The sequence below is a fragment of the Brachypodium distachyon genome, chromosome 2, assembly GCF_000005505.3.
Source record: "Brachypodium distachyon strain Bd21 chromosome 2, Brachypodium_distachyon_v3.0, whole genome shotgun sequence".
Taxonomy (NCBI): Eukaryota; Viridiplantae; Streptophyta; class Magnoliopsida; order Poales; family Poaceae; genus Brachypodium; species Brachypodium distachyon.
In genome coordinates, this window is record NC_016132.3 from 34,244,744 (window position 1) to 34,383,487 (window position 138,744).

General features: G+C 45.1%; 15 protein-coding genes, 1 long non-coding RNA gene and 1 other non-coding gene across 26 annotated transcripts; 9 read left to right on the top strand and 8 right to left on the bottom strand.

The window, feature by feature from the left end:
- Window positions 1-2,084: 2,084 nt before the first annotated feature.
- On the bottom strand, window positions 2,085-5,999 carry LOC104582737. 3 transcript variants are annotated; one of them, XR_002963491.1, is made up of 3 exons: window positions 4,756-5,999; window positions 3,228-3,319; window positions 2,085-3,133 (listed from the first exon to the last, which is right to left on the bottom strand). It is a non-coding gene; the product is annotated as an uncharacterized LOC104582737 (long non-coding RNA). The 3 variants fall into 3 exon arrangements; XR_002963490.1 differs by having other exon boundaries at window positions 2,085-2,475; window positions 3,061-3,133; window positions 3,228-5,992; XR_730708.3 differs by having other exon boundaries at window positions 2,085-2,475; window positions 3,061-5,991.
- A 4,199-nt stretch (window positions 6,000-10,198) lies between these two features.
- On the bottom strand, window positions 10,199-12,277 carry LOC104583219. The gene has a single exon (XM_010235019.1). It carries the CDS (start codon window positions 12,275-12,277, stop codon window positions 10,199-10,201), a length of 2,079 nt encoding a protein of 692 aa, XP_010233321.1.
- Window positions 12,278-22,539: 10,262 nt separating this feature from the next.
- On the top strand, window positions 22,540-24,957 carry LOC104582738. Its single transcript, XM_024459267.1, has 7 exons — window positions 22,540-22,884; window positions 23,108-23,183; window positions 23,279-23,352; window positions 23,460-23,529; window positions 23,814-23,974; window positions 24,046-24,118; window positions 24,445-24,957. Exons 1-7 carry the CDS (start codon window positions 22,777-22,779, stop codon window positions 24,627-24,629), a joined length of 747 nt encoding a protein of 248 aa, XP_024315035.1. The 5' UTR covers window positions 22,540-22,776; the 3' UTR covers window positions 24,630-24,957.
- Window positions 24,958-25,344: 387 nt separating this feature from the next.
- On the bottom strand, window positions 25,345-27,866 carry LOC104583220 (autophagy-related protein 18d). The gene has a single exon (XM_010235020.3). The coding sequence runs from the start codon at window positions 26,398-26,400 to the stop codon at window positions 25,738-25,740; it is 663 nt and encodes a 220-aa protein (XP_010233322.1). The 5' UTR covers window positions 26,401-27,866; the 3' UTR covers window positions 25,345-25,737.
- A 132-nt stretch (window positions 27,867-27,998) lies between these two features.
- Window positions 27,999-34,329, bottom strand: LOC100834597 (60S ribosomal protein L10-2). 2 transcript variants are annotated; one of them, XM_010233363.3, is made up of 11 exons: window positions 34,175-34,329; window positions 32,882-33,383; window positions 32,710-32,791; window positions 31,226-31,358; window positions 30,938-31,014; window positions 29,950-30,118; window positions 29,456-29,544; window positions 29,167-29,331; window positions 29,012-29,089; window positions 28,641-28,744; window positions 27,999-28,499 (listed from the first exon to the last, which is right to left on the bottom strand). In XM_010233363.3, exons 1-11 carry the CDS (start codon window positions 34,182-34,184, stop codon window positions 28,394-28,396), a joined length of 1,515 nt encoding a protein of 504 aa, XP_010231665.1. In that variant the 5' UTR covers window positions 34,185-34,329; the 3' UTR covers window positions 27,999-28,393. The 2 variants fall into 2 exon arrangements, with proteins under 2 accessions (XP_010231665.1, XP_003568844.1); XM_003568796.4 differs by lacking the exons at window positions 27,999-28,499; window positions 28,641-28,744; window positions 29,012-29,089; ... (3 more) ...; window positions 30,938-31,014; window positions 31,226-31,358 and adding an exon at window positions 32,381-32,624.
- Window positions 34,330-48,495: 14,166 nt separating this feature from the next.
- On the top strand, window positions 48,496-51,990 carry LOC100825204 (thioredoxin H4-2). Its single transcript, XM_003568797.4, has 5 exons — window positions 48,496-48,903; window positions 49,561-49,638; window positions 49,746-49,859; window positions 50,557-50,679; window positions 51,558-51,990. The coding sequence occupies exons 2-5, from the start codon at window positions 49,618-49,620 to the stop codon at window positions 51,693-51,695; spliced, it is 396 nt and encodes a 131-aa protein (XP_003568845.1). The 5' UTR covers window positions 48,496-48,903; window positions 49,561-49,617; the 3' UTR covers window positions 51,696-51,990.
- A 2,668-nt stretch (window positions 51,991-54,658) lies between these two features.
- Window positions 54,659-58,898, top strand: LOC100835209 (protein NETWORKED 4A). Of its 3 annotated transcripts, none has more exons than XM_010233365.3 (3): window positions 54,659-54,896; window positions 56,637-56,787; window positions 56,952-58,898. In XM_010233365.3, exons 2-3 carry the CDS (start codon window positions 56,685-56,687, stop codon window positions 58,676-58,678), a joined length of 1,830 nt encoding a protein of 609 aa, XP_010231667.1. In that variant the 5' UTR covers window positions 54,659-54,896; window positions 56,637-56,684; the 3' UTR covers window positions 58,679-58,898. The 3 variants fall into 3 exon arrangements, with proteins under 3 accessions (XP_010231667.1, XP_010231666.1, XP_024315187.1); XM_010233364.3 differs by having other exon boundaries at window positions 56,685-56,787; XM_024459419.1 differs by lacking the exon at window positions 54,659-54,896 and adding an exon at window positions 56,062-56,382.
- Window positions 58,899-63,049: 4,151 nt separating this feature from the next.
- Window positions 63,050-66,885, top strand: LOC100825509 (UDP-xylose transporter 3). Its single transcript, XM_003568798.4, has 8 exons — window positions 63,050-63,251; window positions 63,343-63,548; window positions 64,267-64,451; window positions 64,796-64,863; window positions 64,938-65,070; window positions 65,441-65,602; window positions 65,688-65,954; window positions 66,310-66,885. The coding sequence occupies exons 2-8, from the start codon at window positions 63,425-63,427 to the stop codon at window positions 66,427-66,429; spliced, it is 1,059 nt and encodes a 352-aa protein (XP_003568846.1). The 5' UTR covers window positions 63,050-63,251; window positions 63,343-63,424; the 3' UTR covers window positions 66,430-66,885.
- A 242-nt stretch (window positions 66,886-67,127) lies between these two features.
- On the bottom strand, window positions 67,128-70,637 carry LOC100825817. The gene is made up of 9 exons (XM_003568799.4): window positions 70,418-70,637; window positions 70,253-70,315; window positions 70,109-70,164; window positions 69,324-69,417; window positions 69,184-69,244; window positions 68,323-68,404; window positions 68,147-68,202; window positions 67,872-67,935; window positions 67,128-67,588 (listed from the first exon to the last, which is right to left on the bottom strand). The coding sequence occupies exons 1-9, from the start codon at window positions 70,568-70,570 to the stop codon at window positions 67,525-67,527; spliced, it is 693 nt and encodes a 230-aa protein (XP_003568847.1). The 5' UTR covers window positions 70,571-70,637; the 3' UTR covers window positions 67,128-67,524.
- Window positions 70,638-71,573: 936 nt separating this feature from the next.
- LOC100826130 (5-amino-6-(5-phospho-D-ribitylamino)uracil phosphatase, chloroplastic) lies at window positions 71,574-74,931 on the top strand. Its single transcript, XM_003568800.2, has 11 exons — window positions 71,574-71,782; window positions 71,883-71,975; window positions 72,751-72,819; window positions 72,945-73,049; window positions 73,304-73,358; window positions 73,448-73,521; window positions 73,735-73,818; window positions 73,903-74,043; window positions 74,161-74,226; window positions 74,319-74,428; window positions 74,548-74,931. Exons 1-11 carry the CDS (start codon window positions 71,672-71,674, stop codon window positions 74,714-74,716), a joined length of 1,077 nt encoding a protein of 358 aa, XP_003568848.1. The 5' UTR covers window positions 71,574-71,671; the 3' UTR covers window positions 74,717-74,931.
- Window positions 74,932-75,087: 156 nt separating this feature from the next.
- On the top strand, window positions 75,088-77,761 carry LOC100826441 (UDP-glycosyltransferase 91B1). 2 transcript variants are annotated; one of them, XM_003568801.4, is made up of 3 exons: window positions 75,088-76,246; window positions 76,345-77,309; window positions 77,620-77,761. In XM_003568801.4, the coding sequence occupies exons 1-3, from the start codon at window positions 75,830-75,832 to the stop codon at window positions 77,675-77,677; spliced, it is 1,440 nt and encodes a 479-aa protein (XP_003568849.2). In that variant the 5' UTR covers window positions 75,088-75,829; the 3' UTR covers window positions 77,678-77,761. The 2 variants fall into 2 exon arrangements, with proteins under 2 accessions (XP_003568849.2, XP_024315163.1); XM_024459395.1 differs by lacking the exon at window positions 77,620-77,761 and having other exon boundaries at window positions 75,362-76,246; window positions 76,345-77,500.
- Window positions 77,678-81,111, top strand: LOC100835523 (the record flags this gene model as incomplete). The annotated part of the gene is made up of 10 exons (XM_024458813.1): window positions 77,678-78,388; window positions 78,595-78,783; window positions 79,367-79,474; window positions 79,551-79,592; window positions 79,676-79,757; window positions 79,810-79,919; window positions 80,039-80,155; window positions 80,300-80,329; window positions 80,420-80,491; window positions 80,566-81,111. Coding segments are annotated over 10 exons (1,551 nt in total), but the record flags the coding sequence as incomplete, so codon positions are not given.
- A 796-nt stretch (window positions 81,112-81,907) lies between these two features.
- Window positions 81,908-81,989, bottom strand: TRNAS-UGA. The gene has a single exon. It is a non-coding gene; the product is annotated as a tRNA-Ser (tRNA).
- An 8,876-nt stretch (window positions 81,990-90,865) lies between these two features.
- LOC100826757 lies at window positions 90,866-92,015 on the top strand. The gene has a single exon (XM_003568802.4). It carries the CDS (start codon window positions 91,038-91,040, stop codon window positions 91,635-91,637), a length of 600 nt encoding a protein of 199 aa, XP_003568850.1. The 5' UTR covers window positions 90,866-91,037; the 3' UTR covers window positions 91,638-92,015.
- An 8,920-nt stretch (window positions 92,016-100,935) lies between these two features.
- Window positions 100,936-103,494, top strand: LOC100835831 (LOB domain-containing protein 15). The gene is made up of 3 exons (XM_003566455.4): window positions 100,936-101,166; window positions 101,367-101,670; window positions 102,895-103,494. Exons 1-3 carry the CDS (start codon window positions 101,153-101,155, stop codon window positions 103,345-103,347), a joined length of 771 nt encoding a protein of 256 aa, XP_003566503.2. The 5' UTR covers window positions 100,936-101,152; the 3' UTR covers window positions 103,348-103,494.
- A 1,388-nt stretch (window positions 103,495-104,882) lies between these two features.
- On the bottom strand, window positions 104,883-110,316 carry LOC100827065. Of its 4 annotated transcripts, XM_010233366.3 has the most exons (7): window positions 110,012-110,153; window positions 109,678-109,878; window positions 108,250-108,439; window positions 107,726-107,807; window positions 107,492-107,546; window positions 105,389-105,527; window positions 104,883-105,310 (listed from the first exon to the last, which is right to left on the bottom strand). In XM_010233366.3, exons 3-7 carry the CDS (start codon window positions 108,430-108,432, stop codon window positions 105,239-105,241), a joined length of 531 nt encoding a protein of 176 aa, XP_010231668.1. In that variant the 5' UTR covers window positions 108,433-108,439; window positions 109,678-109,878; window positions 110,012-110,153; the 3' UTR covers window positions 104,883-105,238. The 4 variants fall into 4 exon arrangements, with proteins under 4 accessions (XP_010231668.1, XP_014753746.1, XP_003568851.1 ...); XM_014898260.2 differs by lacking the exon at window positions 109,678-109,878 and having other exon boundaries at window positions 108,250-108,457; window positions 110,012-110,316; XM_003568803.4 differs by lacking the exon at window positions 109,678-109,878 and having other exon boundaries at window positions 110,012-110,146.
- An 18,261-nt stretch (window positions 110,317-128,577) lies between these two features.
- Window positions 128,578-129,542, bottom strand: LOC100827674. The gene has a single exon (XM_003568805.4). The coding sequence runs from the start codon at window positions 129,290-129,292 to the stop codon at window positions 128,804-128,806; it is 489 nt and encodes a 162-aa protein (XP_003568853.1). The 5' UTR covers window positions 129,293-129,542; the 3' UTR covers window positions 128,578-128,803.
- Window positions 129,543-138,744: the final 9,202 nt, after the last annotated feature.

Genomic DNA, 138,744 nt, shown 5'->3' on the forward strand with positions numbered 1-138,744 from the left:
TTATTTGGAATAAAACTAAAACATCTTATATTTAGGAACTAGTAACAAATGATGTAACAGAATGCAATCAAAATCAAAGATCAGAAATGTAGTCGGATGTGAAAAACAATAATGCTATGGGACGGGGTTTCACAATAAAAACAATTCTTCGTCAGTTTCTTTTTGCTTTAATATTCGTGTTCAGAAACGTGCCGGTAATTTAAGGAGACATATTTTGGAAACCCATTCCATCGGGGTTTTTTCCAGTCAAAGTAGCTAGATCGCGGATATATTGGAGATGCATATAGCATATTCCAAGGCATGAAGTTTGTTAAGATCGATCTTGCATGGAGACATGCATTCATGCCTCGATCCGAACAGGCTGCATGCCTCTTGCCCGGTGTTCACGATTACTAACAACAAGTCCAGCAGTTCCCCTAAAGCCTCCCGATACCAAATTTAGAAGAGAAAAGCCAAAAACCGACTTCCAGCGGTTCCCTGAAGCCTCCCCGATATTTGGGCGTCCCGATCCAGAGCTCCTTCTCCCCGATGAATCGGGGAGCCCGTTCCCTCCCCCTATCGATGCGAGGTCGTCCCTCCCGCCAAAACGAGCTTGCCACCACGTCCCCGTCCTCCTTCTTCTTTCTCCCGCCACGAGCCGGCCGGGGTCAGACGCGAGGAGCGGCGGCCAGAGGCGGACGCGGAGGCAAGTACAGATGTGGGCGGCGGCAGCCAGATGCGGGCGGCCAGAAGCAGAGAGGGTGAGGGAGAGGAAGATGCGCATGGGGGCGGCTCGCCCTGGATTTCTTTGTCCCGCCACGAGCCAGAGCCCGAGCCGTCGACAGGTTCCTCCTTTTCCCCGTTTCTCTCCGATTTCATTCGGATCGAGCTCGAATCGACGGGGAGATGCACTGCGGCGGCGCCATGGGGTAGGGGAGGAGCGGGTGGCGCAGGGCCAGGAGCTCGTCACGCCGCGGGGTTGAGGGCGAGGAGGGCGTGGTGGCCATGGTCCGGCCGGCCCTGTGGTGGTGGCGGCGGAGGAGGTCGGCTCCTCGATTTGGGACTGCGGATGGCATAGTGGAGATGGATGGATGGGGCTGCTCCTCGATGCAGTACTGTTTCGTGGAGATGGATGGAAGGATGGGGCTGCTCCTCGATTCAGTACTGCTTCGTGGAGATGGATGGAATGATGGGGCTGCTCGTCGATGGATGGTTATACATATTGTGCTGTGATCTGAAATAAAAAGAGTAATGAAAAAGAATATGAGAGATCTTTTAGGAAAACTGCTGGAGTTGAACAATTTTTAGGGGAGAAAATTTTAATTTTTAAGAGAGTCCCCTATTTTGAGATATAGGAAAGGGAGAAAATTTTAATTTTTAGGAGAGTCCCCTATTTTGAGATATAGGGAAGACATTTTAAAAGAACTGCTGGACTTGTCTTAATATAATATCCCCTAAAAACTACTCAGGATTCCTTTTTTTTTACAAGATCATGTGCGAGGATGTCGCCTACTTCTATGGTTCTACCGGGATACGCGTGCTTCGAGACAATGGGCAAGAACCAGGAGACCATCCCTCTCTTCTGCGTCTCTGCTCTGCCCACGGCATCGGGACACCGTTGTTCGGCTCAATGTGATTAATTTGAATTTAAAGTTGCGAAGAAAATCTGAACTGAAGATAAAAACTTTAGCACTAAAAACATCACGTAACCGATAAAAACACTGGTTTGGTAGATTTTGTAAAAGCAGAAAAACAATTAGTTAAAATATCAATAATATATTATTTTGACCAGAACTGAAAATTAATGTAAATATTCACTGCCCCGAATTATTTTCAGTATTTCTGGAATTGGTTGAACTAAAAAGAGAGATCGAAATTAGGGTTTTAGGATTTTGGATCTTTATTTTGGAAATGTACACTGGATATGAGATATTTGATGTTTCAATCTTAACCAAGTTTTAAATTTTTCTAATGACTAGTAAGGTGCCTACGGAACCACCTTACATTGCTACAAAATCATATCACTTATTCTGATGTTTGATTTTTACCAAAACTATTTACTTTCATTTACTAATCCCTAGTGAGCTAGGTAACACAACGCAACAAAAAGTAACAAATAGACTCCCATAGCGAGCTCATATCGATTTGAGATAGAATTACAGTAGCACTAAAATGGCCTATTACAGCAAGAAGTGCATTGAGAAAAAAAAATGCACTTGTTCTCATCCATGCACACAAATGCACAATATACATTGCGTCTTTACCGGTAAGAGCCACGGTTCACGTCTTCGTTCCCTAGGTGTGCACTTCTTTTTGCTTCTTGTATTGGTTGCGAATAATGCCAGCACAAAATATTCCAGTTGAACTTTTTTAAAAGTGCATCATCTGGTGTCCTTCGCTCAGAAGATTAATTTTCAAAAGGCCCCAACTGCAGTCCACGCTAATGATCCTGAGCTTTTGGATCCATGGAGATACTCACGAAGGTTGCTGTTGATCCTACAAAACAGCTTATTTAGTTAATATATAACAAATCATGATTTCTTGCCTTTTGCTGGCGGGCACAGCACCGGCCAGCTTGATGTCATGCAAGTAGCAGATGACAGCATGCAAGAAATTTAAGGGATAGACACAAACACTATAGAATACTAAAGTTCAGTTGGGTAGAAAGGGACATACCTCTCATTAACATATTTTGTAGACATTGAATCCTAATCCTAATAGACTAATACCACTCAGTACCAAGAGATGGTTCAAACTCGTTTGAGACTTGCAGTATCGAATAGTAAAGGACTTCCTATATTGAACAATAAATTCAATGCAGTTGGCCTATGGCATTAAAAATTCAGATTCAAAAGTAAAACTGGGAGATATTATATTATAGTCACATGAGTAAATTTTACTATAACCATCCACTCTATCATTAATAACAGTTAAAAAGGGATAAACAAGAATCAAAACACATAGTCCAGAATATAGATTAGAGGGAGCTCCTCGCTTATATCAGTTTTATCTGATAGTGCATAGTGCATACTATTGCTCACCCTCCTTGTCTTGCATTGCTACAATCAGACTTGTACTTACTTTCTCGACGATGCTCCTTGATTGCTTCTGTAGCCTGTGATTATCTTTCTATCTGTCCTAGCAAATTGTCAGTCTGCTAATAATGTCAAATGTTAGCACAAGACACTGTAAAAAAGAAAAGAAATAAGTCACTGAAGATAGTAAAATCTATTGAAGTAGTTGCATACCTCATCAGCGAATAGGTGAATACCACGCCTGGAGATATTTTACTTGACAAAGTGAAAACAACCTTTATAGCATCTCTATTTCAACCAAAACACTGAAAATATGAACGATCACTGAGAAGCAGGAACGCACACAAAAATAGCGCATTCAACCATTAGTGCCATAAAGAAATTCTTCAGATGCGGAACATGGTAAATCAATGAGCAGGTACTGCCCTCTAAGCTTTCTCGTGTGTACATATTAGTGGATTCAACACTACCCCCTAAGCTTTCTTCTTGTTACAACATGTCTACCAACTGAGGGTGCTATGAGTACGAAACATTGCAGCAACTTGGTTCAGCACATCTTCATCTCCTGAGGATGCATAATTTACATATGTACTACTGGATGCCTCAAGTGTTAAGAGACCAATTGGAGTACTCGAGGCAGCATGTCTTTGCTTTTTCATGTACATTCATCACTGGTACAAGTCATATAATCATTCCAACATGAACCCTGAATACTTATGATTTATACTATCGAGGCTGGTACTAAGGGGCAAGGCAATGAGCCAATGATCTTCTTTTCCTTTAGCAAAATGGAACCTTGGAGGCAGATGTATCTTGCAAAAGGTTCTTTGTCATGAAAGAAACCAAAGCAATTATCAATATATTAACACTGCATATCTGAAGCATTATAAGGGGGTAGTTTGGGCAACGCTTCTAATTTAGAGGGCACAATGACAAGAAAGGTGTCAAACGATCGGAACCAATAATGAAGTAAAGTAAAAATGGGATAAAATTTGGGCAATGAATCTAATTTTAAGGGCACATCAACACTTACGTTACCACTTATGAGAACCAACTACGAGGAAAACTCTTCATAATAAGGGAAGCTTTTGTAACCCTACTGATGTCACAAATTGGAGTTGATCACTGATTTCATTATTGAAACCATAGGGTTATAGAAACAGTGAACAAATAATCAGCAGCTATTGGGTAATAATTGATAAGAAAGTGATTATTAACTTCCTGAAGCTGAACACTACAAACTACACAAAAAAAAAATTTTGAGCGGGCTACAAACTACACAAATTGATATTGATAGGTTGACTGTACTGACCAGCTGTTCTAAGTTCTTGAAGCAATATTACTTAAAACTCATATCATCATACTGATATGCTCCAAAGTTATAGCAACGACCAGTCATACCAGCACGAGAGTCAGGTATCCTAAAGTTCAAACCTCTAGTGAAAGAAACTTGCGGAACTGAAGTATGTGACTGAACAAAAGCAAGCAAAAGCTTCAGACTACAACAAGGAATTGATCAAATTAATCCTTACCCGACAACAGAGATGGAGGACAACGAACGAAACATCTCTACAGAAACTCTTTTACATGCACGGTCTAAACAATAAACATGCGATCTCACCGAAAGTGCATTTTTTCACCAATGTTATTGAATCATATGTTTGATATTAATTATTTAATCAACAGCCAGGGAGCTATCTCTGAAGATGGTAGAAGGGGGGGAATGAATGTAGATGGGTACCTTCAAGTGGCAGTGCTTGCTTGGCGGCGTCTCCTTGACAGCTGCACGCACGACCCTATCGTGTGAGCGTGGGCACACGTAGCAGCAAGGAGATGAGGGTGGGCTAATGGTATGAGCACACCAGTTTCTTGGAGCAACTAATTGTCCTGTTGGTGCGACTCCCATCATGAATTGGAGCCAGCATGAATTGCAATACATACTGTATTTACCGAAAAGTAACAACGAGCAGAAAAATCATAGTTCACCAAGTTATCAAAATTGATCGGACAATTGAAGATTGAGCGTCTAATACATAAAACGGATGGCATGGCACAGCCAAGAGATGCAAAATGTAACAGCCAAGAGCTCATAGCAGCCGAGCCCTACCGTCCTGGTGGAACACGTCACCAAATCGAACGGTGATCGACGAAATTGGGACAGGCAAAGCGGAATCTAGGCTGGGAAGAGCTCTGTTTACCTCGAGGCAGTGCTCCCTGCCGTAGACACGGCGCACGCCGATGAGGAGCTCCCCGAGAGCGTCGAACATTGCCTTCGGGTGGGCCGTAGCAATTTATAGAATTCGAATGAAAAATCCCCAAATTGTGATGAACCTAAATCCCCAAATATGCTGAACACACTAAAGAGGGGATTTGAGGCTTACGATCTGGAGGGGCGAATAAATTAAGGACGTAGGCACTCGTGCCCTCCCGCCGCGCATGCCGCCGTCAACCCCTCATCTCGCCCGCTGCCAGCCGCCGCCATTAAAGGGCCGCGACGACGCCTTCCGTGGACGGTTCCGCAAGGCAAACGCCCTCCGCTCTAGCGTGTGAGGGCGCTGCCGCCGCTACACCGCCGTTCCGGTGCGTGGAAAGAAACGCCGGCGAGCCGGTCCAGCCACCGCACCGCCCCATCAAATGGACGCCTTGAGCGCGGGGCATGCGAGTGGCCACGCTCGACGGAGGAGCGCGCGGGACTGAGACCCTGGCACGCTGCTCCGGCGAGAGCGCAGCCGCCGCGCCGCCAGGACGCCGGGAGTGCATCGCCTCCGAGGCCGCCGCCGTTCTGTGTCGCGGAGAAATCGGGGAAGAAATGAAGGGGTTATTTCCCTGCCGTTTTGTTCAGCGGCGAAGTGATCTGAACCGTCCTCAGCGGATGGGAAAGAGAATTGTGAACGGAGAAGGGCAGGCCCAGACCTTATCTGCGGCAAGGTCTAGGACGAAGGAAAGAGCTCAAGGAGGGCGTTCGCATGGGCAAAGTTTGGTCCCACGTGTAAGCACGAGGGGGACGGGGTGCGACGAAGGCCACCACCAATAGCCTTATCTATACCAATATATATTTTGCAAGCGAATAATTTTTCTGGTGCGGGAGATCCGTTTCGTGTCGGCACTGAGTAGGACGGGAGTTTGCACTCGTGTCGCGCGGGAGATCGAGAGGAAGGGGCTTGCGCTGATGATGGACGTAATTTCGGCGACGTAATGTACCGTGACGCTCGTACCATCACCACCAACTCCAATTTAATTTATTGGTATAGATTTTAACTTTTCAATTGGTTCAGTTCAGCACACCGTTCTGGCGTTCTCCCTCCCATATTCTTCCCGTTACCCAATTTTTCCATACACGTGGCTTACCTGAAACTCCATGGCTCCCGCTGACCGATGGTTACTCCTCAAGTGGCCGCCTCCTCCTCCTCCAGCGGACTCCGCCACCACCACCTCCTTTCCCGCAGACCCGCCGCCGCCGCCTCCTGCCGTGGCCCACGACGCCGCCGCCTTCTGCAGTGGTCGCTGTCGGATACTGCTGCTCTTCCCATGGACGCCGTCGCCACAGCTGACTCCTGTTCTAGTAACTTTGGTTTTGAGACGCATTGGTATTTTTGGCAGGCTAGCTAGCAACAGCCTGCTTGTCGTGCTCGGGACGCAAGACTGGAGGAGGCGGACTGGGGCCTAACGGGAGGGGCACCGGAAGGAGGGCCGCAGGAGGGAGTGCCGCCGCAGAGGGAAGGGGTGGGATGGGGATGTCGCGATGTAGAGAAGTCGCTGGCGTTGTGCCGCGGGGACCGGGAAGCTCGTCCGCGCCGCCACGTGGGAAGGGATGGGCATGTCGCGTTGCAGGTAGCTATGGATGTCACCGGCGCTATGCCACGGGGAGCTCGTCAGCGCGATTGGAAGAGACGCTGCCGGGGGGTGCCGCGGACGGCTTGGATGCGGAAGGCCTTCTTTTTGCAAGGATTGGCAACAGTTAAGCGAAACGTTTTTTTTTCTCGTGGGGAGTGGCATATCCCTCGTAATTTTGATGAAAAGACCTACCATGACGTCTGTACCATCACCACCAACTCCAATTTAAATTGCAGTTGGTATATAGATACAATACTAGCAGGTGTGTCCGTGCGTTGCTACGGATCAACAAAATCACAGACTATTTATTTTTATTTTCTGTGTAGGCAATTCATGGTGCCATTGAGGTTGGCATGCGTCGGTTGTAAGACGGAATAGGAGAAATCGTGAAAAAAAAATTGAAGGAAAAGAAAATAACGAGCAGTGGCATATTGGTTGTAATTTTAACGAAAAAAATTGGAGGCAAAAAAGAAAACGAGCAGTGGCATATTGGTTGTAATTTTAATGAAGTTAACCTACGGTGACAGCGACCGTACCATCACCACCAACTGCAATTTAATATCTATTACTATTACTATCTATTAAATTGGAGTTGGTGGTGATGATACGGTCGCCGCCATACGTCCCTGCCCTCGCCCAACCCGCGCACAATTTTTTTTTCTTCGCACGGGTTATTGTTTGGATTCCGAACCGTTTTTTCCTTTTGTTTCCCTTCTCCTCGCTCCGCCACCAGCCTCGCGTCTCCTCTCCACGCCACCACTGCTACTGTCACCCATCGCAGCCTTCCCCGCCGCACACCGCGCTCTCCCTCCCTAGCCGTGGATGCCGCCCTCTCCTTCCCCTATGCGCGCCGCCACTGCCCTCCTCCCCTCCGCTCGCCGACCCTGAGGCCCAGCCCGTCAATCTTTCTCTATCTTGCTACCTCTCCTTCGATTTCTTCTGCCCCCGAACTCCGACCTCGCTGCGAGAGCCATGGCCCGACCAACCATTTGCCCTAGGGGACCGGCTCCAAGGTTGTGCCGTCATGGGCCGTCCCAGATGACCCCGCTGCCTCCCTCCCCGCGAACGACGCCGGCCACCGTGGACCACTCCGTGTAGGACGCCGCCGCCGCTGCCTTCACCATGGATGATGCAGCGACCCGCGTCATCATGCACCGCCGTCCGTCGCAGCTGCTTCGTGCTCGCGCACCGTCATGGTCAACCCCGCCACCATCCGTCGTTCCAAAGAAAAGAGAGACTAAAACTTGTTAGAATTTGGTGGGCCTGATCAGCCCAAGCCCAAGTTTTACTAAATTCTGAAAATCTCAAAGGCCCATTCATGAAGTGGAATGAGGGGAGTGGGAATGGAAATAGTCCCACCTTGCTAGTTTAGAGTGAGTGAGACCAACATATAAGAGATGTTGCTTCTCACCGATAGAGCAAGTGAGCAAGGGAAATCCCCACGCGTGCTCCTCCTCCTCCTCCTCCGCTCGTCACGACACACGCACCGCGTTTCGTGGATCGAGTTCGAGTTCGAGCCGTGCCGTGCCGTCCGGGGCCTATGCAGGGCCAGGCTTCTTATCTTTTTGTCATGCGCGCGAGGTATTTTTGGAATCTGTCACGGACGCGTGCAGATTTTGTGGAGTCTGTTTAGGTTTCCTAAACCGAACCGACCTATACCTGCGTGACTATATATACAGTCGCCTCGTCCCTTCGATCTGTACGCAACACAACCAAGCTAGGGTTTCGCCTGCCTCTTGCTTTTGCGCCGTCGTCGTAGTCTACTCCATCCCGAGCGCCGGCGTGCACCAACAATCGGGAGAGCAGGTCTCCGGAACCTTTCGCCTTTGCGATCCTGTACGGGAGAGGACAAATAAGGTTTTTGGGAAGCGCTCCGCGCGACTGCTCGCTTCCCTGCAATCACGGGTCGTCTGCCTTCTCGATCCGGCGGGTGCGCGACGCGCCGCCGTCTTCTTCGTCAACAACTTCGTCAAGTGAACATAACAGCAACGGCTTCCTCTCCACCGCAACAGTACGTACATTGTGATTTGATCAGTTGTTTAGTTATGATCTGCGAGTTCATATTGCTGTTCGTTGGGCTGTTTAATACTTCTAGTATTTTTGAGACACTATCAACATTGGTCTGTTCCTCATCGTCGTCGTCACCATCACCATCAACCTCGTAACCTTCACCGTCATTGTCTACTTCCATGCCTGGAGAATCGGTATACCGTACCACGAAATCACTTGTGTCCCCGCCAGCTTCTTGGAAAAACTTGTCGCCAGGCTCTCGTTGCGGCAGATAATCTTGGTCGTTTGGTTCTGGTAGTTTACCATGTGGCTGCACGTGGTACACGACATCCAAACCCTGAAGGCGAGCCACTTTAGTGCACGGGTACGAGAGGAAATAAACTTGTGTGGCTTGTTGAGCCACAATATATACATCCTCGCATTCGAAGACACTGTCTCATTTTACTTCGACTAGGCTAACTGTGTCATCCTTGTTAACGTATTTCGGATCGATCCAACGGCATTTCAATACAACGACCTTTGGAGGTTTGGGCCCGCAGTATTGTAGTTCGTATATCTCCTCAACCCTTCCGTAGAAGTCATCTCCACCGCATTCTACGAACACCCCGGAATTTGTTGAGGTTCGATTGGGCCGACTGAGCTTGTACCTTGTTGTATGGAATCGATATCCATTGACGTCGTAGGATTTGAATGAACCGACCTTGACATCAAAACCATTGGCAATTTGTCTCAATTGGGAGCTTATAGACGCATTGTTGTTAGCCTACAGGTTTAAGCAAAAAAGCATCATGTATTAGTCGCACGCAAGGCCTCTAGGTGTTGAAACAACTAGGAGCTAAGAAAGAAAGTACTTGATTTTGGAACCACTCAATGAAACCGGATCCGGGGCCATTTGGACCATCTCTAAGAAGGGCATCATGTTCTAGAGGATCGGGTTTTCTTGTTCGCTTCCAGTTGAGTTGAGTGAATGTGCTGATGCAATGAGAATAAGATGAGTTAGAGACAAACTTGTGATCAATTGCAAAAAGGAATTATTTACTGGGCACTTACTTGATGTACGGCTGGACTTCGTCGAGGTTGTTCAAGATATATAACGTAAGGGATCGCCACTCTTGGTAGGACAGGGTGACTGTTTTCTCGTCTTTAGAAGTTCCAAGTTGCCCTCTAAATAGGCTCAGCTTGGACTCATCTTCAGGGTTGCCAAGATTGTAGCGGGAGACTGGATTATGCAGCGTGGCAATATCGGAGCTATAGTAACTCGTCGTTGCGTTTGACACTTCCTCGAGACGGCTTGCCTCCCATATGCATGCTTCAACTTTAGCTTTGTTTTTTACTTTAGCTCAAAGGGTCTTCATAAGTCTCTCGACGTCATACATCCAACGATGCTGCACAGGGCCCCACATCCGTGCCTCGTACGGGAGGTGGATAATTAGATGTTGCATCGTCACGAACATGCCCGGTGGAAAGATCCTCTCTAGCTTGCAGAGCAACACAGGGGCCTGTTTTTCCATTTCTTCTAGCAAGGTGGGGAATAGTTCTTTAGCACAAAGCCGGCGGAAGAAATTGCTCAACTCTGCCAACACCCGCCAAATATCCTCCGACACATAGCCTCGAACCATCACCGGCAGCAAACGCTCAAGCCAAATGTGATAGTCATGACTCTTGAGGCCGTTGATTCGCATGGTGTCAAGATTAACTCCCCTCTTTAGATTAGCTGCATACCCATCAGGAAACTTCAACTCTTTGAACCACAGGAGTACTTCCATCTTTTGGTCCCTATCGAGAGCGAACGGGCCCTTTGGCCTGATGTCTGACCTGCCTGGCACCTTTTTAATGCTTAGCTGTGGTCTATCGCAAAGTTCTTCTTGATCTTTTCTAACCTTCGGATTATCTTTCGTCTTGTCAATAATGTTGAGAATTGTGTTGAAAAGGGCTTCAGTGACATTCTTTTCGGTGTGCATCACATCAATACAATGTGGAAGAAGAATGTCTTTGAAGTAGTGGAGCTCCCATAAGCATGACTTGTGAGTCCAGTTGTGTGTATCACCATACCCCAGGAACTTGTCAGGTTGTGTCGAGTCGGGCACAAGAGCATCCAGCTCAGCAAGAAGCTCAGAACCGGTGCGATAACAGGGTGGCCCCTCTTCGACGACCACACCTTTCCTGAAGTTCTTCTTGTCTTGTCTGAACGGATGGTTAGGCGAGAGGAATCGCCAGTGCAGATCGAAGCAACAATACTTGCGACCATGAGCGAGCCGATAGAACTCCAGATCAGTCTCGCTGTGTGGGCATATGAACTTCCCCTGCAAGCCTTTGCTGGAGAGTATAGATCTCCCCGGGTGGTCATGAATGGAGAACTGGAACCAGATATGCATCCTAAAGTTTGTCTTGGTAGCTTTGTCGTACACCATGATCCCTTCCTCCCAACCTCTTTTCAACTCCATCAGGGGCTGCATATACACATTAATGTTCTTCCCTGGATATTCTGGTCCTGGAATTATCAGCGCCAAGAACATGTACTTCCGTTGCATTATCATTCCGGGAGGGAGATTGAGAGGAATTACAAACACTGGCCAGCAGCTGTATGGGGCACTCATCATGCCAAATGGATTGAACCCATCAGTTGCGATGGCAACTCGAACATTCCGAGGCTCCGCGGCTTTCTCCGGATACTTCCGATCAAAATCCTTCCATGCTTCGCCATCCGACGGATGTGTCAACATCGGCCCATGATCCTTGTCGTATTTGTATTTCTTTCCCAGTTTGTGATCCGTGACAGCTTTGCCAGGCACGTCGGATAGCATCATCTGGTCAATTCTTTCTGAGAATGGAAGCATCCTAAGAACTTTATGGGGTATTTTCGACTGCACCAGACCCTTCCCGTGGTCTACCTCGACATACCTAGAGAAATTGCACTTGGGACAATGCTTGGCATCCGCGTATTCTCTGTCAAACACCGTGCATCCATTTTTACATGAATGTAGGCACTGAGCAGGCAACTTAAGTACACTAAGCATTTTGTTCGTCTCGTACGTGCTTTTAGGCAAAAGGTGGCCTTCCGGGAGGAGACTACCGATAACTGCCATCATCACATCAAACCATTCTCTGCTCAAGTTGAACTGGGTCTTCACAGCCATTATTCTAGCAACGGCATCCAGCTTATTGACCTTTGTGTGAGCATGCAGATCTGTGCTTGCCTCCGCCAGCATATCAAGATAGGCCTTAGAGGTTGCCTCCGGTTCTTCCTCCGTTGGAACGCGTGCTTCCTCCAAGTCATCTAGCATGTCCTGGAACCCCGTATCATAGTCGTCCGTGCGCCTTCGCACAACCTCCTCTCTTCCTCTATCCTCTTGCTCACCATGGTAGCCCCATCTGGTATAGTTTGGCGTGTGCCCGTACAGCAGCAAGTGATTGCCCATCTCATCCTTTGTGTGTCGTGTCTTTTTATTGCAACGACTGCAAGGGCACCAAGCATGCTCTTCTCCTCTAGCAAATGCAACCTCCAAGAAATCTGTCGTGTTTTTCATCCAATCATCATCCCGGTCTATCCGACTACGGCGGCCACTGTACATCCACCGACGATTAGCCATTCTCTGCTATTTTGGGATACCACATGACACCAAAGGGATACACGGTTTAATAACGCAACTAGCAACACAAGTAATTAGTTTCGTCAAATTAATTACGTCACATATTTTATTTGTTCACTGAAAAGGGCATGTGCTGAACTATTCCACTAATAAGTAAGGATAGGTCCTAATCCCACCCGACGGTGTGTAGATTGGGCCGTTTCCGTGCTCCAGTCCGGTCCGAGACGAAATTTCGGCAGCACCTTCCCGCTGTTCTCCAAATACACGTCTCGACAACAAGCCAAGAGAATGTGCATCTGGAGAACAATAGGGAGATGCTGCCGAAATCACGTCTCGGACTGGACTAGAGCACGGAAACGAACCCAATCTACACACCCTTGGGCTGTCCAAAAAACGTGGACAATCCGAAAGAGTTACGCTTATAGATATGCAAAGACTTGCATATCTATATACGTAACCCTTTCGGACGGGAGACGCATAGGGTTATGCGACTTTGACATTTAAACTACAAGTGTCATCGGCTTGATTTCCGGGACAGAGCAAAAGGGGAGATAGAGGGAGATGCTCACCGTAGTCGAAGGAGACGGACGGCGGCGAGGTTGGTGTCACTACTACATGAACCATATCATTATATAAGAATCATGAATACACACATCCAGCCATCATGCAACTAATAATCATACATGCAAAAGAAACAACTTTGTACGAATCATATCTTCCCGTAAGCATACATATCAAAACATATTGCCACATCCATCATTTAACAATGTTTATCACATAAACCCTAAACCCTAACCCTCTAAACCCTAACCCAACCCTTAAACCCTAACCCTAAATCCTAAACCCTAAGTAACAGTTATACAAATTTAATTATACAAGCTAGCATATAAGTGTACATTTCATAATTGTACATATAATTCACATATTTCACAAATTACAGAAAGATTCACATATTGCACAAATTACAGAAAATTCACATATTGCACAAATTACACAAAATTCACACAAAGTATACAAGCATTTTGTCAAAAAATCTCACCAATTGGGGAAGGGGGAGCCGGCGGTGGAGGAGTGGGGGCCGGCGGGGAGGATAGGTGGCCGGGGTGGGGGAGGGGAGGCGGGGTGGCCGGGGTGCCGGGAAGGAAGGAGGGAGGCGGCGGGGTGGGGCGGGGTGCCGGGGCGGCGGGGAAGGGAGGCATGGCGGCCGGCGAGGAGATGGGGGGAGTTGGGGGCGGCGGGGAGATGGGGGGGAGTTAGGGGCGGCAGAGAGGGAGGGGGCTGCCGGATCTGGGCGGATCCGGCCGGGGGGCGAGGGGCGGTGGCGGTCAGGCACGGGCGCGCGCGAGAGAGAGAGGAAGAACGCGAGAGAGAGAGAGAGAGAGAGAGAGAGAAAGAGGGGGGGCATTTTTTTAAGAACCCTTTGCCGGCAGCCCCACAAAAAGCCGGCGGCAAAGAATTTTTCCAATTTTTTAAGTTTTTACTTTAATTATTCACTAAACACTGGGGTTTTCCTGTCAGTTTAGACTTCCTTTTTGTTCTATTAGGACATTTGAACATGAAAAACCAAAAATCTACCCAATTTCTTAAAGAATTCTGCTCCGTCCGTCCGAATTGCGACTTTTCCCCCCAAAGTCCGGAACTTCCATGCGGATTAGTCTAGTTTGTGAAGGAAGTGCAACCTCAGATACTTCGATTGTGTTTTCCTCTTAACACCATCTATATGTATCCATTTAATGACATCATCCAAGATTTCAAGTCCTCTAGACCATCCGTCGTGTGATTTGAGGCATCGTCCCCTCCGGCGGGTCTCGTGGCATCTACGGGGTAGCTTTTCACCAAAACATTGGTTTTCCTGATGTTTTTCTATTAATTAGTGTTCTATTGCCACATGGGCACATGTAGAACAAAAAACCTACCCCAAGCGCTCACAGAATTCTTCTCCCTCGGTCCGAAATGCGTGTTTTCCTCACTCTAGGGCTTTGGTTTGAATGTTCCTTAGTGTTTTGTTACTAGCTTTTCACCAAAACATGGGTTTCCATGTCACTTAACTATATAATAGTGTTGTATTGGGACATGTCAACATGAAAAAGAAAACATCTATCCAAGTCCTCAATGGATTCGGCTCCGTCCGTCCGAATTGCGACTTTTCCCCCTCTAATTCCAGAACGTTCGTGCGGGTTAGTTTAGTTTGTGAAGGATGTGCGACCTCAGATACTTGGATCGTGTTTTCCTCTTAACACCATCTTTATGTACCCATTTGATGACATCATCCAAGATTTCAAGTTCTCTGTACCATTCGTCGTGTGATTTCAGGCATCGCCCTCTCCTGCGGGCCTCGTGGCGTCTACGGGGTAGCTTTTCACCAAAACTTGTGTTCTCAAGTCACTTTACTCTACCTTTGTGTTATACTAGCACATGGGGACATGAAAAAAAAATCTACCCAAGTCCCCAAAGAATTCTGCTCCGTCCATCCGAATTGCGACTTCCCCCCCTAAGTCTGGAACTTCCGTGCGGGTTCGTCTAGTTTGTGAATGAAGTGCAACCTCAGATGCTTGGATTGTGTTTTACTCTTAACACCATATTTATGTACACATTTGATGACATCATCCAAGATTCCAAGTTCTTTAAACCATCTGTCGTGTGATTTGAGGTATCTCCCCCTCTTGCGGGCCTCGTGGCGTCTACGGGGTAGCTTTTCACCAAAACTTGAGTTCTCAAGCCACTTTACTCTATACCTTTGTGTTGTACTAGCACATGGGGACATTAAAAACCATAAAGCTACCCAAGTCCTCAAAGGATTCTGCTCCGTCCGTCCGAATTGCGACTTTTCCCCCCTAAGTCTGAAACGTTCGTGCGGGTTAGTCTAGTTTGTGAAGGAAGTGCAACCTCAGATGCTTGGATTGTGTTTTCCTCTTAACATCATCTATATGTACCCATTTAATGACATCATCCAAGATTTCAAGTCCTCTAGACCATCCGTCGTGTGATTTGAGGCATCGCCCCCTCCGGCGGGCCTCGTGGCGTCTACGGGGTAGCTTTTCACCAAAACATTGGTTTTTCCTGATGTTTTTCTATTACTTAGTGTTCTATTGCCACATTGGTACATGTAAAACAAAAAATCTACCCCAAGCCCTCACAGAATTCTTCTCCCTCGGTCCGAATTGCGTGTTTTCCTCACTCTAGGGCTTGAGTTTGAATCTTCCTTAGTATTTTGTTGCTAGCTTTTCACCAAAACTTGGGTTTTCATATCACTTTACTATATCATAGTGTTGTATTATGACATGTCAACATGAAAAAGCAAACATCTACCCCACGGGCGGACTAAATTATGTCCCGTCGGTCTGAATTGAGACTTTTCCCCTCAAGTGTGGAACATTCATGCCCATTCACTAGTATTGTTTGCAAAGGAAGTGTCACATCAGGGCTATCGATTTGATTTTACCATTAACACACCCTTCATTTAAATATACATGGCACACCATGCACAAGGGGAAAGCCGGGAAACCATTTGTTTCGTCATTTCATGCGTCGATGAACCGATCGTAACCAATTAACTCACGCCGCCGGCAAAGAGTAATTAGTTTTCTTTATTTTATAAGTGCAAATTGGGTTCAATCTAAACAACAATATATAATTCTCTATGTGTTTACAGTATGGTTGATTTACATCACAAACAAACAAAAAAAGGAAAAAAAAACTCTTTGCCGGCGGCTATTATGTGGGCCTTTGGCAAAGCAGCCTTTGCCGGCGGCTATTTATCGGGGCCGCCGGCAAAGGTTTTTTTTTCGTTCGTTCTAATTCGAACGGGGGACTTTGGAAAAAAAAGAAGAAGAAAATTCGCCTTTGCCGGCGGCTGTTTACCGGGGCCGCCGGCAAAGGATTATATATTTTTTTAATTCGTGCGCGCGCGTCCAAATTTGAACGGAACGGCGCGGGAAAAACGAATCACTTTGCCGGCGGCTTTTTTTTTGTGGCCGCCGGCAAAGATAGTTTTTTTCCCTTCCCGCCGGCCGTTTCGCCTGCCGTTAACCTCGCACGCGGGCCCACGTGCAGGGTCTCTTTGCCGGCGGCCGTCCTTTGCCGACGGCCTTTCGGAAGATTTGCCGGCGGCCAACCCTATGCCGTTGGCTTTTCTGCCGGCCCACGGCATAGTGCCTCTTTGCCGGCGGCCCGATAAATAGCCGCCGGCAAATTAGGGTTTTCCCTTAGTGTGTAGTCAAGCAGCTCACTCCTTCGATTTTTTGAGAATGAATGCCTACTCAAATTAGTACGTATATGTTAAGTATATCATATATTCTTCTTCCTATCAGATCAGTATTTTAGGATAGATGGTTGGTTTCTATAACTTAACATGCTATTAGATCTGAGGTCTTTGAATTCAAGTATCAATCTCTCCGCATTTCCTCAATTATTGTCCAACCGACGTGTGGAACGGAGGGAGTATATCTTAACAGTATTCGTTGCAGTAGGAATTTGGGAGTTATGTTCTCCATGATGGGCTGAGCATAGATTAGCTGATGGGTAGGAGGCATGGATATGGATTCCTCTTCAACTTTGCAATCAGATCGGTGGCGCAGATTGTATTTGTGGATGAGTTCCTGCTTGTGCGCCCGGTGGTGGTGGTCCGGTGAAGCCAGAGCCTGGGTGAAGGGGAGGAAGAGGAGGTTTATGCTCAACTTTGAGATTGTTTGGAAATAATAGATTGATTCACTTGCTCTAGGTTGTGAATGCAGTTCAGAGATGCAGTGAGCGAGTTTGGGCACATGTAGAGGTGATCGATGGCGCTGAGCGCGTGCATCGTTGTACGAAGCTTATTCCTGGATGACGGAATATTGCATGGTTGGCATGGGCGTAACAAAACTTTCTTCCTGACCTTTTAACTAGCGACATGCCTGTATTGATCCACACAAGAACATGTCTAGCTATATTAATTTGATGTTATGCTTGATGATATACCGTCATGTGAATTTCGTGTGTTATAACTAGAGACAGAAGCATTTTTCTCCTAGGTGGACTGACCACAATGTGGGCTCTTTCTTTTTTCTCCGGCTGGCTGCTGCCACGGGCTCCCCACGTCACCGAACTATAAGTTCGACCCATCTTCTAGCGTGACGGGATAAAGTTGTCATCTGCACGTAACTAAAGTTGACATTCCGCAGATTAAAGTTGTCATTCTACAAAATTAAAATTGTCACCTCACAGAATTGAAGTTGTCAAGCCACAAGACACGTAGTGCGATTCCAGTCAGTCTTTCCAATTGGATGGCCTGAAGGACGTTCGCTCCGGTAGACTAAATAGCGAACATTCGCTCATTGTAAATTTTGATTAAGAATATATATATGCGTGCAACACCTTTTCTTAATTTTCTTCTTGGCTGGAGAACATACGACGTACTGTTTTTGTTAGTGTATCAGCAGCATAAAAATTGTACTAGCACTTCAACATTCTTTTCTGACAAACTTACTAGTGCAACAAAGTCAAAGATCAGCATGTTAGTCAATCAGTCAGATGGAGAAAAAAATTATATGGGGCAGGACCTCGCAACGAGACCCACCCCCAGACTGCAAAAAATATAGTGAATCCAGAACGAAACATATATGAATTAAGATTTCACTCGTCTCGAGTTCTACAATGTTTTTTTAGTTTTTTATTGATGGTTAATTTCAGTTTCATAAAGATTTTATAAACAGATAAACTAAATTAATTATAAAACAAGAGTGAAATCCTAACGAACCGGAGACAGCTAGCAACTGGATTTAGATGAAACCATCCTTCATCTGGTATTTTTCTTTGTCCTTCTTTGTTTGAGATTCGTTTTCTGACAAGTGAACGATGCTAATTTAAGAAGACATTTCGTCTGATATTTTCTTTGTTTTTGAGATTCATTTCTAACAAAGTGAGATGCTAATTTAAAAAGACATTTTTACAAACCCGTTCCAATGGTTGTTATTTTTTTTTCCCAGACCACGGATATATGGGAGATGTTAGCATATTCCAAGGCATGCAAGCTTGTTCGGACTCTAATTAAGATCTTGCATAGAGACATGCAGTGCATGCATGCTTCGATCCGGGTAGGCTGCAGCCGCATGCAGATCCCCTAAAAACACTCAAGATTCTGAGGAAAATTAGACGTTCATGTTCAAAGATGTCGGCTACTTATATTTTGCGAGGCGTGCTTCTTCCCGATCTGGAGGAGGTGCCCTTCGAGATGGGCAAGAACCTGGGGACCATGCATCCCGGTATTCTGCGGCTTCTTGATGTGCCCAGGGCATCGAGATGGCGCACTTGCACCCTACCATCATTGTTCCCCTCAATTGAATTCGAATTTAAAATTGCGGTTTTGCACGACTGAGAAACAACTGTTTCTTAGGCGATGATCACACCCTTTTGATTCAATCATTAAGATTCGTGTAAAATTAATGTAAGTTCAATGGATTAGAAAATTTCCATTGGATGGCTACAATTGCCGACTGAGAAATAATTATTTCTTAGACGACTGAGAAATAGACACTACCTTAAAATTGTTCCAAAACTTTGACCTGAAGATCAAAACTTAAGGATTGAGAGCATCACACAAAATGTGTCCGATTTTGTAAAAACATGAAGGTAATTATTTAAAATATTTAATAAATATTTTTGTCAGAACTGGAAATTATTGCAAATACCCACCACCCCAAATTTTGTCGGAATTTTGGAATTGGTTTAAATTTGTCCACAAAAAAGCGTACTTCTCTTTTTTCAAAACACACTAGACTAAGAAAAATTGATTCTCTCTCGTTACACGGAAATCAAACCCAATAACATTTTTTCAAGCACTTAGGCCTCTCCCAATGCTTGTCTCTTACCCCGTCATCTTAGACATTTTACTGACATGTCACCATCTTAATGATAAAACTGTCTCTTATGCTAGCGATCGTCTCTTCACGCAAAAAAACACAAAGTCATTAATTTTCTCTCACAAAGCTATTTAATAAATGATACTTTAGATACAAAAATAAGAGACAATGCATTGAGGATATTGTTTCTTAGCATTTATTGTGGGCTAAGAGACAACACGTAATAGACGATGCATTGGAGAGGCGTTAGTTCATTGGAGGTGGGAGAATTAAAAATGAGAGAGATGGTGGTTGGCACCTTCACCATGCATTTTCTATCTAATTTCTTATTATTATTTTTTAAATTAAAATTGAGATAGAGATTAGGGTTTAGATTTTTATTTTGGCAGTGTACAATTGATATGAGATCTTTGATGGTTTCACATTTATCAAGTTTTAAATTTCAAATTGTAAAACTAGGGTGTGACGAAGTTCGTGCGTCATGGGCAGGGACAGAGACAAGAGGTGGCACAGGGGGGCAAAACACCCTAAGAAATTTGATTTTACTTAATACTATGTACTACTCAGCTCATTAAAATCCCTTTAAAATAGCCAGCTCACTAATCCTGCCCTGCCCCGCCCCCCCTAAGCCTAAATCGCCCCCCTCATGTTGAATTTCTGGCTCCGTCCCTGGTCGTGGGTATAGGTTCACTTTCCTTTAAATCGAGTTTTGAAGTTCCATTCTTGATCGCGAGCCACATGGACATACTATCCTTCCTTTATAAAATAAAGCCAGCTGATCATGTGCATCCTAGAAATCCCCTCCACCACCCCTCTCTCTATACCTTCCTAATTACGAGTTTTGATAAAGATGTTCCTTATATTCAAGGAGTGGGAAGAGGTTGCATGAAAAAAAAGGAATTCACATGCGGCCTCCTTGTGTCATCAACACGCTTTCTCGATGTCCTTTGCCCTATAAAAACCGCCAACAAGGTCCAACCACCAACCAAACCCTTCTCCCCCCGCCGCCGCCCCCTCCTTCCGGTTCTTCTCACTCGATCTCCATCTCCTATATGTTGCTTCCTCTATGCTCACATTTCTCACCGTCGCCTGAAGATCTAAATAACACTCCTGCTCAAACCCTCGTCTTACCGTGCCTCCGGCAACTACACCATGCACCCTTTGATCCAATCTCATAGTGCCAGGCTTCTGATGCGAGGATGCGCATCACGGTCTCGGATTTCTTATTCATGGACATCCACAACTGTACCTATCAATCTAACCATCCATCTCTGATTCTGACAACTCTTATTTTGATCCTTGGAATCTTTTCGGCATGTCGAGCCTCCGACACCGGCCACCAGGAATCGCAACAAGGGTAAAAGGTATGGCATCGCGTTCTCCATTTGGTACTGAACTCGAAGGATGTGATCTTCACATGAAAGCGACGAATCTTGAAGTTCCATCGTTAGACTAACCTTATGATTTTTGTTGCTTCTTGTTTTTCTCATCTGCCGGAATCCTAATGATATATATCAAAATGTTTTCCTTCTGAAAATTGTTGTGAACAACTGACCGTATGTATACAAGTATACAAAAGTAGGTCATCGGTCGGTTGATAATTGTCGCGATTCCGTTTCCTAGATCATCAAATTCAAATTTTTTACTTCCCAAACCATGAACATGCATGCTACGCAAGTACTACCTATAGAGAATCCGACTCGAGTTCAAATCAAGCGTGCATCAACCCGTCGTGCAGCTCTTAACACACGTTGTTGGTCTTCCCGTGACAGGGAGCCAACGGAAGGAACCGACCGGTTGCCAACCCCCACAGCCTGCAGGTAGAATTGCAAATTCGTAATGGGAGCAAAGGAAGAAAGAAAAACGACCAGGATTCAAAAGGAGGAAAGAAAGGATCTTCAATACTTGCCCCGTCTGCGTTTGGGCCGCGACCCGTCAGGGCCCATGGCGACGGACGGCCCGCCGGATGCACCCTGGCACGCCTCTTCCTCTTGATTTCTTGCCGTGTTCCCTTTCCAGTTCTAACTTAAAGCTCCGACCCCGGTCGTGGGCATAGGTTCACTTCCCTCTAAATCAAGTTTTGAAGTTCCATTCTTGATCGCGATCCACATGGACATACTATCCTTCCTTTATTAAATAAAGCCAGCTGATGTGCATCCTATAAATCCCCTCCACCACCCCTCTCTCTATACCTTCCTAATTACGAGTTTTGATAAAAATGTTCCTTATATTCAAAGAGTGGGAAGAGGCTGCGAGAAAAAAAAAAAGGAATTCACATGCGGCCTCCTCGTGTCATCAACACGCTTTCTCGATGTCCTTTGCCCTATAAAAACCGCCAACAAGGTCCACCCACCAACCAAACCCTTCTCCCCCCGCCGCCACCCCCTCCTTCCAATCCTCCTCACTCGATCTCCATCGCCTATATGCTGCTCCCCCTATGCTCACATTTCTCACCATCGCCTGAAGATCTAAATAACACTCATGCTCAAACCCTCGTCTTTACCGTGCCTCCGGCAACTACACCATGCATCCTCTGATCCATCCTCGTAATGCCAGGCTTCTGATGCGTAGGGTACGCGTCACGGTGTCAAATTTCTTATCCATGGGCATCCACAACCGTACATGTCAATCTACCCATCCATATCTGATTTTGACAACTCTTATTCCGATGCATGGAATCTTTCCGGCATGTCGAGTCTCCAGGAATTGCAATAAGGGTAAAAGGTATGGCATCGCGTTCTCCATTTGGTAGTGAACTCGAAGGATGCGATCTTCACATGAAAGCGACGAATCTTGAAGTTCCATCGTTAGATTAATCTTGTGATTTTTTTTTGCTTCTTGTTTTTCACATCTACCGGAATCCTAATGATATATGTCAAAATGTTTTTCTTCTGAAAATTGTTGTGAACAATTGACTGTATACATACAAGTATACATCAGCAGGTCATGGACGGTTGATAATTGTCGAAATTTCGTTTCCTAGATCATCAAATTCCAAAATTCCACTTCCCAAACCATGAACATGGATGCTACCCGTCGTGCAGCCTTAACACACGTTGTTGGTCTTCCCGTGACAGGGAGCCAATGGAAGGAACCGACCGGTAGCCAGGCCCCACAGGCCACAGCCTGCAGGCAGAATTGCAAATTCGTAATGGGAGCAAAGGAAGAAAGAAAAACGACCAGGATTCAAAAGGAGAAAAGAAAAACGTCCATCCACTGCTTCAACACTTGCCCCGTCTGTGTTTGGGCTGCGACCCGTCAGTCAGGGCCCATGGCCCACGTCCCCGTCCTCGCACGCCACGCTTCCTCTCTCTCGATTTCTTCCCGCGTTCCCTATCCAGTTCTAGCTTAAAGCTCCGACTCCCCCCGCCTACAAAAACCCCCAAGTCCCCAACCTGCAGCAGGGCAGAGGCAAAGCAAGCAACGCAGCACAGAGCCGCCACAGATCCCCAAGCAAACCCTAGCGGGCGAGCAGAGATCGTGCTTGCAGCGATGGAGGCGGTTGCCGGCGGCGCCGGAGATGTGGTGCGGGTGGAGGCCCCAGTGAAGATGCCGGCAGAGCACCTGGTGAGGCCGGTGCTTCCGCAGGGGGGGCAGGAGGTGAGGACATGGGATAGATTTTGTTTCTCTTTTTTTTTTTTTGGTAGGAGGGGAGCCATCTTTCACCATCCTCTTTAATCGAACGTTGCTGCTATCTCTTGGATTGGATGATAGTCTTTTTCTGTGTACATGATTCAAGTACTGGATTGTTACTTCCTGAATGTACCAATAGTAATGTATGATTTTATTCTGCTTCGACTTAAGTAACTACTTGGTTTATCAGGCACCAAATGTTGACCATGTAGTAGCGGGGAAGATTGATTTGGAAGGTCAAAACATGGGTGTGTCAGAAAAGTCAGGTTGGGACAATCCTAGCCAAGGCAGCGTATTTTTCCCATCATTTGTTATTGGTCCCCCAAAATCCTAATCTTTGTATTTCAAATTTCATTTGCAGGAGGCATCATGGGGAACACAAATGATGAGATGTATGATTCACTACGATTAATTCAGGAAGAACGGGATGATCTTGTATGTTGTCTTTTCTTTTATTTTTATAACACAATGGTGCTTGTTTCCTACTTCTTGTTCTGCTTGGTAAGCTGATTTGGACTCATCCAATTCTCTCTTTGTTTCAGCTTTTCAAGCAACAGATACTTGAAGAATTTACTGCTGAATGTGATATGGCCATTCAGAAAATCTTGATTGGTATTCTTCCTTTTTCCCGCATTTAAACATGGTTAAAATTTACAATCACAAACTGTACAATCATTAAGGTTAAGTTTTGCGGAAAACACGGTGGGCATGTTTCGTTTGCAGGCATGCATTTATTTTTCTGAAACTGTGGCATCCCACGGTTTTCATGGTGGACTACTGGTCCGCCATAGAGTGACGAACAAACTGTCCGTTGGAAGTTTTACTAAATTTTGCAAGAAGTTGTTTCTGTATTAGTTTTCTACATTTGTAGTACTCAGCTTGCCTGCCTTATGCAGAAGGGAAGATGACACCAGATGTGATATCAATAATAGACAAATATAAGAATATGTTGGAACTTGCCAATTCATCTTTCTCTGGATACGGCGATCAAATCTTGACCACAGAGAGGTTGAGAATAAGAATAAGGGTGGCACTCCCCCTGAACAGTAGATGCCAAGTAAGAAACCTCGAGCTAATTGATGTTTTAGAACTTTAAATGGCATGTGCCTTTGACACTAATCAATGCAGGAGCTAGATGAGATCTGCCGGGACAACAACTGGATACTCCCTAGATATGTGGTGCTACCTTCAGTAGAAGATGGTGAGTGAAAATGTTTACTTTTATCTCTTATATTTTCTGCGTAGACAAGCATTGGGTCGTTGGGTCATATATGCATAAATTTAGATGTGCTGTGTTGAAGTGTAAGTATCATTTAACGTCAGGGTCTGATCAATGGTTACCACAGGCATTTACCCTTGTAGGCATTGCTGCAGATCGTCACTAGCCATGACAATCACTTGTCAAGAATTGAATCGATCTCCAGCTAGCAATAACCAGAACTGCTTCTTGAATGACCATCGTCTTCTCTCTTTATGGTTCTTACTCATTGTTTCGAACACTTTTTGATTGATTCTTGTCTTTTTCAGGAATGTTCCAGGCCAGTGTACGTATGGTGGGCCTGGATTTTGACATGAGAATTGACGGTGATCGTTGTATGACCCCACGTGAAGCGAGGGGCTCTGCGGCTGCCTATATGATACATGAGATTCAAAAGAAAGGCGGAAGAAGAGAAGACAGAGGAAGAGAAGGCAGGATATGCAAAGTTGCCTAATTAAACTCCTTAAATTGTGAACCGGCAGGTGGCTGAGAAAAACTGTGGTAGCCTCGTCAGTACAACTTTGGACCAAACTTCCTGAGACAAATAATTGTCTTGTTGCCTTTTCTATCTTCTATTAAACCTGGCAAAGGTTACTCCTCGTGGACAATAGTCGTCTTGGTCTACATATATAGTGTTTGTCAGTCGGAAAGGTAGATGGTGGTGATTGGTGGGTTACAAGAAGTTGTGAACCATGTGTCTTGAATTTTGAATCAGTTGTGTTGAACCGCAGAACAGTTGGATGTATGTTATCTGGTTTTGAAAGATAGACAAAACTTCCCTAGCTTCGATCATAGGCGAATCCACATTCTGAACTAGATGTATTCTTCTCATATTCATATCATTGCCAGATATTCAAAAATTGTACTTGTTCTGAAGAGTTGTGGAAAAATTACCACATATTCAAAATGGTACTCATACTGATTTGTACTCCTTCTCGTAGGCAAAATTATACCGAATCCAATTCTGCGTACCTCAATGCTGTCCTCCACGCTTCGCTCTAAAAGTACACGCACCGATTCTGCCTACCTCACATGCACGCCCTGCCAAAACAAGCGCTCCATCTAGAGCGGAGGTCGCTCAGGTAAATCTTCAATTTATCCTATACCTCACTTTGAAAGTAGAAACCCTAATATTTGGAACAAGGGGAATTAATTTCGAAGGAATAAGATGATGCTGAATATCTATTTTTCTGTATAAACATTTCAGGAATAATGTGGCCATGTAGAATGCTGTTGGAGAAAATATGATTCTATATACACGTTGGGGTTTGAGGAAACTTTCTATATGCCTGGGAGTACGGTTTGATCACCACAAAGCTTAGGTGGTTGGAGTCCTGGAACGGGACCTACTACATTTCAAAAACCGGAAGAATTCATCCAGCACCATCTCCCCACCATTTACTGGGTCAAAGCTGCACCTGTAGAAACTAAACACGCCATACAAAAAAAGAAGAAAAAAGACAGATGAGATTAGAAAAAAAAAACTCATGTATGCAAACGCAAGATATGGTACAATATATCAGTGAAGAATGAGTCATATCAACAAAATTAGTATGACTTGGTTATTTAAATTGATCAGTGAAGATTCTGATCAAAGTGCCTTTGACACTCGCTGTTGCCAAAACAAGTCCATCAATGGTCAGTGCCATGCATGAAATGCTCGAGCCATGAGCCGCGATAAGCTTGGTGGCCTTCATCCCATAATACTCCACACAAACCTGCCCCTGGCTCACCCCAGGAAAGGCCATGACTTGAGCGCCTGTATGCTGCGAGAGGCAGCACAATCCTTTCGGGTTCGGTGCGGTCTCGGCCTGATGGACGAGGCACAGACCCATGAAGCTGTAAACAAGCACCTCATCCTCCAGAACAACCACGAAGTATCCCTTCGACATTTTGACGGCTCGGATGTCGGAACTGTACGAGAACTCAGCGAGTCTAAAGTTCTGGTTATCATCCCAGATGGTGACCTTGTTCTGTGGGTAATTCTTGTCGAACCCCCGGCCCATGAAACTGTATATGTTGGTCCGGAACAGAGCCTCGACGATTCCAAACAGCCCGTTCTGCTCAACCCTCCTTAAGTGCTCCTGGAACGGCTTGCACCTGAAGATCCTGAAGCCATTGGTGGTGACCGCAGTGAAGCAGCTGTAGTCCTGGTTCCAGTTGACCGACAGTAATTCAACAGCATCTTCTTCGTCGTTGCTGCAGCCTGCTCCAGCTTGGGCCATGGGGCGCGACGAGGATGCCGATGATTGCGGCTCCCGAATGATCTGGGCCTTCCGTGGGGGCTTAAACCCTGTGGTGTCATGATGATGATACCTGAATTTGCCGGTGCCCTTGTCCAGAATATCCCGTTTTACTGCACGCCTGCGGCAGTTCTTTGGTTCTTAGCACCCGGAAGAAGAAGAAGAAAACAAGAACTCTCTATTTGGCGTCGCGGTGGCTAGCTTTATGTAGGAGGCCATTATTTGGAGACAGAGTAGGGATCGGATCATCAAGAAAGAAAAGGGAAATAGGAGGTGGCAGGATGATTCCGATCGGTATCCTGCTCGATCGAGTTGCTCTCTCGGGTGGGCTGGGCTGGGCGGCTCGGCCAAATGGGCCATGGAGAGAGGTGGCCCAAATGGGCGCGGCGGCAGGCCTGTCGGGCGGCTGGGCTGGAGGCCCAGTGGGTACGAAGTGGCTGGCAGGGCTGCTCGGTGCAAGCGGGCTGCGCAGACGCGGTTGCGGGAGTTGGGGTGCTGCTAGGCTGCACCCCATAAAAGAGAAAAAGGGTGCGTTTTCCATTCAAAATAAGGCGGAAATTCCGTAAAATCTCCGTCTCCGGTTCTCTACTTACTATGTGTTTAACCTAGGACAAAGCTATAACATCTTGGTAGGAAGTACAAGTAAAAACGATTTATACTATTATATGTTATCACAAACCATATAACCATATAAAGTTACATTATCCAAAGGACGGATCACTGCCATTAATTGAACTGTTAGGAGTACACCTTTCAAAGGTGATGGGTCACCGTCTCACCGCAGTCTTTTATAGGATTTTTCTTTGATTTTTTTTTCTTTTAAAGCATACTAACATAATACCCATGCGATGCTATAGACAATAAAAAACTGACAAAGAAAGGTTATACCATTACTACATGTTACTCTCTCCGTTCCTAAATTCTTGTCGTCTTTTTAGTTCAATTTTGTACTAAAACAACGACAAGAATTTAGAAACGAAGTAAGTATCATACATCATATGATATATATTTCTTTTATTTAATGATTTATGACAAATTAACATATAAAGCAGAAAAATTGTTACGCTGTCCAAAGGTGACGGCCTGTATTTTATAGGAGTATAAAAATGCAATCAGTTTCTTCAAAAAAAAATCCACACAATCCAAACTAAGTAAATTCCACAATAATTTCGACTTTCCGAGAGCTCTTCTCTTTCAGAAAGAGGAACAACAAGTCGGGGAGTTATTTCGTAGTGTGCGGTCTCTTTCGGCTCTCCGTTCGTGCAGGTCACCTTCCGTGGGGCATGGCACAGGATATTCCCGTCCACTTCCCACGTTCCCGTCTCGTTGACTTATTACATGCGTGCCGGTCAAAATATCTACTACACTCCGTAGTATCGCAAACAGGAGAGGTTGGCAACACTAAGATCTGATAAAAACAAGTATGCACTGCAGCGTGATGAGAGTTTGCACTAGAGACGGGCTGTTAGCCTAAATGCTACGCGGTATCAGACCAAACCCAACTCCTTACCCAAAATTACTGAAGAGTGAAAGAGACATCTGGAAACAGGCAAGAATGATGATGCGAGTAATGCGACAAATTGCAATAAGAAAAGAGAAACATATGTTCTGCTCATTGTACGAGCAACAAGTAGCTAAGCTGCCCCAGGAGGCCAGGAGTCAGGAGTTGTGTAATCTTGCATAAGGTCAGTTCTGAAATAAGCAAATGCGGCAGCACCCACCTAGACATATGCTATGGAAACTCAACTCTATAGATTCAGTTATTCTGTAATACCATCCCTCTTTCTTTTTTGTTATCAACCATCCCGCGAGAACCTATACAGGGGTAATATGAACATCCATGGTACCTACTTGTAACGAAGTGGCAGAAAAGGACCTGAACTGAAAGCAGTCTCAGCACACGGCAGGCTGGTGGAGACTAACAACGGCGATCCAACATCTGCAGGCTGAAGGTTAGCGGTTCTCATTGGGTTTCCTAGAACAGCTGAAAGAAGAGGGTTGTTGAACCGTCGCTGAATGACCGGATGTCTCCTGGCTTGACCAGCGCTCTGCACAATGGGCATGTCCTCTCCCGCTCCAACCTGCAATGATTTACCAAAGTAGCAGAATGGTGTGAGGCAACCACTCAGGGATTATCAATTCAATGAGCATGCGAAGTTTCAGTTTGGTCATTGTTAGATGGCAACTGACAGGAACCAGATGACAAAATGTAAATGGCATACCATTCAGAGGCACAGTCTTCACAGAAGATATGTTTACACTGCAGGAGGATGGGAGAATGCATCTTTTCTTGGCATATAGCACACAGATCTCCAGCAGCAAGAACCTGCATCCACCATGTTAAAGTATAGTTAACTGAAAACGTTATTTTTCAAGTGATCCATATCATCATCGTCAAGTATACCCGTTCCAAATTTTATTCTAATCATGATCTGCAGCGGCCAATACATCTCATTGTAACAATAATGTATTATTCCGAGCTATATCAAGATTCTCAGCTAATAACTCCAGAGATCAGAACCAAGAGTGCATATATCACCACCAGTATCATTGCTGCAGCTAAAAGCCTAACAATGCACGTAGTTTCAGTTACCTGTTCAGTTGTTGCATGTGCGCCATAATGCAAATCCTTATGAGACAGCGCCCTCAATGAAGCCAAAAGCCATCGAACCTGGTAGGAAACAACACTGATATCAGGTATTATTGAATCAGCATTGGTTCAGAAATCAAACAAGGGAACTGAAGTACCTTTTCCACCAATGATGCCACCTTGAATGTAAGGTACAATCCAGTTGTTAAAGATGAAAATAGACCTCCATATTCCTTGTTCAGGAAAAATCGATACCATACAGGAGCAGGCAATAATGCACGGTACAGAAGTAGGGAATATTCCACAACTGTCAACATTTGACCCTGTAGAAAAGGGTCGATTAACACGAAAGTGAACTACAGTGTCAATATCTCTATTAAAACTGGTAACAAACAAAAATACATCATTGACTGAGTGTTGAACTGGTGATAATGTACATCAGATTACCTGTCTACGATAGTGCCGACCTTTGCTGTTTTTGTAATACATGAGTAGCACACACTTGACCACCATAGCAGCTTGCCGCACCATTGTATCTGTAAAGCACAAAACAGAAATTGGCCTGATTAGAAATTTTGAAGAGGAAAGTGCTATATTATAGTTAAATAGATAGAATGGTGCATGATTTCCTAAACATAGGTTGCTATTTTCCAAGTGATGAAAACAGAGAAATGTTTACCCACTTCAAAAGAGAAAGCACAGTGTAGTTCATGTATAGTACAAGATACTCCCTCTGATCCTAAATTCTTGACTCAAATTTGTCCAAATATGAATGTATCTATTCTTAAAAAGTGTCTAGATACATGTAATATTTCGACAACAATTTAGGATCAGAGGGAGTATATACATATGGTCAAGTTTCTTGACAAGTGAGTTAGCAATTGAGGTTCATGGAATAAGCAAATGGACAAATATTCATGTGGTGTGAGGAAAAGAAATACCATTCACCGCGATGAAAAATATAGCATGCCAAAATGGCGGTATTTCTTTTGGAGGAAGCATCATGAGTGGTCTAACTAGGTCATCATTCCTGTACCACCAGTAAACTCCAAACACGTGAACAATGAATACTACTACAATCCCAATAAGCATTGGCATTTTCCTCTCCCCCTGGAACAAGCAAAATAAGGACACATGATAAAGCAATTGAAGATGTTCAAATGACCGTGCACATCAAGCAAGGACAAACCTACATAACCATCATATTTAGAACCAATATCTATATCGAGGCAAAACAAATATTATGCTTTTCGTTTTTTCTAGCATACGAAAACACTACAGAAGACCTTGAAAAGGAGCTACATAGCAAATCATGAATTCTTAAATACTTTGACGGCATATTTATAACTACAAAGTGCATATGATCGTTTTCCAAGAACTGGAGTTATGGCAAGTTAATATAACAACCACATCTAGCTGACTGTACAGCACAATAGTAGGTGTTCAAAGCACTGAAAAAGGCACACAGAACAGAGGTATTACTAATTTTTCCCCTTTGAAGGAAATAGGAACAAGACAGTAGCAGAGTGGGGTGATCACTGGAGGCTTCTGATACAGTTCGATATGATGAACTATGTTAAAATAAAACATCATCGAAACGGTTACCATATGAAAAACCTTTTTATCAAGAATTATCTATCATTGCATTTGTTCACTGGGTTCAAATATCCTCATTTCAGTTCTTGGCAAAGTAAGCCAGCCAGCAAGAACAACATGACTGAGATTATTAGTGGACTAAAACTAACTTGATGAGTAAACTAACATGATGAGTAAATGCAGAGCAGCTGTGCATCACGATCATATACCAAAACATCTTCCCAAATTACTTCCGGCGATCACTGACTAAAACTAACATGATGAGTAAATTGCATCCAAACTACCTCTAGAAGCACAACAAGCACACTGGTACACGAGACAAGGAGCACAAACCTTGAGAGCGGTCTGCTTGCGCAAGATATCATTGGACTTGAACATCACGGCGGCAATCCAAATCATCACGAAGAAACCTAAACAAGACAAACCCAATCGGAGTGAGCAGCTCGCCACCATCTTCCCCCAGCGACTCCCCCACACTAGTAGCTGGAGGAGACGTGTGCACGCGCACAACTAAACCGATCGAACCAAACGCATCGTTGTTCTCATGCGCACAGCGCCTGGTGAGCCTAGACCATGACATCGATAAAGTAGGTACCGCACGCCGATTCGCCGCGCCTTTACCTTGCAGGTGCTGCCGGATGAAGACGCCGAGGAGCAGCAGGGAGAAGGGCAGCGCGTGATCCAGCCACCTGGCCACCCGCTGCACGTCGTAGCCCTGGTACGGCGACTCCGCCCTCCCGCTCCCGGCCCCGGCCTCGTCGCCCCGCACGGCGGGCGCCTCCTCGTCCGCGGCGGGCGGGACCTCCCCGGCCCCAGGAGCGCGCGGCCCCGCGTCGCCGCCGGGCCCGACGATCCGAATCGACACCTCCCGGTCGGCGGCCTCCCCCCTGTGGGCCCCGGCGGTGGCCTGGGCGCGGAGGAGGCCCGAGGAGTACTCGAGCAGCGCGGAGAGCGGCGCGTGGATGAGACCAGCGGGGGAGAAGCGGGTGGCGTAGCCCCCGGCGGCCTCCGAGACGGCCGGCTGCGGCGGGTGAGGGGGTTGGTCCATCCGAGCGATGGCGCGCCGGGGGAAGAAGGAAGGACTCAGGACTCAGGAGGTGGAAGGGGGGAGCCGTGCTTACAGTCGGAACTCGGAAGAGGGAGAGAGGGAGGGGGTTTATGTGCTCGTTGTGTTCTGCTTCTTTGTTTCTTTTTCTTTTCGGGCTTATAATTTGATCGTGCGTGCTCGGCGGCTCGCTTGCGTTTCTGTTTTGTTCGTCGACGCGACTCTCGCTGAATATCGTTTGTACTTTGTAGTGAAGAGAGAGACCCGTCGGTGCGCCACTCTTTGAACAGACACGCAAGACCATTTCGCAATTCCTGGATTCGGTGCCTTGGTCAGTTGTCTACGTTTGAAATTCAGATAACCTAGCTATTTCAGGCTTCCATATTGTACACCCAGCGAAGTTTAGAGGCCACGTCATGTGACGAGAAAAACAGTACCACTGTAGTAAGATACTCAACATGAAAGATTAAGAAAAAGTACTCGCTGAAGACCCATTCGGAAGGCAGGAATTTTGCTCAACTATTGCAAGAACTGAGTTAAACCATTTCTTGCCAAATTGAAATGTCCGCTCTATCAAGAACAAGTTTGCATGGAACCACAAGATCAATCGCATGTTTTAACGACAAAAATCTTGTGATGCAGAAAAAAAAAACCGTTATCAAGGCAACCAGGCCTCATTATAGAACATCTCGGTATGGCGGCAACACACTAACAAGAGGGCAAATAATGAATGTGAACAACGATCCATCAGGACAATCAAATTAATACCACAACACAAATAACTTCTTCAATAACAAGGTTTGACACTAGGTTCAGACAATATAACATAATAGCACCACAGGCACTTGGAATCTAAGTTCCACAAAGCAAAACTTAAGGTTTGATAAAAACAGATACAATTCTTCTAGCTTATGCCGCTGTCAGGAAAGCTTGGCCAGGGGCACGAGCAGAGAGGCGGCCATGGCAACCGAGCAGCTGCAAGACATCATGAAAATTAGATCATGCAGGGCCAGCAATGATTAAATAAGACATTGCAAAACACTCGGTGAAGTATATTTACCTTAGCATTGACACCATCAGACACAATCCTGCCCTCACTCTTGAACTTGAGGTAGTCATTGCGGTTGTGCTTGGTGAAGCCCCTGGAAATGTAAGTACAAATTAGAGATACGGAACATTGAAATGATCACAAGCAGGTGAAATCAGCAAGAAGGATGCTCTTCATAACTTACCACTTCCTGCTCTCAATGATCTTTTGGCGGCCAGGGAACTTGAACTTGGCACGGCGGAGGGCCTCAGTGGCATGGACAGCATTGTTCGGCTTGCACCTCACAGAGAGGAGGACCTGGCCGATAGCAACACGGGCACAGACACCCTGTGGCTTCCCGAAAGCACCCCTCATTCCAGTCTGGAGCCTATCAGCCCCGGCACACGAAAGCATCTTGTTGATACGGAGCACGTGGAATGGGTGAACCCTAACCCTGAGGTGGAAGGCATCCTTTCCAGCAGACTTGGTCATGTACTTGTTGCACGCAATACGGGCAGCCTCAAGAGCCTCACTGGAGACGTTCTCCTTCTCCCATGAGACAAGGTGAACACAGTGAGAGAACTCATCCACACCCTTCTTCTTCATCCCAACATCGTAGATCCTGATCTTGGGATCAGGAACACCACGGCAGTACCTTGACTTGGGGTAGGGCTTGTTCTTGATTTGGCGATAGCACCTAGCAGGTCCTGGCCAAAGTAAAGTTCAAAAAAGCTTTGTTACTAACTTAAGCAAGAAATTCCACAAAGCATGGAACTCGGTTCAAACATTGAGACACATCAATTAGCTCTAGCAACTCCCCACTTTAATCTGACGTGACATACAATGCAAGATACAAGAACATGTACACTCAGTTTCCATGTTAATTAGGGTAAAACAGACTGTTACACAGTGCAAGCAAGGCATAACCATGATTATTCACAATACGCAACTGACGAGCTAAGCTAGTACCAGTGGAAGTCTACAGCAGCTAGGAACAACAACCACAGGAGATTGCTCGGAAAAAAAGGCACAGAAGATTTCATTTACATTGACATAGAATATTTTAGCCTAAAATGATACCATTAGCCACAACCGAGAAAGACTGCGAGAACTAGGCAACAACACAGAGATCTCCATTTCTTAGCATACTAAACATGGAAGAGCACATGAAGCATTTACAGCGTATAAACCAAAATGAAATTTTGCAAGCACTAACATTTAAGAACACAGGAGGTACCCGCTACTTAAACTATTGACAGAGTTCTTGCTAACCCCCATAAGTAAGCGCGTGAATTTGTCTGCACAAACCATGCAGATACATCATAGAACAATCTCATCACCAGCTTAAATCAGACTGCGCCAAGCTACGACGGATCTGAGCGAGATTCACACGCAAACGAACCGATTCAACCCGGCTGAAACAAGTACAGCTACGACCAGATCATCCATATACTAGAGCTGCGAGTAGGAGCGAGGTAGAGGGAAAACGTGTTCTTACTTCTCCCCATGGCGACGGTTGGCGCGAGGCAAGCGGCGTCGGCTGCGGCGGCGGCTGGGGGAAGACAAAGGAGCTGCGGCTAGGGTTTGTGGGGGATCGACGGGGCGGATTATATAGAGATGGGCGGCTGCGAATGGGTGTCCGGAGGTGGTGTGTTGGACTTGGACTGCCCATTGGGTTTGCGTCATGCCATGCGTGACTCTCAGATGGAGATAATGGGCCCGGGGAGGAAAATCGGTTCAGGCCCAGGAAAGACTAGAAGCTTCGGCCCACCGGTCATGCGTGACTATCAGATGCGGGCGGGCTCTCAAAAAAAACAAAAATCAGATGCGGGCGGGCTCATGTCGGGGAAATGTGATCGGAGGTCAAGAATGCGGGCTGGTTGGATTCACACATGCTTTCCGTGCAGACACGTGTTTCCGGAGCAGTGATCTTAACATCGGAACAGTATTCCCTAAAAAAAACATCGGAACAGTATCTCCCTCCGTTTCTCCTTGGTCCCGAGTCAAAGAAAATTCTTAAATTTTGGCCAAAACTTGAATCTATCAACATCTATAAATCTAAAGTTAATTTATTATATTCATCTTATTATCATATCTTCGTAGTACTCTTTCCGATCCACAAATTCGTACTAAATCCTGACACTTATTATGGATCCGGGATTTAGTACTTCCTCCGTCTAACAAAAAAATGTCTGAAGTTTGTCAAAATTTGAATGTATATAGACATATGAGTTAGTGTATAGATGCATTCAAATTTGGTCAAAATTAAGATATCCTTTGTTGGACGGAGGGAGTACAAATTTTTGGATCGGAAAGAGTATATAACTTAGCCAAACTTAAAAGGTTTGACAACAGAGGTAAAACATCTTTCTTGAGAGAGAGAAAGCCATCATGGCGGATTTCATTAAGCTTCAAATCTAGCTACATCGTCTGTGATCACATCGACCAGAAAGGCTCCTCGTGCCAAACACAAAGTCTTAGGCCCATCCACTTTACTAGCCAGAACATGAGCAACTCTATTAGCTTCCTAGGACAATGCTAAAAAATAACCTCTTCATAAATAGCCAAGGCCGTTCCGAAAGTGTTACCGCCATCTTTCATTAGGTTGATAACTTCCAGTCAATCATAATTCATCACCACAAGGTTCCAACCAAACGAATATGCCAAAGCCAAATCATCTTGAAGAGCCATAGATTCAGCCAATGTTGCACTCTCCAGGAATTAGAATCTGCAATTTGAAGCCGCCACGAACAAGCCACGATCATCCCGGATAATAGCGCCACTTCCTCCAGTACCGGTGTCTGCAATAACAGAGGTAGAACATCTTATAAATAGGGACGGAAGTAATATCGACACAAGTTTGTTGTTTCTTGCAATATCACATTGATAGTCTAGTTGTTGAACCAAGTAGACTTTGTCTAGAGGTTGACTTGCATATATACAGAACTATGGACAAGAGGTATAAAACATTGGCCCCCCCCCCCCCCCCCTTTGTTTTGTATAGGTGATGATTTCAAAAAAGTGCTACCACCTGGTGAGCACGGTGACCAAATGCAGAGTTCCCACAATGTTGTCGATTTTTACGGGTGTGAGCACCTTGAGCTCCATAGGGATGTGAGAAGAAGGTTGCAAGTGGAAGTTACACCATCTGCATGCTGTGCTCCGCTGCCAACCGCCGTCCGCGTGCTACCAGCAGGCCGATTGCTCCTCATCTCCTCCTCCGTCGTTATTAGATCCTGTCGCAGTTCCTCCCCGTCATCGCCTCATGCGTAGATCCTGACGGAGTTTCTCGTCTGATGGTATCCAAAGTAACGTTGGCAACAGCCCTCTCGTTGTTCACGCCATCGGTCGGCCGGTCGTGTGCCGCCCTCCCGTCCTCCACGCATCGCTATCCTATGTAAGGCCTCCACTACTCAACATCTTTCCCATCTTTCCTCCCAGTTGCAACTTCGGTGTGCATGGTATACGAAACGATAGGCTGCAGTTTGTGTTTGCATCCCTAGCTGCTACATCCCTCATGGGATGCAAGCATGTACAACTGTTCATCACCTAACGGAAACACCAAAACAATGCAGGCCAACCCCATCCTCATGTGGCTTGTACCCGAGGCTCGAAAAACTAACGACAAGGGTGCACAGGATGGGAAGACGACCAATATAGCATATTTAGTGGTTGATGCAAGGAGAAAGCTCTCTAATCTATTACACACACTAGGATGGGAATTTGGAGTATTACGGTGATTTTTCCCCTCCGCTAAAATGTGATATGTAGTAGTGAGATTTTGTCGTAGAATTGGAATAGTTTCGAAGCAAGCGCATCATGGATGAGGCCATCCCATCTAGAAATAAAAGTTGGAGATCGGTTGGTTGAACCGCACCACCACAAAAGAAAAGACTCTTCCATTCTTTAATAAGATGTTCTATCTTTGTCCATATTTCTTAAATTTTGACCGATTCATAAAAAAAATATCAACATCTGCAAATTTGTTTTACGAGGTGTAAAACATGGGACCCTCCCCCCTCCCTCCTAAAGAGCTATTTGTTTTACGAACGATCCCACATGGATATGCAACGGTGATTTCAATAAAGTGCTACCACCTGGTCAGCCTGGAGCCTGGATACAGAGTTCTACGAGGCTATCCGACTTTTGTGGGTGCGGGCGCCTTGAGCTACATCTCGCTCAACCAGACGCATGAGAAGAAGGTTATGAGTGAAAGTTACACCTAAGTACGTCTCTATAAGGTGCTAGCATCTTCATATTGCTGCTTTGTACAACTGTCCATCACCTAACGAAAACGACGGCCACCTGATCCCACCATCCTCACCTGGCTTGTACCGGAGGGTCAGAAAACTAATCACAAGGGTGCACTAGGTGGGAAGCGAGATGTGAGGAGAAAGCTCTCTAATCAAGCACACTACGATGGGTGGGTGGGGGGGGGGGGGTTGTAGAATTACTTTTGGCACCGGTGGCAGTGAAATTCAAGACTTTATCATATAACTGTAAGAGTTTCGAAGCAACCCGCCATGGATGATGTCATCCCATCTAAAAATAAAAATTAGCGACTGATTGAACCACGTCACCACAAGACAATCATGTGGGGTAGATGATCATACTCCCTTTGTTCCATAATACAAGGCACGCACGCATTTCAAGATTTTGCTTTGACCATCAATTAGACCAACAAAATGTGAATTATTGTTGTGGTGGTGTCACGGCAGATGCCATGGGATGTCTTATCTTGGGGCCGATGGACGAAGGAGGATCCGGAGGAGGGAGGACGTGAAGGGAAACACGCACGAATACACAAGCACACACAGATTTACCTAAGTTCGGAGCCCTCTTGCCGAGGTAAGACTCCTACTCCTACTTTGTTGTATCAGCCGAGATTACAAGCTCTACAATGGCGCTCCTTGAGCTGTATTCTTGAGGAAGAAGAAGAAGAAGGGGAAAACCCTAGATGCCTAAGTCTTGGATCCCTCTCCTAGGAGGGGTAGTGCTCTATTTATGGACCGCCCATGTCACACTGACATGCGGGCCGGAGCCTAACGTTATCTTCTTTGCGCCCCGTCGGGCACACGCCTTGGTTCCCTCAGGGTGGCGCCGCAGGGGACAAGACAACTTTACTTTTCCTGGTGCCCTGCAACAAGTACAGCAGTCATCTGCCGGCTTCCGTCAGAGATTCTCTTTCAGTGCTTCTCCGCGCAGTCGCCTGGCACCGCAACGTAAGCAGCGACTACTTTTCCGTGATAAGCATAGTGCTGCTTTACTTTACGCCACGCGGTGAGGATAAGACCGTTGAGACATCTTGGCGCCAGCCGAGATCAGAGTATTCGTCCTTATCCTGCAATCTTATAAGACGAGATAGTCATGCCGGCATACACTTGGTATGCCGGCTTAGCAATAGTTTGACTTAACGATGCAGGCATACACGACTATGCCGACTTTGCCTTCGTCTTCTCGGCTAAAGCGTGTCGTCATGATCCTACCCGGGGCCATCCCCCCGACACTAGTCCCCGAAGCTGTTGCGGTCCGGCAGGGAAGAATGTCGGACCCCGACAGTTTCCCATAAACAAACCACCGAAGCCTACCAGGGCTTAGCCAAAGAGGATGCCGAAACAGCCCCGAGTTCTCTTAGCCGAGATCAAGCTATTCTGACATATGGTTATGCCGACTTTTATTTGACAAAGACTTATCTCGGCACAATCTGATGTCTCTGTGCAGAAGTTCACCCTTCAGCGCAACGAAGACGGGGAGTCTCCGGATAAACGCTTTGGGAGCCAACGCACGGCCATCAACCATGAAGATCCAGACTCAGAGGATCACATGCCGATCGTCCAGGCCAGCCCCCGTCGCACCGAAGGTAACAATTTCCGACATCTTCTTATAGTCATTAGAACATTTATCACCAAGATACTTACGTATGCACTACTTCAAAATCAATCGACTCAGATGAGCCCGCCACTGCTGAGGCGTCGGCTCCAACTGCTGCTTAGGCGCCGGGCCCGGCTGCCGCTGCGGCACCGGCCCGTGAGAAACGTGTTGCCGAGAAAGATCTTCCGCGAACTGGGAAGCGGAAGAAAACCGCCTGTCGTGGACCCAAGCCGAAGCCCATGACCGTTGGGTAAGGCTTACAACGCTTCAATCCTTGATGTCGGTTTTCTTATTTACTGTCATGAAAATAACCAACTTTAATTTCTACAGGGCGGCTCTGACGATCACACAATCTCAGACGTGCATCGCGTCTGAGATCCCGGCGGCTCCATCTCCCCATGCCGAGCCTACAACTCAGGCTACGGGTGGGACCGAGACTGCTGCGGATCCGACATCTCCCGTCCAGGATGTCGGCCCGAGCATCGACGCTACGAGCGTCGCCCAAGCCGGGACATCCGCAGCCGGGACCTCGGCAGTCGAGGATGCTCCTTCCTCGGCGGCAGCCGAGACACAAACGGAGCCGTTCGTCACGGAGACCCTGCAGCAGCCGGCCACGGGGCCCCAAGAACCCCAAGAACCACAGATGACTCCGACACCGCCACCATCATCACCGCAGCCGCAAGTTACCCAACTTGCCGCTACCCAAGCCAAGAAACTAGGAGCTCCGCTATCCCGGCGGGCCAAGCGCCTCCAAGTTCCTCGAGCTCACAGCCTGCCCGAAGCACCCAGGGAGTTCCCCTCAGGACGACTAGCGTGCATAGCTGGGGATCACTGGGCCAATTCGTAATGGACTGGAACAGTGCCGATGGTTACGAGGTGACCTCCAACACCCTCCAAACGGCGCGGCAGAGCCCTCTGGTGGGACCCGCGCCTATGGCGGCCCGGATGTTTCAAGCAAGGGTCGCCTTGTTCGAGTCCAACCGAGTTGCTGAGGTACGAAAAAATTCCTTAAAAGATTTGCACTCCTAACTCTAGTACCCGTACTCCTAGTCCCCGAGGTTTAGGGCGAGTAAGAATTAGTTGGCATGAAGCTTGTCTTAGAAAACTTCAAACACTTATTCCTCTAGATTCAGGCCGGGTTTAGAATAGTCGGCCTGAAGCTTAAAAAACTTCAAACACTTATTCCCCAAGATTCAGGCCGGGTTTAGAATAGTCGGCGTGAAGCTTAAAAAACTTCAAACACTTATTTCCCGAGATTAGGGCTGGGTTTAGAATAGTCGGCCTGAAGCTTAAAAAACTTCAAACACTTATTTCCCGAGATTCAGGCCGGGTTTAGAATAGTCGGCCTGAAGCTTAAAAAACTTCAAACACTTATTCCCCGAGATTCAGGCCGGGTTTAGAATAGTCGGCCTGAAGCTTAAAAAACTTCAAACACTTATTCCCCAAGATTCAGGCCGGGTTTAGAATAGTCGGCCTGAAGCTTAAAAAACTTCAAACACTTATTCCCCGAGATTCGGACCGGGTTTAGAATAGTCGGCCTGAAGCTTAAAAAACTTCAAACACTTATTCCCCGAGAAACTGTGAACCTTCCACTGAACAAATTTATCTGTGGATTACTATTTTGCAGACCTGCATGAATAAGCGCACCGCAACCTTCAAGACTTTGCTAGCGAAGTACAAGAAGCTAGAGGCGGAGCACAAGGCTTTGGTAGCCGATCGCCAGAGCTAGAGTAAGTATATTTTACCATCTTAAAAACTTTGTCCGAGTATTGATGCACAGCAGGAACTGATACGTGCTCTTGTTTACAGCCGGGGACAATGCTCAAATATCTGAGCTCTTGAAGCGCGTTGCTGAAGTTCAAGGTATCATCTTATCCTTATTCCGGGTTCCCTCCATTTTAAACTCAGGCTTCTATAACACATATCTGCTAAATAGATGAGAAGACCCGGCTCGAAGAGCAGCACCGGGATGAAGTGGCCCGGCTGAAGGCGCATGTCGTAGCGCAGGCGGAGGTGCACAAGATCGAGGTGGGTCAACTCACTTCAGCTCTCTCTACCCAGGCCGACGAGAAGATCCGCCTGGAAAGCGAGGTGCAGAAATGCAAGGATCTTTGAGACCCGCGCCAGTAGTGCCGAGAACGCCCGCCTGCTCAGCGTCGGCGTGACCTCGTCAAAATCGACGCCATGTTGACTAGTAAGTGGCCCTTGTCCAAATCTCTTCCTCTGATCACCTGTCCGTTGATAGCAATTGGGTGCCGAGACTCTTACTACTTTTTGCCTTAGTCAGAATTTTTTCCACCATCTGTCGAGACCGCCCAAGCTGCCGTGATTAAAGCCCGTAAAAGGAGGGATCCAGCCGGGGCAGAACCCTTCAAATACGACTTGGAGGATTTCCTGGTTAGCATTGCGAGCCGGGTAAAGCCTCTGAAGTCCTTCGGGGTGAACATGCTCAACACCGGCATCCGGGCCTTTCGAGCTTTGTGGCCGGGAGAAGAAGCTCCGACCGGCATCCCAGAAGTGGCAACGCGCCTTCTGGAGGTGGAGGATCGTCTAGATGAGTGGCGGGAGTCGGCCGCTCGTGTCGGCACCGACGAGGCCTTGTCGTTTGTACTTTCTTGGTACAACGGCATCACCTCGACGTGCTGTAGTCGATGCGTGTCGGCTCCCCTACCTCTCGGATCCGGAGCTGGTCGCAAAATGGCAGGAGCGAGCCTACTCCTTCATCCAATATGCCGATGTGCATAAATTTCTGGAGGGCTCGGTATCCAAAGCAGAGGCAGAGATGGCCGAAGGAGAAGATGAGGAGGTAGTCGACGAAGAGATTGTCGTCGAGTCAGCTTCCACTGCAACAGATGCTCCGAGTTCCGGCGCCGCCAACCCTTCTGTCTCTTCTTAGGCATGTTGGAAAAAATACTTTAAAATTATCAGATCCCCGGGATGCCGAGTGCAGGTGTAACCGAAGTATAACACTTTTGTTTGTGAAGCACTATATTTTTAATTTATTGAAGTTTTTAATTACCGAGTTCCCCTACCGAGTACCCTAGTCTATTTTTTCTGTTAGTGAAATTTTATGACTTCGGTTCTTTTGTCTGCCTTGTCGGTGTTCGACGTATGAATTGCGAAGTCATAGAACAACTCTTTCAAAAATTTAAACTCGACAGACTCAATTGGAAATACCCGAAACCGGAAAGGAATGCCGGGTTAAGTGAAACAACGTGCATCTCGGCTCGCTTCTTTGTTTGTTTCCGCAATCGTTTTTCATGTGTTCAGCTATCTCGTTCCCAATCTCTAGCTTGCCATGAAGCCGAGTTGCGGAGAGCAACGAAGTCATAGAGGAGATTTTCAATACCGACACACTACTAAATCGACATAAGATTACACAATTAAGCCATACCGACATACAAGAGATAATTTCAATATAACATGTAAATAGCATGGAAGTCCCCGAGTTCCTTTTGAGAAATTGGCAGATAATTTCATTGTCTCAAAACATTGAACATAAGGAGAAAGCGATACAAATACTCATCTTTCAAGTATAGAACGGACGAAGTAAAACTACATTCCATGGCCTCTTGGTCTCCTCGCCTGACCGGTCCATCCTGTTTGCTTTGGGATCCTGGGCATCTATAAGATAGTAGGAATCATTGTGCAGCCTTTTGCTCACAATGAAGGGTCCTTCCTAGGGGGGGGGGGCAGTTTGTGCATGCCGGCTGTGCGCTGCACAAGTCGGAGCACGAGGTCTCCTTCCCGGAATACTCGCGGGTTTACCCTCCGGCTGTGATAACGTCTTAGGTGTTGTTGATAGATTGCCAACCGAGATAGGGGCAATTCCCGTGCTTCTTCGAGCAGGTCGACATCATTTTTTCGGGCCTCTTTTACCTCGGCCTCCGTATACATGGTCACTCGCGGGGAGTCATGTTCAATGTCGGCTAGTAAGACAGCTTCTGCCCCGTATATGAGGAAAAATGGCGTGTAGCCGGTAGAGCGATTTGGAGTTGTCCTGAGACTCCATAGCACAGTTAGGAGTTCATCTAACCGGCATCCTGGAGTGAGTTCCAGTGGCTCAATCAACCGAGGTTTTATGCCGGCTAGAACCATGCCGTTTGCTCTCTCAACTTGTCCATTGGACTGAGGATGTGCCACGGAGGCAATGTCTAGCCGGATTTTCTTTTCCGCGCAAAATCGCGCAAAAGGTCCTTCCGCAAAGTTCGTTCCGTTATCTGTGATGATACCGTGCGGGTAACCATATCTCAAAATAATGTCCTTCAGGAATGATACCGCGGTTTTGCCATCACATTTTCGTATCGGCTTCACCTCAATCCATTTGGTGAACTTGTCCACCATGACCAAGATATGGTCATTTCTCCTCGCATCCGCTTGAAAGGTCCCACCATATCCAAACACCAAACAACAAATGGCCAAGTGATTGGAATAGTCTTGAGCTCGAATGCCGGCATATGAGTCTTGCTGGTATATCGTTGGCAACCGCTGCACTTCCTGACCAATTCTTCTGCTTCCTGTAGTGCGCTTAGCCAGTAAAATCATGCCGGAATGCCTTGCCTACCAGCGTTCTTGAAGATGCATGATGGCCGCACTCTCCCTGATGAATATCCTGGAGTATCTCTTGCCCTTCTTCCGGCTCAATGCATCGTTGCAGGACGTTAGTGACACTCCTCTTGTATAGCTCGCCATTGATGATGGTGTATGCCTTTACCCTTCTTTGAATTTGCCTTGCCGACACTTCCTCTTCCGGGAGACTCTCGTCTGTGAGGTAAAACATTATCGGTTGTGTCCAAGCCGGCACGGGACGAGTGGCAAAGACCGGCTCGTCTGGTACGTCTACCTCCATTGGCTCAACCGCCATTGCTTCCGCCGAGTTAGGGCGCTCAGTCCCTGGGTCACTAGAATCGCTACCACTGTCAATGTCCATGGGGGTGACGTCAGCTTCTGAGCTCTCCGGCATAAAGATTGACTCCGATTCTAGTGATGGCTTGATGGATGGTTTACGTAGATGCTCCAATGCCACACCAGCCGGGATGGCCTGTCGTGTTGAGCCGAGCTTCGACAGAGTGTCGGCTGCCTCGTTCTCCTCTCACGGTATATGGTGGAATTCACACCCTTCAAAGTGACCACTGATCTTCTGAACATGGAACCGGTATAAGCCATATTGGCATCCAATGCATCCCAATTGCCGGAAGCTTGCTGGACTACCAGATTGGAATCACCGAAGCATTGAATCCGGTGAACTCCAATTTCTTTTGCCATCTTCAGTCCGTGTACAAGCGCCTCATACTCGGCAACATTGTTGGATGCTACGAAGTGAATTTGCAACACATACTTAAGTTGGTCGCGCTTTGGCGAGGTCAGAACTATGCCGACACCAAGCCCGCTTTTCATCTTGGAGCCGTCAAAGTGCATCTTCCAGTAGTTAGTTTCAGGGGGCGGTGGTTCATATTTCATCTCGGCCCAATCCACCAAGAAATCCGCCAGAGCCTGAGATTTGACGGCATCCCGTCTGCCGTACTGCAGCGTGTAGGGTGCTAGCTCAATAGCCCATTTCACTATCCGGCCGCTGGCATCTTTGTTGCGCATAATTTCCGAGACGGGCACCTCACATATAACCCGGATCTGATGTGCTTCAAAATAATGCTTCGGCTTCTTTGCCGCCATATAAATGCCGTATGCCATCTTCTGGTAATGGGGATAATTCTGCTTAGACGATGATAGCACCTCGCTCAAGTAATATACCGGCCTTTGCACCGATTTGCCGTCTTCATCTCTTTCCACTACTATGACGACACTAACAACTCGGTTTGTTGCTGCTATGTATAACAACATCAGCTCCTCCATCGGTGAGGCTAATATCGGCGCCGTAGCAATCATCTTCTTCAGCTCTTGAAAAGCTACTTCTGCCTGTTGCGTCCACACAAATTTGTTGGTTTTCTTCATCAGCTGGTATAAGGGCATTACCTTTTCACCCAGCCGACTAACGAAACGACTTCGTGATGCTAGGCATCCAGTGAATTTTTGCACATCTTTGAGGCATTTTGGCAGTTTCATTCTCTCTATGGCGGCGATTTTCACGTGGTTCGTTTCTATACCTCGGCTTGATACCAGGAACCCAAGCAACTTCCCTGCCGGCACACCAAATGTGCATTTGGCCGGGTTCAGCTTCATTCGGAATCTCCTCAGATTTGCGAATGTTTCCCGGATATCATCCAGGAGTGTGGCGCTTTTCTTGGTTTTTATGACGACATCGTCAACATATACCTGTACATTTTTGCTGAGTTGATCGTGCAAGCATTTCTACATGCATGTTTGATAAGTAGCCCCTGCATTTCTCAAACCAAACGGCATAGTGCGATAGCAATAAGCCCCGAACGGGGTGATAAATGATGTCTTTATTTGATCGTTAGGGTTCAGCGGTATCTGGTGAAAACCAGAGTACGCGTCTACAAATGACAACAACTCACACCCAGCAGTGGAGTCGATCACTTGATCAATCTGAGGTAACGGAAAAGGATCTTTTGGACATGCCTTGTTCAGGCTGGTGTAGTCGATACACATGCGCCACACCTTGGCAGCAGTTGGGTCGTCTTTCTTCTTCTCAACCATGACCGGGTTTGCCAGCCATTCGGGATGCAAAACTTCCATGATAAAGCCGGCAGCTAGAAGCCGGGATATCTCTTCCGATATGATTTTCCTTTTGTCATCGGCTAAGCGTCGAAGGGGCTGCTTTACCGGTCTTGCGTCTGGTCTGACATGTAATGAGTGCTCAGCCAGCTCCGTCGGCACACCGGCAGGTCCTGATTTGACCATGCGAAGATGTCCCGATGCTCACAAAGGAACCTGGTGAGCTCGCCTTCCTATTTTTCACCCAGGCCGGCACCAATGATGACGGTGCGGTCCGGAAATTCACTGTCGACCAGTATCTTCTTCGTCTCCTTGGCTGCCTGAAAAGTCACTCTCCCATGGGGATTGGTCATTGCCGGCAAACCAATTTGTGCCGCCTGGGCCATCGCGACCGCTTCCTGTAACTTCTTCTTCTCACCAGCGACTCGGCCAAAGCAGACCCTGCCGTTGCGCACTCCATTGAACGCTTGTAGTTGCCCGTGATGGTGATGGTACCATTTGGTCCCGGCATCTTCATCTTCAGATAACCAATGTGAGTAGTCGCCATGAATTTGGCGAGTGCCGGTCTGCCGAGCAGCGCGTGGTACGGACTGCTAAGGTCCACCACCTCAAACACCAAGTTCTCGGTCCGATAGTTCTCCCTGGTGCCGAATAAGACGTCAACTCGGATCTTGCCTACTGGGGCACAAGACACTCCCGGCACAATACCATGAAAGGTAGTCCGACTAGGCTCAAGCATGTTATCAGTGATGCCGAGCTTAAGCATCGTGTCCCGGTACAGGATATTTATGCTGCTTCCATTATCAATGAGAACCCGAGTGAATTTGACATTAATGTTGGGCCCGATGAGTGTCGGGTCAACCTCCAGAGCATATCCACCAGGGTTGGGCATAACCTTGGGATGATCTGCTCGGTTCCAGTTGATCTCCTGCTCCGACCGGTACATGAACTTCGGAACAACCGGCATTACGGCATTGACCTCCATCTCTCGTCTGTGCTGACTTTGCTTGCCAGTCGGCTCCGTAATGAAGATCATGTAGCTTTAGTGATGCTCCTTATACTCATTTCTTCCGGCATATTCCGGAATACCTTGGTCTTCCACCTGGTTGACGGCATTGTTTGCCGGAGGGGGTCCCTGGATCTGTGCGTTAACACCTGTGAGCGGTGGAGGAGGGGGCAGCCGACTTGCCTCACCCTTCTCGGACCGCTGCATCCAGCTGCATTGCCGTGTTGTGTGATTAGCCGGTTTGTTGGGGTTAGTCGTGTGAAAACGACAAGGCTGATCCAGCATCACTTCAAACGTATACTTCGGCTTATCTTGCCAGGGCTTCTTTTGCTCTCCCTTCTTGACCCACTGCTGATTCCCTGTCTTTTGACGCTGGCTAGAGCCGGCATCGAGTTGATCCTGAATAGCGGCGATATGGGCTAGCCCATACCGGTAATCCGGCCTATCATCCCTTCTCTTGTCGCGGTGGTCTTCATAATCATTCCTCCGGAATGCTCCGGCAGGATTGTATGTCGGCTGTTCCCTTTGCGGTTCCGCCGGCATCAGCGATGGCTGGGTCAGATCACCGAGCGCATACATGTCGGCGATCTTGATCATCTCAAACAGAGTTGCCGGCATTTTTCTTTGCAGCTTTTGCCACAACATGTTGCCGTGTCGGCATCTTTGGGCAAACCACGCTATGGCTTGCGACTCCACTATCCCTTCACAGGAATTGCGGAGGTTGTTCCACCTTGTCAGGTAATCCCGGTCAGTCTCGTTGTCTCTTTGCTTGCACATGGACAACTGCTGAGGGCGGTTTGGCCTCTTGTAAAATTCAAGACTTTATCGTATAACTGTAAGAGTTTCGAAGCAACCCGTCATGGATGATGTCATCCCATCTAAAAATAAAAATTAGCGACTGATTGAACCGCGTCACCACAAGACAATCATGTGGGGTAGATGATCATACTCCCTTCGTTCCATAATACAAGGCACGCACGCATTTCAAGATTTTGCTTTGACCATCAATTAGACCAACAAAATGTGAATTATTGTCGTGGTGGTGTCACAGCAGATGCCATGGGATGTCTTATCTTGGGGCCGATGGACGAAGGGGGATCCGGAGGGAGGACGTGAAGGGAAACATGCACGAATACACAAGCACACACAAATTTACCTAGGTTCGGAACCCTTTTGTCGAGGTAAGACCCCTACTCCTGCTTTGTTGTATTAGCCGAGATTACAAGCCCTACAATGGCGCTCCTTGAGCTGTATTCTTGAAGAAGAAGAAGAAGAAGAAGAAGAAGAAGAAGAAGAAGAAGAAGAAGGGGAAAACCATAGATGCCTAAGTCTTGGATCCCTCTCCTGCGAGGGGTAGTGCTCTATTTATGGACCGTCCATGTGACACTGACATGCGGGCCGGAGCCTAACGTTATCTTCTTTGGGCCCCGCCGAGCACGTGCCTTGGTTCCCTCCAGGTGGCGCCGCAGGGGACAAGACAACTTTACTTTTCTTGGCGCTCTGCAACAAGTACATCAGTCATCTGCCGGCTTCCGTCAGAGATTCTCTTTCGGTGCTTCTCCGCGCAGTCGCCTGGCATCACAACGTAAGCGGCGAATACTTTTCTGTATAAGGATAGCGCTGCTTTACTTTACGCCAGGCGGTGAGGATAAGACCGTTGAGACATCTCGGCGCCAGCCGAGATCACAGTATTCGTCCTTATCCTGCAATCTTATAAGACGAGATAGTCGTGCCGGCATACACTCGGTATGCCGGCTTAGCAATAGTTTGACTTAACGATGTCGGCATACACGACTATGCCGACTTTGCCTTCGTCTTCTCGGCTAAAACGTGTCGTCATGACCCTACCCGGGGTCATCCCCCGACAATTATGTATTATAAAAATTATTCCGTCAGAAACTTTTTTCAAATACGAATCTAGTGGTATAATTTTTGCAACACATAATTTATATTTTGTTATTCTAATTGATGGTCAAAGGTGGACCTCGAAATTCGTGGGCACCTTGTATCTTATATTATGAAATGGAGGAGTATGCTACAACGGGTGATAAAAGGGGACAAGAGTAGCATGTTCCTTCACCAAAAGATAGATTAACAAAGCGACAACCAAAGTTGAGTCACTTGCCCTAAAAAATTTTGGAGCAAATAATCAATTGCTACGTGCAAAGAAAGGGAACGATGCCCTGATCAAAGTACCAAGAAAGCAAAGGGTCAATGATGAAATATCCCCACTTTCCTTGGTCATATTGCCGCCAAGGCAAGCAAATAAAAGCAAATTTCATCATCACAAAAAAAGAAGCCATTTTTGCTGTAGGTGCTGACGAGGACTCGAGCGGTCGAGCCGAGCAGCGACGCGGGGCGGGGTCACGGGGCTCTCTACGCGGCCGGCCGGGATCCAATCAACCGCGTCGTCGTCGTCGTCTTCTTCTTCGTCGTCGCGGTCGCCGCCTCCAGGGGCACGAGACGACCATAGCACGGCTGCAGAATATTCCACGTCCGTTCCCCCTTTCCTCGTCCTCTCCCTCGTCATCCCCCTTAGCCCAGCCTGCAGCAATAGAAAATCCATCAAATCGATCCTCGTCTCCGCCCGCTTTATTCCGAGATCGGACAACGCGGGGCGGCGGCGACCAACCCACCGGCGGCCCTCCACCCCCCCCCCCCCCCCCCCCCGGACTCGGGGTTTCCTTTGCGCCAAAATCTCGCTCCTCCGATCTCAGGTAAATCTCTCCTCGATCCCGGTCGCTGATCCTGTTTGGTTTGGTACTTCTCACACAGTTCTTGCGTACGATTTGGTTGCGCGACTGTTCTTGCATAGCATGTGGGTGGATTCTCCGTTCTTGATCTGCGCGTGGGTGGGTGGTTAGGGGAAGGGAAGGGGGCCAGGGGATACTTTCAGTTCTTGTTCCACGGAATCGAAATTAGATTTATTTTTTTATTATAGCTTATCCGGGCCAATTATCATGGGTTTCGTCTATCGGAGTACCATGCATGGTTCATGGAACAAGAACAGAGTCTTCTTATCAGGTTCATCTTAAGGTGTTCTACTTCTGTAAGCACTGGGATGTCGACTTGCTGGTACAAGTTGTAGGATGCACTGGCAACAGTTTGTTAGCCTGACCGCATTGTATGCTTCTGAATGATCAAATGCCCAATAGACCTGCTAGTGTTCCTTTTGGTTGGAACCATGTTAGGATACTGTTTTCTCTTGCCCTGTGCAACTTACAACACATCACATATCAGTTATGGTATATTGTTATTTCAAAAACATGGAGTCATCGTACCGAAATTTATTCTCTGCAGTGTCTCCATATATTTCTAGTGTTAGAAATACATCTTTTCCCTGACACACCATGACATGTTTTATCCTTGTCTAGGCCTCCAGGGGGCCTTTCATTAGCGGTGCGTGTTAGTTTGTTGATTCAAAGTTCACAATGGGAGGCTGTGTGGGCAAGGTGAGCTGTCTGATACTTGATCCATATTAGTTCCTGTCTGTTATATATGTTATGCTCTTTACCTTCGAAGTAATTTGTGATGGTTTTTGTCCTTTTGTTTTTGTCAGGATCGTGGTATTGTGGAAGATAAGCTTGATTACAAAGGAGGGAACGTGCATAACATAACAACCAAAGAGGAGTGGGACCAGAAGATCGAGGAAGCAAATAAGGATGGGAAAATTGTAAGCAAACCAGCAAATTTCTTCAAGGGATTACAGTTATCAGTTGCTTACAGCACAATAATCAGAGTGTTTTGTTTTTCATTGGGAAAAACAACACATCAGTTTATATTGTACATGCAGTGCTAATGAGGTAACAGGTTTGAGAAGGCTATAACTACTTACCAGCGCACCCTTAACCACTACTTTGATTTTTGTGTGAAAAATCAGGTTGAGAAATTGAGGATATACAGAACCAGATGGTATAACCACTTGTCAAGTACAATTGTACATGACAAGTGAATATCTGTTATAAGCACTTAAGATAATCGATTTACATGCATGTCCAGTGGCTCCATGATTTAAATTTTATGCGGGACGTACTATATAGTTTTCTCTGTTTTAAAATCATGGATAGGTCAAATATTTAGCATTTTTCACCAAAGCAGCAATATTCCCCTGTTTCTACCAATGAGTCAGGCTGAACCCCAAGAATATACTGGAGTTTTTTCAAAAAAGAAAAATGTTCCTTGATGAGCCCCATGGAATACACACGTTATGTTCCTAACAGATAGAGCATGTCATGCACACACTGGCCCAATCTTTATACTGACCATTTTGTGTTGTCCTGAAAAGTAGTGGCAAGATATGTGAACCACCAGCTAATGATTCTCAATGCAATTTGTAGAGTTGCATATGTACTCATTCATTTCTGTTGTAGGTTGTGGCGAATTTCAGTGCTTCTTGGTGTGGCCCATGTCGTGTCATTGCGCCTGTTTATGGCGACATGTCAAAGGCTTATCCTCAACTCATGTTCTTGACAATTGACGTTGATGACCTAATGGTAATTTCATCTTTGATTTTTTTAAGCAGCTCCTCGGAACTATACATAATGCCCACTTCCTTTTTTTTCAAACCAAGAACGTCACTGTTTCTCTGATGCTGGTAACTTAAAAAAAAATGTCAAGGCAAGATTGTATACCTAAAGGCAGCATGGGAAAACTGCCATAGGTTTCAGCTATATTGAATCACTCCTACTCCCTCCGTTCCATAATTCTTGTCTCTAATTTGCCCAAACATGAATATATCTATTCCTAAAAAGTGTCTAGATACATGTAAGATTTCGACAAGAATTATGGAACAGAGGGAGTATTTGCCTAAATATTGCTGTAGACATCCTACTCAATTACCATGACATGAAAACCCTGAAATCTGACCAGAACTCTGTGGAGTAACAAATTTCTTTCTCAAAATATGAACTTGTGTTATCCAACATTAATACTGATAGCTTATTGTTTTGAAGAAATAAGTAAGTAGATTGATAGTTCCTTGCTTAGCATGTTTTGTAGATAAACCCTGCAACAAGGGGTGTTAAAAAACGGTTTGAAACCAAACCGTGAAAACAAGCAGTACAAAACTTTTGTACTCCCTCCGTCCCATATTAAGTGACTCAAATTTGTCTAAATATGGATGCATCTATATACTAAAATACGTCTAGATACATGTAATAGAAAGTCACTTAATATGGGATGGAGGGGGTACTAGCTAAAAAGTTGGGTCTGCAAGTTTATCTGGAACTAGCTAAAGAGTTTTGATCTGGAATGCTTGCCGGCGGTTTCCACGTGAAACCGATTTTGAACAGGCCTACCTGCAAGAGGCAGCATGTTGCCCTGATGCTTCCAATATTCATTACCTTAGTAATTCCCCTTCCATGCTCTGCAGGATTTCAGCTCAACATGGGACATCCGTGCAACCCCGACGTTCTTCTTCCTCAAGAACGGGCAGCAGATCGACAAGCTCGTCGGTGCAAACAGACCTGAGCTTGAGAAGAAAGTGCAAGCTCTTGCCGAGGGCAGTTAAACCGTGCGACAGAACTAGAACCGAGCGAGCTTGGCATGGCCCATCCGTGTCGTGTGTGTTTGTGTGTGCGGCCATGTTTGTGTGTCTTGTGTGCTGCATGATAGTTTCTCGGTGTACAGTTTCCGTGCTTTTTTTGAGACGATGCTTTACAATGTTGTGCCACACGTAGGCATGTTCTGAACTTTTAAGATGAAACTGTGCTGTGCTGGATTCAGATATGTAACATACTAGTTTTGTGGGATTTTCATATGCCTAAAGATGGCCTCTCCAGGGTGAGGGTAGGCCTCCCACTAAATGCCTTGTACAATCATGTTGGATTTAGTAGGACCTTCAGAGCGAAAATAATGACAATCCTGTTGGGTTTAGTAAGATCATTGATTTTGGTAGGACAACTGGACAAGTATTTTTTACATGATGAAAAGGTGTTCTCATAGTGTGGAAAAAGTGCTTCAGTCGCACGGAGTTTGCCAAAATCTTGGTAAATCATGGGTTAAGACCAGACTAGACTAGTGATCTCTAGTTCATCGTGATTTAGGGCTTCTTTGATTCGTAGGATTGGAAAAGTAAGGAATAAGAAAAATGTAGGATTGTAATGTCATGTCCACTTGAGATCAAAGTTTGTTCGATTGGACCAAAAGATTTCTTTCAAAATATTGAAGTGGATGTAAATTTTCTTATGAAATATAGTACGAATGAATCCTTAGGAAAAATTCCTACTCCCTCCGATCCATATTACGGGCCCTTTGATTCATAGGATTTTGTAAACGCAGGAATGGAAAAAGTACAGGAATAGGATAGGAATGCATGTGTAAAACAGAGGATTCAAAAACACAGGAATTTTGTAAACATGAGTGTTTGATTCACAGGAATTCTACAAAACACAGTCAAATTAAAGTCAAACTACATGGATTAGTATAATCAGAATGTTATTATACTAATGAATACTCTTATCTCGTTTTGAGTGCATAGGAATTAAAAAAGGGGTATGAGTGGATTGTTAAATCCCTATTTTTTTCCTTTGAAACAAAGATCAAAGGAAATTTTCCTCCACTTTTCCTTTACCCAATTCCTTTGAATCAAATGAGTGAATAGTGCCACCAAAAGGAAAATTTCCTATCCCTACATTTTTCCTCCACATTTCTTATGAATCAAAGAGGGCATACTTGTCGAAATATTACATGTATCTAGACGCTTTCTAAATATAGATACATTCATATTTGGGCAAATTTGAGACAGGTAATATGGATCGGAGGGAGTATAGGATTTAGGGTATGTTTGGTTCATGCCCAACACTGCCTAGCCAAATCTTGGCAAAATTTGGCAGCCAATTTTTTGGTCAACAATTCTTGAACCCATACTTGGCCAAAGATTTGGCAAAAATCTGTGAGGGAGATGGCTAGATTTTCATTGGCAACCAATCAAAAAAGCACCAACTTTTAGTGGGCTGGCAATATTTTGGCAGGGTTAGTGATATGGACATGATCACCATGGATACGACCATTAGAACCCTAATTGTTGGTATATCTAATAACAATTATAATCAGGTGAATTCAATTACAAAATGTTTTCAATATGTTACTTGCAATGAGGCGGAGCTACTATCTTGTGTAATCTTATTATGTAGGCATCTTAATGAACTTTACAAATCCAAAGTGAAGATGAAGTGTGATAGCCTGCAAAGGGAGATTCAAAGTGAAGCCTATCAAGTCTACTTTCCAAGAAATCAAACGGCACATGATTCGGAGCTTGCTAGAGAAAGACATCACGAATTAAAATGGAATCCGATTCGGGTCCGAGCTGCCAGGAGACCCGAATTTGTTTTAATCACCCAGGCCGCATCCGGAGTCCAAATCAAGCAAACAAGTACTTGTTGGAAAGGTAATTACAAGACCTTTCCAACGGATCTGGCCCCATCAAGAGATTCGACTCGTGCTGACCGTGGCGGACAAAACAAGATGACGGATCTGTTTTTCTGTTTCCTAAAGAGTTGTAGTTTGTTAGGAAAGTTAGAGATAGAGTTGGATTTCGGACTCCTTATTCAAGGTGGACGAAAATATCTCTCCCTCCTCCTTTATATACCCCATGAGCCCCCCTAAGGAGCCTTGGGTTTTGTTTAGTTAAAAGTTAGCCATCGCTACTACTTCGTGTAATCGCGTGTGTCGGTTAGACCACCTGTTTTACCGCTTTCGGAACCCCAACTTATCGTCTCGTTGAGACATTGGTTTGATATAGTATATTCGCAATTTTAGATTGCATCCGCTATTTATCTTGTTCTTGCTTGTTCTTCGATTGCTTGCAGGAACAAAGACCTTCGTGGTCAGGTTGATCGTGCCCCCGCGTGATCAATAACCCTCTGGAGTTGGTGTATCGATCGCTAAGGCGCTGCCTCCTAGGCCGTAGTCGGATCGTCAACGTCACCTCCTACCCAAATCGAGAGTTACCAATCTCATCGAAAGATCGGGCCACCCGCACCTGTATCAGTTAGATTTGGCTCAAAACCAAACAGCCTCTTAATCCTGCGAATCAAACGATTTCAAGCCTTCAAAATTACTAGTATGAAAATTCTTTGAATCAAAGGAGGCCTTATCTTTTGTGCTTCCTAGTTTCTCCATTTTATCTAAAAAAGCGTGTTGTTTCTTGTATTTTTCTTCTTAATTTTTTGTGATGGAAAAAAGCGTGCTTCCCCCTGAACCACGCTTAATCACCACAGAAAATCAGGCATCCAATCCGTGGCAGCGGTCTGCCACGCGATCCAAGGCTTCCTCCAACTCTAGCGGGCCCCACCACTCACCTCCTCGACCCGGCGGGCCCGGGGAACAGGCTCCACGGCCGTCCGGCCCATGCCCACCTGGGTCCCACGCAAACAGAGACAGGCACCATCATTCGAAATTTCGAACCGATTTAATTACTGGCGTTTAATCAGTGGCCCCGCACCCAGCTCAGCGTGAGGAATTCAAGAGCTGGAAACTCGAAACTCCCCCAGGGTGGAAGGGCATTTGCGGTAAACCCGCCGCCGAAAACCACACGCCTCCCTGCGTTTTAGCGCTCCCCGGATTCGCGTAACCCCTCTCTCTCCCCCCATTCCTGCCTGCTCTGCTCTGCTGCATCTCTCTCCCTGCGACGCTGCCGGCTGGCCCCCTTCCTCCCCTCACGGTCGCGGAGGCGCGTGCTCCGGGGCGAGCTGATCTGCGGTGAACCTTGGTAATAATCCGTGCGGCTATGCCCGAATCTCTTGTGGTGTTTCGTGTTTTTCGTCATGCTGTTTGGCTCGAAATTTTTTCGCATCGTGTTCTCTCTCGAGCGGAACGGATGGTGCGAGGAGGGGTGGTTTTGGTTCCTCGATTCGACTACCCGCCTCAGGAACTTTTACTCGTGCGCGTTCGTTTTCCTTTGCGAGAGATCGGCACTGTTTGTTTTACTGTGTTTACTGTTTACTTTATGCTGTGATGTTGTTCTGAAATCTGAAGAAGCACGGCCTTTTCCTGTGGACCGTGGGCGTGAGTTCAGTTTCCTTTTAGATTCAATGCAGTTCAATTTATCTTCGCCGTCAGATTTGGTTTATGGTTGAGTTAACAGGACAATTCGCCAATTAGTTCAATTCCGTAGTGCCTTCTCATTTGCTATCGAGAAGAGTTCAGTTTCGCTTTACATTTATTATGTTGGATCAGCAGTTTATCCGTTGTTTTCTGGATGGAACTGTCAGCATGGCGATACTGCTCTTGATGTCATATCCCCTTCACGTGTCTATCTAGGGGATGCGTGAGTGTGAGCCCTGCATGCCATGTTTCGTGGATCCCAGATCTTCAATAATACCGAATGGATGGAGTAGTCTTCCTGATTGCTGATTAGGTGAATAGGTGTCGACAAGCACGTTTTTGGTTGCACGTTTGCAACTTCTTGCCTGAATCCGATAGTTTGCATCAACGTGGGGCAGAATGTGTGTTCGGCCATTCTTCTTGTTTCTTTGAGTCTGTCCCCGATTCATTGAATCAAGTTGCCTCACCTACCTTAGCAGGGCATAGAGCTGTAGTTGCTGTGTCTTTTGCCATTGGACACATGATACCTAAGTCCCAGCCATTTTATTCTATCAATAATGTAGAGCAAATAGACTCTCCCCGTTTCTGAAATGTCATATTTATCTGGCTTGTCCTAAGAAAACTAGGATTACGTAAACAAACTATGTGTTCCATTATTTGCCACTGGTTCCGACTTATGTTAATAATCCTCATTTTAAATGGTATTTGCAAGACATATTTGTACATTTGTAATAAATGCTTATGTAACATGGTGTTGCTATTCTTACTTTGTAACAGCATATTCATTCATTTCAGAATAGCTTATGGAACTAGGGATGTTTTCCTACTTCAGGAAAAAAACGTTGCTGTCTTTCATTACATGCTACTACTGTTCTTTAAATTGATAGCTAGTCGTTTTTAGTCCTCGGCTTCCAACAGTGATGCTGATATGATATGATACTCTGCCTCTTCTTGGTAGCTGGCAATGCCCTGGTCCCCTCGGGGGTTTTGCATCTGATTTTTCTATTATTTCTTCATGACATACCCATCAGCAGGATACAAGTTGGGATCCTGCGAGAGTGATTTCTTTGTTTCCATGGTCTTATATGTAGTGTGTGCAAAACCTAATCTGCTGGCCAGCACTGCATATTTTTAATCTTTCCTTTGCACAGGCAAGCCACTCAAATGAAACACAGTCCTGAGCTTGTTTTATTATCAACTTTATATTTGAGCATTCTGGCGTTCTATTTCCATTTTAATCCTTGATTCATTGCATGAATTCGAGAAAACTGATCTTTTGGTTTTCCATAGTAAACTCTGTTATATATTTGTATTAGAGGCATTATTTTATATCTGTAGTTGCCATGTTCTTCAAGATGCCACTCTTGTACGTATCTCCCTTCTAACTTGCTTTTCTTTTATGAAGCATGATTATGCCTGCATACTAGAGAAGCTTTTCTTATATTTGGTGAAGATGGAGCGAACGCAAAGGACACAATTAAGGAAATCCCGCCCATGGTGGTGGGATAGCCACATTAGCCCAGAAAACTCCAAGTGGCTCTCTGAGAACTTACAAGGTAATTGAATATTCTACACTAGAATTAGAGAGTATTGTTGTTTGCTAGACACTGCTGTCATGCACGACACCGTTCATGTATGATCTGAATTCAGTTTCCACTTTCCAGTCAAATTAGGCAGGTCAGGTTGTTTTCTGAACATAACCATTCTTCTGATTGAGCAGATATGGAGACGCAAGTGAAAGAGGTGCTGGGGCTTGTCGAGGAGGAAGGTGAAACCTCTGTAGAAAAGGCTGAGCTGTATTACAAAGAAAGACCTCTGCTTGTTACCCATGTCAAGAATCTCTATCGCATGTATCGCGCTCTTGCTGAGCGGTATGACAATGTGACTGGAGAATTGCGCAAGAATATTCCATCGTCACTGCAGTCGCATGGCTCTTTTGGTACCCTTGAATCAGATTCTGAGACACATTCTCCCTCTCCGTCTACAGAGTCTGACATGCAAGATAAGTTGGCACAACAAAAGCCAAAAAATCAATCAGATTGCTTTGATGTGTCCCTTGGCTCTGGCGTGAGCTCTGACATATCCAAGAAGGGGAGTGATGGGTCTTCATCATCTTCAGAATCTGAGTCAGAGCTTGATGAAGCGAAAGAGGAAAATGGCAACAGCATGTTTTATGCCTTGAGCCAAAGAATTATTGAGCTTGAAGATGAGCTTCATGAAGCAAGGGGAAAACTTGATGCTTTAGATGAAAAGAACATGCGTTCCCAATTTATTTTTGGTAGCTCAGAAGTGTCTGAACATGATGAAAAACTACAGGTTTCAGATGTGGAAACCAAAAATTTCATTGAGAAGGATCTTGAAGAAGTCAGCAGTGAGAAGGAAGCATTGGAAACTCTGCTGCTAGCAAACAAAAATGAGACTGATGCGCTGAAGGAAGTAATGGCCTCAGCAGCTAAGCAGTTTGAAAGTGAATTGGCACATCGCGATCTTGAAGTTGATAAGTACAAGCAGGAGCTTGAAGAGCTTTCAGAAAAATATCTGCATGATAAATCTGCTCTCGAGTCTGAGATTGGAATGCTCCAGGGAGTCATCAGGGATTCCGAAGGTGAGCTAGCAAGATTGTCACAGGAGAAGTTGCAGCTTGGGTCCCGGATTGAAGAGCTTGAGCAGGCAGTGTGCAGCTTAGATTATTCAGCTTCCGAGATGGTGAAGCTGCAAGAAACAATAAAAAATATAAAAGCAGAATTGGAAGAAGTTTCACTGGAGAAAGAAGAAACCATCAAGAACCTGGAAGCACAGCTAGAAACAGCCTTACAAGAGAAATCAATACTCTGGGATCGTAGTGAGGAGCTGGAGAGGGTGGTGTGTGATTCTTTGGAAAAACATTCACTGGAGAAATCTGCTCTTGATACTGAACTTTTAGCATTATCAGAAGCCAAAGCATCTCTCGAAGATAAGCTGGCATCTGTGGAGGCAGAGCTTAAGCAAGCTTATACTGACAAGGCAGAAGAATCAATGAACAAAGAAAAACAAATTTCCAGGCTGAATCAAGACCTTGCTCATCTTACAAGTAAGATTGAACTGATATCATCCGAGAAAACAGCAGTTGATAACAAGCTGGCCACTCTACTAACTGACATCACAACGCGTGATGAAAAGATGAAACAGATGGATGACCACCTTAGTCAGCTTCATCTTGAGCATGCCAAGATAACGTCAGAGACTGTTGTTTTGCACGAGTCCCTGTCAGAGCTACGTACCCGGGTGTCTGAGCTCGAGGAACTGGTGGAGAAGCAGAAGCTTGTGATCTCTGAGAGTGCTGAGGAGAAGCGCGAGGCGATCAGGCAGCTGTGCTTCTCCCTTGAACACTACCGCAGTGGTTATCAGCAGCTGCGCCAGAGGCTGCAGCAGGGCCACAGGAGACCATTGGTGACATTGGCAGCCTGACCAAGTGCATCCTTCTTGGATGCCCAAGATCCTTCTGTGCTTTGAGTTGTGCTATGTAGCTTCTTCAGTTAAGAACTCTTGTGTGGGCAACTGCGGTGTAATGGGGTGTAATGCGTGAACCATGTTGGTTGATGTTTGCTCTTGTTATCTTTGTTACACTCTTGTCAGATATTCAAGATGGTGAATTGCATGTTTCGAATTTGAATGGCCGTGTTGTTTACCAAGCCGTGTCATGATTGAGTTAATCCTTTGTCTTCTAATCTTTGGTGAGTTTGTCCACATGCTTGAATCTGCCTGTCTGTCCGAGTTTGTCAAGATTATTGTTGAAATGTGATTAAAGAGCTGGAGGAAGCAATTCAAATCGGATGCAGATACTGAAGCTGAACCAGTAAAAGCCAGAGTTTTTTTGCAGATTCCTGTGGGCGCTGAATTGTTTCTGTGAAATTGCTGCAAAATTTCTGTGTAACCCCCGTGAAATAGCCCCCTACCCTTTGTAGGGACATATTTCCTTGCTTAAGTTACGTGAACCATTTGCTTCTGCTGGAAAAATCGGTTCTTGGAATCAAATACTTTTACCTAGAAAACTAAAATATGCAGAATATAACCTAGTCTTTAGTCATGAATTAAGCTGAAGCAGACAATTACCAGCTTGATTGGGTCCCATTGTGCCTTCATGGTACACTGCAAATTGCCTGTCCAGCCCAACCGGCCCAAAATTATGGGCTTTCAGGTTGTCCATCCCGGTCCTTGTTCAGCCTAAGATTTTGTATTCTAAAAAAACCCCTAAGATTTTTTCAGCATCAAACAAAGTAAAGTACTACCAACGATGTCGAATATGCTGATATTCTGTGTCCAGGCATCATCATTCTCTTTGATTTAAGAAGCTACTTTCCATCCTGGAAAACATATCAAAGGTGTTATGCTTTCCAAGTTTATTATCTTTGACATACATCAAAGATTCAAAGTTGCATTTTCTGTAACCATTATTGCCAATGGAGGTCTGCCCACTTATCACATGAAATCTTGTTTTTAGGGTACAAGTTAAATCCAGAAACAGTGCAGGGCTATGCTAGGTATTCCCCCTGTAGTAAAGCCGTAAAGCTTTTGCAGTTCTGATTTGGTATCAACTGACATGCCAAGAAACATGAAACTGGCTAACTAGTCCTTGATGTGGTCCATTGCCTAGGTGCTAGCCAGGGACAATTGGGTCTGGTTAGTTGGATGGCATGCATGCATGCACAACTGTTCCTTGACAGAAAAGAAGAGAAATCACAAGCATGAGATCTATAAGTTGGAAGTGTTGGTTTTCCAGTATATGAAAGACGGTCTAATTCCTAATGGACCATTTCACAACGGTAAATTGTTGAGACTGCATTGTTGCCGGGAGGCGCGTGACCATTGTTTCTTGTAAGAAAATAGAAGTTTTTCTTAGCTCTGGCCTCTGCATCAACACAAGCAAGACCTTGATTTCTCCTTTAACTGATCCACAATAGCTTTGCATCTAATTACATATTTCTTTATAAATGCTAAGTATACCAAGATCTTTACTAGCAATGAACCAAATCAGATTTATAAAGAAGAAACCTCCTAGTGGATACTGTGGATGAAACCAGCTGTGCAACTCAGATATTGCCGAAATAATTAAAGTTGTATGAAATTGGAAAAGAAAAGGGTGAAAGAGAATTAGGTTCCAAGTCTTATGTTTTCTCAGAATTTTTTCTTGCGTAAATGGAAAGTGACCTTTTCCTAGCTGGACAGAGTATCAACCGCCACAGCACACAAAGCATTCAAGATCAGGACACAGCCATTCACACTACCAAACCCCATTTTCTTTGTTGATAGGCCTAACCTCTTTCTTAGAAAAAGGACCACCAAATAGCACAATTAGTAAAGCAAATCCGTTGGTGGCGATGCTGATAAATTGATAATGACAGTACTTGCTCATTCATTAGTGCTTTCCGATGAGAACATCATTGGCCATGAGGCACATGATCGGCTCCGGTAGCATAAGCAAAGAAGCCTAGTGGCATTGGATCCATGCCCAAAGGCTCCCGTAAAACTCTCATCTCATGGAATCCACTCCAAGCCACCTGTACTTGCTATGTACAACAAGAAAAAAAGTTTCTCCGTTATTAAACCATGCTAATTAAACGCTGTTGACTGTTCAAACTCCCAAAGTGAGTGAGTTTTAGGATAGTCCTCTGCGTAGGTTTCCTCCCCCATGGTCGTCACGGTTGGGCAGGGTGCCAGTGTCAACTAATCCACGTGATCGTTTGATTTCTTCTAGCTTGCTGTTCCCTTGTCTTCCTTGCACCCATGAGAATACTCCTAATACAGAAAAAAAGAAAATGTAAGGGAACTTATCAGCTGGATTGCCTGCCTAAGGCTGGTCACAGTGGGAAGTAACATAGAGTAGTAACATGTATATGTTACTAGTCTAAGTTACCACCTCCATAATGGGTAGTAATATATATGTGGTGTCATGCATTGTTTCATTTATTAGGTTGTAGAGTCATCTTGTTTTGATTTGTGTGATGTTATGGTAACATATCTAGTTACCACCTCTCTTTTTTTTTCATTTTATATCATGCCATGTCACCAAAATGTCTAGTTGGCATCTTGTGTTACTATCTAAGTTACTCTCACTACTATGAGCAGACTAACTCTTTGTTGGCTTGTGTTCCTCCATAATTAGACCAAACTTTCAAGCAACAGCTAGCTTTGGTCAAACTCCCTCGTAAATCTTTGGAGTACCAAATTACTCTGAACAGTAGGAGTGGGACGCTTCCAACGGTGTGGCATCAGAATATATGTGTCATACTCCTAAATGCAAGAAAATTACTACGGAGTATATGGTTCTTTTCGCTGTTTTTTTCGGTGCAAAGCCTAGACCCAGAGTACTGAGACTGTAACAAAGTCGTACGATAGTATCATACATATAGCAGCGCTGATGCCTAAATCTGATTTGTAGTCCAGTAGTTTTGAATTGGTTCATCCTTTGGAGAAGAAAGTACACAAGTTAAAGAAACATTGTTTGCTATGTAGACATAGGGAAATGAGAATATCGTGAAACTACACATCTTTGTCATCTTTGTCAGAACTACCGTAAAATAAAAATAAAAAGTGTCGATACCATATAATCATTTTTGCATAACCACATTTTTACCATGTAAAATTTCACCAGACTGCACTTTTAGCGCAAACTACGCTAAAACACACCCATTTGATTATTAAATGAGATTGGACCATGCTTTACTCTACTCTGTTGATCAATTTGATTTCCAAGTAAGAATGTGAAACATTACCAAGTATTGTCATACAAATTCGAAGCCCATCAATCGAGGAGCAAGGCCTGAAGGGGATTGAGATCCAGTGCCATATGTTACGTGCAGTGTGGGTCGGCTCCACTCGTGGGCAACCCCCACGGCTCGCAATGTACCGGAATGGAGTAGCCTCCACTTTTAGATGTAAGTGTACTTTTGTGAAACAACCACTCATGATCGCAAATTTGTGATAAGTTTGATAAAAAAAATGTTCTTTATAAGGTAGGATGATCTAGAAATTAGTTTCACCAAGTGATTGAAAGGAAAATCCACACTTGCAAAGAAAATACAAAACCCTCAAACGAGTGGTTATTTTAGTAAGAGTGTAATGTCCTACTATCACCGATCCTGAATCCTTGTCACTGTTTTAGTGCAAGGAGGAAGTACTATATTGCACCCGCTTATATGAGTTCGATACATGCACAAGAATTCTGTAGAAAAATAATATTTCAAACGAGTCAAATTGTTCGAACAAAATAAGATATTGCATCGTTACGAACTAAGCATATTTTCTTTGAGAGGCAAACTAAGTATATTTAAGAAGAGGTAAGATGACCTCTTAAATGCATTGCTGCCAGGACACACAAGCTAAATTTTACATTTGAAGTTCTCTGAAAGTTTAACCAATTGCATTTGGTACTACTCCCTCCATCCCAAATTTAGTGACTCAAATTTGCTCAAATATGGATGCATCTATACACAAAATATGTCTAGATACATGTAATATTTCGTCAATTAATATGGAACGGAGAGAGTATAAAATACTTCCGGAAAAAATTTTCTCAGTTTCAGTGACCCTTGAAAACCGGTTGAAATTAGCTCCGGTTTCAAAGGCAGCCATGACTAAACCGTTTCTGCAATTGAATCAGGATTGGAAAAAGAACAGCACAACAATGAACAGAATCTTCACCACCAGAAAACCCGGAACATTCAAGAACGAAAATAAATAATCCCCTTCTGTTAATCTAGCAAAATGCAGCTGGTATATATTATCCAATTGCCAAATGGGCAGCCATATCTAATGGCTTCTTCTGCCTTTAGTCACCGACGAGGCGACCATCCATATAAAATACCTCGGCTCCCTCTTCCCCGCCCCTGATTCGCAAGGCCAGCCAGAGGAGGGGAGCGCCACCGCGAATCCCCAGCCCCCACCGCCGATCCCGCCCGCCCCTCTGCAGATCTCCCCGCCATTGCCCGCTCCTCGCCCTGATTCGCGCTCTCCTCGCCCAGATCCATCGAGACACTGCGCGGTAGGCAGCGGTTGTTTCTCGACCGTTTTTTCCTGTGTGCGCTCGTTTGCTGCGGTTCGTTGATCGAAATGGGAATCTCCTTTGCCTGCAGGTGCTTCCGCGGGCGCGGTCCGGGCGCTGTGATCAGGAATTTTGATATTTTTTCGTGGTGCTGGTGTTGGGCGGCGGCGGAGATGGGCGTCGGAGGGGAGAAGTTCCAGCTGGGGACGGTGGGGGCGCTGAGTCTCTCCGTGGTGTCCTCCGTCTCCATTGTCATCTGCAACAAGGCCCTCATGAGCTCCCTCGGCTTCACCTTCGGTGTGAGATCTAACCGTTTCTCGCTTTCCAGTTTGTTGATTTGTTAGGCATATGCTCGTGTTTAGTGCTGTGTGGTTTTGCTAGATCTATTGCGGCTACGTTCGGGTTGTAGGTTTGGTGCCACAGCTGTTGTTCATGGTTTGTTTCAGATGATTCTTTTACAAGGCGTAGCTCCAGTTGACGCCGAGCGGTTAGCTTCTGTGGTAACTTTGGGCAGGGAGTGCCAATTGATTTTAGTGTGTTTGATAAGCCAGATATTATGATTTGTTGCAGGGTAGTGTAGAAATGAGGAGAAACGTGACTTAAATGGTAGAGCAAGTGTGGTCGCTTGGAACTATCATGCTTATGACAGAAGCTTTGATGGTTGGTGGATGTTCTGGATTGGATTCAATTGCTTGTAGGAGGGGACGAGGTTGTTTAGCATGTCCCAGTTGCTTGATGCTTAGTTTGCTTGACAGTTGACACATCCGATTACTACACTTGTTTGTTTGCCCTACAGTTGAATTGTGTCTGGTGTGTATGTGGTCATGCGCAAACTTATCAAACTTGGTTTTATTTCTGAATGTTGCCATATTTGGTTGTGAATTGTGAGACTTAATGCTGAAAAGTGCAATGGGAATATGAGATACTGGTCGGTTTTATTTGATTAACATATAACAGAAATATGAAATTTTGAATTGCATCTGACATTCTTAGGACATGGGATTGTGTTTTGCAGCCACAACCTTGACGAGTTGGCATCTCCTGGTTACTTTCTGCTCCCTCCATGTAGCATTATGGATGAAGTTCTTTGAGCATAAGGCTTTTGATTCAAGAACTGTCATGGGATTTGGAGTACTTAATGGCATCTCCATTGGACTCCTCAACTTGAGTCTTGGTTTCAATTCTGTTGGTTTTTACCAGGTACATTATTTGATCTTCATATATTGATTCTTGTACTAGTCAAGATTCCTAGTTAATTCAGTCCAGTTCTGCACTTATTACTTCTGTGGTACTACAACAGTAATCCTTATTTTTGCTAGGCAGTACAACAATAGTTACTCAGCGAGTTAGCTATGCAGGTTAAAAAATATCTTCTCATTCATGTGAAGTACTATCTTACGCTATGTGGTGCAAGAAACTTTTTTGAGAAGGCTTTGATTAAAGTTGCAGCATTTTGTACAAGCATTCATTGGCATTAATGTCACCCTTCTTTCTGCACTAATCGTTCCACCTAACTTGATGCTGAAATGTCCTTTTATGTCTAGATGACAAAGCTCGCCATCATCCCCTGCACTGTTATTTTGGAGACTCTTTTCTTCAGGAAGAAGTTCAGGTTTGTGTTGTACATTTGGTGCACTATTTCCCTATTATTAACTTCATCTAAAAATCTCTGACTTGACACTGCAGCCGCACTATCCAAATATCCCTTTCCGTGCTCCTTTTGGGTGTTGGAGTTGCAACTGTCACTGATCTGCAACTCAATGCTGTGGGATCCATACTGTCCTTGCTGGCAATTATCACGACCTGCATCGCTCAAATTGTATCCTTTAAATAACAGTTTTTGTCCAATGAAATTTCATCTTATTGGTCAGAGAATGGAATTTACTTCTAGCTAAGAAGAGATAGAATTTGGACCCACATCAAAGTCAGATTATTCAGTAATATCTGTAACTGTAAGTCACATTTGATGCTGAGGACTTCTCCAGTAGGCAACAAAGCTTACGTATGCTAAATCATTTATTGCATCTGCCAACATTATCTCACAGAGCGTTGTCATTTCTTATCTGTCATTTGAACACAAGAAAGATCCATCTATTCATTGGTGCTCCTTCCCTAGAATGGCAGTGCTTTGTTGCATTTGTGTCACTAATATTTGTTGTGTGGTTCTGTAGTCCTTAACCAGCTATTAGATGACAAACACTATTCAGAAGAAATTCAAGGTTTCTTCAACCCAGCTGCTATACCAGTCTTGCCCTTACCAATCACTGACACTGTTTCTTATTGGTCCATTCCTTGATGGATTTCTGACTAACCAAAACGTTTTTGCTTTCAATTACACATCTCAAGTTGTGGTAAGTGTCAAAGCAGCTTTGGCAGACTTCTTTCCATATATATTTTTCAATCTGATTCTGATTCTTTTTATTGTTCCATGTGCAGTTTTTCATCGTGTTGTCGTGCTTGATATCGGTCTCAGTAAACTTCAGCACCTTTCTTGTGATCGGAAAGACATCTCCTGTTACTTACCAAGTCCTGGGCCATCTTAAAACATGCCTAGTTCTAACCTTTGGTTATGTTTTGCTTCATGATCCATTTAGCTGGAGAAATATACTGGGCATCCTAATTGCGGTGGTTGGGATGGTCCTATATTCATACTTCTGCTCAGTAGAGGCCCAGCCAAAAAGTGCCGAAGTTTCCACTCAGCAGGTACCTTTCTAATTTGAATTTCATGGCATGTAAAGAATTTAGCATTTGATTTTGCGACAATTCTTTTTTTCTGCGATAATTCTTATTATGCCATATTTAGGACTAATGTATACTGCAATGAATCAATGACTAATACATTTGCAAAATTGGAGCATTAAAAAGATAGGTTTTGATTAGGCTTCCATATTTTCCTGTCTAACTTGCATTATGGAACAAGTTATGCTGCAGTTTGCAGAAGTTTGGAAATTGACCTCAAGTGGCTAATCTAGTTCAAACATTTATCAGATACTGTGACTCTTGAGCTTTGATATTCTATTTCTTGTTTGTAATTCCGCATGTGTTCTCTACACGGCAGGCGAAAGAAAGCGACTCGGCCCCTTTGATCTCAGACTCTCTGAGCAAAGTTGAAAATGGAGGTGATGATGATGAGCCTCTGAAGGTACCGATGTGGAGCTCAAAGTACTCGAGGGCGTGAAAATTTCTTTAGACAATGGATGGCATTATACAGGATTCAATTTAGTAGGCAGATAGTAGGGTTGGAAGCCAACCCAGAGTAATGAAGCAATGAACATTCCAGTTACATTTTTGGGTTCCTTTAGGGTCACTATCTACTAGCAGTAAAAGGATCTGATTCTTCAGAGGGATTTACCTTCAAGAGTGCAGATCTGCTTTGAAGCTAGACATCGGATATTGTATGATTGTATCTGGAACCATAGTCAAAAGTTCTCACTGTAACTTCATGTTGGGTATTGATCCACAGGTAGACTCCATTCTTTTGTATCAAAGATCCTGGGAACCAAATGTGCAACATTTGAAGTATTTATAGGTTCAAGTCTGTAACTGTAAGTTTAGATTTAGCTTGGACCCAGTGATGCTAGTGTACATTTCAGTTCAAGGAAAAAAATAAAAACAAGAAGCCCTTTAATTTTAATTTTCCAACTTCATTCTAGTCAAGTTATTTCCACCCTGTAAATAACTTGACTTGTTGTATTCTTAGTGGGAGCGCTGGTATTTAGTATAACGGGCAGTTGAACTAAATACGGACCCCGTCCACAAAACATACAACATTCCAAGCGGAGTGAAATGTTTAGATCTTTGATTACAGCTGTACCGGTAGATTGTTGTTCAGCACTTATCGTTCGGCAAATGAAGGAGTGAACATCAGTACCAATCTAGTGAGAATGTACGTACTACTACTACCAAAAATAAAACGGCTCACTGTTTTACATCCAGACTAGTATTTTGTGCCATATCTGTTTTTTACACTCCAATACAGGTCAATTCTTGCAACATTCAGATCTCATAGGCATATAACAAAACTGTATCGACGAACACACTAACAATCAATACTCCAGTTTCCTTAGGGCGCCATTATACCAAGGGAAAAAAATCTACAGTTCATCTATCTTTCAACTTGTCATGTTATAACAGTTAATAAATAGTCCGCTGGTTCTTCAAATGCATGCTCTTGTGCAGCAGTGGAATTGGCAGCTTGAGTTTAGAATGTCTTTGCCGCGGTTTCCATCAATGGACAGACTAGTCAATAATTTGACAGCCCCTTGTGGAAATATCACTCAACCTTTGCAACCCCTCCTTCTGGTAGACTACTATCAGAAACTGCTTCTCGCACAAACCTGCAAAGCAGAATGGTGCGGTATCAATAACACAACTTCCGTTTAAGTTATGGGCACGGAAGCCATTTCTTGTATGTGGTGACCAAGGTGGAGATATCAATGGGCACACACAAGCTAAATAACCTAGCTACGAGCAATGCTTGCTGTCTAGACAAGGTAAGCATGCTGGACGCCAAATATGATAGAATATCATTGTTTCAAAAAAATTAATGTTTACTATGAGAACACAACATGTTATCCAGCCTGTATCCTGAAAATAAAACAAAATGATGAATAATCATACCTTGTCAACTTTTCTTGAGATGATTGCAGGACGTAGATCGCAAGGATGAAGGAGAGAACGAGACCTGCATATCAGCGATATCACAGTGAAACATTAGTTTAGAGCACAAATGTGGAAGCAAATAGGCATATTCTGCTCTATCAGCATAAATGGTATGACAAAGTATATCTTCAGTTCCTTCTGGCACCAGGGAAACTCCAACGGTAATAGGGCAGGCGAGAATATGGAAGATAGCATGGAAAAATGAAAATAAATTGTTTTGGCACTGAACTCACCAGATCCAAATAACACATAGAATCCTCCAGCAACATCTATCTCTGATTGCTCCTCCCTGTACAAAAGGATTATTTCATGTTATTGTCAAGCTTCAAAGTACTGATATATAGATCAGTGAAAAAGGTTCTTGAAAACAAAATTTTATCATTGTAAATTAGGACAAACAAGATTTTACCATGTATAACTAACAAGAACATTTTTTGGCCAATTCTGTTGATCCCAGAAAGTCTTCTTTATGTCAGGATGAAGTTCCACAACTGCCCAATTCAGAAAATTAAAGCAAAAACACAAATATCAGTACATGCTAAAAGCTTGCACTTCTAATATAAATTGTTGTTGCTATCCTAGAAACACTATACTCCAGAGTCTACTGGAAGTGTGCCTTCATAAAAGGGCTGAATATTGTTGTAGCAGGCCAATCAATATTCGTGAATAGATATGGGAGGAAGTCATGAGTATTTGGATGATGGCTTTTGCTATCTAGAAACATCTATACTCCATAGTCTACTGGAAGTTTCTCTTAATGAAAGGGCCAAATATTGTTGTAGCTGGCCAATCAATATTTCTAAATAGATACAAGAGGAAGTCATGAGCATCTTGATGATACTCTAACACAGGATCCTCAAATAATAGCACATCACAGCTTGACTATACCAAGTAAAAGAAGTTGACTACTTGACTAAATAGTTAATTAAGCAAAAAAGTTATTTTACAGTTTCCCTTGAACCCTTAGCAGCATTTTGGTTAAGTCATTACATTCTCACTGGATAACATCCTGATAATGAGTTACAGAAAATAGGGGTTAGCAAAAACAAACAAGAAATATAGTAATCTCATCGGAGAATTGCTACAAGCACAAGAATACTTTTATTTGGAAAACAGAAGCTCAGAAAAATACAACAAGCATGTAGATCAATGTTCATACTTTCTTACATGAGAATATAACACCACTAAAGAGTAACAACACTGCGATTGTAAAATGTCTAACATGATAAGCAAAATATATATTGTGATGCTAGGTGATAACATTACATACAATGGTGAGGCATGTCCACTACTTTAGCTGTGACACCAAGTAAATCGTTTCCGGAGTACTTCTGTATAATCAAAGGTAGATGCTTATTAGCACAAACACATTATTCCACTAGAGTTACAACAGTTAAACAAGGGACTGACCAAATGGAAATCAATCATTGGAACTTGAGAGCTTTTGCGATTTATAACATAAAGCCAAGGAACATGGAACTTCTCGTGTCCAATCTGAAATGTTCTGCATGGTAAGGATCAGGTCAGACAGAAATTTATGTAAACACATCATTTAAAAAACTCAAGCATTGTACAATGCCACGTTGTTTATAAACTATAACAATCAGTACATGCCAGTGAGCTTACCAATGTCCTTTACTCATTATTCTGTGAGTAATTTCACTATGTTTTAATGAAACAAGTATGTGATATAGCATATATTTTGTACACCACAATACCTTCTGAGCGCAGAAGTTTCCCAATGGATTTATGCACCACATTTACTCTTAAAAAGTTTCAGGAGTTATAGTAGTATCACCAATTCACATTTGTGAAATCAGATGTTCCATGACATGTCTGGACGAATTTTCGGCAGCAAACTTCACTGTGAAATCTACTCATGACCAGTTAACCACAATAGGCAGTATTATCATAGTATTATTCATAGCGCATCTATAAACATCACCATACAACCGACAGATCATCCAAACAACAGGGCTGATACCACATTTCACTCTTCTGCAAAGTCTACAAATTCTATCATCTTGTAGTCTTGAAACCAATTTTACTGATCCTCACAATTTTACCCAACAACCCCCAAATTTGACTAATTCACACAGTTTTACTGAAATATTGTACTGAGTAGGATATTCTTGAAAGACTTGTTTAGGCTAGGAGATCAAAAAAGAGAGGAAGAAACAGATGCGAGATCTTACATCTTATACGGATCCGCGCCAGTGAACCCCGTCGGCTTGGGGATCGGCATCAACACCTGCGCGAACGAGAGAACCAAATCACCAACAATCCTACAAGAAAATCCCGAAAGATCGAGCCACGAAGCTGCTCCGAGAAACCCTCACCTCCCGGTTGACCGCGAAGGCCGGGCAGTGGCGGCCGATGACGTCGTACCACACCGACCTGGACTGCAAAGAAACCACACGGATCAGGCCGAGATGGAACGAACGAACTACTAACTCGATCCAGAGAATCTAGCTCTGAGGAACGGCATAGTTCGATCTGATTACGCCGTGGTACTGGCCGGAGCGGAGCATGGGGACGATATCGCCGGGGCGGTAGGCGTCAGCGAGGGGAAGCAGGGACGAACATGCTAGTAGGGAGGGGAGGAGTAGATGGAGGAGACGGTGGTGGGTGGTGGCGGGGCTCCGGCGAGTGGCCATGGGGATCGCCGGAGTCGGCAGTGGGAGTGGAGACGGGCACGAATGGAGTCCGTCAGATTTGGTGATGCTTCTTGGACTTTGACTAAGCGATAATGGCCCATTCATTGGCCCAGAATAGCACACGGTAAATGTCTAGCGGCCCAACATGGCCCTTTTCATTTTTAGGATAATTATTGTTGTCCTATGTTGTTTTTTTTCCTTCCCCTAAAAAAAATGTTGTTTTGTTCCCAGGTACTGCGATACTGGAGTATTTTTTATGTACCATGTGGCGTATTCTATATACGGTCTTTTATTTAGTTCAATTTGTTGGTGTTGGCTATCGATACAGATAAAGCATTTGCGATGTTGATGTGGTGGATGTGATTGTTTGTATTAACATTCATTCATTATTTAATTGTTCGAAAATGACTTGTTAGATTTAGTGCGCCACTAGGTATGAACAAAAGGAGACTTTGTGTTATTAATGGTTTGACTCTTTTTCACATAGTCAAATGAAGCACTATGTACATGTTTTTTTTTGTCTTTCTAAGTAAACCGTAAGCCAAACTTATAACGTAGAGTTCCTAAATTTTTGTTGTAGTTGAACTAAAACCACAAAAAGAGTCTAGAAACGGAGAGAATATTCTTTAGTTGTATACCAGGTACCATAAACATACACAAAATCATTTAAAAAATATGACGATGGTTAAACTAATTCTGAACAATATCTTTTAGAAATATTCTGAACAATATTTCACCTACTCAGCCACAACTATTCATCCACTTTCGTTGTTAACTCTAATAAAATTTGCCAGAGAATTACCCAGACAATATGGATATAAATACTCTTTATATAATACTCCTACTAAGTTTCCAGTAGAGGCAAGTAAGATAAATAAATTGAGACTTTATATGTGGAATACAGCCCGAGACAGACACGGAGGAGCAGTAACAAAATTCCCTTGTACCTCTTCATTTTCCAGCCAGAAAAACCTAAACTGTTGTGAAGGGGGAAATGCAAATTAAAAAAGGGATAATGAAATAAAAATCTAAAAATAATACCCTTCCATTTCATCCCGTCTTCTCTTCCTCCCCCTCTTCCTCTTTCCCCTACCCGTGGCCATGGAGTCGTGCAGCTTCCGCACCGCCACCTCTCCTTCGCCGTTCCCCTCGGCTCCTTCCTCCTCGTACTCCTCCTACGCTCGCTCCCCTTGCCCCAATATCCGATTCGCCGTAAGCAGTTCCCTCCTCCTCCTCTTAGCCGATTTTCTGTATCTTTTTTTCGCCCTTTTCCTGATTCGCCGTAAGGGTGTTTCTTTTCGTTTTCGTGCAGAGAACGAGAAATGGCAGGCAGATGGGGATGCGGAGGAGGGCCTCTGGGTTTGATGCCTTCCCGCCCCTCCCAGGCAAGGTTTTCGTTGAGGAGGTGAGAGTTTCTTGGTTTATTTTTAAATTCATTTTTTGGTACAAATTTCTGAGAGCTCCGGGTTAGGGTTTTTCGAAACTTGTTGATCTTCCTCCGGGTTACAAATCGCACAATTACTTTCTTGGATAAATACTGCTATCTAGATAGTTCCTGGCTAATTTTAATCTTCCTTGCCTTTGTTGTAGTAGGCCAGAAGTAACTGGGACTATGTGGTTCTGACTGCCTGCAAAGGTTGTCAGATTTTGTTCATGTCTTCCATTTCAGTGCGGTAGCTAAGTGAGTCTCGTGTAAATAGGTCAAGTCGGTGGATTTATGGGACTTCAATGGCTCTACATATGAATTCCATCTACCCATTAGCTACATTTTCTTATAGCTTGATGCTGAATCACTGATTGAGGTGTTTCTTACTCCCTCCGATCCTTAATTGTTGTCGAAATATTACATGTATCTAGACGCTTTTTGAGAATAGATACATCCATATTTGGGCAATTTGAGTCAAGAATTTAGGATCGGAGGGAGTAGATATTAAGCGACGGTCTTACCTGTTAGTTGCTCAATGGAGTGGATCACTGGGTCTTAGCCTTTTTTACCAAGCTCCTTGATAGTTGATAGTTCTTTTTCTTGGATCGTCATCATAGCTGGAGCTATAACATGCTACAAAACCGAACCCTTCTTGGGCTATGTTTAATACCATTTCATGAGTTCTGCAGGATTGAGTTTCTTCTTCTCTTTTTGTCAGTTATTGATTCAACAGACTAACATTTATTTCCGTTAGACAATTGGAGCTGAATATGGGGAAGGCTTTGAGACATTTAGGATGGATGGACCACTCAATATCGATGTGGTAAGTATATATCAATATCATCATAGGTTGGCGTATAATTACGTCATATCTGATTAGGTTATGTTGACAACCTACCATATTTCTGTCATGTTACTTTTGCTAATACGTTTCCTTCTACCTTTCAGGATTATCTGAACGAAAAATTGCAAGAATGCTTCCTTCAAAGGATAAGGCATGCTATGAAGCCAGATGAAGCGTTTGGGTTAATCTTCTCATGGGACAATGTTATTGTGAGTTTTTTTTTGTGTTAGTGTATTATATTGCATTGGTTAGTGACGTTATGTGTTTTAAATGGCATTTTGAAAAAAACTTGCTTGTCTACAATTTAACTGCAAAAATAGTTCAAGCAAATCATATCTTACCTTGTACACAAATCAACATATCTGGTTCCATTGCATTACTGGATTTGTTGTTATGTAGTTTCCTTTGCAGATCATTCTCGTATTGTATGTTTGCGATAATATGTTCTTCTCTGTTCTCTTAGGCTGACACAGACTCACTAAAATTGGATGCTTGGAGACAGCTTGCTCTGGAGGAAGGTATGTTTTTTAGTTTTTTGGTAAAAAGCCTATACATTGCTATCTTACCTTGATAAATACATATTAATGTAACTTATTATCTTGCACAGGGAAGGATATCCCTACTGCTGCTCATATAAAAAAGAGTATTCTTCATGGTTCTGCTGATCATGTGCTTAGAAAGGTGTGTATCTACATTATGTTTTGAAATTTGACACCATGCCGTGCATTATCATTTGAAAATTCTAATTCTATATTAAATTGTTTTAGCAGAAAAAACAGAAGTACAAAACCTAAAGAAATTACATTTTCTCTTTAGCATCCCTTTTACTGTCTCCCCAATGCCTTTGCTTTTGCCCTGGCACTTAAAGCACCAATTCTACTTGTGCTTATCCAGGTTTTGTATTGGGCAAAAGAGGATGGTCAAATGGAAAAACTAAAGGCACGCCTTATAGAGCTGTACTATGAAAGTCTCTTCAAAGTAATTTTCTCTCATCTTTTGCATTGAGTATGGTTTAATTTACTCTATGATTGCCTCTGATTATTTGTTATTCATGTCATTTAGCTTGATACACCAGTAGAGGGATTGAGAGAATGGTTGGATGCAGTTCAGACAGCAGGCATACCCTGTGCTGTGGCATCATCCCTGGATAGGAGATGCATGGTTGAAGCTTTGGATAGGATGGCCCTAAGCAAATACTTCAAGGTTCTTTGATTTCATCCATTTTAGTTTCCCTTGGTCTACTGAACAATGAAAAATAGGATGCTTAGGCATATGGGGTATTCACAAGTTCATTTTATTCGGGCACCTTGTCAATTGCAGGCTATTGTGACAGATGAGGATGATATGGAGTCAATAGCACATAGGTTTCTGTCAGCTGCTGTGAAGGCATGCTTCTTCTCGACTATTAGTTGTTGATTGCTGTGTTGAACTGAGCTAAGAATATACTGCTCACATCTTCGTGAATATCTTCTTGGCAGTTGGATCGGAAGCCCTCAAAGTGTATAGTGTTTGAGGATGACCCAAGAGGTGTTACAGCTGCTCACAACTGCACTATGATGGCTGTTTCCCTGATTGGCGCTCATCCCGCGTATGCAACTGTCCTTCAAACTGAGCTTCTTGGATCATTCTTGTCTTTGCACTCCTGATAGATATCACAAAGCCAATAATACATGATTCTCATGCTGGAACGTTTCTGGCCACATGCAGGTATGAGCTGGAACAAGCCGACCTTGCTGTCGCGAGATATAACGAGCTCTCAGTGATCAACCTGAGAAGGCTGTTTGCACACAAGGGGATCAGCTTCATGGACATGCAGAAGCAGATAATAGAGAGGTCACCACCCAAGAGGAAGCTGACAGTAGACACCATCTTCTGACTGACTCTTTATTCTGGTTCTCCTTTGTTCATTCTCGAATCGCCAGCCAGATGCCCACCATCTTTGGGCAGTGTATATAGTGTTGCATTGCCTGTCAGTTAGATAAGATAGTGCTGATGTTAGCTGATCCTATATCGTTACATTCGTTCAGAGATCTCTGAATGTAGCAGTTGTATTGAATTTTACTGGAATAAAAGTGCTTCTGCTCCAATCAATGCTGTTGCTACTGTAAGGTAATGGCATCATCAAATTTCTTGATGATACTAATGGCATCATCAAATTTCTTCACGATTCGAAGTTACATGAAGATGACTGTTACATGCTACTCCCTCCGTCCAAAGTATATACGTTCTCGTTAATTTGTTTAAAAATTTGATTGACCAAGTTAACAGAAAAAAATCTGCCAACACCTACAACACTCAATTACTTTTATTAAACCTGTCATGATATATATCTTCAGAGCATGTTTATTCGGTACTGTATTGTTGTCACAACATTGCTGCATCTGCTGTGGACTGGATTTCTTTCATCCTCAGCAGCATTACCAGCAGGGCGGTTGCCATTGCGAATGTAGCCAAGTTATAGGGCAGCTGTGTATGGCTTTTGGTGGGTTTCGTCATGAAGATAGCTTCAAATCAGAAATTTCACAATGTGAAAGCTGGCCGAGCATAAAAGAATTCAAGTCGATCATCATGCAGCTGAATGCTGAGAAGACCTAGCTTGCCCCCGACGACTTCACAGGAAAAATTCTTACAATACTGCTGGGCGATCATCAAGAATGAAATTATCGCAATTTTAGCTGAATCTGGTTGCACAAGTGATGCTGATCTAGCTCTAGGGCCCTACGCTCCTCTGCTCAGCCAATTTTCCAATAAAAGAACCAGAAAGCTGCCAATGATCGAGGAGCTCGATCTCGCTAAGTAGAATACATATGCACATGGCCTGAACCGCAAGATCACATGTCATACCTCGTGCGTAATACTTTACTCACAACTCACAGATGATGGCTAGCTAGTTGCCAATGCCCGCGGCAACTTCAACTAACTAAAGTTTCTCCAGCAAGCACACGAGGAACCAGCAGCGAAAGCTTGGCAGCCTCGCGTTTGGCTGGCCATGGCGGAAACCACTGGATCTACCTCTCCTTCTCTGCACATCGTGGTGTTCCCATGGCTGGCCATGGGCCACATGATCCCCTTCCTGGAGCTCTCCAAGCGTCTGGCCACGCGCGGCCACGCCGTGACCTTCGTCTCCACGCCCAGGAACGCCGCCAGGCTGGGCCTGGGCCTGGGCTCCGTCGGCCCGCCAGGCGTCCGCGTCGTGGCGCTGGACCTGCCGGCGGTCGACGGCCTGCCCGAGGGAGCCGAGTCGACGGCGGACGTCCCGCGCGACAAGGTCGGGCTCCTCAAGAAGGCCTTCGACGGCCTCGCCGCGCCCTTCGCCGCCCTCCTCGCCGGGTTCTCCAGAAAGCCTGACTGGCTCGTGCTCGACTTCACCCACTACTGGGCCTGGCCCATCGCCGAGGAGCACCAGGTGAGGAGCCGCCGCCGGCCCACGGCAGCACAGAGTCCATCCATCGATATCACCATCTTGGAGAAGAAGACTAATTTCATTCTTTTTCGTCAAGCTAGATCCCGTGCGCCATGTTCATCATCTTCGCGCCGTCCCACATGGCCATCACGGGGCCGGAGCAGGAGAACGAGGCGCACCCGCGGAGGACGACGGAGGACTACATGGCGCCGCCGCCGTGGATCCCCTCCCCATGCCCCTCTGCCTACCGCCGCGGCCGCCACGAGGCCGAGCGCATGGCCGCCGCCTTCCGGCCCAACGCGTCGGGCGTGGCCGACGTGGGCCGCTTGTGGGCCGGGATGCATCGGCCCATCTGCCGCCTCGTCCTCTACCGCAGCTGCCCGGAGGTCGAGCTCGAGCCGCCGCCGCTGTTCCCTCTCCTCACCAAGCTCTTCTCCAAGCCCGCCGTGCCCGCCGGCCTCCTCCTCCCCGACGGCGCCGATGATGACGAGTCCTCCTCCTCCTCCTTCGCGCCGGCGATGCGGTGGCTGGACGAGCAGCCGAGGGGGTCGGTGGTGTACGTGGCGCTGGGGAGCGAGGCGCCCGTGACGGCGGAGCAATTGGGGGAGCTCGCGCTCGGGCTGGAGCTCTCCGGGGCGCGCTTCCTCTGGGCGCTCCCTCGGCTGCGCGAGCGGCGGCTGCTCCCGGAAGGGTTCGAGGCGCGGGTGGCCGGGCGCGGCGTGGTGAGCTCCGGGTGGGTGCCGCAGAAGCGCGCGCTGGCGCACGGCGCCGTGGACGCGTTCCTGACCCACTGCGGGTGGGGATCCGCCGTGGAGAGCCTGCGGTTCGGCGGCGGGCACCCGCTGGTGATGCTGCCGTTCGTGGCCGACCAGGGGCTCGTCGCGCGGGCCATGGAGGCCAGGGGCGTCGGCGTCATGGTGCCCAGAGACGAAGGCGACGAGTCGTTCGACAGGGACGGCGTCGCGGCGGCGGTGAGGAGGGCCATGTCGGAGGAGGAAGGGAAGGTGCTCGCCCGCAACGCGGCCGAGCTGGGAGAGATCGTGGCGGACACGGCGCGGCAGGAGCGGTATGTCGATGAGCTCGTCGAGCAGCTGCAACTGTACAAGTAATTCCATGGCGGCGCCGCATTGTATTAGTGCCAAGTCTGTTGTACTGACGAGTCGTGATTTATTGTGAGACTCACAAACTGGGTTCATCTGTGCCATTGTTGATTGATGTCCCACGTTAAACCAGTGGATCGGCTTCTCCTTGTCTGCAGCATCCTAGTGTTCCAATGGTTGGCATGATTCCCTTCCTCGAGCTCTCCAGGGGGCGGATCGATCGGGTGCATGTTCGCTAACCAGAATTTGTGTTTACTCCGTATATGTTGTGCACAGGATTCCAACTCTGGAGGGTGCGGAGGCCCAGCCGGACTCTGGACGGTTCTCAATATAAGCACTCCCAAGTCCCAACATAAACAACCAAGTCGCGGTCTCCACCAAATTGGATCGTCTCAATCAGGGTTTGGAGGACGCCGCTCAATCAGACGGACGACTCCGGTGGAGCCAGGAATCCCACGGCCGCTCCGGGCTCAAGCGCCAAGGAGAAGAATATCACGCCGGTGATCCAGACCCTGACACCGACAACTCCCGACTTGCCGGGGAGAAGAAGAAGGAGAAGCACGTCAAGAGTAACGCATCTAGCACTACTGCTCGGACACAAGGGTTTCGCACAATAACACCTGCCACTTCCAGAGATAGGACGACGACGCGCACGGCCAAGGCTAACAACAACAACAACAACAACAACAACACATCTAACACATCTTGTCCCAGTCAACAGCGTAGGCCAGCCAGTTCCCCCAAATCCAGTGCTGGCCCTCCTCTTCGCAGCAACACTAATCGTAAGCCCTCTGCTGCTGCTGCCAGCAGAACCGCTACTGTGCAGCTTACGCCGGAGATGAGCAAGGACCTGCAGGAAGCGGAGGATGAGATCGGGAAGCTCAACGAGTTGGGCCTGGGAGATGACATCAGCTATGAGGAGTACAGCGATTACGCTGAACGGCTGCCGGACATCCCTGATGTTGACACTTACACTAGACTGCGTCCTGCGCAGCTCAGCCAGCTCTATGCTCGCCATGCCTTGTATCGCATTAGATATTGCCAGGTTTGATCCGTAGTCCCGTCATCCGTGTCATACATTATACTAGTTTCTAATTTGTGCGTTTATGTTGCTTGTGTTAGTGCTACATCATTTGCTGTATGGTGGGTTGGTACACCCTCCCTCCGTCCTGAATTTACAAATCCACGTCAGTTGATTCGGGACGGAGAGAGTAGCTAATTTAATCTCGTTACTGATATCATTGTTTACAGTTGTCACAAGGGGTGCCCGAGGAGGAGCTGACCTATGATAAATTGAAAGAGAAATACCCCCTTCGCGATCTTCAGAAGAATGATTTTTTTAAGCAATATGAGAACAATGGCAAATTAGATTGGTCTTTCCACCATGACTACTGCAAACTTGCTGGCCTGGAGGACTACCAACGGCTCGTCCTTCACAATGTAAGATAGATCATCTTTACGCTCAGACACTATCACCAAAACGATCTAATTTCGCTAAATCAATATGTTTATATGGTGATGTAGTTAAACCTTATAAAAAGTAAAAAGACCGTTTCAGGATTCTTGTTGTGTTCTTGAGATCCCTATACATATGTTCATGCTATCTTTCGTTGTACTGAGTTTTAATTATTGTCACCTTTAATGAAGTGTTCCATAATATTGTCATATTTTATAAGCCCACTCTCTATGACAAACAGTCCAGTATGACTAAATTAAAATATTGTGTGCATCCAGGACAATCGCGTTTTACCTTGTTGCTCTTTATGTGCTCGCTGCCTTATTATGTTAATAATGAAACAGTGAAACCGTTGCTGTTTTTTTTTTTGCTATCGAGGATGGCAGACTTTATTATTCCTCTAGGTGACTTTTAGCAAACATAACTAAGTATGTTTTTCTATCTGTATTCACTTATGGTGAAGTGCATGTTTGTTGCTCCTTTATCAAAACTTGTTCAAAATGTTCAAGTATAGTTATTTGAGTTACGTTCTTTGTCTTTTACTGTTGGCTTTCTCTCTCTGTGTAGGGTGGTTTTGAGTATGCCAAATGGGATGAGTACCACAAGGGTTTTCGTAGCTATGAGATTGAACAAGAATATGTTAAATATTATCAAGAATTGTCAAAGAAACTTAAGGTATGCACCATAGGTATGATAAAGTTACTCAAATGTTAAAAAATATTGTATTAACAATTTTTTGATCTCGAAACAGTGGATTGAAGCTTATGTGCAAGATAGACCTTCATCTCTCAAGGTAAGTATGACTATACAAAAACCATGGAGTGACACTATGTCAATATATATTATAGCGTCATGATAATTCCTCTTTTATTTTAGTGGGGGAAAATATTGACAAGAGGAAATTTTCAAGCAATCAAGATCGCTACTGACTTCTCCAAGATAACGGGGGGTTTAGCCAGTTTCCGCTTTCTACGTAGGGTCTCTCATTCACTTGTTAATTTATTTAACAGTTGCATTCTTTTTTATTCAGGAGTTTTTGGGTAGCATGAGCTTTGATGTTAATTACTACAATGAGTTTGATGGTGTTTATTACGAGATTTGGCAGCGGTACACTAAGGAGGTTAGCACCGTACCCCAGTTTTCTGAACAACTATGCAATGATTGATGAATGGTTTTATCTCTTGTGTTTTCATGCTTCGTAATGCAAGTTTTTTCTTTCTTCTCTTGAACAATTCTTAGAAGAAATTCAGGGATGCTTTAGATGAAGTCTATAAACTTAACATGTTCCCGTTACGCCAAAACAGAATGAGATGTGCACTGGGTAATGACACGTTCTGCTCCAACTTCGAAAATGAGGTAAATTGTTTTTCTTTGCAGATATTTGGTAAATTCAACATGGTATTCTCATCCTTTCCAAAAAAACAAACAAAAAAAAACATGGTATTCTCATGTTTATATGCGTTTTATATGCTTATCTCTTTCATACTTTTTTCTTTCCAGTTTCTTGCTTGCACAGCTTGCCTTGAGGAAGTAAGTACCGTTGTGTTGTGTGTGTCTCACACGCTTAAATGGAACCTATGGTAATATAGTTCTTGTTTCTGATGCCATGCTTGACTATAGTTTGCAGAGGATAAAGCGCAGGTTACAGAGGATAAAGCCCGACAGTTGATTGCAGAGGCACTTAGGAAAGAGGTACCTGATTACAAAAATGCATCTGTATGCCTGTTCCAACTAGAGTTTACTCTAATGAGATCCATTTTTTTCAGACGCGAAAACCAAAGTTCTATGAGGATTATTGTAGGAAGAAGATCGGCATTGCCCAAGCCATTGGATTAATTCCGAGCGTATCATCTTAACTGTTGCTCTTCTGGCATAAATTCACACCATTTCGTTTGTCGTTAACCAAGTTAGATATATAGACGGCCACTGTCATAAAATCTTCGGTTGCAAGATTGAAGCGACACGGTGTGCTTATAACGTTAGATGCGGTAGAATAAGATGCCAGCAGTCATTTGTGAGATCTTGTCTATACACAAATGAATGCTGTACTCTTTGCTACTAAACTAATTTATGTACTATGATAATTTACTTTCCTATAAATTTCATTGTATTAAATATTATTTTGGGACTTTGGGTATAAGGATATTAGGGAAGAGTAAGCCTTTTCAGTATTGAAGTGTAACGCTTACCGTATCATAAGAAGCGAAGAAGGAATTTTTCTGGGTGTTTCTGTCCTAGTACCGTTGATCCTGAATGTGTAGAAACATTTGAAGTTTCAGTTATCTGAATTCAGGTATGAACCTGGAGGCAAACTTTTAAGCCCAGCAAATTGCAGGTGGATCTTTGATTACAGGGATGAAGGATCTTTGCCTTCAGTAGGCAGAGATGTGTGGTATAATATTCCAACAGATTTTGTAAACCTTTGATTATACTGTATTGATTATTATTTTGAAGTTTATATCAAGGGCTCAGCCTGTATAGTTTTGCTCCGGGGCCCCGAAATCTGGGGACCGGCCATGAAACTAGTTTGAATATCTTCATTCGAAATGTAAATGCTTGGCGGAAAATGATAAACGAGTATCTTAATCATCCCCTGAATATTCCATAAAAAGACTCCATCTTGTATACAAAATTTGATAAAGTGATAGCTTCCCAGAAAAGACATACTACTTGAGCATTACTTACATTACAAACTGAAGCCAAATGTGACAGCAAAAGCAAGCCAGGACTACGACAACACGCCAAAGTTCTCGGCGGCGGTACCAAACGCAAAGGCCAATGCGACGGTAGAGGCGAGAGGGCCGCCATCATCCGTGTCACAACCTTGACAGCTCGGGTAGGCGGGGATTTCTTCATAAGCAGCAGCAGCAGCAGCATCACAAGAAGAGTGCTGTCACGAAAGTAAACATGTTGGCGAGCATAAATATATACAGCCTCGCTCCTATTCCCCGGACAGGAAAATGCAGCGTCGGATCGAGAGAGAGAGTGGCTAGCCGAATGGTACCGTCTCAGCGTTTCTTACCAAATCAAAGCATTTGAGCACACCGTGGTGAAAAAAACAAAGGCATTTGAGCATGCAGGAGGCAATTAATCCACAGAAGCAAAAATCGTCGACAGCAGGGATCGAACCTGCGCGGGCGTAGCCCAACAGATTTCAAGTCTGTCTCCTTAACCACTCGGACATATCGACTTGCTGTGACTGCTGTATTCTTTTAGCATTATTATTAGTTAATTCGATGTTGTAGTCGGAGTACTTGAAGTTAACATAAACATTTGCTTCTGAGTTAAAATCAATCATTATTTTTTAAACCAAGTGGTACATGCCACTGCTTCTAATATATCATTATTAATTGTAGGCTCTCTGTAAACTAGGATTGTTTCGTTTTGCATCACGTGGTGTTTCATAATTGTGGGATGTCACTAGATTGCGTAACACGACCAACCACACATCTCTACGCTTGCCCCAATAATAAAGCATGCATATTTCCATACGTGTTCCTTGGCCAAAAAATAAGAAGTATACGTTATAGGATATCCCATTCCGCAGTGAGAAGCAGTGCTATCTATATTTTTTTTAACCGGACGTCGTGCTACTCCTAGTGTTTTTTTTTGTGCGAATACGTGCTACTCCTAGTTTTTTTTTCCACTAGATGCTAGGAGCACCAAAAACAAACTATTTTTAAAATCATCAAACACAAAACTAGCCGATTTCCACTACGACGGCGTGCCTCTTGGGCCGACCAAGCTCGCACTTGAATTTTGAGCAGGCCAATGAACCTTAAAGATCCAGTATTTGGAGCAGGCCCGTGCACCTTAAACATCCTGCGGCCCACTCGCTATGCGACCTTCGCAGATGGGTTCCCACGGCCCATGGGTTGGTTAGTCCCGGAGTTCCGGCGGCAGCGCCTCTTTACGGCCCCACAGATTCCGTGGAACATCTTCTCGCGGGCCGTTGCCGCTGGATGGAGTGGTCTACGACCCGTTTGCATGTGTTTCATATGCAAATCAATATGAAATCTTATGCTAAAATTCATCAACTACTGGATTAGGAGTATGAGACAATCGTGCCAAAAAAGTGATATTGTTATATATATTGTTTCAAAAAAAGTGCTATTGAGTTAATTATGTTAAACTTTACCGGGAGAAACAAAGAAGATAAATCCAAGTCCAACTCCAAACCATAAATGGTGTCTGAAATTTTGGCTCCTACACCTTTGTCTTTTTGTGTCACTATTCACATTGGATTTCTCTTTCCTGTTTCTCAGTTTGTTAGATTGGATTTGAGTTTGCAAATTTTGTAAGATTATAGGCACTATATCAAATTCTCTCAATTTTCCTTTACAAGAAATCTAACTTTTTAGGGGTGCTACCCAAATACTCCCTGCTTAGAGGCTATAAGGGATTGAAGGTAACAACGTCACGCGTCGGCCAAATAATCAGCTCAGGAAATAGCTAGCCTAAAAAAAATACTATGCAAAAAAAAAAACATAAACATAAGATCGATGATCAATTATCGAACTGGCGGTGACGAAGATAGATAGACTGATAGAGGGCTTCAAGCTGCCACGACAAAAACTTATTCTCCGTAAGTTAAGTTTAAAACCGTTAGTTTGGTGACTTCCCCTCTACGGGCAACAACGTCACGCTGACTCCGGCAGCGAACGGCGCGCCCTCGAGTGAGTTTTGCCGCTGAAAAAAAGACGTATTCATCTTGGTTTTGTTGTAGGTGTTTTTCTGTGATGTGATACTCAAGTTTTGTTTAGTGAAAACGCATTATTTTTAAAAATGGGCTAAATCAGAAAGGGACATGCATGCCTGCCGGCTAGTCGTCAAACACTAGCCGTTTTCCACTATGAGGGCGCGTCTCTTGGGCCGACCAAGTTCGCCCTTGAATTTTGAGCAGGCCAATGAACCTTAAAGATCCAGCATTTGGAGCAGGCCCATGCACCTTAAACATCCTGCAGCCCACTCGCTATTCGACCTTCCCAGCGTTCCCATCAGTTTGCAGCGCGTCTTACTTACGGCTCCACAGATTCTGTTGCCGCCTTCTCGTGGGCCTTTGCCGCTGGATGGAGTGGTCTACAACCCGTTTACACATGTTTCATATACGCAAGATCAATATGAAATTTTACGCTAAACAAGTACTCTTTCTGATCCTAATTTTTCTTTTAAGAAACACAGGCAGACGCGCACATTCAAACCCTATGCACGCACTAAATACTCATAACGTAATATTGTTGGATTTAGATTGTTTCAAAAGAGTGCTACCGAGTTAATCATCGAAACTATACACATGCATAGAGATAAATCCAACCATAAATGATGTCTGAAATTTTTGCTCTTATACCTTTGTCTTTTTGTGTCACTATTTACATTGGATTTCTGTTACTCAATAGTTAGATAGAATTTGTGTTTAGTACAAAATCTGAGACACGTAATGAATCGGAAGGAGTAAGATTATGGGAGTGTCTATTTCTAAGTCGTCTAAGAAATCATTATTTATCAGCCAACAATCGTAGCCATTCAATCAAGATTTTCTTATTGATTGGACCTGCAATAATTAATCTTACACGAATCTCGACGACTGAATCAAAAGATTGTTATCATCGACTAAGAAATAGTTATTTCTCAGTCGTCTAAGAAATAGCAAAACCATAAGATTATATATGCACTATCAGATCCTCTCAATTTTCTTTTACAAGAAATCTAATGTTTTAGGGGTGCTACCCAAATAGGTGGGAGCAACCGACATTCTCTCCCTTTCTTGCTTAGAGGCTATAAGGGATTGAAGGTAACAACGTCACGCATAAAAAAAAAGGCTCTTTTACGGTACTCCGGAATAAATATGAGCCATCCATATGTCCTGGTCTACTGATAATCTTGCTTGGTACTCGAACACAGATTTTGTGGAGTACCGTCTCTGAAACTAAGGAGTGCCTCCGAATTAAGGGTAAAACTGTAATCATAGTACGAGTTATTTAATTCATTTTTTTAGGAACATGTTATTTAATTCATTGGGTACGGGCTAATATGGTCAATTAACGAAGTGGCGGCGACGAGAATAGATAGAGGGTAAGTTTGATGACTTCCCCTTCTACGGACAACAACGTCACGCTGACGCCGAGTGAGTTTTGCCGGTGAAAAAAAGACGTATTAATTCGTCTTGGTTTTGTTAGGTGTTCTCTGTGATGTGATACTCAAGCTAAATCAGAAACAGTAACCAGGATATGATTTATATGAATTGGTTTGTTCGATCAGAAGTGCTATATATTTGTATATCCGTATCGGCATTCAGACTTGTGTGTCATGTGCACGCAGACATGCATGCATGCCGGCCAGGATATGAATAGGTTTGTTCGGTCGAGCGTCCTCCGGCCTGCCAACTACCCGTGCCATGCCCCACCTAGTACGCCACGGAGCACACACATGCCCTATACACGTACTGCACGGTGGCACACCTCATCATGCAACTCTGCGTCAGACCCATCATCATCCAAAGGGTGTGTACTGAATGCTCATAACAAACTCACTGCAGCAAGACCGGCCGGCCTGGAGCGCTCGATCATGTATTCATGTCGTCGATTCAATTCCAACTCGCGCCCAAACCAATTAAATCGATCCCCACACATGCAAGTGCCTCAGGGTTCGATGGCGCGTACGTGTCCCGTCGACCTCCTTTTCAGTTGGCCTGCAATTAACGGCCGGCCGGACTACATAAACGTACGTAACCCTTACCTCGCGCCCAGACCAATTTAAAATCCCCACCCATATGCTGCTAAGTATGGAATGGAACAGTATGGTAGGCCGATCAGTATTCCATGGCGCGTGTCCCGTCCCCGTTGGACATTGGCTCAGTTTCAGTTGCCAGCAACGGCCGGACGTACTAGGACCAGTTACGTACGCGCCTCTCAGGCACAAGCTTGACGTACGTAGCCTGATTGGCCCTTGTTTTCATTCGCAACCCCCTCCCACACTCTCCTTGGGCCCAAAACCCCACCAATTAGTTGCCGGTGCTAGAAATTTCTTTGCTGTGTACGGAATACAACATTGCAAGTGGATTGCGTCAATTAACGTTTTTTTCTTCATGCTTATCCTATTTTCGATGCTATTTTTCTCAATATATTTTTATTTTGCAAAAATCAGCTCAGCATAAACGGTTGAGTAGTAACCACGAACAAATCTTGCAAACTCCTTTTTCTTTTAGAACACAAAAATACTGAGCCGGCAGATTTTGAGATCTACATATACATGTGCATGTTATTTGTGTATTTTTCCTGTTAATTTTTGAGACACAGCAGCATGTGTTGCAATTCTAACAAAAAAAAATCTGCCCATTTCAAAGTACAGAATCTTCACAAAACAATCTGCTACTCCAGATTTTTGAGGTGGTACTGAAATTTACATCACCATCCAAACAGAACAACAAGTTATGCCAGGCTCAGGTCGTCCAGGTTGTGCCTGTAATGGAGTGTAAACTGAATTCAACTGAATTGAATTCAGCTTGTGCCTGTAATGGCACATAAGATGTTCATGTTTCTTTTCGTCAGTCAAAATCTTTCAATGCACAGCCATTAACTTTTAACTGAAATGAATTAAGAATTAAAAGAACTCTAGCCATTCAGTTAACAGTTAAACTGAACTGAGTAAAAATGGAGTACTCACAAAGTTAAATCTTAACAGACACAGGTCTCTATATTCTGCATTTTTCTTCTTCAGTTTCCATTCTACAGTGTAGGAGTGAATTGCTATCGACTAGTTTCAATAATTTGATTTATAGGACTGAATTTCTATCGACTACAATCTCATTTTGCATTTTGACACTTTCGGTTAACATTCATTTGATTAAGACACCATACAATGGAAATATTAACAATGCTGGAGCAGTAGTAATTTCAAATTTGGGAAAGAACTTCTATAATTGTAGGGTTGAACTTCTATTTTGGGTAGAAATAGATTCCTGCCTTCCTTTTTTAATCCTCAGATTGCTCGCTTCCTTCTTTTCTAATCCTGAGATTGCTCCCTTCCTTCTTCCAATCCTGAGATTGCTCCCTTCCTTCTTCTAATCCTGAGATTGCTTCCTTTTTTAATTCTAGGATTGACAACCGGAGGCGGAGGCACTGGTGAGGCGGAGGCGCGGGCGCAGGAGGTGGCGCTGGCCAAGCCAGGGATGGCGGCAGGAGCTTCCTCGCCTGGAGCTCGCCTGGATCAGCACCGACGGCCTGGAGCAAAGCGAGGGCCGCAAGAGCTCCCTGGCTTGGAGCAGAGGGACGGCCCGCGGGAGCTCCTTGACCTGGAGCAGAGGCCGGCGGCCTGGAGCTGCTGGGGACTGTGCGGTGGTGGGGCGGCGACCTGCTGGCCGGAGCAGGTGGATGGGCCGCGAGCTGCGGAGGCGGGCATCCGCGATGGATCTCCTCCGCGAGATTGGATTGCCGCCTCTGACGGGAGCTCTGCTTGCCTCCGGCGGCGCGAAGGTTGCGGGACGGCAACGGCGGGAGCTCCGCTTGCCTCTGGGGGAAGATTTCAGTTTGGATTTCAATTTTGGACCCAAATTTCAAATGAATTTTAATTTGAGGGATTTTTTGGCAAAAGTTCAATTGCACTGGATAGGTGGAAGGACGCGACATCCTATTCTGTACAGAAGAAAAAGTATTTAAACCTGAGTGGTCTGGTTCCACCACAAGGAACCAAGCCACCTGAGTTACGATTGGTTCACAAATCTTGCAAACTCCGACATGGACTAGTTCGGTTCTTATAGTACTATAATCATTCACTGCAACCGGCCCATTAAAAAAAGATCACTGCAACCCGATCATGCTGTGCTCTGAATGCATTTTGGCCCACCTCCTTTGTGCTTTTAATCGTCGGAGGACCAGCCAGCTAACGTTCTACTCTACTCATACTTGCTAGTAGAGCAATCCGTAGATCCGGGCCGTTGTTGGTGACCAAGGACAGGAGACAAGAGAAATTGCTGCAGATCGGCCATGGATGCCTAGATATATGCTTGTCGTCGTCGTCTAGCTCGCATTTCTTTGCGACCTGTAATGAAGCACGGGAGCATAACCTGCAATGTGTTTGGAGTTAACCAGCAGCAAACTCTTGTTTGTTTCTAGCTTTGCCTAGCTTGCACGTTTCCAATAAAATAATCCATCGTAGTATAGGCCGGTTGGGGATTTAGGTGGTGGGGCATGCTACTCTGATAATCAGATCGTTTCTTTTCGGCCTCAAATTTTCTGAACCCATGTTTTAACCAAACTGCGTAGAACAGTTGTCTGTGTATTCGATTGGTCAAACTTCTGACTGAACTGGTTTTGATGCACGTACGAACGAAGCTGCCACATCTATCTCGTAATTAATCTCTCGTGTTGTTGGGGGTACTGAGGATCGGAGCTAGCCGTCCTATAATTAGTTGATGACCGAAATAAGGTCTGTACTGTACGTACCACACGTGGGTTATCAAATCTTGTCGTGCCTATGAGTTGAATATAATCAGTAGAACTCGATCTCGATCGACCGAAAAACATGGCCAACAAGGCGTCATTAAATGTGTGTATATATGGAGGGAGTATAAATCATGACAGAAATATTAATGATACATCGGCTCTTAATTTTGAAATCCAAACCATGCAAGGCTTTTTTTTTTTAGAAAAAGACGGCCGCTTCCGTTCTCCGAATAGAGAGAAAAAAAACTGTACAAGCGCTGGATCCCTGGAAGGATCAAGAAGAAAAAGAAAATAGAAAAACACAGGGACAAAGAGGCCAAGAAGAACAACAAGACTAAAAGTCTCCCGAATTCTCCTCGGCTAATACAGTATATCGAAGGCCAGCTTTTGCTGGATCTAAAAAATAAAAGACTCCCGAAACCCAAACCAAGACTTGCAGCATGATATATATGCAGTGTCACGCTATCTTGAAATTGAGAGATCGAACGGTGATTATCAGGAAGGTCGTTTTCAAGCGGCGGCAACAACAATATAATGGTCGCCCAGATCATCCATCCATCATTTAAGAAACATATCTACGTGAGAGACAGGGTGCTTGCATGGCGATGGCGATGGCGCGAGGCAGCATTTAACTTTACCACATGCATGGTAAGCAAAACTACATAACTATATATACACTCTTTATCAGAAAAAAAAAATGAAGGCGAAAAATAATTAGCCAATACCAATATTTTTTTCCTAAAATACACGAAATTAATTAAGCTTGGTGTATCGTCATCAATAATTTTTCGTTTTGAGATGTGAAAGGAGAGAAAATATCCAGCTATGTATGCTTATTTGACCACCATGATTACATAAGCAAGCAGCCAATCTGCCATCTATGCATGCATGTTCCGGTCTGTATACACGCAAGTAACCTTTAATTATGTCTAGCAACAATGCCGTGTCAAATGCTCGTTGATCGAGCGACGGCAAAGGTCAGCTCCTTTTTATGCCACTTTCTCTCCTCTGTCGAAAGGGAGAGAGATCAGCAAGAAGTCGACAGTTACCTTTCTATACGAAAGATCCTTTGAGATTAATATTTTTGGGAAGATTATCCTGCTTTGAGAGTAACAAGCTTTTTACATCGATGGTTCTCAGCTAGCACCGTATTATCGTCAGGTTTTTGAGTTGATTAATGCGTTGGGGAATTTGTTATCTTTCTCATAGGAGACTTCGGATCGATCTTAATTACGGTGACATCAGGCGATCGATGGGTGACGACCATGGAATATTAGTTTGTAAATCATCTTTCTCGAGGAAAAATCCATTACATCTTGTCGTAGAATATTTGGAGTTATGCTTAGAGTAATATATTTCCTCAGTCCAACAAAGGATGTCTCAACTTTGACTAGATTTGAATGCATCTATACAGTAAATTATGTCTAAATACATTCAAATTTTGACAAACTTGAGATATCTTTTGTTGGACGGAGAGAGTATATCTTGCTCTCACCAAAACTGTGTGTTTTCCGCATTAACTTGAATTATGAAAATCCAGCTTTTTCAATATGTGCTGTCTATTTATAATTGGTTGGGGAAAGGATGCAAAGACACATGTGTATGTAGAAAAAGAAGAAGATATATCTTATGAAATGTTTTCTCTGAGGAGGTCTTGGAAGAAAGCAACACATGAACCGACATAGGTGTACGAAATTTTTCCGCGCGCGTAGTCTTTTTTTGGTGTGTGTGGAGGGAAGTCCTCCGGGTAATCCTGGTAATGCTGCGGCCGGTGATGAGTCACACTTGTTAATTTGCAACGTGCTCTTTGGCTTCGTCCCCATTAAGGCTGCATTAGTTTTTTTCCCATTTGAATGCTAACTTCTCTTCAATTCCTCAACGAAAAATTTGCTGCGTTGTCAACAAGGCGAGGCATAAGAACAGCCTGAATTCCTAGTAAATAGCACAACAAATTGCATGGGTCACCCCTCGTGTCCACACGCCCGCTGGAGGAAGGTGACACGTGGTATGACTGCTAGGAGGTTTAGGTGCTTCCTCAACCGTGCATCCATCGTCCTTTAGGACATGTATAATGGTAGACAATAATAGGTCATCTTCCAATGTCATATTGTGCATTGCTTAAATGAATAAAAATAATTGAATAAATGTGAATAAATGATGAAATCTAGTACTCCAGTATAATGGAAGATTTGCAAAAAAAAAGTGTTAAGAGAAGTTATGCAAAAAATGTTGTCTTCTCTCATGCATTTCATGTGGTCGGCCGGGTCGAAGCTGGGCGAGACTCGTCCCAAAATGTGAAACGTGAGGAGTCGTTCAAACCTTGAGGAACCGCAGGCGGACAACAAATCGTATAATAACCATGCCGTGAAACGTTCCAGAAATTTGACTGTCAATTCCCAGATTTAATCCATTCATATCTTTATCATATTTTGTACTAACAAAATACTAATTTTAGATACATTTCCTTGAAACGTTCCAAAAAATTGACTGTGAATTGATACACAAACGTTGTTTTCAACCGTGTCCGTTCTTTTCCGGGCTTGAAGCCGAAAAACTACCTGGGCCCTACCTAGCACGGCCTGCAAGTGCAAATAGCTGAGAGACGATCTACCCACCCCCACGGATATATAATTGCTCTAGCTGCCTACGAGATGCCACTGCCACCTGCCCCTTTTCCTCCCTTCCTTCCTTCCTTGAGAACCGCCAGCTTCAGCTTCGGAGCTCCTTCCTCCACTCGCATCTCTCGCTAATTAGGCAGCCAAGCAGAATCTAGCTAGCCTAGGTTGTTTCGGGCGTCCATGGCGAGCACGAGGAAGGAGGCCCCGGGGCAAGAGCGGGAGGAGAAGCAGGGCGGAAAGGTGTACTCGAAGATGCTGTCCAAGGACGCGGCGGCGGCGCTGGCGGTGCCGTCGTTCCGGGTGTACTACGGCGTGGCGTCGGCGGGGTCCGTGCCCTTCCTGTGGGAGTCGCAGCCGGGCACCCCCAAGAGCTCCCCCTCCGCCGCCGGCGCCCTGCAGCCGCCCCTCACCCCGCCCCCCTCCTACTACGCCGCCGCCGGTAAGAACCAGGGCCGCGGCGGCGGCGGCGGCTCCTATTCCGGGACCCGCTGGCTCGCCTTCCTCCGCCGGAAACGCCGGACGTCCTCGCCCTGCTCGTCTTCTTCCTCCTCCGCGGCGTCATGGTCGTCCTCGTCCACGGCGTCCATGTCGCCCGTCTTCACGGTCCAGTCCTCGCCCGCTCAGCGGGGCCACCGGCGCGCGTTCTCGGCCTGCGACGAGATGGAGGCGGCGGCGGCGGCGGAGTGCGAGAGGAGGAGGAGGGGCTGCGGCGTCGCGGTGGCCGTCCGGAACGCGCTCGCCACCGTCGTCGGCCGCCGAGCCACCAGCGCCGCGGCGTAGAGCAGAGCAGAGGAGGAAGAAGATGAAGCTACTACTAGCAGATGTTTAAATTTCGGAATACCCAGGGTGTGCTTTGCGTTTTGTTTTCTCGTCCTAGTAGTATAAAAAAAAGAAAACGAATGTACTTAACCTTGCATCAGCAGTGTGTAAACATAACAAGATAATCAGTAATATCGTGTGGGCATGATGTATGTACGTAGTACTTGTGTATCGGCAACCGTATAATTCGTGCATCACCTTGCATAGTTGCATTTATACGGTTGTATATCTGCATCTGGTCATGCCAGGCCTGTACGTACATTACATAATGCAAATATGTGTTTTGTACTCCTGCAATATCTAAAGAATATGAGGTGTTGCAGATGAGAAATTCTACAACCAATTTGCGTCACTGCTTTACTGCAGCAGCTGCAGTTTACTGTCATTCTCATTTACAGCAGCAGTTTACTGTCATTTTCAGTTGTTTTTATATATAATCATACACTTGTGTCACACGTTTTAACTTTTTATGTCATCTATTTTCATACGGTTTGAACATTTTAGGTTCATTGTGATGACGGGATGAAGACTTTTGAGGAATTTAGAAATTACAAATACGACGAAGACGTCAACCCGGGCGTCATTAGTAAGAAAAGCTTCATATGTGGCTAGCAACTTGTCAGTGTTTGATACAAATTTTATTGTTTGCTAATCCTACCCAATCTACAGGACCCTATGCATGGGGGTCATTAATGAAACTTGGGAGATAATTAAGCACGAATCTAAGGGTTCGTTCGGATCCCCCTGTCTCGCGCTCGTGGTTCATATCTCTGTCACAAATCTGCACACATTTGTTTAAGTGTCCTCCTCAACTTGCACATTAATTGGGAAAGAAAATGCAAAGGGGGTTCTGATGTAGTACTCCAGTATTCAAGTGGTGCCACATGACCAATCTAAGATCCTTTTGCACATTGTTCTTGGCCTCTCTTGATTGTTACTTAGTTAATTGTTTCGGCAATTTTTGTTTACTGCTCCCTCCCTCTGATGATCCTGACAAAATAAAGGAGAGTGAGCTTGTTTACCCAGTCCAATGTCCCTGGATGGTGCTACCAAGAAGGGACAGTAGTGGTTAAGCTGTGCTGATTCTTTTGCATTTTGAACTCTGAAAAAAGAAAGAAACAAGAAGAGGAGACTGGCTCATTTCTTGAGGTTGATGTGAGATTAAAAACTTCTTTAACACAAAGTCTTGCCTGAAGTCATGCATCAACTGCCTATCAAGACACTGATGGTTTTTTATGTGATGTTGGCATACCTATTTGACTTGGATTTGGTCTGAATTTATCCACGCAGTCACTTTCTCATGTTATATCTCACAGGTTTTTTAAAAAGAATCGGGCTTCGTCGATCCCAAGCATTGATTCCCTACGAGGTCTTGTTTGGTTCTACCCATTCCGGTGGGGAATGATCCGGAATGACAGGAAATGCAGTTTATTTTCCATCGAGCCTTCCTAATCTATCTATCAAACAAGGTCTCCAACAGATTAAATCACCTTGCACTGTTCCCGCCATATGGTTAAATAGCAAAGTACGCGAATCCAATTATAACATGGACTAAAAAGTACAAACGTTTACAGTACAGATGAATTCATTGCGTTGCACATTTTCCATTCTCAGAGCAACTAAAATGTTGTACTGTTATTTGCTCAATTTTTTTTCTTGTTGTACTAGTATGTTCCAAAAAGATTGATCACAATGAAGGCGGCATCATCAAGCATGAAAGGCAGGCACTAGGTAGCCAGCAACCTACCCCTGGGGGCTCCATGTCCACATTGCTGCCATGCATTTCTGCAGGTTGCTTTGCCCCATATGAGGGGCATCAAGTAGTTGAAGAAACAGCAGGGAAAGACACTGAAGTTATTGCTCTTGGAGGACCAGCCCATCATGTGTCGAAGAAGAACGACACATGCATGGACCCATGCATTGGCTTCAGAATTCACTCCCCATGTAGCACTAGCAGTAGCAGTCAAATATATGAGCTGGAAAATTCAGCTTGTTGGCAAATGCAATCTTAGCTACATAATGGTAAAGTTGTACTAATTATGCTTCGAGAGCACTTAATTTTCGCTGACAATTGAAATGTTGTAGTTTAGGGAAATAATTAGTTTAGTAACATTGCAAATATGTGGCGGAAAATAAATCAGGAATAGCATAAAATGTGATGCCATTTCTGGAGGGAAGACAGCAGAGAAGGCCCTACTGAATATACTAAATAAATACAAAAACAAAACATCAGTTGCACGTCAGCATTATTTCCCTATTTGTGCTGATAGTTTTGAGGTCCAGTACTCATTAGTTTCAGTTCAATTTTATTTGCAGCTCTAGACCAATGTGGCAATGTGCAAGTCAGAAAATTAGGTGGATACTTGTAGTTTGTTGCACACTTATTTATTTATTTTGGACAAGGGGTTGCCCACCCATTTCCAATATCAGAAACCATCAGACCACTACAGAGGTTCGAAAGAGAAAAGCAAAGAAAAGAAGGTTCAAAAGAGGATTGCAGATCAAATCAGGCTTTGCACTCACAGCCGCTTCCTGCAAGTCCCCGAACTTATGGGCAAAACAAACGGTAGCTACCCAGTCAGCAAACAGAGCCAACAACAAACTACAGCCATTTAGACAGATACTCTGCAAGGACGAGCAAAAGACTGGTCAGCATCGAATCAGCTCTGTTGCCGGACGCCACCCTCCTGTCTCTGCAAACGCTTCATTTGCTGCCTGGGCTGGTAGTTTGAATCCCCACTTATTATTATGCAGTTTGATGCATATAACAATCAATCAATCTGCTAAAAAGTGCACATTTAGAGCTCAAGACAGATAAACACTGCCCTTGGTCATAAGGAGAGTTGCTCTTTGTAGGTAGCTTTCTAATCAGAAATTAATTAAGCTTCAGATTTAGGTCACCTTAGCATGCCAGTGCAAGTTGAGTTTTTTCCTTTAGTGAGAGACATATTTACAGTACATCAATTGGGACTTCTCATCATCATGTGCCTCAGCTCTGAAGTCTGACCCTGTCAAATGAATTAGGTATGTTGCATGTGTAATCCTGGGTTGTAAATTATTCTGCCTCTGTACCTAATCCTTAGAAGGGTCATTACAGAACATAACAAAGACATGTGCAGCAACTTGACAATTTTGCTTTCCCCTTTTTCTCTTGTCCATTTCGAAGATAAGTGATCGTAGCTAAATGGAAGTCAAAAACACTGTGCCTTTTGTATTTTTGCTACAAAAGAACTGATAATGAAGTTCAGAGCAGAGAGATTAAAGCTCAGGCTTACCGGAAAACTGCACAAAACGACATTGATCAGCAACCGATGTGTGTGTGCTAACTGCAGCCCAGTGCCTAATCTCTAATATTCTGATGGGCACCCTGTAGCTGCAAGGTTGTTTCAGTCCATGGAGTTGTTGTTTTCAGACTTTGCATGCCATGCAGTTCTGCAAGTACCATGCTGACAGGGATTATTCAGCTGCACCCTATTCCTCTGGGAAGTAAATTATTTGTTTGTTTTTGCTTAACAATGTAGTGCTGTAATCTGCAGCTTAATGAAAATTAATCTTTACTGCCTCTGAAAAAAAAAACTCTATCCTGTCAAAACACAGACAATTCAGTCCTTGTGTCTTATATTGAACCAAAAATTCAGTCCATGCCTCTATGTTATGTGGTGCCCAAAAGATTAGCATTCATCTATAGCTAATTCTGGTAGGATCAAATCAAGCAGGTGCCAACAGAACCTGATGCAATCTTGCCACCACATGTCTCTTTCCCATGAAAAAAGAGAGAATTTAATCTTTGCTTATGTTTTCTTATGAACAGGTGAATTGGATGGTTGTATCGTGTTTTGCAGTGCAGGTCACCATCCTAGCTAGTAGTTACCTGCAAAATTTGTTGATCAGATACCAGAGCATGTGTTACTTTCAGGGACCAAGAGTTGGGTTACGGAACAACCATTTGTGGTTTGCAATTGACAACACAGTAAGAGCTAGCCACTGACAAATTTCTTTTCATAAATAAAGCAAAAATGGGGAGATTGTCGCAACATTGCAACCTGTTGATCCCCTTGCCTGAGGCTAAACTCACAACAAGGAATCCTTCTGTAAAGCAATGGTATATACGTACCCATCTTTTTGCGCAGGACATAAGGACAAACAATGTGAAATGTGACACCTGAACTGCCTGAAGGTCTACTTCACTAGCAGAAATTGACACCTTTTTTTCATGTCAGAAGATCGTCCCAAAGGACATATGTATTGATCTAGAGATAACGATGTGATTCGAAGGATTCTTAGTTAAACCCAGACAACTTTTTTGCTAGACTTGTGGAAGGGCATATGTGGAAGCATGCACGAAAGCCGGAGTTCTTCAACTCTTCTTGCGTAGTTTATGACTCATTCGGTTCTGAACCTGCGCCTAGAGTGCTCTTTCAAAAACAAACAAAGTAAATCCAAAGTCCAAAGTGGACCGCATTTATAAGGGATGATTGTGTTTATAGTTAATGTGGATTTTCGAGGCACTTTAGACATGCCACCCTTTAGAGACTAGACTCGGCAAACCAATTTCTTTTTCGAGTCAACTAGATCTGGAAAAGGAAATGCAAGAGGAAGAAGAAAGGGGAGGCAAGGAATGAGCATATGCATGATCATATCCTGACCAACCTTCTTGACTAGCTAGCCAGGATCAGTAGCAATAGCATCCCCAGATCGACCCCAGATGCACATGCTAGTGCTATCATGACATACTTGTCTGTCTCTTGCTATACACACTCACTCTCTGTAGATCGATCGATCTGCCACTCTCTCTGGCTGACTCACAGTGAAGACCAGTGAACACCCAAAACCATGTGCTGGTCTGCTGGGTATCTGGTGTCGGTGACGACCGTAGATTAATCATGAGCCACGTTCATGAATACGTATGCTCGCGCTTCTGATCAAGGTTCATGCCACCGAGTTCATAGACGCACGTGCGTGCGTCCTTTGCACAGTATGTCCAGTTCTCCACTCTTGATCACTTTATTTATTCAACAATCTCTGCTCCGAAAAAAAAGGTAATGTTTTTGGCTCTCCACAATATTCGATGTACAGCTTAAATTTTTATATAATTGTGTAAGTAAATGGTATAATTGTGTAAGTATTTAGCAACGAACGGTTTTCCAGTTGGTGCATTTTTTGTGAGTAGGCAAATCATTTTTATATAAAAAAATTGATGATTGAAATGTTTACGATTTTTTCTGAGTTGTTTGATTTATGGAACGAATCCTATAGGATTGCTTTCAAGGATTTATTTGCAGTATGTTTTATAGGAAAAATTTCATAAACTTCAATCTCTAAAAAAATTATCTGTTTTCTCAATCAAACAAATTTAGTGCAAATAAAATTTATAGGAAACAAGTGGGCATGACATATCTTCTTAGTTTTACATGTTGTATTTTTCTAGATTAAATATACTTACTCCCTCTGATCCATAAAAAGTATCATCCACTTAGTACAAAATTTGTACTAACTTAGTACAAAATGGGCGACACTTTTTATGAATAGGAGGAAGTACTAAAATTCCTAATTATTCAACATTTAGACTGTTGAAATCCTTAGTAATTTTTCCTATGTGGCTAGTTTGATTTGTAGAATTGAATCTTACAGCACGTTTGACTCCCATCATTAATTTGGCTCTAGAATTCTAAATTCATTTTAAATTTCAAGAATCAACTTGTTTGGCTGGCACGAAATTGGGTACACGAGTTCAATATGGAACTCCATAGAATCACATCTATACCTAACCTTTTTTTTTGCGAGGAAAAGGATGTTATGTTAATCAAAGAACAACAGGGGCACTCGGTGTCAAGCATGGCCAACAGCTCGTTAGGACCCGAGCCCAACCAAACAACAGTCCTCTCGTCTCTGTTAGCAAAATTGGTAAGAGTGTGCGACTAGCAAGATTTTGAGATCCTATTAAAATTCCTCTCTAAAAGACATCATTTTTTGGATTTGTTTGTCACTCTACAAATCCACGTGGCAGACAAACCTGATTTCTTAATACGGAATTCAAATTCAACTAAATGAAATTCTATTAAACTTTTGATTTCATTTCTACCAAATAAAATGAAATGAAGGGGGTACCAAACGGCTGTTATATGAATCTTAGTTCATTTGCACTAAGTTTGATAGGAAACTTTCTATACATTTCAATTTCTTCAAAAGATCTCTTTATTTTTCATGTGGTTTAATCAAACAAATATTGCTGCAGACAAAATCCTATAGGAAACAAGTGGGCATGACACGACAATTAACCCCTGTATTATTTCTAATCCTGTGAAGAATCACGAAGTCCTCAAAATCTTCGTTCAAGGGTAAAAATACCTTAATTAATCTAACTTCATTTTTTTTCGTGCCCCTCTCTCTCTCCATCCATATATTGTAAGTCAGATTTTACGTGACGAATCTAGTGGCGTCAAAATCATCCGCACTTAACCAATCTAGCTATTTTTTTAGTTAGTCATCAAAAATAAAAATGTTTGATCGTAAATTTTGTGAAACGTCATCTTGAAAGTTGAAATGAAGGACAGAACGGTGTAAGCCTAGTGGACTAAACTGGGTGTCCAAGAGCAGAGGTGCAATTTGTCTGAATCCACTACACCTGCGTTAATTCCCGTAATTCAGTACTCTCACTAATCCATAAAAAGTGTCGGTCATTTAGTACAAAATTTGTACTAACTAGCGACACATTTTATGAATGAGAAGAAGTATTAATTAATTCTTTGAGACGAACTACGAAGCTACGACAGAGGAACGGATAGAAAGCTAGGGAGGACGTATGTACGCACGCACGCATGACGTGTATACAGTGTACGTACGCGTATGTACGGCCTGTACCTAATACGTAGTGTCACTTGCCGGCGCCTATTGGCCGATGCAGAGACAGAGATCGATACGCCGCATGTGAGAGCTAGCTAGCTAACTCCACTTCCCTTTCTTCCGTTCCCGTTGCAAATCATTGCCCAATCCTAGCCGTCCACTGCAGAAGTCACCGTGGAAAGATCGGTCGGTGTGCTCTTTGTCCTATAGAATCATCCATCTGTCGACAGATTGTTGTTTTGTGCCGTACATATCTCTCTCTCTCTCAAAAAGGTGTTTTCCTATTGATACAAACTTCTTGGCACACCGAAGCTTTCTGTGGAATACCTATTTTATCATTTGGCTTATATTTTTCCTAATACATGTTTTAGTCGGCAACCGCAGCCTAATATACACTTGATCTGAATATTGGCACAAGTAAGCTAGAAACATGATGGGCCACATTAACACTTCCGGCCCATAGCTCATACTTTGCGTGATTTTGTGATGCCTTCTGGCCCAAATCGTAACCGTGAGCTAGCATCGTTAGTTTACACCAGTTAAGGCCCACCAAGGGTATCTTTCTTCCGTCTGTTCATGGCAAATGGTGATCCAAAATAAATCGAATCATAGTTTGAATGTGTATGGAGTAAACAGGCGCACAAGAGCAGATCAGAGCCTGTGATCTAAATTCTACTCCCTTCGTCCCATCAAATGTCGTTGCAATTATATACAGACGTATCTACACAAAGCTGCGGCATTTAATATGATAAGGAGAGTAGATTTGAGAGCTGCACGCGTGAAAACCAAGGCAAGATTAGCACTCTTGTGTTTAATACCAGGGGTCCAGGGCCTATATAGGAGTATATCTGTAGAGAAAATTAACTGTGGTCAAAGAACAGCGCAGCGACGTCGTAGGCACGATGTGCGGGTCAAACGAGGATGGATGGATCGGCGTGCCAAGCATCTCCTTGCAAGCGACGCAACTGCATGCATGCACAGTAAGTGTCACTGTTGCTAGCTAACTAACCCCTAGCCAGCACAGGCGCTAATTGATTAATTATGTGAGGTTACTTTCAACACCAAAAGAAAGCAGTAACATGTTTTGTATGTAGTTCATCATTCTCCGTTTCAAAATATTGACATATCTGAAAACAATATTTTGAACAGATCACATAAATACTCACTCTGTCCCAGTTAAATAAATGACGTGGATTTGTATAGAGTCTTATGCAAATCCACGTCACTTATTTCAGGATGAAAGGAGTTTTTGTTTTCATGGAGGACTATGTGCTCCCCGGCTTGGTTTTCACTAGATATAATTAGCTTCATTACACATTGTAACACACTTATGTAAATGTTATAGATCATTGGTCCTAGGCGTCTATATAGTATTCTAGTCATAATTCATACAAAATTTTCATAAACATATCCATTTTCGGGGGTAATGTCATGCTATAGTATTGTAGGCTATAGATCTCTTTTTCTCTTGCAGACCGGCCAGAAAAAAATTATCAACTTATTGTTGAAGGGGGGCAACACTATGATCTGGTCATTTGTAAACAATGTGATTGTGTGTGTCACCCCTTTGTTTTATTTTAATGGACTACATTGGAAATGCTAATGTCAAGTTCATAGTTTAGTGCAGCTGAGTACATACTGATCGATGTGAAATTGTTATATAAATCCTACTCTGACGGGGAGACAAGATAAGCTATTTTCTTCTAGATGGGATCTTAGATGTGCACAAGCAGCATGCCAATATGCCTTGTACAGCTAATTGCAAGAAGGAAAACAAAACGAACACCACATATGTAGACCTAGTTAGAATTTAGAAAGAGCTATAATCAAAGTAAGCTAGCTGGACCAGCTTCAGCCCTTGAAATGTGCCTCATGTTGGGGAGAGTATTTAGGGTCTTGTTCCTTGGAAACATTTGTAAAAAAGGAAGAAAGCCACGATGCACAATTCCATATTTATTACTCCCTCCTTTTCTAAATATAAAAAATTCTACCTTCAAATTCTTTAAAGTATATAAGTTTTACAGATAGCTGGCAGGGCGTCTAGTATATCTTTTATATTCATATAGGTGAAATAATGGAGAATTCAAAGAAATATTTTGGTGCATAAGTTAGTGGATGTTCTTAACTATGCAATATGCAAGTTTGTTATTATGAAAACAATTTAACATGTACTCACCCATTTTCTCCACCATCGATGCATTTTCTAAAGCCACGTCCAATTTCTCATGAGATCAGTGATCACACTTCCAAGATCTATATATAAGCAATTCTAACCTGAAAGGGTACAGTACCAAAGAGTTATTATACACTCAGAAGATTCCGTTCATTCCATATGCACACACCTACAAGTTAATTAGCCTTGTCTCAGAAAACAAGAATTAGCCGCCTGATTAAACTAGGTTACAGGAAGTCAACACACACCATGCTACCATCCAAATGGTGCAAACACAACACATCTAGACACATCTTGTAGTACAATCTCTTTCACGGCAGTAGACAATAAAAAAAACTCAACATCTTTCTCTCATAATTAAGCGGCACATACACACAACCTAGGCTGCAATACACCTTTTCCAAAGCACCTCACCTCCATCCCTGTCCCCCTCCTCTCTCCCCTTCCCTCTCTGGCCTTCATGCCCATTGCAAGGTATACTCAAATTAATCCCAAACTAGTATTTAGCAAAATAGCTAGCTACAGTCAGAAGAAACATATCCATTTAGCTATCCCTCTCTAGCCACAATCGATCCTTTGCACAATTAGCTTGTAGTTTGTTGTGTTCATGGTGCATGGTTAAGTGTGGCAATGGAACTAAAACCCTAACCATGGTGATCTCTCATGCTACACAGTGACTGGCAGGAGCATGAGCTAGGAAAGAAGATCAAGCGGGAGTCGGCTGCGGCAGCGGAGGCTGACCGGATGATGGCGGCGCGGAGGAGCAGCAGCAGCCAGCTGCCGGCAGCGGCAGCGGCGGGCGCAGGGCCAGGATCGGCGCCCTTCAACACGATGACGCCGTGCGCGGCGTGCAAGCTGCTCCGGAGGCGGTGCGCCCAGGAGTGCCCCTTCTCGCCCTTCTTCTCTCCGCTGGAGCCGCACAAGTTCGCCTCCGTGCACAAGGTCTTCGGCGCCAGCAACGTCTCCAAGATGCTCCTGGTATATCTTAATCTAATCTCGTCAGGGCTAGCTAGCTCTTTGACTAATTTCTACCTAGCTCTTTTTCTTTACTTCCCAAGCTTTTGAGGTCGAGGGGTGAAATTTATTTTGAGCATTTAATTTTCATGAGATTTAGCTTGTGAAGATCTCACATCTAGAGTAAGAACAGTTCAGTGGTTAACGTGGTATATTTTAGAACCATAATTGGTTTATTAATTAGCACGAATTTGCTTTCCGTGGCACTTTCACAATCGAATCAAGGCATGCATTGCATGTTCTTGAAGATACAAAACCATCAATACCCTTGGTTTTCAGCCTCGACTCCTCTCCTCCATTCTATTTGGAGCTCAGTCGCGCGCTAGAGATTTGTGTTTAACTTGAGTCCCATTCATTGGATCTTCTATTTTAAAAAAATGTTAGAAGCTACAATTTTTTTCCTCACAAAATCCAAATTGAAGCCTCTCGTCATGTCACAACAAGTATTTATGCATCATCCATGACCTTTTCGACATTTTCCTTTTTTTAAACAAGAGATTCATCGATGGCCTGTAAAAGAAAAGGAATAATCCCTTTTATGACATGAATGGAATTATATCGATCACTCGGATGGCCTATATAAATCGAGTGCTAATGTCCTACTCGATCTTAGGGAGCAAGTGTTCAGTAGTTGTTGGACCAGGAGAAGGAGCGGGGCGGGGGAGGAGGAAGAAGGGGAGAGGAGAAAGAGATCGACAGTTCGACAGCCAACACCCTCATTGGCTAACCTGGGGACAGATCTAGCCAGGATTTAGCTACAGAGGTGGCGTACATGGAGTATTCAAGATTAATTGGAGGAGCCGAAGTAGGCACAAAAACTAGCAAATTCATATGTAATTAATTTTACTATTAGATACTACTAAATCTGCTATTAGAACAAAATTGTTAGGGCAGGCCAAACCCCTGCTTCGTGCAAGCTTATTAGAATGATGCCATGCCTTACTTACGCCGAGGTGCGTCTGTGGAGTGGGAGGAAGAATGGAAAGGGAAGGCCATGCGGTATGGTAGGGGCAAGCCAAGGCAGCAGCCACGACACATTCGTGCTTGATCACTTGCTTCCAATTCCATAATTAACCATCAATTCATCAGCTCAAAACCCATGAAAATCAATGTAATCGCAACCCAGTTTATATGCAACCAACAAATGAAATTTGATGCATTTCCGGTGGATGATGCAAATGAATGCAGGAGGTGCACGAGAGCCAGCGCGGGGACGCGGCCAACAGCCTGGTGTACGAGGCGAATCTGCGGCTCAGGGACCCGGTCTACGGCTGCATGGGCGCCATCCTCACGCTCCAGCAGCAGGTGCACGCCCTCGAGGCCGACCTCGCCGCACTCCGCGCCCAGATCCAGCTCCACCACCACAAGCAGCAGCAACACACCCAGAGCAGCCTCCGCCCTCCTCCTCCGGCTACCGCCGGCAACAACGTGCCCAGCAACGTGCTCCCCTCGTCGCACGCCTCCCAGCTCCTCGCAGCCGCCGCCGCCGCCTCGACCGCCGGACCAGCAAGGGCGGCGCAGGCCGCGGCGGCGATGGGGCCTGCTGCTTCCGCTTCGTCCTCCACGACGGTGTACGCCGCGGCGTCCAGCTCCACGGACTACAGCTCCATAACCCACGAGAATGTTCCCTATTTCGGTTGATGCTGCTTTAAGTTGTAGTGTAGTGTAATGTGACTGTTGTTGTTTCTTGGATGTAATTTTGTCTTGTTTTTACTACCTTAGACCTTGTGGAAATGCTGAAATAAACGGTTTTGCTAGTTCTGAGTTGGTCCTGGAACTTTTCATGAATTGCACTCTTTGAAGGTGTGACTTGGAGTTAGAAATGACAGATGGTTCATGGTTGGATGTTGATTCAGAGACATGCAAACCTGCAAACATTCATGTTCAAATTCATTCTTGTTGTGGAAAACACCAAAAAGAGCACAGCAGTATTACTACTACCTCCATTTCGGTTTATAGGTCCTTCACGAACCCCTAGGTAGGCCAATGATTCAACTTATGTTACATAAGTTTGAACTCATAATAATTACTTCCTCCGTTTCATAATTTTTGTCGAAATCTTACATGTATCTAGACACCTTTTAGGAATAGATACATCCATTTTTGGACAAATTTGAGACAAGAATTATGAAACGGAGGGAGTATATCATAAGAAAAAAATAAAAACATTTGAAGTTTCAAATGATATAAATTTTTGTGAGTTTAAACTTATGTTACATGACTTAAATCGTCAACCTAGACCTAGGGGTACGTGCAGGGCCTACAAACCGAAACGGAGGTAGTACCTATTACTGCCTCTGTCCTAAATATAAGGAGTCATAATTTTATCTTCGACCAAGTTTATACAAAAAATCTACCGAGATTTATGATATCAAATGAGTATACTATGAAAAACTTATTTTGAGTTCAAAATGTCTAGATCTTTCTATGAACTCGATAAAGTTTGAATAAGTTTGACTTAGGACAATTTAGGAACACAGGACAATTTAGGAACACAGGTAGTAGTAAATATCTGTAGTACAAATAGATCCTAAGATGTTTCTTTTTTCGAAATTCATGAGTTTCAGACAGGAGTTGAACATGTATAGTGGAGTAGTACTAGAATACAAGGCTTTGGAACTCAAGTCAGGCTTCCAAACATGCATAGTAGTAAACAATTCATTGAGAAGGTTGGGAACACGTGCACATGATACTCCATATGAGGTGTGTTTGTTTGACTGCATTTGGATCTCTGCATATGCATGGGACTCCTCTCACATGTCTGTCTGTGCACATTTCATTTTATATCGTTCTCGTTATACCATGTACTAATTCCGCCCATATTAGGTGGGACAATTTTGTCTAGACATGCATATAGCTACACACTAAAACGTGTCTAGATGGAGTACATATCGTATGTAGATAAAACTGAGACACTTATTATGAGACAGAAGAAGTACTAGCATAGGACACAACACAGATATGATTGTTTAACTAAACTTCCATCGCCCTATACATTCCTATATTTATATGAAGAAAAACCAATAGCAAACATGCATGAATGAGTGGCACAGTTCATGTGAAGCATTTATCTTTGACAGCAGCAAATTGTTTCACTGCATCCAAACTAGCACATAATTTTCGATGATAAACAACCCTAGAAGTAATCAGGCAAACGTATTGTGAAAAAATCATGCTGAGCGAAATCCAGCCCATATTTTTGTAAAAATAAGAATCAAGCTATTATTTCCATAGATCTATATAGTTTTGCCTATACTAGAGGTCAAAGTTTCAACATGTTGACCACACATGTCTGACAGTAGTGGACAGAGAGAGAGCATAATTTACAACATGAAAGAAAACAATGTTTCACATTTGAGAACTATGAATGGCCACAGTTAATCAGGGCGCATCTTGCGTTAGTGCGACCTACCTCTAGCTGATTTTAGCCTCTAAGCCCAGCTGCAGCTGCTTTTCTGAACGTCACACCGGAGTGCCAAACGAGTCACGCTTCTGAACAGTTCGGTTTAGATATTACATAAGGATGGCTTGGTCATTCAGATTTTGTGAATGTGCAAAGAGCTTTCCAGATTGGAACCAACATTTTGACAGGAGGACGGAATTTCTGCAAGTTAAGCTTCATTAGATTACTGACATTTTGTCGGATCAATTAAGGGATAAATGTAGAACATGTTAGGTTTACCTGGAAAACCAGCTTGAGTTCATCTTCATCGCGCAGAAGCAATGCCAAGCTCCAGTAACATGTCACTGGTGTCACACATTCATTCAGCAACGGCTTCAGAATTTTGCCAATGGGTATGAAACGGCGATCAACTCTTCCACTAAGAACCATAAACAAAAATTCAACAAAAGAAACCAACAGCCAGAAACAAAGCTTCCAGTAGCCAACTATATCCTAAGCAAGAAGATAAGTTGCAGAAAACATATTCCTCTGAATCAGAACACTTGAGCAATGTTGTCTATGATTTTGCAACACACTGAAGCACATGCAACAATGAAATGATTGAGCTCACTTCAGTCTTGAACCTTTCTGACTTGTGAGAGTAAAGATACAAAGTACTTCAAGCCAAGCAAGGATTTCATACCGCACAAACAATATATGGTAAGTTTTTAACTCTCAACTCTTTACAAGTTTTAACACAAACATCGGCAGTCTTAAGGGAATTGTTGGCTAACAACATCATGCCTGGCTCTATCCACACTATTCTGCTAGGTAAGCCGGTTGACTCCGAAGATAATATTTGGGTCAGTTGACGGTTGAATGCTTGGTGGTGAATGCATTATTCAACAGCTAAAGTTAGAACGAAAATTTTCAGCTCCCTAGCACCAGGTAGGCCGTTATCAGGTGCGTCCTTCTGGCCGTTATCACGTGCTTTGAAGTTTGTTCAGATTGGAATTGAATGTATATGCTTTGAAATTTGACCGGTTGAAATATCCCCAGCAAGGGGATTTGGACATTTGGTATTTGGAGATGGACCATTTCAATTGCAAATATGTGTCAGTTTAAAAACCCAGTGTTTTCGCCCATGAAATTCGACTGGTACATGACCGATTACTTGGACCAACCATCTGAAACTTGGACCAAAAGTTGCTGTGACTTGGATTTAATGCAGTCACATAGTGGGCCATATTCATTGAATAGAGGGAATACATCTAAAGCACTAAAAGACCTTCACTTGCATAAGAAAAGCAGTAGGCCCATAATAGCAGTGCGGTCAGATAATCCACGTTCCCGATACCGAGCTGCCTATAGCTTGGGACCTACAATGAATATTCGCTGAAGTTATATATTTCGACTATCAAAATTGTTCATCCTACACCCAGTATTAACTATTAAGATAACCTACTATTATCCACCAATGATCTAGTTGTCACTTGTCAGTGGAAATCTTCTATACCTAAATAGGGGATCCCCACTACCCTATTTTCCTGGCCTCTCAAGCAGCCACGTCAGTATCATTCACTCAGCCTGATTTTGCAGAGCGAGCTCGGCCTTATTAATCACCACAGACGCGAGGTGGTACTAATGGAACGACTGACTGTCGCTGCTTCCGCTCGGTAAGACCACTGCATCTACCAATTGACTGGAGCTCCAAAACCCAGTAAGGAGATAGCAGCCTGCGAGCTTGAATGGCCCATATAGATGAAGGGCTTCTCTTAGGAGTTTAACATACACTTAGCAGACACACACCATATACTGAGCTGGGCTGGCCACGAGCCCACGGTTGTTCTAGGTTCACTCTAGGCAAAAAAAAAATCAAGGGCAAAGCTGAATCAGATTGACATGGTGATCTCAATTAGAGGGTTTCCATTGCTTACCCTGCTCATTGTTCAATTTCGACGCACGTCGTCATGTTTCTTTCTCAATATACCATGCTCTATTGCTAATTCTGACATTTCAAGAGGTGTGATTATAAACTCAATATAATTATACAATCATTTTTTTCCTCAAAAAAAACACGCAATTATTTTCTGTGTTCTAATACAACGATTTTTTAAATTTATTTTTGTCAATGACAAGGCATTCAACTAGGTGGAACCTCATGCAATTTTTCAAAACTTGCTTGTGGAGCTATGTTGCACTGCAACTCTATTGTATCACATGTTCAGATTATGATATTCACGATACTCTTTAAAACAATTTGCATTTGTTCTAACTTTTCTCTTCAATAACATTTCAATATATTCCTGCAGCAACGCGCTGGGTATCATCTAGTATACAATAAGAACAAGCAACAGTAACAGCGTAATGTGAAGATGATTTCAGATCAGGATGCTGGTATACCTCCAAAGATGTATTTCTAGCTGAACCCCAAAAGATGGCATTATCACTATGGACTCTGCACGCAGTGAAACAGGGAAACCCAATAAGAAACACGCTGTTCGTACTTAATATTCATGTGTAAGTTTTCAGTATGGATTCGGTGCAATCTTAAGGTTTAAATTAACAACGAACAATGTCAATAATATGCAGAAAGCACATACAAAGATATATGTGATGAAGGATTCACCATTTCACCTTTCATAACAGGTTTGTACTGCAAACATTTGGCAACCAGAACTCCAAAGATAATACTCCACACCGAACCAAGGCATAACTTCTGCAATATTGATGCAGGTCAATACCAATATATGTACCAGTCAAGACAAATTAAACAAAAAAAGTCATGCCTTTCATCAGATATGATGCTATGGATCTAGGGGCTAAGCACATCATCAAAAGGATAGGAAACTATGCCATGATTATTATGTTTTAAGTATTATGGAAGAAACTGGTGAATTTCGTCAGTTTTACACCTACAAGTATAGAACATGAAATTTGTTACTGTTCTGAATAAGTAAATATGTGAACCTCTTTTCTTTTGCTAAAAGCATAATAGAAAATTAGACATATTCCAGCTTTTTACTATACAGTCTGATGAACCTAACCCTTAGACAAGCGACTAGGCAATATTAACAAGACTGATCTTAAAATATCAGAACATTTCATCATTAACGTAACCTCTTTCTAATATCTGGTAGTGATGTACAACAGAAGTGTACCTTTGCCAGCAATGATTGGCAGACAATTAAGAGGAGAAAAACGATGCCACTGTTCGAAAGCAGAACACGGGATCTACTCTTCTTAACAAAAATCTCATGGATATCAACTCCCTTGTACCAATGATGCTTGTAAGTATACTTGCCATTTCCACTGAATACTTCGCCTTTCTGTTCTTGGTCCATGGTCCGACTAGATGAACAACAAATGCTGCATTAGGCACCAAGGTAACTAAGAAGAAACCAGAAATCAGCCATGACTTGTGCTGAATTATTAACTGTGAAAAATCGTCTGTGCCAAGAAATATGAACCAGATTAACAAATATTTGGTCCATCCTGAAGACCACAAGCTATACTATTTTGCTTTGACCTGGTCCAAACTGGTTATTATTGCCAACCTGGCATAAAAAAAACTACTGCCAATTTACCTAATGTTGCGCGGAATTTATTATATTTCCCTTTTTTTGAAAAAGTTACCCCAGATAGGCATCCGATCAAAGACCAACCAAAATGCTCAATAATCTAAGGAATCCAGCAAATTTACCCATCATTTGAGAACAGAAACATCTTCACGTGAACGTAACAGTTCCTAGATCAGAAAGCAATTTAGAATGTGTGCTTCAGTCCCCATTCAAACAAGCATAGGTATCCCGAGCTACTAACACCTGAGCTCTGTGGTCAATCCAACACACCGGTGACGACATATTTGGAGTATGAGCTATGGGGATGCGTTGATGCCTATGTGGACAACCGAGACCCGAATTCCTGAGGACACGTTGGCACAGCCTAGCCGCACATCTTCATCACACGGATGCAGAGAGCACGGCCTCGCACCTTGCAGGCCAAGGGGTGCGGTGACACTGCCGCCACCGCTGGCAAGTGGTAACGGCAACGAGCAAGGTGAGTTACAGAGGTAGGCCCCATATTACTTGGCAATTGAACATATGCCCCACTTTAGTTCGGTATTGATCACATGCCCCACTTTTCTTCGACTTCTTGATGATTTGCGCTTTTCAATTACTAAATTCGTTTTCAATTGTTTGGACCAGTTATTTCTATGAATGACGCTCGTATGCATCAACTTCTCCTTGCCTGGTCCCCTTCTGTTCGTGTTTCTTCCTCGTCTAAGCTAGTTCGAGCGGCAGCAGCTCAGGAAGTCCGCGAGCTCGCAGCGGTCGCGGTGGCCCAGGAAGACACTTGTTCTTCCTTTCAACCTCCCTAGAACCCTAGCTCGCGGCGGCTCTAGAGCAGGACGTGCGGCATGTGTAGCTGGCGGACCTAGGATCTGAACGTGACTGAGGCTAAATTTCAATGGCCAAAAAGTTAACCCAAATGGACCATGCACACTTTGAGTGCTTCAACACACAGAAAAACATAGCAAAATATAAATTCTCTAGCATAAATGCATAATCAGGCTGCAAGTTGAGTACCTAAATGATGAACTTTGCTCAGTCTAGCCTATCACTGTTGATGACAAGAACCTGAACCTGCAACCTGAACCTGAAGCAGTATCTCTAATGTGTACATCTAGCTCTTCAGATGGTTTTCAAAGTCCATGATCTGGTTCAATGTCCTAATCACAGTATGGTCGTAATCCCAATAGGAGGAATACCTTGTTGGGTACCAGCGAACTGTTGGGTAATAAGATTGAATAAAATCAATTGATTGATGCTATCTATTGTTCAGTATATCACTATAGCAGCAGGAACCGTGGAGCAGGGAATTAAGCGAAAGGGAGAAACAAATCAATTAATCAACAATTACCTGGACACGGCAACGACGACGACAGCGGCAACCTGACGCGGTGGGAACTTCTCGGCGTGGAAGCGTGAGCGTCGGCGGCCGGCGCAATAGGGCGCGCTTCTCGTCGTGCCCGCGAGGCCTCGACCGTCCCCAGGTGACGGACTGCCGGTGGCCTTCGGCCGGTCGGCCGCAGTTGATGACGAGGGCGGTGAAGCAGGGGACTCAATCCCTAGCCGCCCTGCTAGCCATGGTGCGGCGGAAGCTGGCGGACTGCGGGCTGCGGCAGGAAGCGGCGCAGCAAATCGATGAGAGACGGCAGCGCAGGATGAGACGGTGCAAAGGTCACGTTTTGTTGGGCTGGCTGTTGGGCCACAACTAGGGCTAAAGGGCCGGACTAATGTATTGAGTCTTCCGAGTTTTTGGAGATTTTCCAATGAAAGTTACTTATACTAGTTGGCCACAACCAGGTCTACGGCCCAGTTGCCCTGGGTGCAGGTCCGCCCAAGAGCGAGCCAAGGTTCTGCCCCGTACACCCGTGGTCGTAGGACCCGACAATGGCCAACACACCAGCAGGAAAGCGAGAGAATATCAGGTTCAGGCTGTGGTCTCCGGGAGCAGACGACGGGTTTGCCGCCGGTGGTGGCCGGAGGAGAGGCGCCGCCGTCGTTGCCTTGCCTTGCAAAGTTGCAATAGAAGAAACGAGGAGGAGAGGAAAAGGGGGTGGAACTGTTTGTAGCAGGGGCAAAAACGCCATTCGCATTGCAATATTGAGCTCCAAATTGAAAAATAATTTTAATGGTTAAATACGGTAAAATGGATTCAAACTAAAATATTGCACTAGGAAAAAGGAGAAAAAAGATCCCTAAATCATTCCTACATATTTGAATACCAAAGTCGCGCCCACTAGAAAATCATCTCTATCAATAAAATCATCTAAACAAGCTTTCAGTTTTGCCAAAGAAATTCGTCTCTATCAATAAAAATGTTTATTTTTATACAAAAACTATACACTTTAAAATGCTAACCTGCGCAAAAAAAAATGTCCACCAGATACAAAAATTTTAATCATAAAAAATATATCTCATAGTTTAAGAGTTAATAAGAAAACAAGCAACTAAAAGAAAAAAGAAAAAAAAGTAAAACCGAAAAAATTAATATCTTATTGTGCCGGCCCACGTGGATAAATCCAGTAAGCATGAGCATGGGATAAAAACACACGCAGTAGGTTGTTCTAAAAAAAGTGTATAGTTTTACGGCTGGAAAATAATATTTCTTGTTTTTACTCTGTAGAGTCGTCTTTACTTTAGAAGTTTGGCGGGTAATCTGGATGCTATATGGTGGCAGACCAAGTTTTAGGAAATATATGTTGTATTTCCAAAATTACATGGCACTAGGGGCTCTGTAGTCTCTACTCTGATTCTCTGAACTCTGAATATGTTGATTTTTAACTAAAAATAAAAAGAAAAGAAAATGAAAGATGTATTTATTTCTTAGAAAAAAAATGAAGAAATCTTGTAAAGAAACTGTGGATAATTTTTATAAAATCTTGTATAACTACTCTTTTGTCGAAAATAATTACCCTAAGTACTCCTCCGACCCTAAATTCTGAGAAATCCACGACAAGAATTTAGGATCGGAGGGAGAATGTCATGGTGGTGTCACGACAGATGCCATAGGATGGCTTGTGTTGGGATCGATGGACGAAGGAGGAACCGGAGAAGGGAGGACGTGAAGAGAAACACGCACAAACACACAAGCACACACAGACTTACCCAGGTTCGGAGTCCTCTTGTAGAGGTAAGACTCATACTCCTGCTTTGTTGTATAAGCCGAGATAGCAAGATCTACAATGGTGTTCCTTGAGCAGTTTTCTTGAAGAAGAAGAAGAAGAAGGAGGAAGAAGGAGAAGGAAGAAGGAGGAGAAAAAGAAGAAGAAGAAGGAGAAGAAGAAGAAGGGGGGAAAACCCTAAATGTCTCAGTGAAGGATCCCTCTCCAGGGAGGGGTAGCGCTCCTACTTATGGACCGCACATATCACACTGACATGCGGGTGAAGGATTAACGTTATCTTCTATGGACCCCGCCGGGCACGCGCCTTGGTTTCCTCCGGGTGGCACTGCAGGGGACAAGACAACTTTACTTTTCCTGGCGTCCTGCAACAAGTACAGCAGCCACCTGCCGGCTTCCGTCACTGATTCTCTTTCGGTGCTTCTTTGCGCAGTCGCCTGGCACCGCAACATAAGCAACGACTGCGCCATGTGATGAGGATAAGACCGTTGAGACATCTCGGCGCTGGCCGAGATCAGAGTACTTGTCCTTATCATGCAATCACATAAGACAACATAGTCATGCCGGCATACACTTGGTATGCCGGCTTAGTATTAGCTTGGCTTAAGGATGTCGGCGTACATGCCCATGCCGGCTTTGCCTTCGTCATCTCGGCTAAAGTATGTCGTCATGACCCTACCCGAGGTCATCCCCCCGACACTAGTCTCCGAAGTTGTTGCGGTCCGATAGGGAAGAATGTCGGGCCACGACAGCTTCCCACAGACAAACCACCGAAGCTCATCAGGGCTTAGCCGAAAAGGATGCTGAGACAACCCCAATTTCTTCTTAGCCGAGATCAAGTTATTCCGACATACCGAGTCGGCGTGCTTATTCGGCTTTGAGCCGAGATTCTTTTCTCCTTCATGGCCGACAGTAGAAGGCTCGTTTCTGCCGACATTAGTGCCACCTGTCGCTTATACTCCATGCTCTGCTTAAATAATGGCAAGGTAAGACCCGAAGTACTGCCGGCGCGCCTTTTGAGGCGAGCGCGTCGTCTCATCGGACAGTAAAACCGACAGGCCATTAAGAGGGGAATATCGGTTCCCACGCGGATCTTTATCCTCCCGGATTTGACGGGATTTACTGCGCCACGCCACGCGGTAACCGAGCGCGTGCGCGTTAATGGAGTTGATTGCCCCCATGATCGTGCGCGGCCCTTCCGTTGGCCACAGGGATCGTGGGCGTGGAAGATCCGCGCCCCACTAGTGCGCTGCGGGTATAAATAGAGGGAGGGGGCGAGGGTGAAAACCTTTCGCACTCCCCCAACACTTTCGCTCTCTTCTGCTCTTCTCTGCTCCTCGCGTGCTCCGCCATTGCCGCTAGCTCCGAGATTTTCCGCCGACATGCTTCCTAGCTCCCAGCACTCGAGCTCGCCATCTCATCCTCGCGCGCGCTCGCTTAGCTCTCCGCCGCCGCTCTTCTGGCCCGTTCAAGCCTTGCGCCACCACCTCTTCGCCGTAAAGCCTAACCCTAGATCTAGTTTCCAACAATGGCCTCTTCGTCCCGCGCCGCCGCCGCTGTTGACCCTGCTGCTCAGCACACCGAGGAGGAGACGGGCTCGGGGCGAGCCGGCTGGGAAGGCTCCGACGTCTCGCCGGCGGACATCTAGTGGCTCCGCCGCTCCAGGCGGATCCCGGAGGATGTAGAGTGCCGGATCCCCGGCGATGAAATCGTGCCGACACCTAAACCTGATGAGCATGTCGTCTTCCTCGCTCACTTTGAACGCGGTTTTGCTCTCCCGGCCAGTGATTTTACTAGAAAGTTCTTAGATTTCTTTGCCTTCTGCCGCACCACCTTCCGGCAAACGCAATCCTTACTCTCTCGACGTTTGTCACTTGCTGTGAGGCCTATCTCGGCCTCTGGCCTTCCATCGACTTGTGGGCCAAATATTTCATGTTCCGGCCCCAAGTTCCTCCCGATAAAGATAATCTCGGTGCCGCCAAACCCATGACCTAGTGCGGCGCCGCCACCGTCATACCCCGCCGGGGTTCGGCCTTTCCTAGGATCCAGGGTCTTGAGTCCTGAAAATAGTGGCTCAAGACCTTCTTCTATGTCAAGAACTCCTCTGACACCGACAAGATCAACTTGCCGGGATTCGTAGTCGGCCCTCCGGAGGAGAAGAAGAACTAGAAGTATGATCCGAAGGACACCCTTCCCGAGATCAACGAGATCCACGCCGGCATCCTCGAACTCAAGGCAGAAGGGATGACGACTGATGATTTAATGGCAACCTTCGTGTACCGGCGGTGGTGCCCGCTCCAAAGCCGGACACACAAGATGTGTTTTTACGGCGGCCAGTTCGACCGGAACCGGGTGTCAACCATCCGGCTTGACAAGGCTGAAGTCCGGCGCCGGGTTAAGGCAATCGCGAAGACGAGTTTGATCGAGCGCTGGGAATGGGGTATGCCGGTGTATAGCCGGAATCACCGTCCACCCCCGGTGAGTTTTTATTTATATGTGTCTTATGTTCTCATCCGACATATGGTTATGCCGGTCTTCATTTGACAAAGACTTATCTCAGCGCAACTTGATTCTTTTGTGCAGAGGTTCACCCTTCAGCACAACGAAGACGGGAAATCTTCGGGCAAGCGCTTTGGGAGCCAACGCATGACCATCGATCATGAAGATCCGTTCTCGGAGGATCACATGCCGATCGCTCATGCCGGCCCCCGTCGCACCGAAGGTAATAACTCCCGACATCCTCTCATAGTTATTATAAATCTTATCATTAAAATGCTCACCCCAGCATTAATCCGGGGACAACCGACTCGGACGATCCCGCCGCTGCTGAGGCGTCGGATCCAGCTGCTGCTGCGGCACCGGCCCGTGAAAAACGCGGAGCCGAGAAGGATCTTCCGAGAACTGTAAAGCGGAAGAAAGTCGCCTGTCATAGACCAAAGCCGAAGCCCATGACCGTTGGGTAAGGCTCACAGCGTCTCAATCCTTTATGTCGGTTTTCTTCTTAACTATCATGAAAATAACCAACTCCCATTCTTGCAGGGAAGCTTTGACGGCCACTCAGTCTCAGACATGCATTGCGTCTGAGATCCCAACAGCTCCATCTCCCCGTGCCGAGCCTGCAACTCAGGCCACGGGAGAGACCGAGACTGCCACGGATCCGACATCCCCCGTCTGGGATGTCGGCCCGAGCATCGACGCTTCGAGCGTCGCGCACGCTGGGACGTCCGCAGCCGGGACCACTCCTTCATCGGCGGCAACTAAGACGCAAACGGAGCCGCCTGTCACGGAGACTCCTCAGCAGCCGGCCACAGAGCCCCAAGAACTCCAAGGACCACAGACTACATCAACACCGCCACCGCAGCCGCAAGCTACTCAACTAGCGGCTGTGCAAGCTAAGAGAACTAGGAGCTCCGCTATCCCGGCTGGGGAAGTGCCTCCAAGTTCCTCCAGCTCACAATCTGCCCGAGGCAACCAGGGGGATTCCCCTTAGAACAACAAGCGGGCACAGCTGGGGGTCGCTGGACCAGTTCGTGATGGACTGGAACAGCGCCGACAGCTATGAGGTGACCTCCGGCACCCTCCAGGCAGCGCGGCAGAGCCCTTTGGTGGGGCCAGCACCTGTGGCGACTCCGGAGTCTGTGTTGGTCCGGATGTTTTAGGCGAGGGTCGCCTTGTTTGAGTCCAGCCGAGCTGCTGAGGTACGAAAAATTTCTCAAATTTTTTACTTTATTTCTAGTAGAAATAAGTCCATTTTACCCCCCTGAACTTATCGCGAAGTCCAAAAAACACCATGAACTCTAAAACCGGGCATTTTAGCCCCCTGAACTTCCAAAACCGGTCACCCAAGCTCCCTCTGCCATGTATCTGGCTGTTTTGCTGTGTTGAAGGTGGGTTTGACCAGTCGACTGCCACGCTGGCACAAGTCGTCCATGTATCCCCTCCCCGAGCCTGACTCCTCTCTTGCTCTTAGCACGCGGGCGGCGCCAGCACCGGCAGCCAGCCGAGATGCCATCGTCCAAGCTGACCATGTGCTCCCTTCCTCTAGCGGCTGCTTCCAGGACTTCCCCTCCATTTTCGCAGACCGGACCTCGCTCCTCCTCCACCACACGCCCTGCCTCCTCCTCCCACGCCGCCGTCTTCTCCTCCTCGTTCTACATCCCTGCAGCTCCGCGCAGGCGGAGGAGCAGGTGCCAACCCCGCTCGCGTCCGCGGCCATCAAGGCCTGCGTGGGCGCCACGGCGAGGGCCTTCACCTACACGGGCTGCTCCTGATCGATGTCGTCAAGACCCGCCTCCAGGCCGGTGCCGCCTCCAGCGGCTCGTGGTAGATCTTCCTCGAGAAGGGGAGCAGAGGGCGAGCGAGAGGGTGGAGCAGAGGGGGCGGCGCGGAAGGCAGTAGCTGTGGCGGCGCCAAAGAAGGAGCAGAGCGGCACGCGAGAGGGAGGTGCAGAGGGGGGGCGCGCGTGAGAGAAGGGGAGGGTGGCTCAGGAGAGAGAAGAGGAAGGAGAGGAAGAAGATGCTGGGTTAAATGGGTCAAAACCACCTTCAACACAGCAAAACAGCCTCAAACAGGCAGAGGGGGGTCGGGTGCATGGTTTTGAAAGTTCAGGGGGGTTAAATACCCGGTTTCAGAGTTCAGGGTGTTTTTTGGACTTTGCGATAAGTTCAGGGGGGTAAAATGGACTTATTTCTTTCTAGTATCCATACTTCTAGTCCCCGAGGTTTAGGGCGAGTAAGAATTAGTCGGCCTGAAGCTTATCTTAGAAAACTTCAAACACTCTGTAGCACTTAAAAACTTCAAACACCATTCCCCGAGATTCAGGCCGGGTGTAGAATAGTCGGCCTGAAGCCTAAAAACTTCAAACACTTATTCCCCGAGATTCAGGCCAGGTCTAGAATAGTCAGCCTGAAGCTTAAAAACTTCAAACACTTATTCCCCGAGATTCAGGTCGGGTCTAGAATAGTCAGCCTGAAGCTTAAAAACTTCAAACACTTATTTCCCGAGATTCAGGTCGGGTCTAGAATAGTCGGCCTGAAGTTTAAAAACTTCAAACACTTATTCCCCGAGATTTAGGCCGGGTTTAGAATAATCGGCCTGAAGCTGATAACTGTTGACTTCCCACTGCAATAGAATTAACTGTTGATTACTGTCTTGCAGACCTGCATGAACAAGCGCACTGCTACCTTTAAGGTCCTGCTGGCGGCAGAGCACAAGGCCTTGTTAGCCGAGCGCCAGAGCCAGGGTAAGTACATTTCCACCGACATAGAAACTACGTCTGAGTATTATTGTATTGCGAAAACTGATATGTGCTCTCGTTCACAGCCGGGGACAATGCTCAAGTGTCGGAACTCTTGAAGTGCGTCACTGAAGTGCAAGGTATAATCTTGTCCTTATCCTGGGTTTCATCCATTTTCAACTTGAGCCTTTTTAATTTACGTCTTCCAAACAGATGAGAAGACTCGGCTAGAAGAGCAGCACCGGGATGAAGTGGCCTGGCTGAAGGCGCAGCTCAGAGCGCAGGCGGAGGCACATAAGACCGAGGTAGGTCAAGTGCAGAAATGCAAGGATCTTGTCGCCGAGGTCGAGACCCGCGCCACTGCTGCCAAGAAGGAGAAGGCCGAGAACGCCCGCCTGCTCAGCGTATGCAGGCGTGATCTCACCAGAATCGATGCGATGCTGACTAGTAAGTTGCTCTTGTCCAAATCTTTTCCCTTTGACCATTTGGCCGAGAAGAGCAATAGGGTTCCGAGACTCATGAGTTCCTATTTGTCTTTATCAGAATTTTTTCCACAATCCATTGAGACTGCTCATGCTGCCGTGATCAAGGCCCGTAAAAGGAGGGATCCAGCTAGGGCAGTACCCTTCGAATATGACTTGGAGGATTACTTGGTCAGCATTGCGAGCTGGGTCAAGCCTCTGAAATCTTTTGGGGTAAACATGCTCAATGCCGGCATCTGGGCCTTTCGAGATCTGTGGCTGGGAGAAGAAGTTTCGACCGGCATCCCGGAATTGGCAAAACACCTTCTGGAGGTGGAGGACCGGCTGAACGAGTGGCGGGAATCGGCCGCTCGTGTCGGCGCCGATGAGGCTTTGTCGTTCGTACTCTCTTGGTATGACGGCATCAACCTCGACGTGCTCCAGTCGATGCGAGTCGGCTCCCCCTTCCTCTCAGACACGGAACTCATCGCGAAGCGGCAGGAGCGGGCCTACTCCTTTATCCAAGCCAATGTGGGTAAATTTGTGGAGGGCCCGGTATCAGAGGCGGATGCAGAAAAAGCCGAGGAAGACGAAGAAGAAGTCAACGAAGAGATTGTCGTCGAGTCGGCTCCTACTGCAACGGACGCTCCGAGTTCTGGCGCCAACAATCCTTCTGTTTCTTCTTAGGCATGTCGGAAAAAATACTCTAAATTTATCAGATCCCCGGGATGCCGGGTGCAGATGTAACCGAGTTGAAACAATTTTGGTTGTGAAGTACCATACTTTTAATTTGCTTAAGTCTCTTAATTATCGAGTTCCCAACCGAGTCACCGAGTCTATTTTTTCTGTTGGTGAAATTTTATGATTTCGGTTCTTTTGTCTGCCTTGTCAGCGTTCGACGTATCAACCCTTTCAAAAAATTAAACCCGACAAATTCGCTTGGAAATACCCGAGACAGGTATGAAATGCCGGGTTAAGTAAAAAAATGCGCATCTCGGCCCGCTTCTTTGTTTGTTTCTGCAATCTTTTTCATGTGTCCAGTTATCTCGTACCCAATCTCTAGCTTGCCATGAAGCCGGGTTGCGGACAACAGCGAAGTCATAGAGAGGATTTTCAATACCGACACTCTACTAAACCGACATAAGATTACACAACTAAGCCATGCCGACATACAAAATGATAAATGTAATTCAACACTTAAACAGCATGGGAGTCCTCGAGTCCCTTTTAAGAACCTGGCGGATAATTTTATTGTCTCAAAACATTCAACATAAGGAAAAAATAATACAAATACTCATCTTTCAAGTATAGAACGGACGAAGCAAAGCTACATTTCATGGCCTCTTGGTCTCCTCGCCTGACCTATCAATCCTGTTTGCTTTGGGATCCTGCGCATCTATAAGATAGTAGGAATCATTGTGTAGCGCTTTGCTCACAATGAAGGGTCCTTCCCATAAGGGTGACAGTTTATGCATGCCGGCTGTGCGCTGCACAAGTCGGAGCACGAGGTCTCCTTCCCGGAATACTCGCGGGTTTACCCTCCGGCTATGATAATGCCTTAGGTGTTGTTGATAGATGGCTGACCGAGATAGAGCCAATTCCCGTGCTTCTTCGAGCAGGTCGACATCATTTTCTCGGGCCTCTTTTACCTCGGCCTCCATATACATGGTCACTCGCGGAGAGTCATGTTCAATGTCGGCTGGTAAGACAGCTTCCGCCCCGTATACAAGGAAAAATGGCGTGTAGCCTGTAGAGTGATTTGGAGTTGTCCTGACACTCCATAGCACAGCTGGGAGTTCATCTAACCAACATCCTGGAGTGCATTCCAGTGGCTCAATTAACCGAGGTTTTATGCCGGCTAGAACCATGCCGTTTGCTCTCTCAACTTGTCCGTTGGACTGAGGATGTGCCACGGAGGCGATGTCTAGCAGGATTTTCTTTTCCGCGCAAAAGGTCCTTCGGCGAAGTTCGTTCCGTTATCCGTGATGACATTGTGCGGGTAACCATACCTCAAGATGATGTCCTTCAAAAATGACACCGCGGTCTTGCCGTCACACTTCCGTATCGGCTTCACTTCGATCCAATTGGTGAACTTGTCAACCATGACCAAGATATGTGTCATACCTCCTCGCGCTCGCTTAAAAGGTCCCACCATATCCAAACACCAAACAGCAAATGGCCAAGTGATTGGAATAGTGTTGAGCTCAGATACCGGCATGTGAATCTTGCTGGCATATCTCTCGCAACCGTTACATTTCCGGACCATGTCTTCTGCTTCCTGTAGCGCACTCGGCCAGTAAAAACCGTGCCAGAATGCCTTGCCCACCAATGTTCTTGAAGATGCATGGTGACCGCACTCTCCCTGATGAATATCTCGGACTATCTCTTGCTCTTCTGCCGGCTCGACGCATCGCTGCAAGATGTTAGTAACACTTCTCTTGTATAGTTCACCATTGATGATAGTGTAGGCTTTTGCCCTTCTCTGAATTTGCCTTGCCGATACTTCCTCTTCCGGTAGATTTCATCCTTGAGGCAATACATTATCGGTTGTGCCCAAGCCGGCACGGGACGAGTAGCAAAAACCGGCTCGTCTGGTTCGTCTATCTCCATTGGTTCAACCGCCATTGCTTTCGTCGAGTTAGGGCGCTCAGTCCCCGGGTTACCGGAACCGCTGCCACTGTCAATGTCTATTGGGGTGATGTTAGCTTCTCAGTTTGCCGGGATAAAGATCGACTCTGATTCTGGTGAGGGCTTCAACAGCGTGTCGGCTGCCTCATTCTCCACCCGCGGTATATGATGGAATTTGCACCCTTCGAAGTGACCACTGATCTTGTAAACATGAAAACGGTAGAGTGCCATATTGGCATCCAATGCATCCCAATTGCCGGAAGCTTGCTGGACTACCAAGTCCAAGTCGCCAAAGCATTGAATCCGACGAACTCCAATCTCTTTTGCCATCTTTAGTCCGTGCACAAGTGCCTCATACTCGGTGACATTGTTGGATGCCGCAAAATGAATTTGCAGCACATATTTAAGTTGGTCGTGCTTAGGCGAAGTTAAGACTATACCGGCACCAAGCCCACTTTTCATTTTGGAGCCGTCAAAATGCATCTTCCAGTAGCTAGTTTCAGGTGGCAGTGGCTCATATTCCATCTCGGCCCAGTCTACCAGGAAATTTGCCAGAGCCTGAGATTTGACGGCATCCCGTCTGTCGTACTGCAGCGTGTAGGGTGCTAACTCAATAGCCCATTTTGCGATCCGGCCGCTTGTGTCTTTATTGCTCATGATTTCCGAGATGGGCGCCTCACATATGACCCGGATCTGATGCGCATCAAAATAATACTTCAGCTTCTTTGCCGCCATATAAACGCCGTATGCCATCTTCTGGTAATGAGGATAATTCTGCTTAGACGATGATAAAACCTCACTCAGGTAGTATTCCGGCCTCTGCACCGACTTGCCGTCTTCATCTCTTTCCACCACTATGACTGCGCTAACGACTCGGTTTGTTGCTACTATGTACAATAACATCAGCTCTTTCTCCATCGGCGAGGCTAATATCGGCGCCGTAGCAATCATCTTCTTTAGCTCTTGAAAGGCTACTTCTGCCTGTTGCGTCCACACAAATTTGTCGGTCTTTTTCATCAGCTGGTATAAGGGCATAGCCTTTTCACCCAGCCGACTAACGAAACGGCTTCGCGATGCTAGGCATGCAGTGAATTTCTGCACATCTTTGAGACATTTCAGCAGCTTCATTCTCTCTATGGCGGCAATTTTCACATGGTTCGTTTCTATACCTCGGCTCGATACTAGGAACCCAAGGAGCTTCCCTGCCGGCACACCGAATGTGCATTTGGCCGGGTTTAGCTTCATTCGGAATCTTCTCAGATTTGCGAATGTTTTCCAGATATCAACCAGCAGCGTGGCACTTTCTTTGGTTTTTATGACAACATCGTCGACATATACCTGCACATTTTTTGCCGAGTTAATCGTGCAAGCATTTCTGCATGCATCTTTGATAAGTAGCTCCTACATTTCTTAAACCAAATGGCATAGTGCGATAGCAATAAGCCTCAAATGGGGTGATAAATGATGTCTTTATTTGATCATTAGAGTTCAGAGGTATCTGGCGAAAACCAGAGTACGCGTCTACAAAAGACAGCAACTCACACCCGGCAGTGGAGTCGATCACTTGATCGATCCGAGGTAACGGAAAAGGATCTTTGGGACATGCCTTGTTCAGGCTGGTGTAGTCGATACACATGCGCCACACCTTGGCAGCAGTTGGGTCGTCTTTCTTCTTCTCAACCATGACCGGGTTTGCCAGCCAGTCGGGATGCAATACTTCCATGATAAAGCCGGCAGCTAGAAGCCGGGATATCTCTTCCGATATGATTTTCCTTCTGTCGTCAATGAAGCGTCGAAGGGGCTGCTTCACCGGTCTTGCGTCTGGTTTGACATGTAATGAGTGCTCAGCCAGCTCCCTCGGCACACTCGGCAGGTCCTGATTTGACCATGCGAAGATGTCCCGATGCTCACAGAGGAAGCTGGTGAGCTCGCCTTCCTATTTTGCACCTAGGCCGGCACCAATGATGACGGTGCGGTCCGGGAACTCACTGTCGACATGTATCTTCTTCGTCTCCTTGGCAGCCTGAAAAGCCACACTTCCATGGGGATTGGTCATAGCCGGCAGGCCAATCTGTGCCGCCTGGGCCAACGCAACAGCTTCTTGTAAATTTTTCTTCTCGCCAGCGATGACTAGTGACTCGGCCAAAGCAGACCCTGCCGCCGCGCACTCCATCGAACGCTTGTAGTTGCCAGTAATGGTTATGGTACCATTTGGCCCCGGCATCTTCATCTTCAGATAGCCTATGTGGGTAGTCGCCATGAATTTGGCCAATGCCGGTCTGTCGAGTAGCGCGTGGTACAGACCGCTAAGGTCTACCACTTCGAATACCAGGTCCTCGGTCCGACAGTTCTCCCTGGTGCCGAATAAGACGTCAACTCGGATCTTGCCTACTGGGGCAGAAGACACTTCCGGCACAATACCATGAAAGGTAGTCCGGCTAGGCTCAAGCATGTTATCAGTAATGCCGAGCTTGAGCATCGTGTCCCGGTACATGACATTTATCCTGCTCCCGTTATCAATGAAAACCCGAGTGAATTTGGCGTTAATGTCGGGCCCGATGAGCGTCGGGTCAACCACCAGAGCATATCCACCAGGATTTGGCATGACCTTGGGATGATCTGTCCGGTTCCAGTTGAGCTCTTGTTCCGACCAGTACATAAACTTCGGAACTGTCGGCATCACAGCATTGACTTCCATCTCTCGCATGCGCTGACTCTGCTTGTTAGTCGGCTCCGTGATGAAGATCATGTAGTTCTGGTGATGCTCCTTGTACTCATTTCTTCCGGCATATTGCGGGATACCCTGGTCTTCCACCTGATTGACAGCATTGTTTGCCGGAGGGAGTCCCTGGATCTGAGCATTAGCGCCTGTGAGCGGTGGAGCAGGGGGCAACCGATTTGTCTCACCCTTCTCGGCCCGCTGCATCCAACTGCATTGCCGGGTTGTATGATTTGCCGGTTTGCTGGGATTAGTCGTGTGAAAACGACAAGGCTGATCCAGCATCACCTCAAACATATACTTCTGCTTATCTTGCCGGGGCTTCTTTTGCTCTTCCTTCTTGACCCACTGCTGATTTCCGGTCTTCTGACGCTGGTTAGAGCCGGCATCAGGTTGATCCTGAATAGCAGCGACATGGGCTGGCCCATACCGGTAATCCGGCCTGTCGTCCCTTCTCTTGTTGCGGTGGTCTTGATGATCGTTCCTCCGGAATGCCCCGACATGATTGTATGTCGGCTGCTCCCTTTGCGGCTCTGCCGGCATCAGCGATGGCTGAGTCGGTTCACCGAGCGCATACATGTTGGCGATCTTGATCATCTCAGACAAAGTTGCCGGCATTTCTCTTTGCAACTTTTGCCATAACATGCTGCCATGCCGGCATCCTTGAGCAAACCACGCTATGGCCTGCGACTCCACTATTCCTTCACAGGAATTGCGGAGGTTGTTCCATCTTGTCAGGTAATCCCCGTCAGTCTCGTTGTCTCTTTGCTTGCACATGGACAACTGCTGAGGGCTATTTGACCTCTTGTAAGTACTTGTGAAATTGCTGACGAAAGCTTCCTCAAAATCTATCCAGCAATTTATGCTGCCTTCCGGCAAATTCTTTAGCCATATCCTTGCCGGCCCTACCAGTATCTGGGGTACATAACGTACCGCTCATCTGCGGTTGCCGCCTGCCACATGCACCGCAGTGACATAGTGTTCCAGCCAATCTTCCGGCTTAGTACTGCCGTCATATGTTCTCGTACCCCTGGCAGCTGGAAACTCTGGGCTGGTGTCTCCCTCATGATCTGGTGCGCGAAATAACGCGGTCCCGGAGGGCCTTGTTCTTCCAAAAGTTCCGACAGATATATCCTGTCAAGCCGATGTCAGGCATCCAGCGGCGATACTTATCTGTTCCCAACTCAGGCTCCGAGCGGGCCGAGATTATCACGCTCTCGCCTGAGATAACCTTCATCCCCATGGCCGAGTACCTGTCATCGTAATGATCTTGCCGGCGATCTTCACCTCGATACAGGGGGTTGCGCCCGACACCCTGCTGACCTGCAGCAGTATTGGGTGCCAGCCCCGAGGTTGGTGTCCATGACCAGCCGAGTGACGCTCTTGCTGATCTCGGCGATTGTTGCCGAGACGCAGACCACTCTGGCTGTCTTCAACTCTCCTGACCATTTGCTTCTCGGCCAGAGCGGGGTCATAATGCTCTAGGCACTTATCTCGGTCTGAGTTGACACTCTTGTCTCGTTTGCCACCGGGCGAGGACGCTTGCTTGTCAGCCCGGTCATCAGCGCCCGCTGCCGAGTGAATGACTTGAGATGCACCGGGCTTGCCGTGCAATCTCATGTATGCCTCATTCTGCTCGTTAGCTGTGCGGAGCAACTCCTTCACGTGCAACTGCTGCAACCGGAGTGCCTCTCCCGTGAGATTCGGCAACTCTTTGGCCGCAGCTTCAGCGGCCCTGAGATTCTTGACAGGGGTGTTGTATTTCGGCTTCAATGCCGATGCAAAACTTGCCTACACCGCGGGCACCCCCCGCCATCTCTAGCGATCTCAACGTTCAAGTTCCTGCCACGGTTACACACTTCCCCAACTCGGCTAGGGTTAGTCAATGCGGTAAATTGAGACCATGGGCTTTGTTATACTCACGGAGCGAAATATCAAGTTCTTGCTGAGCGCGAGCCACATCAACAGCTTCCTTCAGCAGTTTTTGGCGCTCCAACTCCACCTGCAGCTGGGCCGGGTTAGCGTTTGACGCCACCGGTGCGGTCAGCCGTTCGATGGCGGCCTGGAGCTGAGTCGGCTTTGGCGGCAGAGCCGACGTGCTGGCTTGAGTAGCGACATTATCTGGCTTCTCCAAGGGGAACTTTGTCGTTCTCCCGGATTTGCTTGGGACTGCGCCACTCTCGGCAGTGCCCTTGCCAGCATCGACGCTGTGAGCCGTCACTATGACCTCCACACGGCCAGCGGGGCTACATGCCGGGAGCGAACCGTGCAGACGGCGGGGGGGTGGGGGGGGTCTTCGGCCACCACCACCTGCTTAGGGTACCTGCAAGGACTGTCAGTAGCGACATAAACCTCATGCATGCCGAAGTTGATGAAGCGGCCCGCGCAGGGAAGCGGCGAGTTATTGAAGCAGCCTGCGTTGTTGTCGATGAAGCCCAGAGAGCTGAATCTCTGGACCAAATCGGAGACCACACGCTCTCCGGTGGCGAGAAAACTTCCCTTCCGGATGAAAACTCCAGCCAGTGCCGCTACTGGCCCCACGGTGGGCGCCAACTGTCGTGGTGGTGTCACGGCAGATGCCATAGGATGGCTCTTGTTGGGACCGATGGACAAAGGAGGAACCGGAGGAGGGAGGACGTGAAGAGAAACACGCACAAACACACAAGCACACACAGATTTACCCAGGTTCGGAGCCCTCTTGTAGAGGTAAGACTCCTACTCTTTTTTTGTTGTATAAGCCGAGATAGCAAGATCTACAATGGTGCTCCTTGAGCAGTTTAGAAGAAGAAGAAGAAGAAGAAGAAGAAGAAGAAGAAAAAGAAGAAGAAGAAGAAGGGGAAAACCCTAGATGTCTCAGTGAAACATCCCTCTCCAGGGAGGTGTAGCGCTCCTATTTATGGACCGCCCATGTCACACTGACATGCAGGTCAAGGATTAACGTTATCTTCTATGGGCTCTGCCGGGCACGCGCCTTGGTTCCCTCCGGGTGGCACCGCAGGGGACAAGACAACTTTACTTTTCCTGGCGTCCTGCAACAAGTACAGCAGCCACCTGCCGGCTTCCGTCACTGATTCTCTTTCGGTGCTTCTTTGCGCAGTCGCCTGGCACCGCAACGTAAGCAACGACTGCTTTCCCGTGATGAAGATAGCGCTGCTTTACTTTGTGCCATGCGATGAGGATAAGACCGTTGAGACATCTCGGCGCTGGCCGAGATCAGAGTACTCGTCCTTATCCTGCAATCACATAAGACAAGATAGTCATGCCGGCATACACTTGGTATGCCGGCTTAGTATTAGCTTGGCTTAAGGATGCCGGCATAGATGCACATACCGGCTTTGACTTCGCCATCTCGGCTAAAGTGTGTCGTCATGACCCTACTTGGGTTCATCCTCCCGACAGAGAAGCTTATAATGAACACTGAAATAAACTCGGAAGTCTAAAGTTCAAAAAACATGCCCTTTTACTACGCAAAAAACTATTAGCGACAAGGCAAAAAAAACAGATTTAAATTCAAAAAATAATATCATGAAAGATATCTTACATAGCAAATGACAACCAAACAACAGAAAATAAAAATAATCTGCACAGCTTTTGGCTGATTAAGTTCCAAGAAATATACTCCATCCATGTTTATTTCTGTCACCTCAAGGTCCTGTTCTTTGCCAATGAATGGAAACAGACAGGCATAACAACAATTTCTACATAGTATCCCTATACATGCAGTACAATTCAACAAAGTACCAATACTACAAAACCGCAGTATTCTAAGTCTCTAACTACCATCCTAACCCGGCAATCATGAACCATAAAAATGAACAAAAAAAACTCTTAATCTGCAAAAATACCTATGTTCTGATCTTTCTCCTCCTTCTACTCAATCTCTTGCTGCTAGCAGGGCCAAGCCAATCATTGACTAATACTGAAACCCCAAGTTAATCATCATTAGCTCCTCCAACTTAGCTGTCTTTTGGAAGTAAAAAAGCACGAAGAAATCAGGGCAGCATGGGAATCTGTGCATGATTTGGTCCGCACACCTTAATTCGTGCAGCAGCATGTGTGTATGGGCATTTGTTTTCTTTGCTCGAACGATGTGTGTATAGCTTCTTGTGGTGGTACCTGATCCAAGAGCTCACGCAAGCCTATTCAATATTCAGATCAAAGTTTGCATGAGCTGTAGAAGCAAACAAAATATGCAAGACAGCAAGAGTTCTCTTCCATTTACTACTACTGATGCATGCACCACTGAAGGGAATATATAAAAATGAGATCCTTCCTAATGCTCTGAAAATTGGGGAATATATACAAATGAGATCCTGCCTAATGCTCTCAAAATTGAAATGTTTTGATTTGTCAGACTCAGCTATATACTGGGTAAATTTACCATGTCTCTGCACAATGTGCATGCATTTGTACTGAAAATTAATAGTTTTTGCACCTTTGAATTCAGAAACATCAATTACAACACTGAAATTAACAACCATAGAAACTTTGTAGCTAGATGCATCAATTAGCTCATTTCTGATTATGTGAAGGGATTCTTCTTCTGTTGAGAGTAGAAATACTGGAAGCTTTCATGTCTTAGGGACAGTCTATGTATATATTGTATGGGATAGGAGTGTCTTGTATCGATCATGTCAGGGCAAGGGTGGGGAGGCTTCTAGTTTTCTGCGCAGGATTGATTCCCTCTCCAATCACAGCACCAATTATTGTTGCTGGTGATTGGTATGAGAAGACCACTCTACTGTGACAATTGAACAACTGTGGCTTTCTGCCTTTTCTGAAGTGATTTTGCTGCATTGGCAAATTGATGGACAGGTACCACTGTTATTCCTGAAGAGATTCTCAGAATTTCTTTTATCAGATAAGCATATATTTGCAACGAGATTCAAGAGTCACAATATTAATTGGGAATATTGGATGACATTGACGCCCAAAGTGCAAAATTCTTCCAGAGAATAAGCAAAGCAACTCTGAAATGGGAAATAGAATGCTTTTAGTACACATTCTCAGGTTGCTGCTTGAATTACCGTATGTTCATAAATGTTAATTACCTGATATTTATACTAAAGAAAGTAAGAAGAAAAACATGTCTTCTCACAAGATTGGTCATTGACATTTTTTCTTTGCATACTTAGTTAGTCTGTAGCTGTTCTCCAGTTGGGTGCTTAATTCGAGGGTATCAATCAAATGCATTTGTGGATGGCTGCATTGAGTAGTACGGGTACAGAAGGCATGGTTTCAAGGGGAGAGCATCAATTACAAAGCTAGAATAAACGCTAAACTATGCCCCAATAGCTGGCTTTACTTTAAAATGCTGCCTGCTAGGGTGTCTTTTTGTCAACTACCATAAAAAAGGTTAGAAAAAACCCATCAATCATGCATGATCTAATGATGTATGTCTCCCACTATTAGTTAGCAAATGATGATTAGAAACAAAGGCATGATGGGAAATTAAGACTAACTTATTAAGGCTTCATTTTTTAAACTAATCCCCTATGTGAGAAGAGAGCAGACTTGTGGTTGGCTCCATGGATTGATGGAAGCATGCACTGGGATTGATTGACATTATCACTTGGTTTGACCATGGAGGGATGAGCAAATTAAAGATCACAAGTCGATCCATACACACAAGTTGGCACTAGTTTTCCTTTGTTTTCAAAGAAAGTAAATAAGGTCATGCCCTTCTTCATCTGTTCTTTTCTGCCTCGAGCCAATCAAATTCGCATAAAAAAATGTAGAAAGAAACAACAATCATAGTTCAAGGAGAAAGACAAAAAGACAGTAATTAGAACAAGAAAGAATTCACAACCCTCCCTCTTCATGCCCATCTTATATATGCAGGAAGGGGTAAACATTACATGGATGTACAGTTACAAAAAGGATTGCAAAAAAAGCATACACATCACACAAGAGAGAAAATGACACCCATGCAAAAAAAGAAAAAGGAAAAGAAAAAAGAAAAATCAATTAATAATCCACTGGGTCAAGTGCCCTCTACAATGCACTCGAGGTGCGGCCTCCACACGGCGGCCCGGCTGCCGCTGCTCACCCGCCGCCGGTGCATCGACCTCTTCTCCGCCACTTCGCACGCCGCCTTGCTCTTCACATGGCTGCTGGATTTCTCCGCAGGCGCCTTCTTCTGGCATCCTGCAGCGGCGGCGGGGCCGGGCGAGCTGCCGCCGCCACTCTTCTTCTTCCGCTCCGGCACGGAGGAGGCAGGGATGAGGAAGTAAATCTCGCCGCGCTCGAGCTCGGACTCAGGGGAGACGATGAGGATCCGCCGCACGCCGCCGCCGCCGCCCTGCGAGCACGGCTTGCTCAGCACGTGGTTCGGGTTCGCGGCGAGGATCTCGCCGGCGGCCACGGGGCGGCCGTACTCCTCGACCCGGCCGCTGAGGTGGACGATCCGGATCAGGTCCAGCGCGCCGCAGGGGAGGACGCAAGCCAGGCAGCACCGCAAGCTGTTGCCCATGTTTACAAGAAGAATCTGATCCCCTTCTCTCTTCTTTAGCTTGAGACAGAGCTTGTTGATTGATTGCCTTGCCACCTCTGTTTGAGGATCCTATTCTCTCTTTCACAATGTAGGGTGACCAATGCTTATATAGTAGTCTTCCTACATGTAGCCAGGGGCTGCAACATGTTTGCATTTTTTATTTTTTATTTTTGTCATGGCCTTGCATTGGCATTGCTTGGAGGGCAAAAGAGGGAAAGGAGGAAAGGAGAAATAAGATAAAGTGATTATTGATGTGTATAGTTTGGTGTGGAAGTATTTTAGGGGCAAGGGGGTATCAAAAGATGGTATCATGTGGTTGCTAACCTTATCTAAAGTACTCATCAAAGGACAAGAGCAGTAGTAGAACTAGTAGCACCCATGCATGTTCAGTAGTAGAATTTATGGGAGCAATTTGTTTAGGTTTCTGGCTATGATCAGTTGATCACTCTCGTCTTGCCTCAATTATTCCCACAGCACATTCATGTCCACGCTGCTTTGCTGTGTTTTGGTTGTGCACAATGAATGGTGCACTACATGCATGTGTAGGTAGACCAGCCAGTGTATTGATTTTTGGGAAAATGGCCGTATGGGTTTCGTATAGTCTTTTTTTTAAGGGAAATGAGATCCCCACAAAATGTAGAAAAGAAACAATGAACAAAACTAAAACTACTTTCTTCATTTAAAATTAGATTAAATTCACTCTACACAGTTTTCAGTGTGCAACTTCCATCATTACTTTTTGCATCAGTATGTAGTGGAAGACTAAAAAACACTTCTATATCGTACGTGGAACTACTGTGGATTTGCATCAATATGTAGATAAAATTTGGATTTGGAATTTCATAACATTGTAGATAACATCTTGTGCAGCTAATGTTATAATTAAAAGGGCAGCCCCAGAACGTACGTGCAACGGCTCCTTGAAAGTAACTACTCACTCCGATCCTAAATTGTTGTCGAAATATTACATGTATTCATATTTGGGCAAATTTGAGACAAGAATTTAGGATCGGAGGGAGTATTTCCAAAGGATTGACCATAAACTAGCTAGCCCGCTCCATTGATGCAATGTTTTTAAAAATAAATAAATAGAAACTTAACATGATTTCTAAGTGGTTTTCATAAGGTCATTTCCACCAGATATTTTCTTTGTATAATCAACCCCTTCAAACCACAAATATCAGCCAAGTAGCTCCTATTGCCCGGCTCCCATTAGACCATGCATCATTTATTTTTACTAGACATTCTTAACCATTCGGTGACCAGTTTTCTTCTTCTTATGGCCAGCACACAAATCCTTCCTAATTTTTTCTATAAAGAAAGAGCAGATGAAGATCGATATCCTCATCATTACACCCGAACAATCATTCCATAATAAAGTACTGGAAACTAACTCACTTTTCAAACTTATGCATTATGTACGTGGTAGTACTCCTACATGATAATCGATTAGATCTCAATTAGTTCTACGGCCATAATTAAGCCCGGGAGATGTTGTATATGCACGGGCGCCACCACGCGTGCGCTGTACGTACTGCCAGCAAGTTGTTGTTCGTCGTAAGATCAACAACTATGTATATCTGTCATTTTTGCAGTCGTTGTAATCTGGTCAATGCATCAGCTAGAAGCTAAGCTAGGGGCATTAGGTGCAACCGTACGTGCGTGATGCACGTACACTTATTACGTTATTACCTGGCTTAGGCTAGCTAGATATTGCACGGGCAAACTAATCAATCATCATTTGCTTAATTCGAGCTGGGTTGGATTCCTTCGTATACGTGTGCACTTGATTTTTGTTTTTGTTGTTGTTACGAGTAAAACACTACTACATGGCGTCCACTTGTCATGAGTCATGACCAGCTAGCTTTCAAACCAGTAGTACCGTGTCATCTGGTTTCCAGGACTCAACTGCCCTACACAATTTTTAGCTTAATCAGAGACACTAGCCAATGTAGTACTCCGCTAGCATTTTGCTCCGAGATACAGCTTCAAATCATCTATTCACTCTACTTGCGCTAAAACAGCGACAAGTATTTAAAAACGGAGGGAGTAACAGCCACTAGCCGCCAAATGTACGTGCGCCCAAAAATAACGAGACCGTTAGTGCATTAAAACGGAGGGAGTAACAGCCACTAGCCGCCAAATGTACGTGCGCCCAAAAATACCGAGACCGTTAGTGCATTTCGCTCTTGCTTAAATAATTTCAGCCGGCCCAGAGTAAAAAGATACGGAGTATGACAGAATGCAAAGCATGATTGCCTCTCTGCTGCAATGACCGAGACACAATGACATCTCAGCGCCAAATCCGGCAGGGATTGAGTCTGATACAGATTCACAGGGCCGGTCACATCGATCCCAGTCGTCGCAGGATCGCCACGAGATATTCAGCGGTTGCATGCATGGCTAGCTGGTTAATTAATCAATTGCACTATTATAAGCTTAGCTAATAGTAGCAACTCTGATCGATCGTCCCAGTCAGTACAGCAGCGCCGTGGATCTGTCGTTAGTTTACTGCTGGCTGATCTGCTTTATTGGACGATCTTTCTCGTGATAGCGATGCACACGAATCAAGAGCTGATTTTACCGACTGCAGCAGCTTGATAGTACAGTATTATGTTAGTTGATTCGAGGTGATTAGTATTTTGCTTTCTATGGCGTATCCTAAGATTTCACTTTGCATGTGCGCTTAATTAGGGACGTGCGTACGGGGTGAGTATATACTAGTATTTACAATTGATGGTCGTGAATTCATTCCAACTGAGACTATCTCTTAACGGTCACGGACTCATCTAATTGCGACTCATTTTATACTTATCATGATCTTTTGATTATTCTTAATTGGTTTTGATGACATTCAAGATAAAAAAAAATTAAAATAAACATTTTGAGATAATTATTATTTATCAGAAATTTTAAAAATATGACTCACAGATTCTTAATCTCGTAGCAAAGCACGGACATTTAGCTAGTACCCCGTAACATATTGACACACGGTTCTACTTCCTCCGTCTCATATTAAATGATTCAAATTTGTCCAAATATGAATGTATCTATGCCTAAAAAAATCTAGATACATTAATAAAAAATCACTTAATATGTGATTAAGAAGTTTGCACTTTGCACAGTGGCACTAAATACACGTCAGGTAAGTTCGTTCTTCTGCATGCTGCCCGTTGAGGTCGTGCCTCGACTGTTGGAAGCAGAACAGTGGCGTTGCAGATTTGCTTGCCATGGTTCGCGCGCCGGTGACGAGCAGATCCTCCGTATGCATTCATTGTCAGGAATTTTAGGCGGCTATTAGCAGAGAGAATACAGTCCAAACTGTACAGGCTCAGGCGAATCATTTGCTCAAAATTTAACTACTCCCTCCGTCACATATCTCAAATTTGTCCAAATACAGAAATATTTATATTTAAAAAAGCGTCTACATACATGTAATGAAAAATCACTTAATATGAGACAGAGAAGAGTACTACTTAGAAGATTTGAAAATTGAATTACAAATGGGTCTTTCGCGGGATCCCGTTTGCATCCCTAATACCGGGGTAGGAGTATTATGCAGCAAGGAATGTGACAAATTGGCTATGTAAAGACGCAAGGTTACGCTTATCCTAAAACTAACCATGCACAAACCTCAAGAACCAATACAAATACATCCGCCACTTGTCGACATTCTACAAGGAAAACCGAAAAGTCATACGAATTATACTACTCTCTCCGTTCAACAAAAGATGTCTGAAGTTTGTCAAAATTTAGATGTATCTGAACATGATTTTATGTATAGATGCATTCAAATTTAATCAAAAGTTGAGTTGAGACATCTTTTGTTGGACGGAGTAAGTACGGTATATTACATTTGCACTTGCTACACAACCATAAGTCAAGTGCGTCGGTGAATTGAAGGGAGGGAGGGAGCAGAGCGTGCGTATGTCTACGCCGTGTACCGCGAACGCACGATACTTACTCTTTGCTTTAGCATCAAGCGTACGTTAACTGTGCACGCCGGCTGCAGCTGCAAGCTAGCGGCTAGCACTACGTGTAGACCGTGTTGTACACTTGTACTAGCACCAGTAGTAGGAGCTCTTTGTACGGCACGGTCAAAGCCTGTCGTACTACGCACGTGCCAGGGAGGGAAGCACGTGGGGGGCAGTTCCAATTCGTACGTACAGTACCCGTCGTCTGCCTCGAGCCCCGATTCGACGCCGGATGAACAGTGCCCACCCACATGGATGCTTTGCGTTGCGTTTGCGTCCGATCGGCAATCGGCGCGGGCAAAGGCACGTGCTGGTCGACGTGGAGATTCGCGCGCCTCCCGATGGTTCCCCTGCCTACGCTAGAGCCAAGAGAGGTTTGGTGGTACGGATACATATACCAAAATTAAATATGGTTGGAAAAAAGCAAAAAATAGAAAATAAGGCATCTTTGATCCAACGCCAAAACAAGGCGTTTTTTTTGACATCCTATGAGCATTTTCAATGTCATCCCCAAATTTTATCCTCAAATGTCCTCATTTCGTTCATTGGGGGGAGCAAACGGACGTTTGTCCGACCCGTGTCCACCCCTGTCACCCAATGTTATCCCAAAATTTTCTCCTAAATTTCTCCATTTTCTTTTTCCCATTTTTTCTTTTTCCTTTTACCTTCAGCGAACCCATCTTCTCTCTTCCCCACCCGCATCTCCTTTCCCCGCCTCCGGCCGACCCCTGCCGCAGCCGCCCTCAGCCCTCCCACCGCCGCGGGTGCCCTCCTCCTCCCTCTGCGCCGGCACGAGCCCCCGCCGCCTCCTCTCTCTGGGTCGGCGTGCGCATGCTCGGGCGTGAGCCCCCGCCGCCGCCTCCTCTTCCTCTCTCTGGGTCGGCACGCGCCTGCTCCGGCGCGAGCCCCCTCCTCCTCACCGGGCCGGATCGCGCCGCCACCATCGCCTCCTCCTCCGCCCTCTGGGCCCCGCCTCTCCTTGCTATGGGCCGGCGCGCCCACTGCCTCCTCCTCCCTCTACGCCGGGACGCGCCACCATCTCCTCCTTCCTCTGCGCCGGCGCGCGCCACTACTGCCGCATCTCCTCTCGTTGGAGCCGTTGCTACCGCGTCACTCTCGCCGAAGACGCGCCAAGTCATGGGGTCCCACCCGTGCGCCTCTCCTCTTCACTCTCTCTGTCACGTGGGTCCAGACGGACGCGGACGCGGACACTCCAAACCTCTCCCAAATTTGGGGGCAATTTGAGAGACGAGGCAGGACATTTGGCACAATTTGTCCGTTTAGGGGATGACATTGGGGGATGATTTTGAGGATAAAATATCCATATCCCTCAAATAAGACATTTGGAATAACTTTGGGGGATGCCATTAAAGATGCTCTAACCTATTCTCGTGTTTTGTTATATTGTGCGTTTTTCTATTTGTATGAATCAAATAGCCAAGTACCGAAACTCGTGTATTTTCTAATCATATGTTTCACATGTCCGTCTTCTATTTGTATTTCCAAAATTTTCTACTCCCAGACCGGAATTACTTGTCGAAATATTACATGTATCTAGACGCTTTTTAAACATAAATATATACATAATTTGGCAAATTTGAGACAAGTAATATGGGTCGGAAGGAGTACTATTTGAACCTCTTTGTAGTCCCGGGAGTCAGAGAGACCTGAACCGAAACGATATGTAGTCCGTTCTTAGATATAGAAAGTTTTCCATTTTGTCAGACCTAAATTCGGCTGTTTCTTTTATTGTGCAAGAAAAACAATATCATCAAATCATGACGTTTCAAAAGTTTTTTTTATCTCGATAGTCTAATGAAATTTTTGCATATACATTACAAACCAAAACCGACTTTGCGTTTTTAGGTGTCAACATTTGCAGCATTAAAATAAATCCAAATACATTGAGTAACTCATGCCCCTCAACCTTGGTGTCAGTTATTGTGAATTTTCGCATATTTACAAATCTTGCTTCCGAAAACAAAACTATGAGCATTCACCAGGTGTCCCCCTCTTCTCACTTCTCTCTTTTGTCTTTCCTTATTATCCATCTTTCTTCAAGCGACATTTATACTGACATCCATATGACATACGTGGTTCATAACCGAAGATGTGTTTATTGGTGCTTCCTCCTGTTTATTTTGTTTCTTTGAATTTATATAATTTTTATTGGTTGATAAAATCAGATTATCTGCTCGGAAGAATAACTGCTTGTGTGTCACCTGTGACTATATCTTCGCAATGATACATGAAAAGAAGAATCATAATTAATAGGGCCTCTCAAGGTAATACAAAATGATTTTTGACCGGGAGTATAAATGAACTAAAATGATTATATCGGCAAATAGCAAGTGTAGAGATTTGTAGATTTTTCATAGATGCATGTTTTATGTTATTATGATGAGATTTTTTTTTCCTCTTCATCATACCAGAGATCAGAGTAATGTCTGCAACAAGGCTACGCTGGTATACAGTTTGTACGTTTGTTTTGCGATGCACAGCAACAGCATGAAGGTCCTGTTCATTGATTAGTGTCGAAGCGACGGTAATCTAATCTTGTCACTTCCTTCGGAGGAAAGCCTCGTGTACAGTTTGTACGTTTGTTTTGCGACGTGTGAGCGCTGATTAGTTAAACTAATTAAGCTGTATATTGTGGCCCAGTGATGAGCTTGGACGTTTGTGCTTGATTCACTGCACCGCGCTGATACCGGATCCGTGGCACATTCTTCTATCAATCACCCCGTTTCAAAGGATCTGTTTATTATTAGATCACTTTTTCTAGAACTGTATATGGAGCGTGGAAATATCTCCAGCCGGGGCAAAGACGCGCGGATGAGGCGAGGAAGCAAGCTGGCGACGAGGAGTGGACAAGTGTATAGAATTCTTCAGAGATGTTCAGGTTCAGAGTTTGGTTCTTGGCCGTTGGGTGTTTAAGTGAATCCTGTTTGGGGATCAACTCAAACAATCGGTCGGAGAGACCGGATTTAGAGCAGAAACTTTTGCGGTTAGCTCCCGCAGCAAATTATACCTGTATTTTACAGTAATTCTTTGTTATTGTCCTATTCTTTTACCTCGAGTCTGTAAATGTGAGAATGAAGTACAGTAAGATTTTTTTTGTAGGGTTAGCCAATTCTAACCGCTCTCTTGTTTCGTCTCCTTTTTATTTGAGAAACATTTCGTCTCCTCTTACCTCCGGTTTCTCCTGACACGACAAGGATTTGGTCCCCAAATTCTGGGCCGAGGGAGCTCCAGGTTGCGGGGAGGTGCAGTTGTTGTTCTGGCCTTCTGGGCCGCAAGGGCGGTGGCTAAATGCACCTTTCAGCAAGCGGGCTTTGTGGACAGCAGCGGTGATATCTAAGCGGCATGTTGGGTTCGCTAAAAAAACACTAAAATTAGCGTGCACTAAGATTTAGCGTGCAAAGTAAAATTTACCGGTGAATCAAAACTCCCCTGCGATCAGTGTTTGGCAGAAGAACAACCTGTCGTAGAAGAACAGCCTGTCCTCATTTTGATTTCACCTAAAATTCAGAACAGAGCACCATCAAGAAATCGGATCAGAACCACAGCACTGACACACAATTCATCAAAAATACCCCAACACAAAGTGACAAAACCACCAAAAAATTGGATCAAATCAACAAAATTGAAACTGTTACAAACAATCAGAGCAAAGAAGGATAGGGATCCCGTTGTTGCCGTCGCCGTTGGACCCCGTCCGCTGCCGTCGCTGGACCCCAACCCCAACGCCGCCGCCATGCTGCTTCCGCAGGATCTGGCCGCCGCCGCAATTGGATCCCCAGCAACCTGCAGCCCCATCATTCCTCGGAGTCGGATCCTGCTGGTGGGTCGCAGCCGGCTGGATCCCACCTCCGCTGGATCCCATCGTCGAAGTCACCGCCGCGGCACCTCAACATGCCGGCGTCGCCGCCGCCCAACCTGTTCCGTCGCCTCTCTTGGTCTCTCCGATCTATGTGTTTCCCTAGGTAAGTTTATTCGGGCCTCCGGAGGTCCGTGTTTCTTTCCGGTTGTAATGGGGCAAAAACAGGTGTAAAAGAATCCTAAAACGGCCATCCAAGTGGGTTTTGGGGTTGGACCGGAAAACAAATGGGGTCTGTAAAATACACCCGTAAAATGGGCCAAAACCGACCATCCAAGCGGGGCCTAAGGCCTTGTTTGGGGTTTAGTTTGGTATTAAAAAATAGAGTGTTTTGTGGGGAAAAATTAGAAATAATCCTCTCTAAACTCTTCATACCAAGCAACCATTTGATATTTGTAGTGTTTTTCAATTTATAGTGAATACTATCCTAAAAACACCCAAAAAATTCTAGTACCAAACAAGACTCACTATAGCTTGGATGGCGGTGGCTCGACATGGCCACATGAGTAGTGTAGCCACAAGCCCACGGCTACCATTAAACATAGCAATCTATAAGTTTATAGATATTAATTTTTGCATACACCGAAGCCACCAGTTATAAGGAATCGCAAACATCAGCAAGCAGGGGCTGCACGATCATCATTCCCGTGCCCTCACTCGTCGTCGGAAGGTAGAATTCTGGAATAATTGGAGAGGGTACACAAGAACAATAGAAGACTCCGGCTCATCAATCAAGCACATGAAGATTACACAATTCTCTACCAAAAAGTGTGGTTAAAACTCATAGTTTTAAATAGCCAGGCGCTATAGATGTTTGAACAATATCTAGTTATTCCTCTCCCTTCACGATTAGCGGCTATAGCCCGCTAAAAGTTAGGCAAATTTGACTGCGCAAATCACCTTTCTTGGTTCATACTACACTTATACATTATTCTTTTCATACCACTTGGGTTCAGACGTCACTGAGTCGAAGAAAAGTGGCAAGACTTCTTAAATATGACAAAGTATGTGCGAACCTCTCCGGTGATTGTCTATCTGGCGCTGCCCCCTCTTCTCCCCAACTATCCCTCCCTCCCTGTCACTCTCATTTTATCCACTCTATGACACCGCCCCCTCTTCCTACGCTGCTGCCCCCGCTTCTCCTCACATCATCGTGTCCTCCACTTTTCCTCACGACGCCGTGTCCTCCACTTCCTACATCGCCGCCGCCTCCTCCTCTCCCGCGTTGCCTCCAGGGACTGTCGTCGCATTGTTGCCGATAGGACGCCTCCGTTGACAGATTCGGTAGATCCCACTCATCAACGAGGTCTCTCATCTGGATCTTTCTGCTAGAAAGTCGCAGACTAGCCGAGAGGTCGTTGGGAGATTGGTGTCGATGGGGCCAAGGAGTCACGATGGGAGGAAGGTGAGTTTTCATTTTATTTTTCTGCAAAATCCTTAAAATGAAAAGTGGGATTTTTTTGAGAACGCATTTACGGAGGGCATTTTTATTTACCACAATTTGCTAATCAACCTTCTATTTTTACCTATTTTTATAGTACTTCGTATTTTTTTTTGAGAAAAGTACTCCGTATTTCTAA

Excerpts from the sequence above, each read along its gene's own strand:
- LOC104582738 (XM_024459267.1), top strand. The coding sequence starts at position 22,777 with ATGGAGGCGGTTGCCGGCGGCGCCGGAGATGTGGTGCGGGTGGAGGCC. Across the intron at positions 23,353-23,459 it reads AGGAAGAACGGGATGATCTT|CTTTTCAAGCAACAGATACT; the intron begins GTATGTTGTCTT and ends TCTTTGTTTCAG. Across the intron at positions 23,975-24,045 it reads CCCTGAACAGTAGATGCCAA|GAGCTAGATGAGATCTGCCG; the intron begins GTAAGAAACCTC and ends TAATCAATGCAG.
- LOC100827674 (XM_003568805.4), bottom strand. The coding sequence starts at position 129,292 with ATGGGCAACAGCTTGCGGTGCTGCCTGGCTTGCGTCCTCCCCTGCGGC.
- LOC100835831 (XM_003566455.4), top strand. Across the intron at positions 101,671-102,894 it reads ACGTCTCCAAGATGCTCCTG|GAGGTGCACGAGAGCCAGCG; the intron begins GTATATCTTAAT and ends AAATGAATGCAG.
- LOC100826757 (XM_003568802.4), top strand. The coding sequence starts at position 91,038 with ATGGCGAGCACGAGGAAGGAGGCCCCGGGGCAAGAGCGGGAGGAGAAG.
- LOC100827065 (XM_014898260.2), bottom strand. The coding sequence starts at position 108,432 with ATGGACCAAGAACAGAAAGGCGAAGTATTCAGTGGAAATGGCAAGTAT. Across the intron at positions 107,547-107,725 it reads GTACAAACCTGTTATGAAAG|AGTCCATAGTGATAATGCCA; the intron begins GTGAAATGGTGA and ends CACTGCGTGCAG. Across the intron at positions 105,528-107,491 it reads CTAGAAATACATCTTTGGAG|TGGAAGAGTTGATCGCCGTT; the intron begins GTATACCAGCAT and ends TATGGTTCTTAG.
- LOC104583220 (XM_010235020.3), bottom strand. The coding sequence starts at position 26,400 with ATGGCCCAAGCTGGAGCAGGCTGCAGCAACGACGAAGAAGATGCTGTT.
- LOC100834597 (XM_010233363.3), bottom strand. Across the intron at positions 30,119-30,937 it reads GCAAGCAGACCGCTCTCAAG|GGGGAGAGGAAAATGCCAAT; the intron begins GTTTGTGCTCCT and ends TGCTTGTTCCAG. Across the intron at positions 29,090-29,166 it reads TGGCATCATTGGTGGAAAAG|GTTCGATGGCTTTTGGCTTC; the intron begins GTACTTCAGTTC and ends GTTTCCTACCAG.
- LOC100825817 (XM_003568799.4), bottom strand. The coding sequence starts at position 70,570 with ATGGCCACTCGCCGGAGCCCCGCCACCACCCACCACCGTCTCCTCCAT. Across the intron at positions 69,418-70,108 it reads GGCGCGGATCCGTATAAGAT|AACATTTCAGATTGGACACG; the intron begins GTAAGATCTCGC and ends CTTACCATGCAG. Across the intron at positions 68,405-69,183 it reads AGTGGACATGCCTCACCATT|TTGTGGAACTTCATCCTGAC; the intron begins GTATGTAATGTT and ends TGAATTGGGCAG.
- LOC100835209 (XM_010233365.3), top strand. The coding sequence starts at position 56,685 with ATGGAGCGAACGCAAAGGACACAATTAAGGAAATCCCGCCCATGGTGG. Across the intron at positions 56,788-56,951 it reads GCTCTCTGAGAACTTACAAG|ATATGGAGACGCAAGTGAAA; the intron begins GTAATTGAATAT and ends CTGATTGAGCAG.
- LOC100825509 (XM_003568798.4), top strand. The coding sequence starts at position 63,425 with ATGGGCGTCGGAGGGGAGAAGTTCCAGCTGGGGACGGTGGGGGCGCTG. Across the intron at positions 64,452-64,795 it reads ATTCTGTTGGTTTTTACCAG|ATGACAAAGCTCGCCATCAT; the intron begins GTACATTATTTG and ends TTTTATGTCTAG. Across the intron at positions 65,603-65,687 it reads ATTACACATCTCAAGTTGTG|TTTTTCATCGTGTTGTCGTG; the intron begins GTAAGTGTCAAA and ends TTCCATGTGCAG.
- LOC100826441 (XM_003568801.4), top strand. The coding sequence starts at position 75,830 with ATGGCGGAAACCACTGGATCTACCTCTCCTTCTCTGCACATCGTGGTG. Across the intron at positions 76,247-76,344 it reads CCATCGCCGAGGAGCACCAG|ATCCCGTGCGCCATGTTCAT; the intron begins GTGAGGAGCCGC and ends TCGTCAAGCTAG. Across the intron at positions 77,310-77,619 it reads GACACGGCGCGGCAGGAGCG|GATTCCAACTCTGGAGGGTG; the intron begins GTATGTCGATGA and ends TGTTGTGCACAG.
- LOC100825204 (XM_003568797.4), top strand. The coding sequence starts at position 49,618 with ATGGGAGGCTGTGTGGGCAAG. Across the intron at positions 49,639-49,745 it reads TGGGAGGCTGTGTGGGCAAG|GATCGTGGTATTGTGGAAGA; the intron begins GTGAGCTGTCTG and ends TGTTTTTGTCAG. Across the intron at positions 50,680-51,557 it reads TTGACGTTGATGACCTAATG|GATTTCAGCTCAACATGGGA; the intron begins GTAATTTCATCT and ends CATGCTCTGCAG.
- LOC100826130 (XM_003568800.2), top strand. The coding sequence starts at position 71,672 with ATGGAGTCGTGCAGCTTCCGCACCGCCACCTCTCCTTCGCCGTTCCCC. Across the intron at positions 73,050-73,303 it reads TCTCATGGGACAATGTTATT|GCTGACACAGACTCACTAAA; the intron begins GTGAGTTTTTTT and ends CTGTTCTCTTAG. Across the intron at positions 73,359-73,447 it reads ACAGCTTGCTCTGGAGGAAG|GGAAGGATATCCCTACTGCT; the intron begins GTATGTTTTTTA and ends TATCTTGCACAG.
- LOC104583219 (XM_010235019.1), bottom strand. The coding sequence starts at position 12,277 with ATGGGCAATCACTTGCTGCTGTACGGGCACACGCCAAACTATACCAGA.